The sequence below is a fragment of the Mauremys mutica genome, chromosome 9, assembly GCF_020497125.1.
Source record: "Mauremys mutica isolate MM-2020 ecotype Southern chromosome 9, ASM2049712v1, whole genome shotgun sequence".
NCBI lineage: Eukaryota > Metazoa > Chordata > Testudines > Geoemydidae > Mauremys > Mauremys mutica.
In genome coordinates, this window is record NC_059080.1 from 19,965,506 (window position 1) to 20,109,684 (window position 144,179).

Sequence of the window (144,179 nt, forward strand, 5' to 3'; positions counted from 1 at the left end):
TAGCACAATTAAAGGAAATTTCTTTAAGATACTGTTTCTTTAAGATACTGGGCTTAAATTGCAGCAAGGGAGGTTTAGGTTGGACATTAGAAAGAACTTCCTAACTGTCAGGGTGGTTAAGTACTGGAATAAATTGCCTAAGGGGGTTGTGGAATCTCCATCATTGGAGGTTTTTAAGAGCAGGTTAGACAAACACCTGTCAGGGATGGTCTAGATCAGGGGTCTCAAATATGCGGCCTGCGGAGTTATTTGCTGCGACCCGCCAATCTCCCCGCCTCCCCCCCCCCCCGGAGTTATTTGCTGCGGCCCACCAAGCTCCCCACCCCCCTGGAGTTATTTGCTGCAGCCGCCAAGCTCCCCACCTCCCTGGAGTTATTTACTACAGCTGCCAAGCTCCCCTCACCCACCCCTACCCCTGAAGCGCTCCACGTCCCCATTCCTCTGCCTACCTCCAGGTGCTTCCCGCCACCAAACAGCTGTTTGGCGATGCTTAGAGCTTTCCAGTAGGGATCGGGGAAGGAGCAGGGATCCACCTGCTTGGGAGGAGGCAGAGATGAGGTAGGGCAGGGGCAGGGATTTGGGGAAGGGGTTGGAATAGGGGTAGGGAGGGGGCGGAGTTGGGGTGAGGACTTTGGAGAAGGAGTTGGAATGGGGGCAGGGAAGGGGTGGGTAGGGGCAGGGCCTCATGGAAGGGGGGGCTTTTGTATCTTTATATGAAAAGGTGTCAGTGATGCGGCCCTCAGGTCAATGTACTAGTCCTCATGTGGCCCTCGTGGTGATTTGAGTTTGAGATCCCTGGTCTAGATAATATAGTCCTGCCATGAGTACAGGGGACTGGACTAGATGACCTCTTGCAGTCTCTTCCAGTTCTATGATTCTATGATTCAATGGTACTTAACACCAATCAAGTTAAAGTAAAGATATAGATTGAATGGGGATAAATGTTGGAGGAATTGTGGTGAAAAAGGAGATTTTATACATATGTGGTGGACATGCAGAATCATTAGAGTATTGGGATGCAATTCTTAACCAGATATTACAAATTGTTGGCTATCCCTTACCAAATGATCCTTTGGTAATTCTCCTTAAAGAGAAATTAAGAATTCATCTCAGGTCCTAGTAGCTGCTACTCTACTAATAGCCTCTCATTGGAAAAAGAAAAATAGTCTAAAACTAAAGGAATAGTTACAAAATGGGGCAGGTTGTTGTTATGAAAAAATCAATGCAGGAATTACACACCCAGTAAAACAGAGGACAAATAGATATTTGATTACCATTTATTCAATATTCAGACAAAGATAATTAACCTAAAAAAACAAAAGCACACTGCCCTATTTTTTGAATATTAACATTTTATAGAGGTTTCACTCAGTTGAATAAAATTTAAAAAAAACCAGCATGTTCTTGGTAGGGCAGAGAGCCTTACTCTGTGATATGGAGAGATCTGATGGTTGTATTGTTGTATAACGTTTTTCTAAACAAAAGCTCATTGTTGTAATGATTATTCTCTTTTCTCTGATATTTACGTGGCAATGATTTGTGAACCTGTTAAAACTTCCTAAATAAATTAATAGATTTTTTTAAAAACAAAGACTAAATGACAAGGATATGGAAATCTTTTCTACATATTTGAAGGGCGTGAATATCCAGGAGGCAGTAGAACTCCTATGAACAGTATAATGAAGACTCCATGTCTGCTTGCTCCTCCTACAGCTTCAGTGAGAACTACAAGCACGGCCATGCTATTCTCATTCTGTCCTTGAGATTTTTCCTCACTTCAGCTGCTTCAGGAGTAAAGCTGTCAATTTGAAATGTGTATCTGTACAGCCTGCTGCTTTCCACATCCATATGCACAATCCCCTAGAATCCAAGGCAAAGATATTATTATACTCAGGTGTTAGCAGGCCAGATACAGTTAGAGACATCTAGCAGCATGTTAATAAAAGGCCTGATGAAGAACAAAAAATAAATAAACTTGCTATTGCTCTTGTAAGAATTACTGCCACCAGGAAATTAAAAAAGTTGTTTGTGGCATATGCTGACTGCCTGTATCCATGCACTGCTTTTCATCATTGAAATAATAGCCACCATATCCAAAGAAAATTGTGTAGGCTGTGGTGAGTTAACAAAGTCAATCCTTCCTGGTAAATCCTGTGCATCACTGATGTTACTAAACATTTGCCATAACTTTAAAGTGAACTTTCAATTAATCACATAATTGCCTCTATTTTCATCTTGGAAAGACAATATTGAATGTTTTCCTTTTACCTCATTTCTACTATGCTAAACAGACTCAGGTTTTGCAGCAGCTTCACAAGAGTCAGAGGATTAAACCACAGAGTACATTATGCTAAAATGTTGGGAAGGCTACAATAACCCATTGGATATAATTGTGTTTACCAGAGCTCAAATACAGCTATGGGGGGGAATACACGAATAAAGGAGTTTGGCAAGACTAAAGTAAAGATTTAAAAAATACAGCATGGAATACAGCTGATCCAGAAAGCACTGCACACCCTCCTGAAGTGCCTACAGAAGTATTGTTACAAACCTAGGAACTAAGGAGGGAAAAGCATAAAGAAAAAAACAAAGGAAGGGCCCACTTGTTTCCTGAAGTCCAGTGGTGAAATGCCCATTGATTTCAAAAGGAATTTTGCCTGCGTAGCGGAGTACGGAATTGCGTTTGCACAGTTATTATAAGAGTTGCTGATGGTGACCCCTCTGTTGAGATTGCCTAACACTTTCCATTATAAAAGATTCTTGTGAGTTGTTTTTTTGTAAAGAAGTTCTGACCACCTCCATTGTTTGCAGCAGGCCACTGATATTCAGCAAGGGGGAAGTCATTGGACTACAGAAGTGCCTTTTTTTTTTTTTGGCCCTGAAATTCCATTTTGATGTAGCTCAGTCATAAACAGCTAAAAATCACCATTTCTCTTCTCTCACTTGCGTGCCTCTGGAAAACTGTGGCAGCATGCCAAAAAAATAACTGAACATGAACATTTTGAAGAAGGAGGCCCATACGGCCATCAACACAGCACCAGCAGCAGACATTTGACTAGAAAAAGTGGGAACTGCTATAGAAATGGGGAGAGAAACACACAGGGCTCCCCATAGCGACACCCCCCTTACCTTGCAAATGGCCCCAGCACCCCATGCCACCCCTCCAGTGACAGCACCTGGGACAAGAGTGCTACCAGATCCTGGGGGGTGCAGAAATCTAGGCCTCTGCTCTGTAATCCCTTCTGGGCACAATGCATTTCCTCTGTAGCCCATTTCCTCCCTCACTGGGAGCACCACATGGGTAACAGAGAAAAAGACAGACCAAGTTCTCCCAAGCCAACTCTGGGCCCATCATATAACAGCCTTCTTCTATTGCCCACTAGTGAAGTTAGTCATATAGATCAAGTGGTAAATGTCTGTGCTGAAGGTTTAGGGTTCAAATCATGCTAGTGTTGGGGGTATTGTTACAGTTGTACTTAATAGAATTTGATTTTACTTTTTACAAAATCTAGGAAATTGCGTACAAAAACCTATGTTAAAATAATGTTATTTAGGTTGCAAAGTCAAGCACTTAGAAGTTAGAAAATGCCATATTTATGGCTGCAGACGTCTTCTAATGTTTGAGTGCTTGACTTTGCAACTTAAATATCTACTCTGCAAGTGTCTCTAAGCAGATTTCCTAAACCTCAAGAATATATGACAACAACAATCATGGGGAAACTATTCTGAGAACAATCACTGGGAAAAGGTATACATGCTACAAAGCGTGATAAAACAGGTGGTCTTTTTCAGTGCCCAGGATGTATGTTAATGCACCAACCACCAATGAAAACTGCATATTTAAATTTCATGTAAAAAAAGATCAACCAGCTACAGAAGAACCTCAGAGTTACAAACACCAGACTTACAAACTGCCCAGTCAACTACACATCTCATTTGGAACCAGAAGTACACAATCAGGCAGCAGCAGAGACAATAAAATAAAATAAATCAAATACAGTACAGTACTGTGTTAAATGTAAACTACTAAAAAAATAAAGGGAAAGAAGCATATTTCTTCTGTATTGTAATGTTTCAAAGCTGTTTTAAGTCCATGTTCAGTTGTATGCTTTTGAAAGAACCACCATAATGTTTTGTTCAAAATTATGAACATTTCAGAGTTATGAACAGCCTCCATTCCCTGGGTGTTCATAACTCTGAGGTTCTACTGTATTGGACTATGATAGACTCTCACAATAAACAATATTATGTGGACTCCAGCACCCTCTAATGGTCTGTTCATGTTTTTTATTACGCATGTGTTGCTTACAGTTACATGTGCAGTGTTGTCGGAGCCGTGTTGGTCCCAGGATATTAGAGTAACAAGGTGGGTGAAGTAATATTTTTTATTGGACTAACTTCTGTTGGTGAGAGAGACAAGCTTTCGAGTCTACAGAAAGTTCAAAAGCTCGTCTCTCTCACCAGCAGAAGTTGGTCCAATAAAAGATTTTACCTTACACACCTTGTCTCTCTTACAGTTACATACATAGTGACCATGCTTGTAATATTAGGAGACAAAATCTTGTACTAATAGCCACCTTTCCATTTGGTGCCAATTAACAAATTCGTAATACCCAAAACAGTTTTGCACACAACTGATGCTCACAAAAACGGAGATGTATCTGTTCACTTTGTTGGCCAGAATTACTGTGTCAAATTATTATAAGCTCTAAAGTGGGGATGAGAGGACTGAGAACTCTGAAAGAGCAGGAAGCAAAGAGGAATTTAAAAAACCATGTCGCAGTGCAAGTAATTTGAATTTAAACATAAGAGAGAGACTAGAGCATTGGGAAAAACTCAAACTTTCTAACCTCTATAGGGGAAGCGTGTACCTATTCTAATTTGTTTTTAATATTAGTGGTAGGCTCGCCAACGTCCCCAAATCTAGACTACCCATACTTACGGAGCCAGATCCGCAGTTGGTGTAAATCAATGTATGCTGATTTATATTAGCTGAGGCATTGGGCCATAGTCACCTGACTTTATTTTAGGCCTTACAAGTAGCATCATAACATTCTCTTCACATTGTATGCTTCAGTGTGTGATAATATGGTCATTGGGTATAAATGAAATTGCATGATATAAGGTGCAAGAGTCCCAATATAGAGTTGCAATTTTGTGCCTAAATTATTTTCTTCAATAAAAAAAACCAAAAATAGGTCTTCAGGGGTGGAGGGGTGGGAAAGGAGCAGGTTTTTAATGTGAAAATAGGACCTTTACTAGACAGGTTTTAAAGATGATAAAAATATGGTTCTGATATATTAGTACTAGCCAAACACATTTTACACTTATAACATCATCTGTCAAGTAGCTGGAAAAATTAGGAAGAAAAACAAAAGTATGGATAAAATATGAACCTTCCTCCCAAAACCACCAATCCAAAACAAACAGGACCTCTTCTGAGGTTTGAAAATGTTCAGCTGACTGTAATTTATTTGTCAAAGTTATTTAGTAGTCTTGATCCCAACATCCGCCAGTCCTACAAGCCTCCTGATACTACAGTGATGGAAGCTAGAGAAATCAGATACATCCCAAATTTACCAAAGTCTTATACAATATCCAAAACCTTTATAAAGTTGGAGTTTCTTAAAAACAAATATCATTTTTAATAAGAATTTCAGATACAGGACAAGATAAGAATTTTGATAAAAGAGATTCATGATTCAGAAAGTAGGGGGCCCCCCGCGGCATGACGCCGTGCTTGGGGAGGCGAAATGTCTAGAGCGCCCCTGATCATTACAAAGCTTATGATCTACTGAATGTGGTCATCCTATTTGTATAAATGTATCACTCGTGTATCAAAACTAGAAATATAAAATATAACTCTGAGGGCCTATTGTAATTATGCAAAGTGTGGGCCATTAATGGTGGTTTGGAATCTTGATGGTGCCAATCGACCAGGACAATTGACTGTGGATGGGTCTGTTTGCAGGTAGCCTTCCTGTGAGTCAGGCAGGGAGGAATGAAGGCTTCAAGTCTTGCAGTGACATGTGATCATGTCACCTGAACTGGAAGCCATCTTTAACTTGGTGGCTTTCCATTGAGAAGGAGGGGGTGGGAACCCAGAGAGACAAAGGATTCCCGCCTTATGCAAAAGATATGTAAATGGGTGGAACAAAACAAAGGGAAGAGCCATCATGAAGAAGCCCCTAGCTACCACCTGAGCTGGAACAAGAGCTGTACCAGGGGAAAGAATTGTGCCCAAGCCTGGAAGGTGTCCAGTCTGAGGAAAAAATTTACTGAAGCATCTGTAAGGGTGAGATTATCTGTATTCAGTTTGATTAGACATAGATTTGCGTGTTTTATTTTATTTTGCTTGGTGACTTACTTTGTTCTGTCTGTTACTATTTAGAACCACTTAAATCCTACTTTCTGTATTTAATAAAATCACTTTTTATTTATTAATTAACCCAGAGTATGTATTAATACCTGGGGGTGGGGCAAACAGCTGTATAAGCTTTATACAGGGTAAAACAGATTTATCTGGGGTTAAACCCCATTGGGAGGTTACACTTACACTTCTGTAAACTGCTTTCAGGTAAGCCTACAGCTGTTAGGGGACGTGATTCAGACCTGGGTCTGGGTTTGCAGCAGGCTAGCAAGTCTGGCTCAAACCAGGCAGGGCACTGAAGTCCTAAGATGATAGAGCAGGAAAGCAGGCCAGAAGTAGTCTTGGCACATCAGGTGGCAGCTCCCAAGGGGGGTTCTGTGATCCAACCCGTCACACATGGTATTCCCACATCTTGAATACTGTGTGCAGATGTGGTCACCCCATCTCAAAAAGATATATTGTAATTGGAAAAGATTCAGAAAAGGGCAACAAAAATGATTAGAGGTATGGAGCGTCTGCCATATGAGGAGAGATTAATAAGACTGGGACTTTTCAGGTTGGAAAAAAGAAGACTAAGGGGGATATGATAGAGGTCTGTAAAATCATGACTGGTGTGGAGAAAGTAAATAAGGAAGTGTTATTTACTCCTCATAACACAAGAACTAGGGGTCACCAAATGAAATTAATAGGCAACAGGTTTAAAACAAACAAAAGGAAGTATTTTTTCACACAATGCACAGTCAACCCGTGGAACTCCTTGCCAGAGGATGTTGTGAAGGCCAAGACTATAACAGGGTTCGAAAAAGAACTAGATAAATTCATGGAGGATAGGTCCATTAATGGCTATTAGCCAGGATGGTCAGAGATGGTGTCCCTAGTCTCTGTTTGATAGAAGCTGGGAATGGGCGACAGGGGATGGATCACTTGATGATTACCTGTTCTGTTCATTCCCTACGGGGCACCTGGCATTAGCCACTGTTGGAAGACGGGATACTGGGCTAGATGGACCTTTGGTCTGATCCAGTATGGCCATTCTTATGTATCTGACCCACTCCTCTGGCTCAATGCAGAAAGTGCTGTAAGATGCATCTCACTGTCCATGTTTATTGCTATTACAGACTCAGCCTCCTTGTTTGACTCTCAGGTTTTCTTTGATTCTATTAAGGTTGCAGTAGAGGTTGTTGAGGCCCAGAGCATATTCTCTCCTTATTCTTGGATAATGTTTTTGCTTTTAAAATGTAAAAATAACTGAGTGTGTGTGATGATTAAAATGTTACTGTTTTATTTTTTACTTTTTCTCTTATAGTACGCACACGAGGTCAACCTATGATAGCATTATCTTAGTGGACCAAACCCAGGCAAAACTCATATTGACTTCAGAATGCGTTTTCTGAGTAAGGTCCTCAAAGGATTTTCATGGATGTTTTTCTTCACCGTTACATTTCCATTTCTCCTCATTCTTACACATTACAAATGTGAGCTGGTTTCAGGTTGGTGACATTTAAAACTCTAGTCATAAAGTACCTCAAGTTTTAAAGGTGAACTAATGTGAGCACTCACATCTTCCTGGATCCTTTGCCTCCATGCCAGTCCTCACCATGAGTGTGTCCCTCTAGTCTTACCCAGCTTTCCAAAGACACACACACCTCGGCCTACTGCCGCACATCCACTCCACATCCTGAGGAAGGGAGGAAACAAAACCTGTCTGAGGTACTAAGGCCCCAATCCTATAAGGATTTATACATACTTAACTTTATGCCCTGTGAGTAGTGCCACTGAAGTCACTGCACATGCATAAATCCTTGCAGAATTGGAGCCTGAGATGCTTTAGTGCTAAAAGCTTGTGGCAGAAGTCTGACAGGGGATCTTAACTAAGCTGGGACAGTGTATGAAGGGAAGGAAGACTTTTGATAGCCCCCGTTGGGGGTCTTGCTATGGCAAGCAATTTCAGAAGACTGTGTAAGGTGGGTGCTATTCCTTGATTATGCTGCAGATAAAAAAATATGTATTTTCAGTGTTCTAGTTTCACAGGGTAGCTTTTTTTCCAGAACAGTTTCTTTACATTGCAGGCAATTGAATGGTTGTGCAATCAATCAACATTGCTGCAGAATTTAGAGCCAATATGCCAAGTACATGTGGTGTTGGTCAATGCATTTCAGATAAAGCTGGCTGAAAGTATTCAAATGTAAATATTTTTTATTAAAAAATGGTCTTTTTCAAAAATGAAATTTTCATTTTTTTCCCTTAAGGTTAATTTTTTAAAATAAAAACCAAAACAAAATAGCCTTTTCAGTTTTTCTTTAACCTCACCTTTTTTTACCTCTGATTTTCAGGAGCAAACTGGAAAAAAGGCAGAGAAAGGAGAAATAAGGGGGAAAAAAAACAGAAAACCAAAAATTTTGAAGCTGAAATTTTTCAGTAAAAATGTCATGAATATTTTTTATCTAATTCTTTTTCAAAACTTTGAAACAAAACATTTTTGATTTTTTTGAAAATTGTCATGATTTTTTTTGGTTTTGTTCAGCTTTAATTACAGAGCTATTCACTACCTGTACATTTGGTTAACACAGAGTTAAGATTGACCAACTGTATGCTTTGTACCTTCCCAGAATGGCAAGGTCCCCTATATTTAAACTTCTTAAAACCAGGAAATACAGAATTAAGATATTCACCAGCCCCTGACCCTAATGCTGTGGCACAGCAACATTATGAAGGGGCAGTAGTATCACTACATTTAAGGGTACACCAGAATTTCCATTTCAATAGGGATGAAATGCTCTGCAAAACTTTTCTCTTTTGGGTTAATACATCATTTTAAACGTGTATTGTCGTTTGTGCATAGCTTGATTTTTCTATAGCATTTTGTAGGGAGAAGTGTCATTTGAGATTTGCTATATGACTGTTTTTAAAAGGGCAACATGACTGGAAATATTTTAATGTCTATTTCCTTCAGACCTCTTTTTCATGGGAAATACTGGACTTTGAGGGATGAAATTGATATTGATTCCTTGATTTGTGTAGACTGAATAAATTATTGTAGAAAATTGAAATTTGTTCCATATTTATATTTCATGATAAACATAAGATACTGGTTTTGCCTGACAGCAGTATCCTGGTGCCACATAAATCAATGTTGACTTTATACCAGTCCTTAGAATTGGGCTCTTTATTATGGATGCAGTTCCTATTGTTACCCTGTGATCATGCTGAAATTATTTTTCTTTGATCATACACTAAGTCCTATTGGTCAAGAAACTGGTGAGACATATAAGAAACAATTACATTAACCTAATATTACTGCTTGCAAGAGTCTTTCATCTTCTATTTAATAAATGCTATTTTCCGTGACAATACTTCTAAAGTAAAATCTGAGTATGCATATGGATGAGCACTTGGAGATATCATCTTTTAAACCGGAAACTTTGCTCTCAGGGCACAAATTAACCTATGAAGAATGCAGACAGAGAGCAACTAACATGCACAACATGCATTCTCAGAAAACTGCCAAAGGTAAGCAAGACTCAAAGTTGCAGTACATGGACGGTGCTCAGGTTCAACAGCTACAGCATGTCATTTTAAACCACCCATTTATTCTGATGTCAAGCAGCCTACAAACACTCTGTCTTACAACAGAACCCCAAGTCCTGCTGCATGTGCACAAATGACTTTCTTAGCCTGTCATCTTAGCTCAAGCTACATTGTAAATCCAACTTTTACTTTGAATTATTTTTCAAGTATTGGTTCCCTAAAAGGGGAGTGGGTATCAGACCACAGCTGAGATCAATCTCAGGCAGCTGGTATCAATTTGGGGAGGATCAGAGCCATAGTCTGACCCTTGGGTATGTACAAAAAAATTTATAAGAACCATAAAATTTTGATATCACATGATTTTTTCAGGGGGGCTATTTCTTGGGAACCTCTTGCTCAAATGACCTAAAATCTGAATCACTAACTCTCTCCCAGAGCCCCAGGAGACACAGTAGTTGTAGAGGACTTACAAAAACTGGCTATTAACAAGTAAATTAGTTTCAACCTTAATTATAGTGGTGCTCCCACTCCACTGTAATGGTAAACTGCTGTTCACTTGACAGTGTGTTAGTGCTATCTAGTGGAGAGTTTGCTTTCCTGTTGTAAATACCTAGCTGTTGAAAAACACACAATGCACCTGGTGTGCCTCACATAGTGTGATGAATTACTAAATGTATCCTAACACTTCATGAGATGAAGGATTTTGCAAGGTATTTCAGTGAGAGATTTATCTCACTGATACTTTTATTTTTAAATCTTCTTTGTAAAATGAAGTTAATGCTGGTAGCTTGCCAGCTCTGGAGACCAGAACAGGAACAACAGAGGCAGTAGCTCTGCAAGCTTTCCCCCAGTTTCACCTCTGAACTGCAAGAACCATTTCCAAGGGTGAGACATGATTTCTGTCTCTATGGCTCATTCAACTCTTTGCTAACACTGCTTACAGGTGAGCCAAGCAGTGCTAATTAAGGTAGTGGTTTTGTGCTATAATCTCACTCACAGCTCAGGGACCAGGATGTACATTTTTCAAAAGGAATAATTTATACTACAGTGTGCTATAAAAATTCTATATTTTTGCTTTTATTTTATTGAATTTCCAGTATACAAAACAAATACTGTGTGAGGAACTAAACAGGTCCACAAGTAGCTGGTGTGGATAGTTTTTCACATATGGAAGGAGCATGGACCTTGGTGCTGATAGCTGTTACTTGTTCACTACAAATGGAGAGAGATCAACATTCAAGTAGACAGCAGTTCAAATTCATAATCATTAGTGGTTTTGTAGGTTGTTGCTAGTTCATGGGCTTTCACCAAAAGCTGTTCAAAGTAGTCTAGGCCCTGGCTAAGCTGAGCTTTGATCTTGTATTTCTTCCATTTCTTCGGTTAGACACGTTGTAATCATAGGATTTTCTCTGATGCATTTCCTTGCAGCTGTTAATATTCTTAATAAATATATGTCTTTGTTATGAGACCCTTAACGTGTTTCAACAAGGGAAAGGCAGAATGCAAAATCAGGTGGGGCTACTTAAACAAAGGGACTTCTGTGGTTTGTGGTTACTTCGGTTGGTCACAGCTGCTGGGGGGAAGGGGGCGGCTGTATTCCGTGCAGCAGACATTGCTACAGGCTAGGGACAAGGCGAGAAAGCTAATATCGGTCACTGGACCAGCTGCTGTTGGTGAGAGACGCGCTTTGGCCGTTCCCGGAGCTCTTCCTTGGCTGTAGGAAGCTCCAGTTCTCTCTGGTCCAGCAGACGAACGATATTGTCCCCCCCACCTTGTGTCTCACCTACCAGCAGGGCTCCCGTCACGCGGCACATCATCGTTGCCACCCTCCCCGCCTGCGCCTGCTGCTGCTGCACCCGCTCCGTGGGAACGGCCTTTGCGGTGCACTGCCGGCGCAGTCCCCGCCAGGGGGCGCTGCGGCGCAATGGCCAGCGGCGCCGGACCTCCGCCAGCCGCGGCTTGTCAGGCCTCCTCAGTGGAGTTCCGAGTCGCCGGCCTCCCCGCCCTGCGCCAGCCCCTCTCTATGGATCGCCGATGCGGCTGGGGCTGGGGGGAAGATGGCTCTGTCTAGGGGGCTGCGGTGCTGCCAGCGGGTGCTCGCCTGGGTGCCGGTCGTTATCATCACCCTGGTGGTGCTCTGGTCCTACTACGCCTACGTGTGCGAGCTCTGCCTGGGTGAGTGGGGGAGGGGGCTCTGCCCGGCTGGGCTGATGAGCGGGGCTCGGGGCTGGGCTGGGCGAGCGAGGGCTGGGGGGGGCTCTGCCCGGGTAGGCTGGGTGAATGGGGGGGCTCTGCCTGGGCGAGGGGGGGCTGCTGTGGGGGGCTCGGGGCTGGGCTGAGCGAGCGAGGGCTGGGGGGGGGGCTCTGCCCGGGTAGGCTGGGTGAATGGGGGGGCTCTGCCCGGGCGAGGGGGGCGAGGGGCTGGGCTGAGCGAGCGAGGGCTGGGGGGGGCTCTGCCCGGGTAGGCTGGGCGAATGGGGGGGGGCTCTGCCCGGGTAGGCTGGGTGAATGGGGGGGCTCTGCCCGGGTGAGGGGGGTCTCTGCGCGGGTGGGCTGAGTGAGTGGGGGGGGCTCTCCCTGGGTGAGGAGGGGCTGGGTGAGTGGGGGGGCTCTGCCTGGCTGGGCTGGGAGCTGAAGTTTGGGTGAGAGGGGAGTGGGGCTCTGCTTGAGTGACTGGGGAACAGGACTGGGGGGGCACTGGATGAATAAATGTGATTGTGTGAAGCAGCGACAGTAACCTGGGGTGAGGTAGAAGGTGACACCCCTGTATTTTCTCCCATCTTGTATATGAGGGGGTGTGTATGTGGGGTCTCCCAGAAGGCGAGGGAGGACTGAACAGAGTCTGGCAAGAGGAAAGGGCCTAAATATTTGGCCCCAGCGGGGGGGGGGATTCATTCCCTTCCAGATTGGGGAGGAGATGGGGAGACAAATATTCTCTCCCATGACGATGGCAGCAGCATTGCCAACTCTAAGCTTTAAAAAAAATCACTATTTGGGCACCCCAAAATAATGGCAACTAAAAATAATAGTTTTTAGATGCTTTTTATTTACCTTCTGGGGGTTTGAGTAAAGGCGCAAGCTTTTTCCTGCAACCATGACCACTAGAATCTTTTTTTTAAAGAAATCAAAGCTGAGATTCTTATGATTGTGTGACTCCAAGAGCTTGGGTTTGACAAAAAGCCCTAAATATTCTGAGACTTGTGATACCATGAGCATTGACAATACGATGATGGTAGTAAAATCGGCATTAATATGCAGGGTGAGAGCAGCAGTGTTTGTATTGAGCTGCATGTTTGGCCCTAAATACATTCTTTGCACATGGGCCCTTTAAATTCTTGTTGGGTAGATTACACAGAAAAGAGACACATCCAGATATAGACCAGTTGGTCAGCATCTGTGGTCACTTGGACACAACATCTGTCACCACTGATCTTGCAAGACTAACTGACTAACTTTGGGTTTGCATTGTCTAATGCAATAGCAGTAGTTCAGAAAGACACCATTATTTGTGAAGTTATTGTGGATAAGGATTAGTATTACTGAATCTTAATAGGATGATTCATCTGGTCTTGTGTTGGTACAGTTGGGTCCACAGGGAATGTAATTTACCATGAGTTTCAGGAGAGTTGGGGAGGTAGCTCTGCTTTTTGCATCTTGCTATGTGTATACAGCTGCAGTAGCAGAGGGTAGTATGTGTAAACGAGCAGGGGAATCACACCCTGTAGCTTGTACTACAGATGTAACCTTAGATGTAGAAAGTGACTTGTTCTAATGACCGATATATTTGTGTTTCCAAAATTCCCCAAATTTTGGATGCCAGTTCCAGGATGGGATTAATTTGGGGAATTTTAGTGGTACACTGGGCATCCCACTACCCCAGATTCATGACTGGGTTCTTTTCTCAGCTAATGTTGAACTGGTATTGTTGGCTGTTGAATGTGGAGTTGAATCTGAATCTCATATTCTCAGATGCTATGGGGATGGGTTCATAAAAATAAATATGAAGTTGAGGGGATCGGGGAAGACACAGACCTCCAATGAAATTTCATGTTAATGGACCCTGAACCGTATTTAACAGTGGTTTCCATTTAAATTAAATAAAGAATAGTGAGTGATGCTCTGCAGTTCAGACCAATTTCTTTTCTCTCTTTTATCTAACCTAGGCTTTTGCTACTTGAATGACCAATGCATAAGAACAATCAGTGCAGTCTACAATAAATTGTTTTGTCGCAGTATTACTTAAGAGGCTAAAATGATTACTAATAAGTTTACAGGCAAGTTTAAAATAATATAATCCGTGTAATAGTATTTAACATTTCTATAGCACTTTGTGGTAGGATGTCTGGGTGCAATCCATGAAGGTATTTAGGCAGCTACGTCCCGTTTATAAGCCCCTGAATCCTGTTTTTAAGCACCACTGTAGTCCTGAAAACGCCTGCTTGGCTGCCACCTAATCCAATAGGTACCTAAACTCACTCAGCACCTCTGGGCATGTGCACATGCCCATTCTCTAGGCACCAGAGAGAGATCAGGTGAGTGCCCTAGCCACCAGACTATGGAATATCCTGATGTAGGTCTTCCTCAGTCTCTCCTATTGAAGGCATTCCACTTTAATTTAAACAATGGAATAATAAATAGTAATTGGACCAGAGAAAGAGTTAAAATTACTCCATAGCCTAGTGATTAGAGCACTCACCTGACAGGTGGCAGACCCCTGTTCAAATCCCTTCTATCCCTCAGTAGGACGGGGGACTTGAATCAGGGGGTCTCCAACATCCTGCAGGATTACCCTATGCATTAGACTACAGGTTATATGGGAAGTCCTCCTGGTTCGTCTGTCTCCCTACATGCAGCTTTGGTGGCCAAATGCCTATCTTCCCCTGGTTCCTGGATCACTAGCAAAGATAGATGCCTCCTTACAACCCATAGTTAGGTGCTTATCTCTGTGAGAGGGACCGGGCTTAACATACACCCCTCTGGTCAGCATCTCTCATTGGCTAGCTTAGGTGGCTTCCCACCTAGCATGCTGGCTTTGTGGATGGCAGTCTACGGGGCCTATCCCTCCCCATTCATTGTATAAGGAACTTAGGTACCTAACACAGGCTTTCTGGATCTCAGCAGCATTTGTGTGATTTTTCTAGGCACCTAAAAGGCGTCACAAAGCCTGAATCCCTTCATGGGTCACCACTTATGTGCAAGAAGGGGTTGAACCTCCTCACTAGGCAGAAGGGGTTGAACCTCCTCACTAGGCAGAAAGGAAGATGCTGCTCCTAAAAGAGATGGATAGAGCTGTCAGTCCTGGAAAGAAGAGCTGACAGCTGTGTTTGTTAAGCTCTTGGGAGGTGGAACTGATGGCTGTGCCTCTTTATTGGGGTAAAGCCAAATAAAGGACACCAAAGAGGACTGAGGGATGTTTCTGAGATGAGGAAAGAGCTGCTTTCTGGTCTCCTCCTAACCTAAGAGGCTCTTGAACCAAACACCAGTGAGGGGAGTGGAGAAATCGCAGAAACATTTGCTTGTCTTGTGCTCAGGACTGTACTGGTGGTAGCCAGGGCAGTAACCATGGTGAGATCTATTTTTGTTTTTCTACAGCTGGACTAGGTACAAGGGGAAGTTGCCCTGCATTTGTTGTTTCATTTCAACATGTAGTCAAGAGAAGCCACCCCATGACTTTTTTTTTAAATTTTCCTTTTACTGAGATTAAAACTACTTTATTCCTTTTAGGAATTTATTTAAAGGGACTGTAACCCCCATCTGCGCAGATATGGTCAGTAGTTTATCCCAAGGACATGAAGGGGTTAACAAAATATATACCTAAAGTACCATTGGAGTTTTGGAAAGTGTTTTGATAGCAGGGCTATATAAGTTTAGTAATAATAATATTTAGTTCTTATAAGATCAAATCCAACTCCCATTAAAGTCAATTGGGCCAATATCGCACTTTTCAACTGTAGATTGTTCTGCAGCCACAAACAGGGTAAAGTGTTTCAAACAGAATGACAGTGAGGGAACAGGAAGTTTGTTTCCTGTGTTCTTGGTCAAACTAACCATTTGTCTCTTCAAAGCCCATGCAGAACAGACAAGACCTCAATGTCTAAAATTTCACCTGACTGATAGACACACACACACTCTCTCACACTCGTATGAAACTCAGTTTATCTGTATTGGAAGGATGAATGGCTGAATTGATGCTCTTAGGATTTGAATCTGCTTTTCTAGGGAATGTACATATCTGAAAACTGATGCTTAGAGCACTAAGATGTCCCTTCCAAACTCTTGGCATAATACAGTTTTTCTTTCAGATTCTGTAACATAGTACCACTGTGAGTTTGAAACAGTGTAGAGGTGATGTGCTCTATTCCAGAGGGAATGTCTCATGCTATTATCACTGCAGCTATTGCTGCCTGATTTGGATATGAAGCCGTGCTTCAGAGGGGGTCTGGTTCCAGTGCCTGGCTGGTGGATGCTGCCACAGCATGAGAATGACAGGGAATGAGTGTGCTGGAGGCGTGAATATTATGCCATGTCAAGGAGAAGGGAAAAGAGCAAACTGTTGCAAAACCATAGGGTTAAAGCTTCTACTCCCACTAAAGCAGAACCTTGGGCTTACGATGCCTGGGAGGGCCCTACTGTGGGCATCAAAATGAGCCTTAGGAGGGAGCCAGGCAGCAGTTGTGTAATGCTAGCGAGGCCTTGTAGTTCTGATTTTTCAAAGAACCAAAGAAAAGGGAAGAGGATATTGCATATTCAAATGTGAATACGTGAAAACCTGATTACTTAGCTGATTTCAAATAGGCTACAGCTCAAAAATACCAGGTAGCATGGCATTAACAAACGCCATCTTCATCAGAGTAAGCAATACATCTCAGTTCTTATTCTAATTTGTATTTTCCATGTGAACTGGTTGAAAGACCATATTCAAAGAGTAGTTATCAATGGTTCTTTGTCAAACTGGGAGGCTGTTTCTAGTGGAGTCCTGGATCAGGTACTGTTCAGTATTTTCATTAATTACTTGGATAATGGAATGGAGAGTGTGCTTATAAAATTTGTGGATGACACCAAGCTGGGAGGGATTGCAAGTGTTTTGAGAGATAGGATTAGAGTTCAAAATGACCTTGACAAATCGGAGATGTGGTCTGGAATCAACAAGACAAAATTCAATAAAACCAAGTGCAGAGCACTACACTTAAGAAGGAAAAATCAAATGCACAACTACAAAATGGGGAATAACTGGCTAGATGGAAGTACCGCTGAAAAGGATTTGGTGATTATAGTGGATCACAAATTGAATGTGAGTCAACAATGTGATGCAGTTGCAAAAAATGGCCAATGTCATTCTGAGGTGTACTAACAGGAATGTTAAATGAGAGGTGATTGTCCTGATCTACTCGGCACTGCTCATGCTTCAGCTAGAGTACTGTGTCCAATTCTGGGGGCCACGCTTTAGAAAAGATCTTGTAAAATTGAGAGAGTCCAGAGAGGAACAATAAAAATGATAAAAGATTTAGAAAACCTGATCTGTGAGGAAAGGTTAAAACACCTGGGCATGTTTAGTCTTAAGAAAAGAAGACTGGGACCTGATAACAGTCTTTATGTGTGTTAAAGGCTGTTATAAAGAGGGCTTTGAGGTAGGACAGGAAGTAATTGGCTTAATCTGCACCAAGGGAGATTTAGATTAGATATTAGAAAACTTTCTAACTGTAAGGGTAGTTAAGATCTGGAATAGACTTCCAAGGCTTTGGCTACACTTGCATTTCAAAGCGCTGCCGCGGCAGCGCTTTGAAGCGCTAAGTGTAGTCAAAGCGCCGCTGTCCGTACTTCACCTCCCTGTGGGGAATAACGGACAGCGCTGGGAGCGCGGCTCCCAGCGCTGGGGCTTTGACTACACTGGCGCTTTGTAGCGCCGCAATTTGCAGCGCTGCAGAGGGTGTGTTTTCACACCCTGCTGCAGTGCTGCAAATTTGTAAGTGTAGCCAAGCCCCAAGAGAGATTGTGGAATCCCCATTGTGGGAGATTTTTAAGAGCAGGTTAAACATACACCTGTCAGGGAAGGTCCAGGTTTACTCAGCCCTGCCCTCAACATAGGGGGCTGGACCTGAATTATGTTCTGTCATGGGTATAAGATAAATTAATGAGATGAAACTCAATGTAGTTAAGTCTTTATTTACCCAGGTAGAAACTGCAGCTGTTTTGGAAACATTAGGCGTTCCAAAGGACCAGAGCATTGATGTTTTCCCAGAAGCTGAATAATGACTCTAAAAATGGTATTGAGGGGGCCAGCCATTGTTTCTAGATAAATGTGGATCAGATCTGCTCAGTTTTCAAGGTGGTTTTACCCCGTCTTCTAAATTCATGTTTCCTGCTACTGACACAAGAGATTGTGTATCATTGTAACTTAAGCATTTATAACTCTTCATCTAAATTATATGACCCCAGGATAGTCAAGAATAGTAGGAGCTCCTTAATACCACAGTATGGTACCAACAACTTCTCTTAATTCATCAGTATCTCTTTCTGTAGAACCCTGTGTTTTCCTGGGGGAAGTCTCCCTTTTAAATACTGTCTTGATCCCACTAGGTTTAGCTTGTTGGAGCAAATGAATCACCACCCAAAAGCTTGTTTGTTTATGAATGTTTGCCAAAAGGTGTTGAAACTTCAAAAAAATTGAAGGTGTAATTACACATACTAAGCTGTATCAAAATGTCTGATCATATGTGTAAAGTTACCTGTGTAACTTTGTCTTCAGTTTCCCACATGGAGTAATTGTGTTTTTATTCAATAGTCAGTTTTAGAAATACAGTTGAACCCTGTTATGTCGCCGGCCTAGGGGTTTGCCAAAAAGCATCGAGATAACCGATGATCGAGATAAACCCCTATCCACCCCCCCACCCCTGAACTCCCCTGTCCTCTCTCCAACACCCCCTCCCTGCCCCCTTACCGCGGTGCCTGCACGTGGCTGGATCCAGCGAAGCGGGACGGGGAAGCGGGGCCGGGCGGCCGTGGACGGGGAAGCGGGGCCGGGCGGCCGTGGACGGGGACCCGGGGCCGGGCGGCCGTGGACGGGGACCCGGGGCCGGGCGGCCGTGGACGGGGACCCGGGGCCGGGCAGCCAAAGAAGCGGGACCCGGTAAGCGGGCCGGGCGGCAGGCGAAGCGGGACCGGGTAAGCGGGGCCGGGCGGCAGGCGAAGCGGGGACCGGGTAAGCGGGGCCGGGCGGGCGGCAGGCGAAGCGGGGACCGGGTAAGCGGGGCCGGGCGGGCGGCGACGCGGGGACCGGGACAGCGGGCCCGGGCGGGCGGCGATGCGGGGCCCGGGTAAGCGGGGCCGGGCGGGCGGCAGGCGAAGCGGGGACCGGGGAAGCGGGGCCGGGCGGGCGGGGACCGGGGAAGCGGGGCCGGGCGGCGGCAGGCGAAGCGGGGTCCGGGGAAGCGGGGCCGGGCGGGCGGCAGGCGAAGCGGGGACCGGGGAAGCGGGGCCGGGCGGGCGGCAGGCGAAGCGGGGACCGGGGAAGCGGGGCCGGGCGGGCGGCAGGCGAAGCGGGGACCGGGGAAGCGGGGACGGGCGGGCGGCAGGCGAAGCGGGGACCGGGTATGCGGGGCCGGGCGGGCGGCGAAGCGGGGACCGGGTATGCGGGGCCGGGCGGGCGGCAGGCGAAGCGGGGACCGGGTAAGCGGGGCCGGGCGGGCGGGAGGCAGGCGAAGAGGGGACCGGGGACGCGGGGCCGGGCGGCGGGGACCGGGTATGCGGGGCCGGGCGGGCGGCAGGCGAAGCGGGGACCGGGGAAGCGGGGCCGGGCGGGCGGCAGGCGAAGCGGGGACCGGGTATGCGGGGCCGGGCGGGCGGCAGGCGAAGCGGGGACCGGGTAAGCGGGGCCGGCGGGGCGGCGACCGGGGAAGCGGGGCCGGGCGGGGACCGGGGAAGCGGGGCTGGGCGGGCGGGCGGCAGGCGAAGCGGGGACCGGGTATGCGGGGCCGGGCGGGGACCGGGGAAGCGGGCCGGGCGGGCGGGCGGCGAAGCGGGGAACCGCGGGGCTGGGGAGCCGGGGCGCCGGGGGGCCGGGGACGGGGGGAGCCGGGGAGCCGGGCGGCCGGGGACGTGGGGAGCCGGGCGGCCGGGGAGCGGGCGGACGGGGACGTGGGGAGCCGGGCGGCCGGGGAGCGGGCGGACGGGGACGTGGGGAGCCGGGCGGCCGGGGACGCGGGGAGCCGGGCGTCTGGGGAACAGCGCGGCTGGGGAGCCGGGGAGCGGGCGGCTGGGGACACGGTGGGTCGGGGACGCGGGGAGCCGGGCGGCTGGGGAACTGCGCGGCTGGGGAGCTGGGGCTAGGGCAGGAGTCGCGTGGCCGGGGAGGGATGCGGCAGGAGCCGGGCAGGGCCGCCGCCGGAGTTACAGTCGAACCCATTTATCTCGACCTCGGTGCTCTTCTGTGCTCGAGATATTAGGGTTCGGCGAGATTAAAGAATCGACATAACCAATGAGAAACCAATAAGACAAAGAGGGAGTTTGGCGGTTCCACTTCTAAAACGTCGACTTAATAGGATTGGCAAGTTAACCGAGGTCGAGATAAATGGGTTCGACTGTATTTGCCATACTTGTAACAGAGTTTAAAAAACACCCACATTTCTGTAACAGAGGTTTTTTAATCTTGTTCCCTCCCCAGAGAGAGAGAGAGAGAGAGAAATTTGGAAATGAGGGAAGAGGTAGAAGTATCCGCTAAAATGACAGATCTTTTTGGACCTCAGTTTCTTTACCAAAAATGTATTGTGGCTAATGACACTTGTGCATTTCCTGAGAATTTGTTCTTTTTATCCACTAGCAAGGCTCAGCTTCAGAGCCACTAACCACCAGCTGAGAACTGGGCAGATCTCCTATTGCAGCTTGCCAGTTTTGCCGCTCCTTAAATCAACCTGGAGGGGTAACTACTGAGCAACACAAATCTCTCTGCAGCTCTCCCCCGCCTCCCTACTATGCAACTGCTCTTTACTCAGAGTAGCTTTTGAGCAATGTACCCCTCCTCCCTGCAGGTTGATGCAAGCAGTGAGCTCCATAGTGCTCTTGGTGCCCTGTTAATCCAGATTGCAGCTAGATGGGTCCTAGTAAAACCCAGTGTGTCATTGCAGAGTACCACTGATTGGCTACCTGGCGAGGCCATGACAGTTTGTTTTAATTTTACACTGATACAAAATTAACTGTACCTCCCTGGATATTAATAAACAAGACTTCCAATGTAGAAATGAAAGCAGTTGGAAACTAGCTCCAAGCAGGCATATCAGTAAATAAGTGAAGCTGTTATTTGGACAGGCTGTTAGAGGAGCCCTGATTATCTTGCAGGCATCAATACCATTGGGACTCCTGAGAAAAATTACATTTTGTAGGAATGGAAAATACATTTTATTATGGAGGCCATTCAAGTGAATAAATGAAAAGAGATACTTTCCCAGGTGTAGTGTTATGTCTGATCATGGTTTAATGATCAAAATAGAGAATCCTTTCTTTTTGATCTTCTAGCATATTGAATTTTTTTTTTATTTTGTTTTAGAAAAGATTATAGACTGCTTTGGAATTTCATCTGCTGCATGAACATATACTTGTTTTTTTCTTTTTCAGTGACACTAACCAATCCCGTAGAACAAGGTAGGTGAATCTTATTAAATACCTTGGCATTTGTCCATAGTTCCAAAAGTGCATGAACATCTATTTAAAGAAAGCAATTGAAACCATTTTTTATGTATTTATATACATGCAGCTCTCAAGGGAAGGGAGGGAAAGGGTATTTGCACTGAATCTCCAAATAGTAGGATCTTTCAATTCAGTAACAAGAAAATTTAAAAGCAAACATTTCCACACTCCAGCAGACCACAAACAGTAACTTCTTGTAGAATTCTATTAAACCATCATACTCTTTCAATATTTCCTCCCCCTGATTGCAGATTACCAGTATGTATATAGCATGTATCAAGAGACGTGTTCTAACCTCTCTACATGCTAGTGAAAGGTGTCAATTGGAAGTGGAAATCCTCTGTTTATTCCCAGACAAGTACAACACGGGCAACAGGGCATGCTCCCAAATCACCTCCACACACGTTATCCTACTTTTTCTGTAAAAACACTATCTCTAAACAGTTGTTCAGTCTCTGTGGCCCCAATTAATTTTCTTCATTGCTGTATTGAGGCATTCAATTAATGCCCCTTTTAATAGTTTTGTAAAATAGACACCTCTCGACCAAGACCACTAAACTCCTTTTCCATAGGCCACTGGGCAGCCATTGAATGATGATGACTTTTAGACTACAGTCTCTATATGAATTACGGCTAGTGGCCTAGGGGTGAAAGGTTTTATGTCCCATTACTAGTTCACCACTGCACTCTCCTTGTTTGCATGCACCTTCTTCAAATTCGCTTGGTAATGTGAAAGTTTATTCTCATGGAGCAGAAACAGAACTGCAAGGTCACTGAATAAATCAGGCAGGAGGAACAGGCAGGATTAGACAGAGCTACTATTGGCACGTACTGTCAGTGGGTCAAATTCCAGCCCCATGCGATGGGGTCAATGGGAGTTTTGCCATTTGGCCCTTTGAGCCAGATTCTCTGTCTTGCTCCATCCCTTTTGTGCTACTTTGGTACAAAGGGGATGCAGTCTGGCACTGTCTCCCCTGCTGGAGATTTCTACAGCATGGGAGAGTCCCCAGCAGGTTTACAGCTGGCATGCATAGCTCCCACACAACCCATCCCAGGGGATGGGGCAGAGTAGCAGCTTTGCTGATCTTCATCTGGCAGACTGGCCCTTGAGGACCCATGTCAGCCAGAACACACAAGAACAGCTTCCAAAGCAGAGAACTGGGGAGCCGTAACTCACTCCCTGATGGCCTCCTCTTTCAGTGCTGCACCAAGCAGGTTCTCTTTGCAGCAAAGTACTGCCCCAGTATCTTAAGTGATCACAAAGGAAATGTAGAAAATAGGGCAATAAGTTGATGGTCCAGCAAAATGTATCTTCTTTGTAAAGTTTGCCAGTGAACTTAAATCACTGCATGTAAGTTCCCTGGAGAAAAGGTTGCTCACCCTGACCCTTTTTTCCCAGAGAAGCCCCACTGTGCCACCTAACCAGCATAACTAAACCTTCAGCAAGAGCTATCTCCTTAAATGACGGTTTAAGAATGGCTGAGTGCTTGCCCTGTCCTGCTGGGATACTACAGAACGAGCTAGTGGCTTGTCACTCCCAAGTAACTAGCATCCCTTAGTTATGTCTCTTTCATTCTGCCTATGTTGTTTAAAAATATGTGCCCCCAAAAACAGTGCATTGCTGTTCTGCAGTTCGCTGTTTCATCTGAAGTCAGTGGAATATTTGGATCTGCCTCAGTGGGAGCCATTTCCAGTGTGAATTCTATTACTCCTGAGATGAGTTTCTTAAATAAGTGTGACTTGCTTAAGACTACTTTGCACTATCCAGAGCAGGGAAAATGTCTTGGAGGGGTTGTGAAGTAAGCTACTGTTTATTTCACAGAGAAAGGAAAAGAGCTTTTAGGACACCTCAGCCTCTCAGAATTTTTTCAGTCCAGCACATGTGTACATACTATGTATATTATTGGTATGCACAGAGAATCCTACATTACTTCTAAATTACTATACTCTAGTTCTATATAAATAACTAGGCACTAATATATAGTGAATGACTCACTGGAAAGATCAATAATGCATCTGAACAGGCATTCGGTCTACAACAGTGGGCAACCTGGATGCTTCAGAGGAAGGTGTAATCTCTTATTGTATAAAATTGCCGGAGCCTGGAACACCACTCCCCCCCCGCAGCTCCCCCTGCACGCCCTCAGCCCCAGCACTGGGTGGGTGGGTGGCACAGCCGGAGCACCCCCAGTCCCGGAGCACTGGGCAGGCACGTGGTCCCAGCACTGGCTGGACAGATGGGCAGTGCAGCATGGCCCCAGCCAAAGATCTTGTGCGCACCAGCCCCAGCCTGCCTGCCCCAGCGTCTCTGCCACAGAAGAGCAGGAAGGGAACTGGAAGCAGGCAGGAGGGGTCTTGGGGGCGGAGCATGGGCAGGGCCACGCCTGGCTGTTTGGGGAGGCACAGCCTTCCCCTGCCTATGCTACCCGCCGCCCATGGATGTAACAGTAGTTAATATTGTAGTGTGTTTGAGCATTTTAACAAGATATCCAAGCGCTTTGCAAAGCTGAATCAGAACTGCCCTTTGCCCTTCTGAGTCTCTTCATATGCCTCATTTCAATGTCTCATGTCCTCCCAAATTCTTTCAAGTAAAGAAGTTTGTATATTGAAATAAGATTGTTCCAGGTACCTTGTTTTTCATATGGTAATGACATTTCTGATGGATTACAAACCTGGCCCACAGCTGTGATCATTTCTGTTTTGCCTGTTTGCTGAAAAGAAATGTTTTCCCATTTTGCTTTGTCGCATGAGCTTTGACAGCTGTAGTTAACAGTTCATAAGATATTTGATTTTTCCCATGATATAAAATGCCATTGGAGCATAATATTTTTTAAATGAAGCGCCCTGAATGGTGAAGAGTATAGAGTGACTTCTGCTTATGATTCATTATTCTTTTCTTCTCTTAGTGGCCTACCTCATAGTATTCCATGTCATCTTTGTGCTCTTTGTGTGGACATACTGGAAGTCTGTTTTTACTCTTCTGCTGCAGCCAGATAAAAAGGTAAGCGCCTAAGTACTCTTCATCCACTGCAAGCCTAAGACAAAGAAAAGAAGAAGGTGGAGAGAAAGGGAGAATTCAAGAAATCCACCTATACTACTGTGGCCAAGGACAACTGATGAGTCTTTCTGGCTAGATGGAAACGTGTCCGTGGCTGTCCATAAAAAAGAGTGCAGTTGAACTGTTCTGAGAATTGTTTAAATTAAGCTGTCTAGGTAGTTTAAAGCAGGCATGGTGTTGCTTTACTTTCAAGTGGTTTAGGAGCTAACAGGATTTTAAATGGTCGAGGATAACGGGATTTATTATTATTAATTTTCATATTTTTAATGTCTTCGATCCCTAAGCATTTAATCAATCCTGAGGTTCTTACTCAGTCTAACTTCACACCAATTCCATGAGAATTTTTCCTGAGTAAGGACCTTGAGATTTGGCTCCTGTATACAGAGCTGGATTAAAACAATATGGAGCCCTAGGCATGCCTGCCTGGAGGTCCCCAAAGGGTGCAGTGGTAGTGGTGACAGGGCCTCTTGAGCAGCAAAAGTGTTGCACCCTTGGAGGCATGTCAGTTGTCCTCCTAGAGTGGGTGTGGGCCAGGTTGTTTTTCTCCCTGGTTCTAGTGTTGGCTGGTCTGCCCTCTGTTGGAGGCTATCTGCAGACTCAGACAAATGTCACTGCATTGATTACACTCGCTTCATATTTTCGGGGTGGGGGTTGGCAACCATGAAGGCTTGAAACATATTTTTTGTTTTAAACGAAAGCTGAATTTCTGATATCACATGACTGTGGGAGCCAGGCCCCTAGGCATGTGTCTATTGTTTAATTTGCCAATTCCTGCCTATATACACATAGGAGACACCTATCCCAGTAGCAAAATGTCCTTCTGTGGTAATTATAAAAATAGAAAAATCACTGTCCAAGAGCACAACAATGAGGGAGAAGAGGCATTTGGAAGAATCACTTCACCAAAATGTAGATTGTGATTCATTTACTTGAAAAATCATAGTCTTAATTTTAGGGTATTTTAAGACAGAGCATGCTGCATTGAAGCACAGGACTGGGAGCCAGGAGTTCCTGGATTCTAATCTTTGGCATTGATTTACTGTCTGACTATACTCAAGTCACTTCACTTCTTTGTGCTTCGTTATAACCCTCGGTAAAATATTTGGCAAAATACCAACCTCAGAAGGTTGTTATGAGGTTGAGTTAATGAATGTTTGTGCAGCACTTTAAAAATACAGCTCCAGAGTCTGAGCTTACTTACAAAGATGTAAATTTATGTCAGTGGAATACTCCAGATTTCAACTAATGTAACCGAGAAAAGAATCTGCCTCATAAAGTGCAATGTAAGTGCCGTTGTTATTATTATCATCATTATTATTATTTTAGTTATTTAATGAAGAGAAAACATCTAAGGCAACATGTAGTGGTGAAGCTAATATATTATGCTGTGACCTCAGTTTCAGTTTGTCTCTCTTATGAGTGAATCAGTTAGTTCCCCAGCATTTGGTCTGTCCAACAGTGAATACCTCTCTGTTTATCTCAGAAATGAAAGCCCTTCTAAGTGTAATTAATGTTTGTGCTTTGGAAGTAGTGGGAGGATAATGGCTTTCCAACCTGGCCTACCTTTGAAATATTACTGTACTATACATGGATAACTGGTCCTCTCATCATTTCTGCTTCTAGTTCCATATGTCCTATGCTGACAAAGAGCGCTATGAAAATGAAGAGAGACCGGAGGTGCAGAGGCAGATTCTTGTCGAAATTGCAAGGAAGTTGCCAGTGTACACAAGAACGGGGAATGGAGGTCAGCTAAGCAGAGGGCTTTGTTGATGTAAATCTATTCAATCTTACTAAGCATGCTACGCTGGCAATCCAGCTTATACTGGCAAGTAACAGCAAATCCTTCGTGCCAAGACATACTGCTAAAGGATTTGGGTGCTCAGAACTTTAATGCTGAGGAAATAAAGTTAGTTTAAAAGGATTTCCTTCTTGGCTTCCTCCTCCAACCCTCCTGATTGGGGAAAACGAGAAATCCTTGAATACTTATCCCATTTTCAAGTAGAGTTCCAGGTGCTTAGTAGCCTTATGTTGTCTTCCTTTCTGTATTTATAGTTTGGAGACCATAGCTGCGTTCCCAGGCTATACTTATTAATGTAGAATCATGGGCATAGCTTGGGGGGGGGGAATAAGAGGGTATTTCCCCCTCTGCCCCCAAACTGCAGCTCAGGCAGGCATGGAATTTGTTCCCATGCCCCACCATGTGGCCCCTTTGCACATGTGCAGCTGCCCCCTCAAAGATGGAAGCCAAACTACACCTATGTGTAGAACCAAATCGTGTAGCCTTTTTTTCCCATTTCAAAGAGTAAAGACTGCAGGACATGGTCCCATAATGAGGTCAACAGTTATTGTCCCTCATGGACCTAGTTCTGCAGCCAAATACAAATTGTTACTCCTGGGGGGGATTCTGTGCCACTGCGCATGCACAGAATTTGTCCCTTGCAGATTTATTTGCTTCCCTGCAGAAAAATTACTTTCTGACAGGGAAGCAAAGGGAAGCCACAAGAGCGGTCATGTGACCCTCCCCAGCAGTATGTTTTAGATGCCCAGTGCAGCCTGCAGAGAGGTAAAACATTGTGGGGCAGGGGGCGGGACTTGGGAAGACCCAGCTGGTGGCTCCTCCCCTGTGCTGGGCTCAGCTTACTAGTTCCAGCTGGGCTGGGGAGGATGTGGGACTTCCTCTTCCCCTGCATGGCATCCAGGGCTGTGTCAGACCCACCCCCAGATTTCTCCCCCGGCTGTAGGAAGCTCTGCAAACTCTCTCTCTTCCCTCTTCCCCCCACCCCCGTGCTTCCTGCACCCATCGCTCCTTAGCTGCAGAGGGAAGGATCATTGTACAGGGAGCTGCTCCCCCATCCGTCCAACCCCCATGCATCTAGACCAGGGGCAGGCAACCTATGGCATGTGTGCCATAGACAGCACACGAGCTGATTTTCAGTGGCACTCACACTGCCTGAGTCCTGGCCACCGGTCCAGGGGGCTCTGCATTTTAATTTAATTTTAAATGAAGCTTCTTAAACATGTTATAAACATTATTTACTTTAAATAATGTTCAGTTATAATACTTCAGTTATATGTTGTAGAGTTATAGAAAGAGACCTTCTAAAAACATTAAAATGTGTTACTGGCACACACAACCTTAAATCAGAGTGAATAAATGAAGACTCGGCACACCACTTCTGAAAGGTTGCCAACCCCTGATCTAGACCCTCCCCTCATAACCAGACCCTCCCACCAAACCTCAGCTCTTCCTCTTCCCCCCCCCCCGCCCCCGCAAACAGACCTCCCCAATGAGCCTTACTCCCCTTGCACTTGGACCACCCTGACGAGCCACTCACACCCAGATCCCCACCATACCGAGCCCCAACCAGCTGCACCTGGATCCCCACCCCACTGAGCCCCACTCCCGCAGCATCTAAACCCCACCACTGAGGTTCCCCCCCCACCCTCTGCACCCAGACTCCCTTGCTGAGCTCTGTCTTCCCACAGCCAGACACACACCCTGCTGAGCCCCAGCCACCTTCATCTGTACCCACCTGCAGAGTCCCATTAACGTTGCACCCAGAACCCCCCAACAAACCCCTGAGCATCCAGATCCCCCACTGAGCCACCCTGCACGCAGATTGCCCCACACAGAACCGTCTCACCCCGCACCTGGATCGCCTCACACTAAGCCCCTGCACACTTGGATCCTGCCTTGCTGAGTCTGCCTGCCCACACCTGGCACAGAGGGGTGAGGCCCTGGGGTGTCTCTGGGGCAGGCCCGGTCCTTGCGCTGTGTCAAGGTTGGGTGCAGCCTCACAGCTGAGTCCGTGTCCTGAGGGGAGCTACACAGTGATCTCCTGCCTCTGTGCAGCCACTGGCCTGTGCTTCCCAGTGCCAGGCTGGAGCCTCCACATTTATTTATTGACAAATAAAATTTGCAGAATTTTAAAATATCTTGCGCAGAATTTTTAATTTTTTGGCACAGAATGCCCTCCGGAGTAACACCTGGAACTCTTGTTGAAGCCTAAAGGAGTTCTATGGTTGGAGTTGCTGCAGCGTTCAGGCCTGTGTATTCTTTAGTCAGCAATCTTAGGATCTGAAGTAAGCAACTTTTGTACTAGGCCATTGTTTAAGTGGAGCTTTTTTCAAAGCCACAACACAAATGTACATGTACACACACATCCTGTTTCTACATTTCTTTTAACTACCTTTGAGCTGGATATACGTTCACCGCAAAGCCAGCCGCTAGGAGTATTAGGACCACCATTTATCTGTTTTTTGCCTGGCAGCCGAAATCAACTGTTAAGTTGTGTAGGAAGCCAGTTATGCGGGAAGGGATGAGAACATGAACAGAGTGTTAAGTGTGAGTTCTCGTCTTGCTCATTATTTAACACTAACTACTAACACTAATACTTCTGTGTTTAATTTTAGCTATTCGATTCTGTGATAGATGCCAGCTAATCAAGCCTGACCGTTGTCACCACTGTTCTGTTTGTGCTATGTAAGTTATTGAAATGTTTGGACTCCAGTGAATTGAGCAACTGCTAAGCAACAAAAATGACAATGTCTTTAAACACAGAGGTACCCAGATGTTTTTCTGTGTTCAAGAACAGCCACACAGTAAGGGCAAAACAGTCAAAAGGGCTTCTGCTAGGTTTTGTGCACATATGTGTGCCAGCACCTACATGCACGAAAGTGTCAGCATTTGCACTCCCAAAACACTTTGTGTCCCTAAGAAGTTTTGTGGTTATAGTTTCCTACACTAGTGCCTGCATGGGTGTGAATCTGGTGGAAGGTTTGCCAACTTATGAAAGGCACTAGCCACCGTCAGTGCACTCAAAAAATGTCTTATTTTAATATGTCAGGCCTTTGCTACGTATTGGTAATGCAAAGATTGTACACACCTCAGAGCAGGAACCATCTTCATTTTTTGTCTTGTACAGCACCAAGGACGTCAGTAGCTCTTACAAGAACAACAAACAGTCCACCTTAAACGTGGTGGCTGCCTTAATAATGATGGAATGATAGCAGCCATCTTAAATCTATCTCTTTGTAGAAATACAACACAAAACTGAAGATTTTGTTGCTGATCTACAGTTGGTGAAGTCTTTGTTTATGAGTCTAAGTTCCAAACATACGGATCCTCTTTGTTGTATTCTTTTTCTTTCCTTTTGCAGGTGTGTGTTAAAAATGGATCATCATTGCCCATGGTATGTCCAGGATACTGGTCTGTATCTTTCTGAAAGTAAAGGCTGTTTAAATCCTTTTCTTGGTATAGTGTCCGCATGCCTCTTTCTTTTATCACGGAGGATGTCTCTCTTTCTGTGTTTGGCAGTGTATGAAATGGCCATACTGGGAAGGCTTGCTTGGAGCATTTGATTTCTTTTTGAGGGACAAATAAGGAATATTCTTATTTTATTAATTGCATTTTTAAAAGCTGTTATAAACTAATGTACTCTTAGATTATTATCCAGATTTGTAAAGATGCCTCAACCCTACCTTTCATTTTGGGTACATAAGCATTTGGGCAAGCAGTTAGTAGTTGCACCCACCAATAGTATTTGCATGCAGTATGCATATGAAATTGTGTCATTTGTGCATATGTGATAATGTCTGCAGAATAGTGCATGAAAAATTTAAGATCACATTTGGAGAGTTTGCCCCCATATATTTCTTTCCCAGAACTACCTGGGTTGAGATTTTTGAATTATTGTCATTGGGTTTTCTCAGCTCTGCTACTCTCTACCCTCTACTAGAAGGGAGACTTCAGGAATCAGAGTCAACATAGACATAGGTCTGTGTAGAGGGTTCCAAATTTGAACTCAGGTCCAGATGTGAGTCTGATTCACCACTGATCCACACCTAGTGGAGAGATTTACACAAGTATAAAGAAGGCATAAGACGCTACCACCAATGTGAATGGAGAATTCTGATTTACTACCATTTTGCACTCACTTTGCACATGTGTAAATTACTCCACGAGGTGGATGTCAGTGGTGATTCAGGCCCAAATGGCCCATACAAGCCAAATCAAAATCCCAAATCTGAATACCTTCAGGGTTTGGGGCATTTGAAATCCAGATCCAGATATGAATTTTGCAGCTTTAGCCCTTCTCTCTGACAAACTAGTAATGAGACCAAACTGATTGAGGTCTGGTCTTTTGATGTTATCAAATACATTTATCATGTTTTGCTTGGTGTGACTTTTGCTTGCAGGTAAAATAGAAAAGTAAACAAGAACTCAGTTACATTTCATTGTTACCACTAAGGGGAGCTATTATTGAACAGAGTGTTTTATATAATCAAGCACCTAAAGAAAATTTTTTAAAAATCACTTTCGTATTCCTTGTCTTTGGACCACGTGTGCTATAAGTATCCTGATTTCAACTTTGCTTTAATTCTCTAGGGTGAATAACTGCGTTGGATTTTCTAACTACAAATTCTTTCTACTGTTTTTAATGTATTCTTTGTTGTATTGCATGTATATTGCTGCAACAGTCTTCAAGTATGTCATCAAGTATTGGACAGTAAGTTTTTTTTGAAATCATGTTACTTTTATTACTCTTATTGTGGCTTTAAACTCTGCTATGTTACTCTTACTGTCACTCCACAGAAAAATATATTGCATTTCAGTACTAGGGGGCTTTGTCTTAAATTCTGTATGTCAGTTTAACTCACATTGTGACTCAAATATGCACAAACTGAAGGGAAAATAGGCTCCAGTTGTAGAAAGATTTTGGCTGAAAAATGCTAAACCTGATTTTTAAATTTCTTCTACAAATGCTACCAAATTTGTGCATGATTTATGTGCTTGTATTGCCTGGGGGGGGGGATGGTTGTCTCCTGGGTAAAAATTGTCAAGGTACCAACATTTGAAATGTATTTAAGTGGCTGCATGATCACCAAATACACATTTTCAGTAGCATTGCAGGAAACTATTAAGTGTGACTTTGTTTCCTGTAATTCCCAAACCCTCTTTCCCAACCTTCTCTGAATCCTTGCTCCTGTGGATCAAGTCTAGTGTGTTAAGGGAGCAAGTGAGAGGAAGAGTAAATTAAACCTACTTTGGTGTTTGTTACTTGCCCGCTTGTCTCCATAAGCTTAGTTCCTGCAGGACACCTGCCCTCCTCTTCTCTTCTCTGAGTTAGAACTAATATAAAGAGCTTTGTCTTGCCATTGATCTACACACATTCATATTAGGATATGGCATTCAAAGAAACTGCTTTGACCTTTATTGTCTCCTTATAATTTCTCTTTTTTTGGCTTAAAAGTCAGACTGAAATACTGAGCACTACTTTATATTACAGTTGGTTTATATGGAGGCAGTGTCAGCTGACAGACCAGGAGATGGAGCCTCAAGACTCTTGCTTTCTAATGCCTTCTGGTTCACTTTGTGACTTTGGCCAAGTGACTTAGAGTATGTCTGCACTGCAGTAAAACACCCGCAGCTGGACTGTGTCAGCTGACTCAGGCTGTGAGGCTATCAAATTTTAGTGTAGACATTGGGGCTTAGGCTGGAGCCTGGGCTCTGGATCCAGCTGTGGGAGTTTTTGTTGCAGTGTAGACGTACCCTTAATCTCTCTGGGCCTCAATTTTGTAACAGATGGTTCTGTAAACCATACCTCCAATCCAGACACCCCTGTGGGGCACTAATGGGAATTAGTCCACGTGCTAAGGAGGGCAAAGGTATTGTAACTCTCCATTACACTTTGTAGGACTTGGAAGATGGAGAAGGGCTTTTGCACATTTGCTCACTTGCAGGGGGTAGGTACAGTCTGTCTCTAAACTGCAGGAGTAAAGTGCCAGAGGGGTCCTCATGCTCCAACAGTTTAATGTGAAATGAAGCATTTTAAGCCACCTGTAAGATTTTCTGGGCTATTACTAACTGTAGACAGCTGTCATCAGGATTTGATGTACCTGCTTGTTGCTGTTATAGCTGAGAAAGAGGGAGTTCAAATTTCTGATCTCTTAAATTGGAATGTAGCCATTGGAAAAGATGGCAGCGTATTAATGTGCATCCAGGAAAATGTGAGGATTAAAGGAAACTCAGCAGAATGTGAACAGGCTTTCAAAGCACTTGTTATTGCCTGCCAAATTCACTGTGGGCATAGGAGACACTTCTCATACCCATATGGGGGACTGTGAACATACTGGCCCTGTTCCATACAAAAAAATTAATAGCAAAGCCCCACCGTATATCTGCTTTGGAAGCGATGAGGGAAAGAGCCAGCTTATTTCTTCTTTGTCTTGTCTGTTCATCATAGGGAGAGGTGGAATTTTTTCTCCAAGTCTGAAACCCCCCACACATCCTACATATCCTTAGTAGATACAGTGTAACAACAGCTCATTCCTTTAGGCACCAAGATTTCTCGCTCTGTTTTTCATGACCTTTATCCTTTTTTGCTTTTATTTCTAGGACGAATTGACCAATGGACGTTCCAAGTTCCATGTGCTTTTCCTTCTTTTTGTGGCAGTCATGTTCTTTCTAAGCCTGATGTTTCTCTTTGGCTACCACTGTTGGCTTGTCAGTAGAAATAGGTCTACTTTGGGTAAGATTCCATGTGTACACCATAAAGCTATGTTCTAAAAAAGCGTGTGCTGTTCACCTCTAGGTATATCAGCAAATATTTGAAAAAGCATTTAAATAAAATGATTTTTAATTCACACTGCTGGGGGTTTTCCTCTTCAGCTGACAAAAGCTCAATTGGAGACGTGGAGACTAAAATAGAAGGGCTCAATCCTGCAAATGCTTACTCACTGAAGTCAGTGGAACTACCTGTAAGTAAATTTACTTACATGTGTGTTTGCTGGAGTAGGCCCTAAAACAGCAAGTGGGTTTGAGCAAAAATACATCCATCTTTTCTGATGGTGAGTGAGGGTACGGCTGTGTGGAATTGGACCAGTTTTGTGAAAAACTTCTGAAATTCCATGGTTTTTGAGCCAAAAATCTTCCAACTTTCAAAATTTGAAAATGCATTTGGATGAAGATCAGGTTTCACATCAGAACACAAATCTCACGTTTTTCAATACAGATACTACCATTTTGTGACATTTTTTGAATGACAAAGTGACTTGAAACAAAATTGAAACTTTTTTTTGCAGAGTTCCACTCATCAAATTAATCTGTTTCTTGCACAGACCTGGTATAGGTTTGCCTTTAAAACTCGTTTTCAAAGGGCTAGATCTCATCTATAGGCCTTTGTGCTAGCCTGAAGCATCAGGTCTCTGCACAACAGTGTAGAAGGTAACTTCAGAAATACTGTTTCTAAGGCCCTCTATTTTATCATTTTCTTCCTGCACCACTTTTCTCTCTCAACACAGGGTTTGTATATCCTACCCTAACTCTTAATAGATTAGTGTTAATTCATCAAGCAGTCTGAATTTCCATACTTGAGATATGGTTCGTAGAAGGGAGTTTGTTTCCGTTTTATGCTTCCAGTCTTCGGATTAGAAATTCTCCAATTTTTGTGTCTTTCCAGTGAAATTCAGAGCAAGTCTCATGAAAGAATGTTTAAACACATTAAATAATAAACTTCATTCTATAACTTTTGTTTGGAGGGATTAAATGAAAACATCATTAATTGGTTTTATGATTATTCTGTGGGTTTCATCTGCAAAACCAAATCCACGCCATCAATTTTAAGATAAGAGAAATAATAATGTGAAGATGTATAGGCATGGAAAAAGAAATGCCTGTGATCTCCACATTCATGCCTGTAACTTTTCCATTTTGGTCCATAGTGTGGTATGTTTAATTGCCGAGTGCCGTGGCTCTCAACCTTTCCAGACTTCTGTACCCCTTTCAGGAGTCTGATTTGTCATGTGTACCCCCAAATTTTACCTCACTTAAAAAAACTACTTGCTTACAAAATCAGACCTAAAAATACAGAAGTGTCACCGCACACTGTTACTGACAAATGGCTCACTTTCTCATTTTTAGAATTATAAAATAAATCAATTGGAATATAAATATTTTACTTACATTTCAGTGTATAGTATATAGAGCAGTATAAACAAGTCACTGTCTGTATGAAATTTTAGTTTGTACTGATTTCGCTGGTGCTTTTTATGTCGCCTGTTGTAAAACTACACAAATATATAGATGAGTTGATGTAGCCCCTGGAAGACCTCTGAGTACGCTCAGGGGTACACGTACCCGTGGTTGAGAACCACTGGCTTAGTGTACTCAAAGATGGCTACTGTATAACATATACACAGTAATTTAATTTGCATTGATTAAATATGTGTTATTTTCCTAATAGTCTAAATGGGCTTCCTTTGATTCTGATTAAGTTTACGAGTGAGGAAGGGACCTCAGGATTTGTTCATTGTAAATTCCCATGAGGATATAGTGCCTCAGCATAAAATATTTTATTTAATATTTGCTGCTTTTATTTTTTTTCCCTATAATGGTATCTGTCCATAGAGGCATTCTCAGCTCCAGTGTTTCAAAATGGCCCAGATAAAAATGGATTCAATCTGGGCTTCGTAAAGAATCTTCAGCAAGTGTTTGGAGAAGAAAAGAAGCTGTGGTTACTACCTATTGTATCCAGGTAAGTGGTAATCAAAATAGTGGAAAAGAGGCCAATACTATGAAACTGAGGGCCAAATCCTGGTCCCAGCCTGAGTGTCAACCAGCTATGTCCTGCGTTGTCCTGCAAGAATCAAGAGGAGCTGGTATCCTCGCATGTAGATGAGAAGTTGCCAGGGAGTCATTCCTAAGCAACAGCTGCTGCAGCCTCATTGCTGCGCCTCCACATGTACTGCTGACAGGAAGATGGTTAGGCATAGACCCATCAGCAAACATCTTTGCCTTGTACCCCCAGGCTTCCTGTTAACATGGATGAATGAAACTGCCGCGGAGCACAGCTCCATAGCGTACAGGTGGTCTGCAGCTTCTCTGTGGACGGGTGGGTGGGTGGGGGTGTGTGTGTCTCTCTCTCTCTCTTGAACGGGGTGGGCAAACTTTTTGGCCCAAGGGCCACATCTGGGTATGGAAATTGTATGGCGAGCCATGAATGCTCACAAAATTGGGGGTTGGCGGGGGGGAGGTGAGGGCTTCGGCTGGGGGTGTCGGTTCTGGGCTGGGGCTGGGGCAGGGGGTTGGGGTGCAGAAGGGTGTCGGGTGCAGGCTCCTGGCAGTGCTTACCTCAAGTGGCTCCTGGAAGCAGCGGCATGTTCTCCCTCCGGCTCCTATGTAGAGGCACGGCTAGGTGGCTTTGCATGCTGCCCTATCTGCAGGCGCGGCCCCCACAGCTCCCATTGGCTGTGGTTGCCGGCCAATGGGAGCTGCTGGGGCAGTGTGCAAAGTCCCCTGGCTGCTCCTACGCATAGGAGGTGGAAGGGGGACATGCCACTGCTTCCAGGAGCCACGCAAAGCCCCAGCATGTGCGGAGTGGGGCAAGCCCCCAACCCTGGACCCCACTCCCCCGCGGTAGCTCAAGAGCCAGATTAAAATGTCCAGATGTGGCCCCTGGGCCGTAGGTTGCCCACCTCTGCTCTAGAATGATTACAATTAGCTATCTATCTTGATTATATTTAAATGATTGGGCCAAATTCCATTTGAGTTACACCAGTAATGAATTCAGACTATAATTTTTATCCCACAGATCTTTTGCAAGAATTCAAGATCAAAGTCACTTTAAAACATGATCTATAAGCTTCTGTCAAAACAAGGTTCCAAAACTGAACCCAGTATTTTCCAGAACTTAATCCTTTAAAAGTAATCTCTGGAAATTCAAAGACTTGCTTTGGGCTTGAGTGAAACCTAAAACAAGGAATAAAGTTGTATTTCAACCTTCAAATGAAGCAAGTTGGAAGTAGCTTTTTTCTGCCTTTGTCTCCCCAGCAAGGGTGATGGACATTCTTTCCCTATGAGAATGTTGTGTGAAGCTCAGAATCCACTGCTAGCAAACGAAGAGCAGTGGGGAGATGATGGATTAGATGAAGAGAACCATGGTAAGGTAACACAAGGAAATTAACTGTGTTTTGAACTAAAGTAACTGGTGGGTGGATTCAAAAATAGTCACTGAGAACCCACTATGAGAGCTGTTTTTATGAAAAAGCATGTTGGCTAAGTCTCTGACAGCTCTGACTTGGTTAATGAATATAGAACAAACATAAGACCCAAGTTTGAAGTGAGTCTCTCATTTTGCAGGAGAAGCTCTGCTCCTACAAATAATTGGACTTGCAGTTTTGCACCCACAAGTTGCAGGCAGAAATGGTGACTTTTCCTCATCAAGCTATTTGATTGCTCCCACAAATTAAATACGTAGATGTGGAAATACTCTTTGCACCATGTATGCAATGTAGCTGTAGTCCTGTTGGCCCCAGGATATTAGACGGACAAGGTGGGTGAGGTAATATATTTTATTGACTCAGAACTCTGTGTGGCTCAAAAGCTTGTCTCGGGGTACATCTACACTACCCGCCGGATCAGCAAGTAGCGATCAATCTATCGGGGATCAATTTTTATCGCGTGTAGTGTAGACGCGATAAATCAATCCCCGATCGCTCTCCCGTCGACTGCTGACCTCCAGCTCGGCGAGAGGCGGAAGCAAAGTCGACGGGGGAGCCATGGTGCACCAAGAGGACGTGAAGTAAGTAATTTTAATTCAATCTAAGATACCTTGACTTCAGCTACACTGTTCTCATAGCTGAAGTTGCATATCTTAGATCGACCCCCCCTCACCCTCCCAGTGTTAGACCAGGCCTCACACTAACAGAAGTTGGTCCAATAAAAGATATTACCTCACTCACTATTTGCACCCACAGATATTTGGGATATGAAACTGTGCATGCTCAATGAGATGTTTACCCAGCGTACATGTCAGTGTGTGTGTGCACATTCATATGTACAGTAACTGCATTTTGGCACTGTGAAGTCAGTCAGTAAGGATGCCCAATTATGCTTTGCCTCAGATTGAGACTGTAACGTAGGTGGTACCTAAACAAACCTGTCCATGCTGCTATAATTGGTGTTAAAGAAATACTTGTGCCTACAGCACAATGAATTGAAATTGAATTGAAAATTTAATACTTGGATTAATGGATATAAGACTTGATGGACCTCTAAAAACATATACACCCTTTTTATGCTATGGTGCTCCTGTGAAATAGCCCCTGCTAATATGTCCACTCTCTGCTTGCTTTTGCTCTGATTAAGATACCTCTACAATCAGCTTCAAAATAATTCAGTGCTTCTGCCTATTAAATCACAATTTTTTTTTCTCATGTACTTATTAACCCCCGAACTCCAGCCTTCAAACATGATGACAAGCATCAACACATCCATGTGTCTTGTAAAGCTTCATGCCCTCCAAGTTTTAGGGTTCCAAAATAGTGTCACTTGATGTCATGAGGGAGGTGCTTTCTGTATGGAGCAAGGATAGCCATATCCGTATGTGTAGAAAGGATAACAATAAAGGCATCAAGATTCCATCCTGGTGTGAAAGCTCAGCAGATTTCTATTTAAAGAATTGGATCATGTTTTTTTCCTATAAACTCTTGTGTAACCATAATTTGTGAATTAAGCAAGTACAGGTGAAGAGCTTGCTAGTGCACATTTAGTGCTATAGAGACTAGGCTTTCATTAGGAGCTCAGCTTTGGTATCATGTTAACTATTTCCAGGCTTAAAACAAGACCCTTCATGCTAAAGTTCACTTTCAGGAAGCCCCCTTTAGTCATTTTCAACAGTGCATGCTTGGTGACCTGAGTGGAAGCAATAGCTTTGTTTAAAAACTAAAGCTAATATAGGTTTTTACAAGTGTGTGCTGTCTTGTGTACTTGCAGAATGGAGCTAGAGGAAGGCTGGTCCAGTTACTGAGGCACTAGCCTAGGACCCAGGTTCAGTTTTCTGCTCTGCCACAGACTTCCCATGTGACCTTGGGCAAGTCACTTATCCTCTCTGTTCCTCATTTGTAAAATGGGGATAATCAAACTGCCTTATCTCACAGGGATATTGAGAGGATAAATATGTTAAAGATTGTCAAGCACTTTGAGATCTACTGATGAAAATTGCAATATAAGACCTCAGTAGTAGTAGTATTTTTTTATTTCTGACTATACATCACTTGCAGCCTTACTGTTCCCTGGTTTAATGTTAGTTTGTGTTAAAGTTTTATTGCGGAGGGGACATGTCACTACAAAGTAAATGAAGCCTTGTCCAAGGCACACTTCAGACACTAGCACTCCAAGATTTCATGAACAGGGCTGAAGAGGCTAATTTCAGCATCGGTTCAGATAAGTGATTTCAAGTGGCCTTTATGCATCTGTGCTGAAAAAACATCTCCTTCTGCTAAGACATGTATATTTTAGTTCAGCTAATCTGTCTGACATGGTGATGCATTGCTGATGGACTTTTAAAAATAACATTGGTGTTTTTCTGTGTGCTGTTTGTGACAATTTAAAATTTGGGAGCATAATCATGAGAGTAGAGTTCCTCTCAGAGTTCCTGAGAATTGATCACATACTCAGTTCCAGCCTATGGCAGACTCCACTATATTCAATGTAATAGTTGGAAGTTGATAAACACAGATTATCACATAAAGCTTCAAATATCTGAAGGCACCTGATTTCAATTTAAATGTTACTCATTAGGAAATACTGTATGCATGAGAACTGCCTTGACTGCAGTTGAGGAACTTACTGCAGTGCTTTGACCAGGAGGAATTAAATAAAGAGAAACCTCCCTGTCCTGAGAAATCATCAGTTAATTTGCTTTGTTTCAAGGATTTACGCAAATCACCTCTTTTTCATTGTAGGGATTAAATTCCAATGCATGCAGATACATGTGATAGAAGGGGATGGATGTATTTGAGACACAACGGATATTGCTTTGCAGTCTCATTTTCTAGCCATCTCTTTCCTTCCTATCAAAGTACCAGCACCTAAAGAGCTGTAATAACTGAGTATTTGGATTACATCCAGAGCAATAGCAGCAAGACAGTATAATTTTCTGACTAATCAGACCTGAAACATGCCATTAAAATTGGAAGATCTTTACTTGTCAACGTGACTGTTAAAGCCTGTGGCATGGATTGTGAATCTGATAATGCCAATAAATAAACTCTCAGTTTAGAAATCAACAGGGTTACCCTTGATGGGGATGAATGTCTGATTTTGTTTAAAATGATACTTAAAAAATTATCTATAACATTTTAATAGCTAAAGGTGTATTTGGAGCATAAGGATGACAGGAACACTATTCTATCTATCTCTTAACCATTTTATTTTCAATTTTATAGGTTACCATGAAGGTTCATCTCTTGCCATAGAAATGGAGACATAGCAGTTTGCAAATCTGATGGTACAAAACTCACTCAGACAGGTCAGCACTTTATTTTCAGGTGACTCGAGACAGTCTGGCTCTGATGGGACTTCTTCTGAGGCCTTGTCATTTAACCTGTTTGTATCTCCTTCTGTGAAATAGGATAATAATACCTCATAGGGACACTCTGAGGATTAATTATGGCATGTTTGTACAGAGCTTTGAATAGAAAAGTCTGAGATAAGTCTAATGGAGGTTGGGGTTTAGGGGGTTTTAATTTAATTTAATTTTTTTAACCTCCCAGGACTGTGGTGAACTGTCAGTGTGGTGCATAGAGTGTTGCCTTCAATATTCTCTCTTCTTGTTCAGAGATCTAGAAAATAAATTTTATATATCTCTGACCTATTTGTGTGAGCCCAGAGAAGCCCCCTCAGTTTACACAGCCCAGAGAAGCCCCCTCAGTTTACACACCCCAGAAGAGCACTGAAAGGCATTTAACTTTCAGGAAAGGATCAAAGAGCTGTGAGGTGGAATGTGGCTGGGCAGTATATTCCCTAAGATTTAATCACATCTCTCCCCCGTGTGACCACAGGAATGAAGATCTGTTTCATGTACTTCCAAAAGTGGCGGGTAGGGTCTGTGGAATAGGGGAGGAGTTGGAAATAGCCATGCTACATGGTAAATTCCTCTTCCATGCCGTCAGGACTAAATTACAGTAGCTTGCAATGCGCAAGTCATTAGTGACTCTCCTATCTGGCTTTTTCTCATCATGGAGGGGCCTGCATATAACAGCAGATGGCATGGACTGGGAGAGGAGTCGGGTCCTTCATGTCAGAGTGTCACTGATCCCATACGTTCTGGCCTTCACGACATTGGGAGGATGCCCTCTCACAGCTCCACTCAGTTATGAGCTCTCCCCTCCTCAAGTCTCTGCAAAGGAACCATGCAAAGGAGCCAGAGATCGACTTCTCTTTCTGTTCTGTAGGTAGGGCAGTGGGTTGACAGGGCATTTAACCCTTAATTTGCTCAACATGTTAATTGTAAACTCTATGCTAATGCAGCATAATCCACAACTAGGGTGACCAGATGACCCAATTTTTGGGTCTTTTTCTTATATAGGCTCCTATTACCCCCCACCCCCGTCCCGATTTTTCACACTTGCTGTCTGGTCGCCCTATCCACAACCTAGTTCTGTGCTTCAAAGAGACGATTTAAGGCCAGGTCTACACTAGAGAATTCTATTGGTAGAACTACGTCACTCCAGGGGTGTGAAGAATCCACGCCGCTGAGCGACGTAGTTATACCAACCTAACCCCCAGCGTAGACAGCACTATGTCAGGGGGAGAGCTTCTCCCGTCAACATAGCTACCGCCTCTTGGGGAGGTGAATTCACTACAATGACGGTGTAATAATGTCTTCACTAAAGCGCTACAGCTGTGCCGCTGTAGTGCGGTACGTGAAGACAAGCCCTAAGACTATTTGTTAAACTACTTGTTATAGCTTTTGAATATGCATCCACTTTCTTCTGAGGAGGACAATGCTACCAACCCAGGTAGAAAATGTTGCACATTTTGATAACATTGAAAGCCACTTGTTGCCCTACACCCAGCAAATATGCTAGTGAAAAGGCAAAGTGTTTCCTAGAAGTGTGTATGATTTAAAATAAAGAATGTTGAACCCAGTATAAAGGCTGAAGCAGGCAGGTGTGAATTGCTCTGACAGAACAATGCTTAGTTTATTTTTCTTGTTTCTTTAAATTTCAGCTTCCTTCTCAGGAGCCAGCATCCTCTCTTTGCACAGACTTCAGAATTGAAGGTCAGGAAGCAAATGGATCTTCAGGATAAGAAAACATCATGAAGTATTATCTGATTGGAATCCTAGACTGATTGTCCAGAATACCTGCTGGGCAGATCTTTCAGGGCTTTACAAGTTCAGGGTGTTTTAAAGTTAATGTCTGAATGGAGCAGTTTCATAGAGAGTGGGCCAGGGAAGACTGGCCTGGATCATTCTCTTTTAATAGATACAGATAATATATATCTATATATAATTGTAATAGGTGAAAAGTGTTGGTGTAAATGCATTTCCGCAGTCCTTTCCATTGCTGCAAACATCGGGCACTCTAAATCTAAAAATACGTCAAGCCTTTATGTTCCCAGGCAGGCTGTTTATCTTGGGCCTGATTCTTCAGCCTTTGCTCACGGTGAGTAAAATTTACACATAAATCAACAGAATTTCTTGAGTAAGTACTACTCAACGTGAGTCAGGTTTGCCAAATTAGGGCCTAAATTGGAAGAGCCCTTTGTGTGTATGTGTGGTGTATATTTAGATAACATACATATACATTTGCAACTCTGTGCATAAAATACCTGCTCACGCTGGCAGAAGCAAAGTTAAAGAATATGCCAAGACCGCTGATGCTTTTGTCTAGAAATGCATCATCCTCAGTAGGATTTTGAGGTTTACTGGCCTTCAAGCACAATCCTGTAGCAGGTACTCAAATGTTAAAGGGAATTTTAGACAATATAATGACTTCATTTAATTCCTACGCCTAAAGTATTGGAATCTAACAATCACACAGAGCACATTCTTCTTCCCTCTCCCACCAGGATCCGTGTTTTACAAAGGTTTGTAATTATTGTTTTCAGTTCCATAAGCATTGATCTAGAAGCAGGTAAATTGGAAACTTGCATTGAATGTATGGCTCCAGTGGCTGTGACTGGAGCCCAACCTCAACAAAGATGGTTTTAGCCCCATAATGCTGGACACAGCAGCTGATGTATTATATTAGCTCAGACTTCTGCCCGATTAAATGTATTGACTGGTGCCGTAAAGATTTTTCAATGCCAAGCTGTGGTCATACTTTCCAGTTACTTTGCATTCCTTTGACTGCACATCATTGTTCCAGATTTTTTTAAACTAGTTTTGCAATCAAGAATTTTGTACTAGGTATGGAATTTGCAGTTTGGTTTGTAGATGTTATGCAGTTCTTAGGTCTAGGTCTTAATTTTCTCTTTCCACCTGTAAGATTCAGGCTTGGCAGCTCATCATCCATGCTGGAAATTAGATGCTTGTTTCATAATAGTAATGTATGGGACAATACTAATATTAGCCCTTAAGCATGAGTCATAAGATCAGTCATTATGCTCACTATATACCATTTTAGATACAGTTTTTTATTTAGTATCAGTCTTTACTTTCCTGTCGACAGTCCCTAAAACAGCAAGTGTGGATGTGATGAGAAACTGCTTGATAAATGTTCAGTGACAAAGGCCTTGTCTACAGAATAGACGTTTTCCCCCTGAGATTTCTCTCTTGCTGCTATGAGAGGAGAATATACCAGTAGTAGCAGCAGCTGGAAATTGTAGGGGAAGGAACCTGGTGTACATAACACCTCCTCCTCCCACCTTCTGTCACAGATATAAATCACTGCTTTTGGGAGACGTCTTTCATCTCTGTATTTAAATCCTGGAGCTTGTAATGGAACTCTTGCTTTCAGCAGCAACATATTTTGCAAACACCCAATTTAACTCCTAGAAGCTGGGGTAGGTGGGACTACAGGGCAGTAGGTTCTCTACTCATCTCTTTTTTCGAGTGTGTTTAGCTAATTAATCTGTACATTGTACAGATGGGACCTCAGACACCTCTTTTGGTGGCTGTTCTGTTATCAGGTGGCTCTTGAATTTTTTTTTATCAAATCTAAATCTGCCTTTCTTTAGTTTAAGCCCATTACTGCTTTTAGTACATCCATAGTCAACTTCTGTAAAGGCTTGCTCCTTTTCATTACATTATTTTCGGGGAAGTATTAAGGAAAGATAGTCGTGAAATCAAAGCAATTGCCTAATCTCATGGAAAATGTGTTTAAAATGAGATTTTTTCAAAGGGAGAAATGCAGTTAAGTGTCTAACTCCCATTGAAAATCAGTGGGAGTTAGGTACCTAACTGCTGTTTGTGCCTTTAAAAATCTTCCTCTAAATCACTACTAACTCTTTAAAATGCCCTATGTGTAAAAATGCGAAGATAAGGATTGAAGCAGGAAGCTGGCATATTGTCTGTTAGCTTGATTGTATCCTTCAGGGCAGGAAGAACAGCGCTGTAGCCAGAGCCACATGGAACTCCTGGAGTTTTTTAAGTAGGTTCTTATATCTCTTGTTTTTCTGTTTACAGCCATCTAATTATTTCGTTTCTTGCCAAATCTAGGTGTACAGTGATAGCAAGAGAATATCTACAAGGAGCTATAGGCCTCCTTCTTTGGGTAGACCACATCAAGCTGCATTTCCTGTTGCAAGTATCACTAAAATGGCAGGCCGTCAGTGTTTATACAGCTGTCCAATTCATAACGGGACAGTCTGAAGTAATTTCAGGTATTTGAAATATTGTTTTGAAATTTCCATGCTTAATTTACATATTCTAATTTAAAAAGCAACAAAGAGTCCTGTGGCACCTAGACTAACAGACATATTGGAGCATAAGCTTTCGTGGGTGAATACCATGTATTCACCCACGAAAGCTTATGCTCCAATATGTCTGTTAGTCTATAAGGTGCCACAGGACTCTGTTGCTTTTTACAGATCCAGACTAACATGGCTACCCCTCTGATACTTAATTTAAAAAGCTATTCTGTAGCCAGGTCTCCTTTTTAAGGTAAGTTGGCAACTATCTCCTGTCCAAAAAGAAACTACCAGTTTCTTAGCGGTTCAAAATGCACTTTAAAAAAAAATCAGTACCTAACATTCACAGTCATCAATTTTTACAAGGCTCAAAACTAAATGTGCTTGGAGAATAAAATAAATGCTGAAGCTCAATCAAAGTGAAGCATGACAAATATAGTACAGAGCAGGAGTGTCTGAGTGACAAAATAAACCAGTTTTCAAAATAAACCTGTTTGCTTTTAGAAGAAATGATCATACTGTGATTGCAGATCTAACCTGTGGATGCTGCAGTCCAAGAAAGAATCTGAGTACAGAAAACTGTATTGAACATAATTATGCCCCAAAATGAAGAGATACAGTGTGCCTTTATTTCTTTCCCTAGAGAGATTCTGCATCTGCCTTCTTCAAGGCTGCATGTAGATGAATAACCAGGTCCTTTGGGGAAGCCTAGCACCTCATAAAATATTTCTACTTCAGTTTCCCGGCTTTGATGGTGTATCATGCGTGACTACATCTCTACTCCTAAGGTCACAGATGATGACATACTAAGAAGTATAACACTTTCAGTCAGTATTTTTCACCACTAAAAAGGATTCCGTCAGCTTGAAATCTAGTCACCATAAAAATTGAGTTAAATAGTTTTGACAGTACCTGTGTTTTGTTGTGGTTTTACAGTCAGTTTCCTATTTTTTTAAAGTGCTTTTTCTCTCTTCCTTCCCTGTTGCTGTAGGAAAGTTGTGCACAAACATCCGGGGAAATGCACTATGCACACAATGCTATGAAAAGCACTAAGTAAATGCACTGAAAAAACAGAATGTTTCTCTAATCATTGTTATAGCTGACAAAAGAAGGTAAAATATTCAGCCAGAAGTGTGATTTTTAACGTTATGACAACCCTTTTAAATTTAAGGGTGCATTTTCTCTTCCACTGGTGCTATTTGCTGGGCATATTTTTATGCTGCATCACAGAAAGATGTTTAAGTCCTATGGTATCATCAGGATCCAGTTGTGTCTCTGTTCTAGCCAAGGAAAAGAATGGGCTTCACAGCAGTAAACTGAATCCCAGAAAACAGGAGTTAAAGCTCTGTTAAACTTTTGGAGCACAATGCTTCTAGCAGGTCCCACTGTTTATTTTTAAATTGTGTGAATGCAATTCTCCTGAAAGGCGCCAGATTGATAGCCCTGCAGTGTACTGTTTAGCCACAAACTGGGCACAGCAATACAAGCTTTCCCTGAAGGGAACACCTCTAGGGCTAATATAGCTGGCAGTCTGCTTTGAGAAATGAAGGCTTGAATGGACAGAGAGAGGCAAGTTGCCAGTTAGTGCTATCTGTGGCAGCTTTTTGTGCTTTGGATGTGGGAACTGGATTGAAATCACTAAATTCAATTTATGTAATTCACCAAACAGCCATCAGAGAGTAATTTTTAGTCACAACCAACCTGGACTGAATTCAAACCAGAGACCTAACGTCTCTTTGAAAACACTAAACATTAATTTAGATCAAAGTCTAAAAACCTGGGTATTGAACCCTCCGCATGCAAAGCACGTTCCCTGTGCCCCCTGCCCCAGATGCATTTTATACTGATTGTGGTGTTCACATCAGATAAGAAATATTTACTTGTCCTATCCTCCTCTTCCTCTTCTCTCCCCCTCTCCCCCCCCCCAAAATGACCATGAGTACTATAAACACTTCCCCCGTGAACGTCACCACATGCACAAAGAATGCTGTGGGTGGATTTTACTGTAATATGAATCATTCCATCAAACTGCCTGTCTCTTATGATTAACAGTCCAAAATATCCCACTGACAATTATCCCCTTTACATTCCAGATATCCTGCTCTGACAAGCAGGTAAGGCATCATATTGATGTCTGCATAGGGTGTCTTGTGACAAGGCCTCTCCTTGGCCAATGAATTGCTCTCCAAGGAATTAGTGTTTATAAACATCTCTGCACTGCAGTTTGTTTTGTAAATTTGGACTCTTGCTGAATCAGTGTAAGATGTTTTTGGAGTAGAATAAGTTTTTGTATTCCTTTAAACAGGAAGCAGTACTGTACATTTTTAATAGACTGTACTTGTTGCATGTAGGTGTACTGTAATCAGTAAGGATTAGGAAGCTTTCTATTAGCATGATAGTGTGATGAATATTTACTTCCCAGAAATGGCCAGAGCTGTGGTTCAGCTGAATCTACAGTGTATTCTAAGTGTAGGAGGTGTGAATTCTGGCACAGGCTGAAAGCACAATTTTGTACCAGTTACAGGATTAGCTGCATAAAGTCTGTAACACATGAATGTAACATGTAAGGAAATACTTCCTTTGTATCTAACCATGGGGAATGGGGGGAGTTGAGATTTTAAAGATACATTCAGGGAACTGCCTTCAGTACAGTTGTTAAGCCAGCACAGCAGACTTGCCATTCATATGGCTGACTGTTTCACAGAAGCGTGAGGAGAACTGAGCATTAATAATTGTAAGCAGGTTAACAAAACATTGCTGGACCCTTGCCTGTTAGGCCTGAGTCAACTCAAAGTTACACATGCTCTTTTTGTGTCTGTGGTACAATGTTTTGAAACTGATCTACTTGAAAAATGTCTTGTTCTTATTGGTATTTTTCAGTTGTCAGCAGGTGTTCTGCTGCAGAGCATTTCAAACTGAGGTGTTTTTTTCCGCAAACCATCAATTAAAGTATTTGCATGGCAGAGTTGCTTTTTCATTAAAACTAATGTTCTGTCAGCAGCTTGGAGGGTAGCAACCAATTCAGACATGGGGCATTAGATACGTACTTTTCCTGATCATTTCCTCTTTTTATTTCATCTCTGTTGTTTCACTTTTTTGATAATTAACAGTCCAAGATGATATCAGCTTGTTCATTTTAGTTTTTACAGGCATTATTTCATTTTGTTAAAGAATACAAAGTGAGAAGAGTTTTTCTTTCTGATCACATGCAAATTATTTACAACTGATTATTTTTCAGCCAGCTGCATTTTTTCCTTTCGTTACTAAAGCAGTCTCTCTCTCTCTCTCTCTCTCTCTCTCTCTCTCTCTCTCTCAAAAAATGTTGTGCAATGTAATTTCTTGGTTTGATGTCAATTTGTCGATGGGTATCTTTGCATCTTCCTTGTCATTCTGATTTGTTTTTTGTTCAGTGCAGCAAGATCCAATGTTCTGTATTTTCTTTTGAATGCTTAATTTTTTATAAAATCCTATTTTACTGTTTTGGCTGCGATTTGGAATGTACACATTGAAATTTTTAAAAATGGTATTAGGTTTTACATTTATATTTCAAGTAAGACCAAAAATCTTTTATGCCTGCAAAGATGCTGTTTAAAGTATTCATTCTATATCAGGATTCGAGGTTTGCAGCAGCATCTGCAGTAAAGCTGGTATTAGAAAAATGCATGATTATGTTAAAATACACAAAATGGACAAAAGGGTCATTCTTGCTCTTTTATTCTAGTTGTGCTTAGGAAGAGGCATTCTTTTTGCACTGGCTGCTAATATCAAACAGCCCATGTAATGCAAAGGTGATTTTACTAAACAGAACTTTTTTGCTACTTGTAACTAACTTTGCATTTACTTGTGATCAAATCCTGTACCAAACCCGGACAGACAGAGGTGTCTCCCCCACTCGCAAAGCTGCAGAGCCTTTGCACTGTAGTATCTATTACAGATTATGTGCTTTCCTTCCATGCAGGTGTGTATCTCTGTTTTTCTTTCTCCCCTGGTGCTCAGTGAGCCCTAAAGCTGTTTTGTGGTGCATCTATAAATGGTGCAGAGTTATGACACAGGCATCTGGTATCCCAACCGTGCAACAAACCATCCTGGTTCTGGTGCAGACAGGGCCTTCCTACATGGGTGAGACGAAGCGCTTGTCTACACATGAGTTGTTCTAGAATAAGGTAGAGTGCGAATTTCAAGTGCAATGGCTATTCCAGAATAACTTGTGTGTAGACAAGCCCCAAGTACCATAAAAATGTAAGTTGCTTCATTTAAGCAGAGAGCTTCTATTTTAACTTCTGCCAGTTCTTTTGTAAGGTTTTCAGTGTATCCTCGTTTAGGGACTGTCTTGAGCCATCATTTAGTCAAGGGAGATCCCCGTTCACTAAGTTTAAAATGGGAGCATTTAAAAAATAACAAGTTTTAAAAATTCTTACTTACCTGTGAGATGTAAACACCCTACATGTTAGAGTTCACTTTTCATTAGTTATTCTGTTTAATATTTTACTCCAAAATCAATTTTGATTGGTCAGCTTCACTCTTTGCAGCATGGGTTTTGTTTGCTGGGGAAGGTGTGAATCAAACTAAACATTTGCTCAGAATTACTCCTAACTAGTTTGGTAAAGCTTTGTTTGGGGAGAACAACAATATCCATAAGTTTGGGGTAAAAACTACTGTCACCTGTCTCCTTCAATATTAACAACCAGGGCAGAGAACTTTTCCTTCGCCCTAAGGTAAACTAGCATAGTGAGCCATATCATCTCAGCAACTTTAAACGGGATTTCCATTTGATTTAAATTAGTTCTGCCTTATATATACACCCTAACTTACTTGCTGCTGCAATATGGCCCTATGTTCATACTAATAAGTGTTTTCTTTGCTTTTTTTGAAATGCATCTTGGAGATTCAATGATTACTAGAGTGTTCAGCTAAGACTGTGATAGATTGGAACTGCATGAGGTTTTCTCTCTCACACTTTCTTATGTTAACAGGGGGGCCAAATGTTTTCCATAATGTTATGAAAAGTCTGACAGCATTGAGAATGTGTTTGCCCAGTTTCAAGAGTTTCTATTAGCCATGCTGGCATTGGTTTTTAGTGTCAAATGGATTTTTACAAAAACTTTCCGTACAAACCACCATTTTTATTGGCCAACAAACATTCTCTATATTTGATGTGTAAGTAAGTTTCAGTAGCACTTTCAAGGAGTTTTTATGGTTTGAATACTGTATATTATGCATTGTTTTCTACTATTTGTTTTTTACTAGAGAATCGCATGGTTTATACTGTACTGCAGTAAAGAACTGCATTAAAATTGTTTTATCTTTACAATGATGTTGATTATTGGCCGTAAGTTAGTCCAGAGCACCATTTCACAGGAAAGGTCTTGTAAGCCTGAAACAGCAGTCTGATGATAGGAGGGTGTGATAGCCCAATCCCAGCTAGGAGAGGTCTGAGAAGATCTCAAGTGACAAGCTCAATTTCTGCCTCCTTTGCCCTGGTGAAGGCATACCTGCACCAGCTTGTCTTTTTGAGAACTTGCATTCCACCCTATTACAGGCAAGAAGTTTACCACTCCACCACACTACAGCATTTAAGTGTTGGCATATTTTTGAAGGATATTAAGTACCATGTTAAGGTGAGGTACAAGTTTTACAAGCAGGCAATCCAGTTGCTATCACTGATGTGGAAAAAAAACATTTTTTTTGCTTCTCTTTCCAGAATAAACTGTTGGTGCTAGGTATTCCAAAAAATTACAGCAAGACAAGACCCTATTTTGTTGTGAACTTGAAGCTGAGAGACAAATATTTTACAGTAAAAATTATATACCAAAAAGCTAGAACTACATTTAAACTCTTTCAGAGTTTTAGCATGGGTTTAAGAAGCATTTAGACCTAATTACTGGACATAAAATGCAAGATAGCTACCAATATAAACCCCTTTCCTAGGAATGCTGGCTGGTAGACAGGGCTAGAAACCAGGCATCCCTTCATCTGACAGTTTACTTATTTTTAAAATGGCTAATTACAACATGTATGTAGCTTAACACACAGGGATTTTAATAAGGCACAACTGCTAAGTATTTTATGTAGAGATTTTTTTGAAGACTGTACTGTTGCCATCTTGAGCAGTAGCCACTTGAGCATTTTCACTACAGTGGCAAGTGGGTTATGGTGGAAGGTTTCTTTATTTTTTTAGTACTACAGAGCTTAATGAGGCACCTACAATATGTTTTACTATGTGGAATTAGTCCATAGAGAACACAGTGACCTAAAAAGGGTTGAAATCCATGGCTGTGAGCACCAGCCAAGGGCCAGAAATCTACCTCTGGTGCTAATGTCTATGCAGAGTTCCAAGTTCCTTCATGATTTTTGAATTATTAAACTAAGCTGTAATGACTATTCCAGCACATTGCAAACTATACCAACATCAAATGAAATGTACATTGAATGCTTTACAGCATCATTTTATTTTGCTCTTGCAAACAGCTACAGAACAGGGTTATGAAAGAATAAATAAGTTAAAGCACTGAGTGGGTAGCAATTTCCAAAAGCACATTAAAGGGCCTTTAGTTTATAATAATTGAATGTGCTTTATTATTGCATCTGATTCAATTTTCAGAAAGTAACCAAAAATGAATATAGGTAAAATATTTTTCCCCTCTGGCTAAAAAAGATTTTAAATATGCCTGCAGCCAGCCCTGCTACAAATAATAAAACGTAGAAAAAACGCCATTGTAATATCATACAGCAACATATTGACATAACCAATTTGTGTTAAGTGTCTCAGTCCGTTCCAAAATACTTCTGTCCAAAGTGTGTTGGTGCAACAGGATGAACTTCTGTAGTTAAAATTGTGATCTCTGGGAACTCCTGGATGATAGATTTGGCACCTTTTAAGGAGGAAAGAAGAAAATAGTTGAAATTACACTTTGTAGTTCAGCCCTGCGCCTGTAGGATTTTATAAGCAGTTGAGCAGAGGTTGGTCCCCTGCAGGTACCTCACCTCTGCTGTTTGATCCACTGTTTGCATTTACACCTGGCTGTGCAGCTGACTGGCTATCAGAAAGTCTTTTTTTAAGGATTGTGTATAGTCCTACTCTGATGGACAAAGAAGTTACAGGCTACTGTGAATTACCTAGGTCTACTTCATGCTAGTGGCAAAAATTTCTGCTAGTGTTAAATCTACAGTAGCAGGAAACCACAAAAGATCCCTCCCCCAGTTTACAGAACTGGTGCTTTTATTTTTTAAAACTGACTGAGAAGTCAACAGCAGGAAATACATGGCTATGCTATCCCCAGTTGAGAGCTAGCCCCACTACAGTCCACAAACAAAAGGTAGCTTTGCAGTGCTCTGTAGGACACGGACACATTCTGTGTAACTGGCTACCAGGTGATTCTTGTTACCAAGAATTTTTCACAGCTGCAATTCTGCCCTCAGTCCTGAGAGCAGGCCTGCTTTCCTTTGCTGCTATGTCTGTTTGAATTTCATGAGTAGCCCTGACAGGCATTAGAATTTCTCCATTCTCCCACCCTACTAAACAGAAACCAAACGTCATTCTCAAAGCGCCAGATCTCAGCAGAATAAGATGGGACTGAATTCCTTTCTTAACCAGTCAATGCCATTGTTATTCACAAGGGATCGCTACTGAGTCATACAACATGATCTTTAACAGAGTAGAGAGGAAAACTTCAAATTGAACCAATGTCTTTCACATCACATTTTATAAACTACCACGACCACCTTTTGTTTTGTTTACATTTTATCCATTCCTTTTCTCCCACTTCAGTCCCCAAATAAGACTGGAACTCTTTAAAAATCTAAGCATTGTGTACAGTTCGGTGTTGCGTGAATAACCTCCTCCCCACCTATTCCTTCAACTTACCATGAGGTGTGGAGAATAGGCTTAGTAGGATAATGACACTTGGTTGAACGCCATGTTCTATAAGAACTTTTACAGCTTCAATGACAGTATTGCCAGTGCCTGGGAGGAGGGGAAAAACAAGATTGTCATCAGAAAAAATTCACAAATCATTTGGAACTAGAAGAAGCAGAATTCACATTCAGAGGGGATTAGTGTGCCACCAATACTGGTGTGTAAGTAAATGGAAGGAATATGTCCCTTTTCTACTGCAGTACAGACCACTCACTCTGTTACCTATGGAAGCTTAGTCCCTTGATGACACTATCGCATCTATGCACTAAAATGCTGTATTAAGAGCCTGACCCAAAGTCTATTGACATCAGTTGGCTCAGCATCAGTCCCTAAGGCAAGAAATCACAGTTGAAACAGAAAATGGCAATCGAGCTCCATGTGAAGGAGCAGAGTTAAGTATTGGAGAATTTGCTTCAGCCTGACGTAAGCTCTACCAGCTTCTGAGGCTCTTTGGTGGCATTAATTAGTTTAATTTTGAAATTTAATATAAACTGTTAAACAGAATTATTAATTTAAAATGTAAAATTAGCATTAACTAGTATTTAATTAAATTGAAATTTTAAAGTGTTTAGTTCTAAATCTTTTCTACACTTACATACTAAAATGTATATATTAAAAAAGCAATTTACAGCAAAGCCCAGTTCTCCCCCACCCCACATACACAGTGGGTCCTACTCAAACGATTTGCACCACATTTATTTTTACCTCCTTAGAGCTATCGCCTCAACATGTGCATTTTAAAGATAATGCCTGAACAACTAATGCAGTTTGACTAAGGCTTAGTCTAGCAGAACTTGATAAATTCTCTGCCGTATTGCCCAAGGCAAGCTAAAATCCTACTAGGAGCCACTGAAATTCGGGAATTTTACACAGAACACCCATTAGTCAAACAATATTTAATGCCACCTAAGAATGCTCTAAGATACTCACTCAGTATTGGGTACATGAGAAGAACTTTTCTCCTGTAAATGTCTGGTGGAAATTTGGCATAGTACACTTTGGCTCTCTGAGTCTCTTCGTCGCTCTGTATCAGGATTTTTCCTATTCGGATGGATCTGCAGCAATCCCGTAAGCCTTGTTCCATTGCCTCTCCTTCAATTTAGCAACAACAACAAAAACCCTGTTACACATCAAGGAAGAAAGCACAACAAGCTCCTACTACTAAAGGGATATTCAATATTTAACTATGGTAAGGAGATTATTTAACCAAATGACTAAAATCTCATTAGATTATTAACTGGAAATTTTCACTCTGTTTAGACAATGAAGTTAGCCTGATCAGTATCACTCATTGGACCCAAGCACCAACACAAGGCTGGTTTCCAGGATATAGCAAATCTAAATCTAAAATAGAGCAAAGTTTCCTACAAACGTTTTGATCATTCCTACTCAGTATGAAAAACCCCTTTAAGCACTGAGAAGGAAACTCATCTGCAACTCTCCAGATACTGATGCAACATCATGATCCTACAGAGGGGACAGAAAACATTGCATCAAGTGGATTTTAGCCTCTTGCTGTTAGCTCTTTAAGAACTGTTACTATCAAGCTGCTAATGAAGTTAGACAAAAAAAAACCCACTAGCATCCCCCAGAATGTGCACAATTTCTACCAGTAGCCACAGTTTATTTGGAGAATTGCCGGGGGTGGGGGGGGAAGGGAAATTAATGGCAACGACGATGGGGGTTTCTAGAAGCAGGGGAGGAAGGGAGGCCTTGCTCCATTTGAATGTCCTCGACCTAGAACCCCTTCTCTAGCAGCCACAGGAAATCCCCAGCAACTGTTCTATTTCCTACGGGGTTAATAAAACACATTACTTGACAGTGGTGGGTGTAAGCTTGGTTGGAACAGGATGCTTATGAAGAGAGAAGAATGGCAGTTGGAGAACTTCAGTGAATTTTGTTCATCAGAGGAAAAGGGGTTGTTGCTGTTCTTAAAAGCAAGGGGGTAAAGAGATTTAAAGAAGAGCTTTAAACACAGAAACGTTAAGAAACCAGGGCCTACCACTTCTCATGATGCTGACTCCACAGTTTCCCTTCTCAAATTTCACTCCTTCGTACTTGTAGCCTGTGGGAGGAAAGACAGACCTGATGGTCAGTGGAAGTCATTGTTCCTTTTTAACCCATCTGGTGCCCCTTTAGGTTATAGTCTTAAATGATACTCCCATGAATGGAACTAATATCTCTCTAAGTACATACTGTATAAAGAGGAGCTACGGATGTGTGGCAAACTCTGCATGGACCAACAGTATGATAGTGTGCCAAATACTATAGGCCTGAAAAAGCGAAGGGCAGAGGAACAAAACCGTAAGTTGGCAAAGGGCTGGTAACATGGGGTTTAGAAAAGAGCCTTCCCTGCTGTAGGATTTTAGTATAACAACTCGTAATCTGGGCACACTTCTTATGAAGGATGCCATACAAAATAAAGCTGAATGGTAACTTCCGAAGAAGCCAATGGATACATGCCAGTGCTGTGGACAGATACCAGAAATATGAAACTACCGGAGTTATTTGATTTGTGCAAGGAATAACAGGAAAATACTATGAGTGTGATGGGGTCAGCTGACAGCCCTGGAAGCTGAAGTCCTTTACTTATTCAAAGAACAGCTTGGACAGCAGGGCAAGCGTCCCCTGCCTAAACGTTGTGCTTCAGTCTTAATACCAAGGCTGGTGCGGAGTTCAGTCTACACCTGTGGAGAATGAGGGAATTATGTGTACTATTTTTTAGAAATATAAAAAGCCCCTGTGGTTCTCTGTGTGATGTTACCCAGCCTGACTGCCAGGAGATAAATCAAAAGAAGCTGTTAAGAGGGAAGCAAACGAATACTGAAATAATGTCCTTGAGGAAACACTGGGAAAGCTGTTTATTGGGAACTAGTCTGGATGAAGCCAGGAAGTGGGTAAGCAAGGTTTACTCTTCCCAAGGCTAAGCCTAGGATCAAAGGGGGTGCTAAACAAAAACGCTGGCCTCGGGCAGGCGGAAGTGAGTGGCCAGAGGCTGCCCAAGGAGTGTCAGTAACAGCCGCCATCCTGGCACGGGAGGACAGATACAGAGGAGGCAAGCTGCAAGCATGAGTCTGCTTCTCCCTGCCAGAGATGAGGGTTACTCACAAATGCTGGCAAGGCAAGATTACAGTACAGGTATGGGGAAATGTGTATAGGGCTCTGTTGCATTAACTCTTTGCTCTGGGTGCTACGTTCTGTTGGGTGTAAGAATACTTAATGCTTTGTTCTGGAAAAGCTGCTCTTTAGTTGCTTTAACTAGTAAGAGGGTTCGAGAGCTAAAGTGATATAGGTGCCAATGCTGTTGGGTCTGTCACATTAACACAGTTGGGAACACAGAGACCTGGTCGGTCCATGTGGTGCCATCCAGAGTGAGCTGCAGGAAGCCAGGCCTGTCACCTAATGGGAACATTCAAGAGGTCTACAGCACAGTTTGCTCTATAACCATGACAATGGCCCAGTCAGAAATCCTGGGGCGTTCTTCTGCAAAGGAGCTACCAGCTGCAGATTGGAACACAGCGAACTCATTTCACAGAGGCCACTTAACAAACAGCCTTCAAGTGGTGTCAGTTGTTGATTGACATGGACTGGACTTGAAGCGAGTGTTCCAGAGGAGAAAGGCGAAACTTCTGTTAAACCAGTAAGACCGTGTTAATCTGTATTACTTTTAGAGCCGCTTTTCCAAATTCAAGCTAATGCTACACTGTTTCCTGTTTAACCTGTCTTGCCTGTAACCTCAAATTTGGCTTCAACAGGAACAAGCCAAAATGAGTCCTCTGGGTTCTCTCTAGTGTTAACACACAGATGCTTCCCTGCTGATGTAGAAACTAACTTCCTGCTCCTTTGTCATCACTGCCAACTGGTCCATGGTTGTAGGCAAAAAGGCACAGAGAATTTTGCAAGGCTTCTTGAATGTGCCTAAATCCCCCCAACTCTCCTTAATGGGTAAGTAAAACATCATCAGTTTTATTTTCATCATCATCACAGTAAGGGCAAGTGAGCACATCTGGCACCTGGACTGGTACATTTTCATGATCATTTTGCAAGACTGATTTAAACCCTTACTAAATAGCTCCTGTGTTTTGCTGAAGTGTATTAGCCAGTAAGGTTTGGGTTTTTTAAATATCAGGAAGAGGGGCCTTAATTTTGCACTCTGACCTGAACGTTCAGCTGAGTCAGCCTCACAAGGATTCTAAGTTCTACTTACATATAGTATGAAGCTTTTACTGCCAACCCTACCAGCTGGGGAGTAAACGCCCAGTTACCTGTTGGAGTGGTCACTGTGCATTCTGTATATGGTAGCTGATTTAATCCCTCTTCAACCACAAGTCTGATCTGTAGAACCAAAGGAAAGCATCAGCTTAGAGAGGTTTCTTACCCATCCAGGTAAGGTACCATATTCTAGTAGTTTTACCAACATGCAATGAACATGTCAATAAGGTTTTCCCCTTGCCAGTTTATTTTCACATCCCGATCTCCATTCAGGAGCTGCAGTGGGCTGCCCAGAACAGCCTGAACCGCAGCACAGTAAACACAAAGCCAAGTTCCCCAAGGCAAGTCAGTCAATAGAGAAATCTCATCACCCCTCCTTTTGACACCTGTCAGTTGTCATTATTATGGGATGTTCTGCAAAGAGATTGCACTTTCACAAACATGGCCCAGTTTTAGCAGGGAGCTCTCTACAGGAGACAGAGCCAGTAAGTTCCACTGCCTCAGGTGACCTGAAAACCCCTAGTCCTCCCCCAATGAGAGCTTTGTAGCTGTACCCCAGGCAAGGTTATTTAAAATGTATTAATCTGACCCAGGGATGATTTCCCATGAAAGGAGCTCCAGGTATTAAAGATTTAGAAAGTAGAGCGAGCCAGCGATTCAAAGCCCAGAATGCTCAAAAAACCCCACAGCCAAGCAAAGATGAAAACCCATTAAGCAAAAGTCACTGTATAATGATATAAGTGAGGCAATCTCTCTCAGGACTGAACACACATATTTCTCTGGGCAATAGATAAGTTAAGGTTCATCTCCACTGTTCTCATTCCAGGAACAGGGCAAAACCCACCAGAGGAATCTTTTCCATCCTTCCCTCTCAACCCAGTTCCCAGTGCAGATAGGCTGTCTAAGGAACTTCTTCAGTTGCAGTCAGTGCCAAAGGCCTTTTGATTTTGAATTTCAGTACCTTTAGTGGCATGACAAGTTTGATAACACTCATAGAATCATAGAATATTAGGGTTGGAAGGGACCTCAGGAGATCATCTAGTCCAACCCCCTGCTCAAAGCAGGACCAATCCCCAGACAGATTTTTACCTCAGTTCCCTAAATGGCCCCCTCAAGGATTGAACTCACAACCCTGGGTTTAGCAGGCCAATGCTCAAACCAACCTTAACGCCACAAGAATGTCCATTTAGAGCAAAGTTTTCTAATGGGCCACATTCAGAGGTGATGGAAGGTTAAGTCAGTGAGTGAGTGGGTTGGAGTTGGTGTAATTCATACATCCAGGGGCCAAAAGACAAGAAAAACAATCAGCAAGATGCTGTAAGTAAATGTCAGGAAAGATGGATACTTTCATTTTTCTCCATGGCATATAAATTACACCAAACTGCATATCAGGAAGTGGGTCCGGCAGAGTCCCGCAGCTCCACTGGCATCCTCTGTGAATTTGGCCCACTGTGTCCATCTCTAGTCTGGTAGTCCCAGCTAAGAGGAAGCTGTCACCGCGAACTTTTCCCCTTTTTTAATGGGAAGTTTTCTTTCTTGCTCTTTACTGGCACATTCTAATTCTGACAGCTTGAAGGAAATGTTTTGATATTTCACCACCAAAGCTCTAATCCAAGTCTTTATAATGCTCAGATCATCTTCTTAGGCCATTATTTTAACCATGTGCCTCCATTAGTTTCCCCTTCTCCTCTACAAACACCAGATTTGTCCTCACCATCATGATTCAGCTGCCTGACACACTCTTCACAGATGCATTAGCACATCAGTGACAGCCACTTTCCCTCTGCCAGCCTTTCCACCTATTAGTCCCCTTCTCCCCATAGCACCTTTACACACACCCTCCTGCCGCCTATCACGTATGGAACAAGCTGCATGAAAAAAATTTGTACTGCTAAATTTATCGGCCTTCTAATCTCTCCCTATGACTCACCTCTGCTGTGACCCTCCAGGAGACTGCTAGCAGTCAGTGCCAGGCGGGCAAAAAGCCAAACTGTGCTCACATCCAATCCCACCACTCTCTTTACTTCATCCATCTGTTACATTTTCTCATTTGGGCAGTGACTGGATTTTTATTAGGTTTGTACAGCGCCTAGCACAATGGAGCTCCAATCTGCCTGAAGCTCTAAGCACTACCAAAGTACAAATCAAACAATAAAATATACAAAGCAAGACATCCCAAAATCCTAGGCATGGGTTCTCCATTGCTTCCCAGCTCTCTCTCTAACAACTGTCAAGCCGGTTGTATGACCAGCAGGTAGAGGCAATCCTGTGAGCAGCAGCTCTCGATCTGTAAATGTGCTAATTAAGCAACATGAGCCTGAGTTTGCCTCAGTGACTGGAAAGTTGCAGCCTGCAGCAGTGAGGGAGTAGTCTGTACATCCCTGAGACTGGCACAACACCTCCAGGAAAATATGAGAGGGCCCAGGGTGAGGACTTTCACACCGGAGAACTGCAACGGGGTAAGTTAGGGTTAATCAAGGTTTTCTCCTGCCTGTCTTGCAATAGCCATTATTAGCGTTGGACATCTGGGCTTTAATATCTTTGTTTGCAAATCTTGACTCTGCATATAAAGATTTTGGGAACCCTGACAAATAGGAACACTGAAATGGAGCTGACCTAGAAATAAGTCTTTCATATCCTGTGTGTATCTTCCATGATTGTCCTTATCTGCTTTAGCTGTCCGAAATGTGTGTTTAAAACAAATGACATTTGTTGAAGACTGAGACACCCCACATTCTTCATAGAAATATGGTTATGACATGAATAAGATGTATTTTATGCAAGATGGCTCATGTAAGATACCATTGGAAAGATTATGATTTACTGAATGCGATTATCCAATTTGTATGCATGTATCATAGTTTTAACATGTTAGCGGATTGAAGTAAAAACCCTAGGCTCCCCAGTAGTGTTACTTTGACCTGTTAATATGTACTGGTGGAGGTATAAGCTGTTGGATTATTATTACCTATTTGTAATATCGTGTAGTCATGGACCAGGACCCCGTGTTCAGGCCATTAAAGATCCCATGGCACTTTTAACAAGAGTATGGGTGTTACTCAAAGGGAAATTGGAGCAGGCACTTCTTGCTTACCTATGTTTCCCTAGCATTCTCAATTACCTACATGCTTTTCACTTCTGTCCTAACATAGTAGTGTGTGCTGTTAAAACAGCTGCTGCGTTCCTCAGATGGCGGAAGGTATTTGTGAAATCCTTTGGCTTGAAAGGCATCTTATAACAAGACATTAAGAAAGTTACTGTCAAACAGCATTCACTTTGTATAGGAGTGCATCGTTCCCACCCGATGACTGCTCCAGCATGAAAGTCCTGTTTAACACAAGCACAGCAACAAGAAGAAGAAGAAATTCTCCACCTACCAGACGATCAGCAGAAAATACGAAGTCCCCTCTACTGGCTGTCCTGAAAAAGGTAACAAAAGTGCTAAATTAAACTGTGGAATAACTTTTATTTCGATAACATTGATAAATAATTCAAGGATAGTACGTTGTACATAGCAGGAGTTCTCCGCATAACTAATTTCTACCGGATAAAACTAATTGGAATCTCTTGATAGTGGGTAACTAATATTCATGGAACGTAAAGCTACAGCCAGGCTTGCCTCTCACTATAGGCTAACATTTTGCAGTGCTTTGCCCAACGCAATTAGATATGAAAACCTAATATTGTTCTGTAAGCTTTCCATGGGAAAATCTGATCTTGCTTCCACTGCATCCTAGCAGGCCACCAAAACTATCATATGTTCACTGCTTGGATTTACAAACATTGTGCCCGATATCCTGCTTCCAATCAAGTCAATAGTCAGAAGAATTGCCACCAAATGGGAGCAGTGCTGAGCCTCCAGCACTGAACTAAGAATCCAACTGTCTGACAGCCCTAAAAAAACCCCCAAACAAGCCATCAAAATATCATGTAGGGGTAGCATATAGCGGGGTAGCAGCGGCAGGGCTCCAGCGGTGATTTAAAGAGCTCCGGGCTCCAGCCGCTGTGGGGAGCCCGGGCCCTTTAAATCACCAGTCCAGCCCTGCTGCCACAGCCCCAGGGTAGCGGCAGCAGGGCTCCAGTGGTGACTTAAAGGGCCCGGGGCTCCCCACAGCAGCCGGAGCCTTGGACCCTTTAAAGCGCCGCTGGAGCCCCGTTGCTACCACACTATATGCGAACCCGTGTTATATCGGGTTGCGTTATAGCAGGGTAGCGGTGTACTAATAATAAATTTATTTAGTTTATCACATCGCTGCTATTTATTTTTTGGCTTTCAATTACGCAGTGAACACAGGCTAATCACTTTCTGGTTCCCTGGCATTAGAAGGAAACCCAAAACTTTTTAAAAAATGGCTTCAGGTATATCTGCCCAGTGTTCCTCTGATAAGTCTTGTGATCTTAAAATCATATATTGTTTTTTTAAGATAGATTTTGATTGATATTTTGTTCTTTGATTGTATTAATTGGGAAAAGGGGAGTGAGCAGCAAGTTGGCAAAACTTGCAGATGGCACATCTAGGTTCTTCCATACCAGGGAATCTAAGAGGATCTAGCTAAGTGACATAATGACAGATGAAATTCAGTGTTGACATTCAAAATGATGCACTTATTAAATTAATTATTTCAACTTGGGAGGACACCTGGGTCTCACTAAGCAAGCAGTGTTTGAGTGCATAAGAATAGAGAATAATACTGAAAATATGGCAGACCAGTGGTACATCCTCACCTGGAAAACTGTTCAGGCCTGGTCACTGGATGTCAAAAAAAAGAGCAGACTCAGGAGTTCAGAGATGGGTGATGAGAATAATTAGAAGCATTGAAAAATTGTAATTGGAATAAAGTAAGGTAAACAGTCTCAATCTTTTCCTATAGTACCATGATAAAGGTATATAAAACTAAGAATGGTACAAAAAGGTAGATTGGGAACTATCATTCCCACATTCCTAATAAAAGAACAAGGAATATTCAAGGAAATTGTAAAGAATAATATCGTGCTTGTCACAGGATATTATTCTGGTCAAAATCTTAGCAGGATTTGAAATAGATTAGTCACTTATCTGGATAACAAGACTATCCATCATTGTTATAAGCTTAAAACATAAACTAGAGTTTCTGAAGGGGTATAGCTCTCCAGCTTTAAAGCCTAAAGCAACCTCTAACTAATGGGGGAGAGGGGTTTCAGAGGAAACCTTCCTTGGTGGGAGGTTATCCCATAAATACCTACTGCTAAGTTTCTTGCACTTTCTGCTGAAGCATCTGGCACCGGTAACTATCGCTGACAGGATACTGGACTAGATGGACCGTTGGTCTGATCCAGTATGGCAGTTCCTACATTTCTTTTCCTGACTACTGGGCAAAAGTACTATATGACATCAGTGTGTATATTCAAACAAACTGAAGAACTCTTGCCTCTAATCTCTATTAGATAACTTGGCTGTTACCTAATAACAGTAAGCAGTTTTCAAATAGGGTGGTAGGTTTGTTTTTAAGCATCTGTCCCTTTAAGACCCCTATTGATGTGCAAGGGAAGGTTCAATCCAGATAATATTTCAGTGAAATGTCATGGAAACATTATTTATGAAAGATTATTTTTTAAAATTCTGTTTTGTATTAAAGCAACAATATCACAAAGAAGAGAAAATATACTGAGGCAATACAGCCATGTTCCGCTTGCTGTCAAAACTAGAATGAAGGCACCGAGTGTATTTTAAATGTCTGCCCTGCTAGAAGTGGAACATGCAGGGGATGCCACCCTCCACTGCCCCCCCACCCCAGCAGTGAAGTCATCTCACTGATGTGTTATGCACTGCTGAGTCATCCAGCTTTGTACAGCAGTCAGGAGCATATACCCTGCTGCTTTACTGTCTTCAGTTCTATATTATTCACTCTAAACACTGCAGGGAATAAAAAGCCTAAGTAGAATACAATAAAATGATCACATACAAAAGCCACAATAACCTTTAAATACCTACACTTAAATCCTGCCTAGTGGTAAGTCTGGATTTTAAACAATATAGACACACTACTGATCTAAGCTAATGAAGTTGCTTCTATGGAAACCAGAGATCTTGGGCTCACTAGACTTGATTGTATTGTAAATTGCAATACTACAGGTTTTAGCCTCCAGATCACTAAATCTAATCTATCCCTGCCATGAATGAATGAACTTTTGTAAGATGATTTTTATAGACTCACCAGCACCGAGCTATAAACAAGAGACTACAGCAGTGTGCTCCCACATAACCAATGTTTAAATGTATTAGTACACACTCCATTAGAGGGTTCAAAATTCACATCCATTAGACTTAAACTGTGGGCAACCACCTCTAACTAAACTGGAAAGGTTGCAAAACTGAGCACGTTTGTGAAAACATCTTGGATGTAGAGATTAGGAAGTGAGATGGAACCTATCGTATCCCCCAGTCTCCTGTACACGTGGCCAGCTCCTGTTAACATTAAGGACAGCTACATAAAGAAAGCAAAAGGAATGTGGACAGCTCTAGAGAGAGAAGTGGACTAAGTCAGTAATGAGGATTCAGTGGACTAACATGCTTTCTTATCCAGTATGAGGCAGCAGAAGGACTAGGAATAATGCCAATTATTTTAACATCCGTAGGCTTCAGGGGCTGTACTGACAACAATGCCAGAACAACACCCTGGTGATGGCAGAAGAACCTAAACAGAACAGAAAGGAGAGAAATGCCCACCAGCTATTTGTGGTGATAAAATACATATATTAAGACTTCATCTTGCAGACACAAGGTTTATCCAAGAACAGTCACTTGCCAAATGGGCCCAAATCTTGGCCATCCTGTACTCTGTCATATGCCGCTGACCAGAGCACCACAGCATGGCATGACTCCTTGGACACAGAGTTTTGTAAGTATCCTAGAAGGGGAAACCCATGGAGTGCCACCCAGCCCACAATGGTAAGAGCTTTTTTAAAGTGTCTGAGATTTTGCCTGATTTTCCGCACCATATTTTGCAGCAGATGCCTGATAGTTATTGCAACTGCAGGATTGCATTAACTTCCCTGATTCCTGGAGAGAGGGGAGAGAGACTTATTTGCATGAGCTCCCACTTCCCCACGCATCTCCCACCATGGAATGAATACACAGCCCCCTGTGCCCCTCTTCTGCACTAGCCCCAACTGTCCTCAGGATCCAGTAGGCTAATATGGAACTAACCTGTGTCAGAGTAAGGCCTGGTCTACACTACAGGGTTAGGTCAAATTTAGCCTTGTTTAGGTCAATTTAAAAATGAATGCGTCCACACGACCAACCCCGTTTCGTCGACCTAAAGGGCTCTCAAAATCGACTTCTGTACTCCTCCCCGGCGAGGGGAGTAGCGTTAAAATTGACTTTGCTGAGTCGAATTTGGGGTAGCGCGGATGCAAATCGATGGTATTGGCCACCGGGAGCTATCCCAGAGTGCTCCATTGTGACTGCTCTGGACAGCACTTGGAATTCAGATGCACTAGCCAGGTCCACAGGAAAAGCCCCGGGAACTTTTTAATTTCATTTCCTGTTTGGTCAGCGTGGCAAACTCAGCAGCACAGGTGACCATGCAGTCCCCCCAGAATCGTAGAGCGTAGAATGTTTCTACGCTCCCCCATCATCTCCGTCCCTGAGGTTGTCGCAGATTAGAAGGTAAAAAAAACGCACTTGCGATGACATGTTTTCCGAGCTCATGCAGTCCTCCCACACTGATAGGGCACAGCTTAATGCATGGAGGCATTCAGTGGCAGAGGCCAGGAAAGAATTAAGTGAGCGCGAAGAGCAGAGGCAGGATGCGATGCTGAGGCTAATGAGGGAGCAAACGGACATGATGAAGTGTCTGTTGGAGCTGCCAGGCTTCATGAACAGATCCCCCGAACTCATTGCTGGGGAGCAGGAGAGCAGAGTTGCAGCGGAAGCGGTGGATGACGATGGTTACCAGTCCTACTGCACCATCTGCCACCAGCAGCACCCAGGAGGACCAGTACAGATCCCCCGAGCTTGTCGCTGAGAAGCAGGAGAGCAGAGTTGCAGCGGAAGTGGTGAATGACGACGGTTAGCAGTCCTACTGCACCGTATGTTGCGAAGGCAAGGAGCTGCTGCTGTGTAGCAATGCCAGCTGCTGCAGGTGCTTCTGTGTCAAATGCTTGGAGGCCTGGGTAGGTTAGGGTAAGGTACCTCGGCCAAGGCAAAAGAGGAAGAGCCCTGGAGTTGTTACATGTGTCAACCACAGAAGTGCTATGGGGTTTTACAGCGCTGACTGGACTGGAATGTATGGCTGCAAGACTTCTTCACCAGCGACAAAGAACAGGAATATGATGCACCTAAAATCTAAAAAGGCCCACACATTTCCCAGAGTCACTACCCTTGATAATAGAACATCAATGACTGCATTGGCTACTTGGATCATAGCAGCCCCCACAGTAAACTTTTCCACAAGAAGCAGCGGTGACGGTGAGCTGAGCAGCCTCTGTGCTTACCATGGTATGGCATCTGCATGGGTAACCCAGGAAAAAAGGCCTGAAATGATTGTCTGCCGTTGCTTTCACGGAGGGAGGGGCGACTGACAACACATACCCAAAACCACCCGCGACAATGTTTTTGCCCCATCAGGCATTGGGAGTTTAACCCAGAATTCCAATGGGCAGCAGAGACTGCGGGAACTGTGGGATAGCTACCACAGTGCACCACTCCATAAGTCGATGCTAGTCACAGTAGTGAGGACGCACTCCGCCGACTTAATGCGCTTAGTGTGGACATACGTAATCGACTGTATAAAACCGATTTCTAAAAATCGACTTCTATAAAATCGACCTAATTTCATAGTGTAGACATACCCTAAAAGACTACCCTCCCCTGCTCCCGAATAAGAGCCACAAATTGCCTCTCACAGCCCTATATATTGGCCACTCCTCTCTCATCCTGCCCCTCCTCACTTTGTGGCTTTTTCACACTGTCTCAGTGCCTCGACCATCTGTCTTCTGGTGCACTAAGCAAACACACTTCCCCTCTAACACTTGCAATTGTGGTGCTCTGTTCCTTTTTATACTACTTTCTACCTAGAGAGAGCTCTGAAACAAGATACCTTGTAAGTGAGCCAATTTTTCCTTCCTTCCCAGCATTGTATATTAATGTCTCATTACGATATCCATATCAAGTAGACCAGGCTCTTGGAAGCAGGGAACTAGTCTTGGCTGTAAAGCTCCACACCCATCCCTGCTGGATCCATTCTTAAGAGAGGATTTCCAGCACTACAACTGCTTAAAAAGACCAGACAAGATGAATTATGCCGTTCCCAGAAAAGATAATCACAGCAAGTTCTAGTCACCCTGTGCCTAACTGTTCCTTCTCCCCTATGTGGTTTAGCAGGGGGCATTTTAGAATCTTCCTGGATGAAAGACTATTGCACCCTGGAATCTCTTTCTCCACCACTGAAATGCAGCTGTCTTTCTCAGATGGAATGTGGCAAGAAAAATGCTGCAATTTTCCCCCCCCAGTGAAAGTGTAACACAATGAGAGGTGAAAGCCCATGTTACATTGGAAGCCTACTTGCCTTTTTGAACAGCCTCAGTGGGTTTCCCCCACTCTTACACAGTAAGGTTTTTTCTAGTAAATGTTTAGTGAGAAGCTCAGAGTGTCAGTTATGGCTCTGCTGCCTTGTCATCATGCCATGTTCAGGATCAAGTGCAGCTCTGAGACTTGTAATCATTTCAGTAGATGTTTTAGTGATCCATATTTATGAGTCTCCACCTCTTCTAAACAAAATACCATAGCCTTGCAATGAATCTAATATGTAAATCTCCTCAAAGGAAGAATCAGTCAGTGGCTTGTAGGCTTGCCAAACCCAAAGACCTATTGAATACACTTGGAAAAGCTGAACACTTTTTTACTTGCAGCAAGAAAGATACCCATCTGGGTTCAGTAAGTGGGATATTTCCCTACGTTCCAAAAACGACACAGTTTTCTTTTACTAGCCTCAAAACTCTTAACTTGTTGGTGAGAAGGGTTTCACCTGTATTGAGTGGACACACCACCACCATGGGTTGGGGAGGCAGAACTTAATCCTCCCTCTCTCCACAGCCCACTCTCACAGCCGCTTTCTGCTCTGCAGTGGAGACAGCTGCCAGGGAGTGTTTCTGATGTGCAGAGTCGCTCTCTATGGAACCTCCACACCCTGTACAGCGACACTGCAGCAGCTCCGTGCATTCTGCGCCTGTGATACGATTACTCTTCAGCACACAGAGAAACAAGATACAGAAAAACCCTAATTCAAAATAATTTAAACTACAGAAGATAAAGTTACTTAAGGCATAGTGTCCTGGAGAGGTGAAGTACTGCACAGATGTGTAAAATTTTCAAGCAATGGTTTAAATCATCCATAACAGCTACTGTCAATGGCCCAACCAAAGGCAGATACAAAAGACCAGGGAGGGCCACTGGTAGTGCCCGGTGGCAACTGCTGCAATAGTCTGCTTCCCAGTCAGCAACAAAGAGACTCTCACAAGTGTTGACAATTTCACTGCTGCCCAACCCTGTCTGAATAACAGCCAGGAAACTGGCAAGAGTGTCTGCTTCATGCTGCTGCTCACTAACTTTTATAACCCTGAGAAAACTATCAAAGGCAGCTCGCTCCCTTAAAATTGTTCCAGAGGCAGCCTCAATCTGTTCTTCTCCTCTTTCACAATTGCTTTCTGGGAAATCCAGTGCTCAAGGACTTTCTCTATTCCCTTTCTTGCTCTGGTAAGTTTACATCTATTAGCTACTTGGAAATGTTAGAAAAGGGAAATGTTAGTCATATCTGTGTGGTTCCCTTCTCCTGTTCAGCCACAGAACATGTTTCAGTCATTGCAAGTCAGTAACAGAACCTAACTGGAACTCCAAGTCACATGCTGCTTTAGCCTCTTCTTGGTATTCTTATGTGCTTTATTTCAATACTTGTTTAACAGGTGAGGCTGCAACATATACCTCACACTGATTTAGTGTCTTTAAAACTTGATTTTTTTCTAAACAAGCCACGCTTACAAAAAAGGAGGCTCTCCTTGAGCAAAGGAATGAATGTGGGGGTTCAAAGCAGTAGGAATTTGAAAAACAATCTGCTACGTGCCAGAGAAGTGGGGATTGTAATGGAACTACAGAGCTATCCAATGACACAGTGGCACCAATGGATGCGTCTACAATAAATCTGACATCATAGCCAGTGAGCAATGGTTCTTCCTGCTCCAAAGCACAGGACCAATGTAGTACTGCTTTCTATTCTCTGTATGTTAATAGCTCCTCATTACATACTGTGCATTTTAGCATGTACATCCAAAAGCAGGAAGCAAAGTCATAACACAGCAAGGAGGCAGACACTATGAAAGCTACAGCACAAGTCTTAGCAGTGAGACAAGAAGAATAATTGACTCTGAATTAAGGAAAGTGTAAGCCTCTTTCAACTTTTGCAATGTTTTAACTAAAAGTATAAAGAGGTTATTTTTTTTACAAACGCTAGGTCTTTCTACCTGTGAGGATTCCTTCCTGTGCCTGCTTTTAGGGTACTATTAAAAAAGAAAGAAGGAAAAAATGACGAGAGACTAGAACTATAAAAATTGGGCAGTTAGTCATGATTTCAAGTTTACTATATGTTTGATAGGTAACTTCTAGTCTCAATCAAAATATTAACAGGAATGATCTGGCAGTTGATCTACTTTAAAATCACTTCTTTGGCCAAACTAGTGACTTATTGGTCATGCCCTGCACTACTACGAACAACCTGTTTCTGTTCCCAGTCCCGGACTCTTGTTCTGAGCTGGGAGACCTGGAGAAGTAAAGGGACTCTGTTACGTGTAGAAATGAGCAGGATCTTGCAATATATCTGTTACTTAAGGAATAGTGTTGTCTGACTCCAGACCAGAGAAAACCAGGTTGGATCAAGACGTGTCCTAGGAGTGGGGAGACCAGGAACAAGACAGATGAAGTGGGTGAAAGGACACTTATGTTGTTTTTGACTAATTTCTGTCTTTATCATGCACAAAATTTAAACAAGCCTGGACATAAGAGACTGCATCAGAATCAAGACAGTTGGCTTGCAACTACAAATAGACAGTGTGGGTGTATCCCATGTGACCAATTTCCAACAAATGCAACAGAGCACACGCTGGTGCCCCATACCTTCCCCAGCTTCTATTTATGGCTCCACACAGACTTTTCATTCTGTGCACTATATAAAAAAATCCAAAGAGTGGTTGAGTTTCACCACCACTATTTCCATGTCACACCTTGCTGTTCTCTAGAGCAGTGTTTCTCAACCAGTGGTCCCTTACGCAGTTTAGGAAGGCAGCAAGCTGGTCCTGGTATCAAAAAGGGTGAGAAGCACTGCTCTAGAGAAAGGAAGTGGCAGCTTTTTACACAAAGTCTTACATTCTCTTGTCTCAAAGGCGACGAAGAGCTCTGAACCTGCCAAGGCCTAGGCGTGGGTGGCAAAAGACTCAAACAAAGGAGTGCAAAGATATTACAGGAAGCTTTAAAGTCATGGGATTAATTTATCATAAATGGTATTGAAACAGAGTTCACAACCAGAATTCTGCATTTCTGGGATTAATTATTTACAGTTACAGAGAGAACAGGCTGTAGGTGAACTGGAAACTGTCCAATTCACAGCCTTTCTCATGCCCAGCTCAAGGCTCTTGAGGTAATCCATGCTCACAAATTACCTGAAACAGCTGCAACATCTGGCCACTTGTACCAAGACTTTGGACCATTACTGCAGAATATTACAGTATTTGTATAAGCACTAACATGTCTAGGGAAGATGATGTCAAGGCCTCCTACCAATGCTAAGGCTTAGTGCCTATTCTGTGATCATTCTCCTATGAAACAGTCTGCATGTGAGATCGGAATCTGATGCCAAATTCAATAGACATATTCAGAGATTGGATTCCATAACATCCATCAGCCAGGACCCAGAGTGGTCTCAAAGCACATATCCCCCTCCCCCAATGTTGGAATCTAATTTCTTCATATGTCAGGACATGGAGAGTTTGTTTAAATACATTTATAATGCTGTTTGTTTCCTCTGAGAGGACAAGGAAACATTTCTAATGCTAGAGCAGCAATCGAGATACCAAGGCAAGACAATTCAAATTTGTCACCAGTGTAACCCCATGTGACTGCACCAACCCTTAGGGTTAGTAAAACTTGTTAGCAAACCCTGGGTTTGTTAACCTAGGGTTTAAGCATCTACACTCATTTGTAACCCCAGGTTAGGAATCATTGAACCCGAGGTCCCAACCTGGGGTTCCAGCATCTACACTGCATTATGTAACTACCCATAGCCCGGACCTAGCACCCTCCCACTCTAGCCCTTTGTTTGTGGTTCAGTCTGGAAAAACATGACTGTCCAGAGGACACAAAGTCAAGCCCATGGAATTGTGAGATACTTTGGCAGCCTCCCAGAGCATGAGTCCAGTGAGGCTGCGTCTATGCTGCAAAGTGACAGGGCTTGAACCCTGAGTCCCAGCTGGACTAAGGCTTGGACCCTCCACTCCCATAGGGTCCTGGGACTCTGGGTCCAAGCCCTGGCTTTAGGCAATTTGTGTTTAGACACAAGGGGGAGTTTAGGCTTCAGCCTGAGTTTGAACCCTAGGCTTACACTGCAGTGTAGAACGTATCCTTAGGTTATGTCTAGAGTGTGATAAAAGACATGGCATGGCATGGCCGCAGCTGGCTTGGGCTTGTGGGGACCGGGCTGGGGGGCTATAAAATTGCAGTGTAGGCACTGGGGCTTGAGCTGGAGCCCAGACCCTAAGACCTTGTGCGGAGTGAGACTCTCAGAGCCCCAGCTCTAACCTGAGCCCCAATGACTACACCGCAATTTAGTCCCACAGTCTGAGTGGCATGAGGCCGAGTCAGCTGACCCAGGCTCTTAGACTTAGTGCTGCAAGTTTTACCCCAGGCTGGCTAGAGCCACACCGAGAGTGTTCAGCAGCACATTCTGACATGCTGCTCCTCACGTAGCAAAGGGGCACTGCAGACAAAGAGTCTAAGACCCAGAAGCAAAATAAAACCCAAGATACTTACTCGCCGCTTGAAATGCCCACAACGACAGAGCAGCGTCTAGGTCTCAAAAAAAGTGGGAAGCCTGAACAGTGGTGTCCCTTGTGTGACCAGCTACGGTGCTGCCGGATGCACCCTAGTTGTTACCAATAACTGGCCCTCCTCACAGCCCTACTTTGCTGAGCCAAGTCCTGTCACTTAGGACACTTTAAGCCTTGCCTGATTCCTTCTCCGTACAATTGCTGCCACGCATACCCCACAGGCTCTGGCCTGTCCCCCCAGCCCAATCCCCCTGCTCCCCCCATCTGATCCGCCCCTCTTCTGCCTGCCTCTCCCAGCCCAATCCCGCCTCCTGCCTGTCCCCCCAGCCCGATCCTCCCTGCTCCCCCCATCTGATCCCCCCCTCTTCTGCCTGTCCCCCCAGCCCAACCCGCCTGCTCCCCTCATCTGATCCCCCCGTCTTCTGCCTGCCTCTCCCAGCCCAATCCCGCCTCCTGCCTGTCCCCCAAGCCCGATCTCCCCTGCTCCCCCCATCTGATCCCCCCCCTCTTCTGCCTGTCCCCCCAGCCCGATCCCTCTTGATCCCCCACTTCCAGCCTGGGCCGCCTCGAACCGATCCCTCCTGCCCCCAGCCGGGACGCTCCCAGCCTCCTGCCTGCCTGCCCGCTCCCCAGGCCAATCCCAGCCCGATTCCCTTCTCCCCACGGCGGTCACCGCTCCCCCACCGCCGCGGCCGGGCCCTGCTCTCACTTGTCCCTGATGATGGTCTGCAGCTCGCGGATCTGGTCGTTCATGGGCAGCAGCTTGAGCTGGGCTCCGATCGGCAGCGGCTGCGGCCCGGGCTCCTGGGGTGGGACCCCATTGCGGCCGCTGTCCGGGCTGGGGCTGCTGTCGGGGCCGGGCTCCGCGAAGCGGATCAGCCGGGTGCTACCACAGCCGCCCCCGGCCCCGGCCGCCGGCTGGTCCTCCTGCTGCCGCGGGCCGCCCGCCGCGCCCAACGGCCGGTTGTGGCAGGGCATGGTCTCCATGCAGCGGGGCGCGCGCCGCCACCAGCCGCCCGCGCGCAGCCCGCGTCCCTCGCTCCCGGCCCGGCCCGGCCCGCCCCGTCCGCGCCCATTGGCTCCCGGCCCTGCCACTCACCACTCAGGCGGGGGTCCAGCGGCCGGGAGCATAAAGCCCAGTTTCCCGCCACGCCCGCTTCCTGTGCGGAGCACGTGGGCGCCGGCGGGTTCCACCCCGGGCGCGAGCGGTCTGGGCGCTCAGTTCCCGTCCCGTGTCGCCCCACGAAGCTCCTTCGCGCGCCCCCTGCTGCCCCCTTCCTTTCCCCGCCGCGCAGCGCCTAGCGCGATGGGCCGCTGCGCCCTGCTGGGGTGGGTACCCCGGTGACCCGCCTGCGGACGCGCCTTTCTCCCCTGAGCGCCCTTCCAGCCACGTCGGCGTGTCCCTGGCGCTCCGCTGCCACATCGCGCAGGCATCAGCAGGGCCCTCCCTGCCCCCCGGCAAGTGAAATACAGGGGCCCCTCCCGCTGCCCTGGCCCCGTGAACGCGGCCCGGCTTAGCCCCCAGTATCCTCCGCCAAGGCCCGCAGCCGGGCTGAGCACCCACGCGAAACGCCTTCGTGGGGATCCCGGGGTGGGTGCCACACCTTGCGGCGGGGGGGGCTGCTCTAGGGGGATCGCCAGGGTGATTTGTAAAAGGATTGAGCGTTCAGCTCAGCAGGGGAGTGTCTTTAACTATTGCAAAGGGGCAAACCCTCTGCTTAACCCCTTTTTTGTTCGGCCCGTGTAAGGATTGTCCGAGCAGGTTAAAGGGATTGCAAGGGACCCTATGAGTTTAACGACCAAAGTTGTTGTTAAAGGGTTTTGCCAATTCCAAGGGTAGAAATACATATTTAACGTCAAAGGAAGTGGTTTTGCATATTGATGTGATAATCCTTAATGATGGGAGACTAGTGGGCATTTGGGTAAACTCTACTCCCACATCCCTCCAGCCTTCCTATGGGATATAGAGATGGTTGTATTTTCATCTGGTTTCTGACCTGCACTAAAAAGGAAATTTGTTGTAAGGACAAGCCTACTTGATGGAGGGGAGGGGCATGCCAACTAGAGTTGTGTAAGGCTATTACCTGGTCTGTCTGGACAAACTTCACCTCTGCTATCCTCCAGGTGTTCAGGGGGCTAATAATGGCTGCTTGGGAGATAGGCAGGCATAGGAGAATGTCCTTGGTCAGGTAGTGTTCTATCCCCAGGGTCAGGGGAATGGATCTAATCACAGGCAGGGAGCTTTTTTAATTTCCTTTCTGATTAGTTAACTAGCTTTACTTGTTATGAGTACTAACCCTTGAGGGAAAATACTTTGACTATATGTGTGTCTTCCTTCCCAGTTCCCATACTAATTGAATGTAGCCTGGACTGCCTAATGCTCCATACAGGTATTGTTCTGAACTAAACAGTCATTGAATGCTGACTAAGCTAAATATTACAGTGCAGCCTTCCTTATCTGAACTAATTGGGTCAATGATATCTTTGAGGAGGATAGGAAAAAAATAGGGGATGAATTCTGGACTGATCTGCCCCCAAAATAAGCATCCACAGAAGGTCATAATTATAAATAACCAGAGTTTGACAGATTTACTTGAAAAAAAATTCCAGGTGCCCATCTTATGTGCAAAATTTCAGATAGGATACTTTTTCAACAGAGAAGTTGTGAACTCTTCAAGGGAGGGGTTTATAATGGAAATAATGGCAGAGCCTTAACTGTAGAGGCATAAACACAGATCCTTCATTGGAGTTGAGAAGTTTGATTCTGTAATAATTAAGGGATGCATATCAGTAACTCTAGGCATGTACCTGTTAGGAAAATAGGAATTAAAAAAAAAAATAAAGCAAAGCCTTGGTACATCTTAATTATCTTGTCAATCCATTTAACCAGGAACTAGGTATGTAGTAATACTGCAGTTTGCAGAGCATAGTAGCATCCAATGAGAACTTCTTGTATGATTTTTTTAATACTTAAACGTATATACGATGGAGAGAAGACAAGATAGGACTCCATGAAAGGTTGAACCATCATAAAAGTGCACCTATAGAAACAATTTCTAGGGTTGAAATTCAGAGGGCCTCAAACCAGGCTTCATCTTTCATACTCCCAAAGTACACGTAAAGATATTTGTGGTTATAAAATTGTATGTGCATCTGTGAATCCTTTCAAAATGTTTACACATTACACTCATAAATGCATCTTTTGTGAGCACAATCAGAGGCTGCTGAAAATGTGGCCTAAACTTGACGTTTAGATTATGTGCAGCAAATTTTTAGTGATGGGAAATGGAGCACAGGCCTCTCTGCCAGATGGATTTACCTGAAATGTAAAGTGCTCTGGGACTGTGTGCTTTTAAATTTTAAGATGAACAGCAGCCCAGGAACCCAAGTGAAAGGCTGCCAGATAAGTTGTATCCCATAACAGGAGGCATGAGTGTGGGGAACTGAAGACTACTGCAGGAAAGAATCATAGGAGGCTCAAAGGAGAAGGGAGTCTGACCTCAGGAAGTTTAAAGATGTAACCATAAACATCTCACATGCATCTGACAAAGTGGGCATTCACCCATGAAAGCTTATGCTCCAATACTTCTGTTAGTCTATAAGGTGCCACAGGACTCTTTGTTGCTTTTTACAGATCCAGACTAACACGGCTACCCCTCTGATACTTGACAGTCTGAGCCTGAGTCTCAAAAGTCAAAGCTTGTGCATGCCCCTAATGTGTTTGTGTTTTGGGGGTTTAGAATCAGTTCAACCTGTGCTGCTCCTTGTTATACTTATGATCTTTTCACGCCTACCTTATCCTCCCTACCCGTTTCTTGTGTGCACCTGTTGTCTCCCATCATATGTTAAAATTATAAGCTCTTTGGAACAGAGACTAAACAGAATTTATTACAGCACCTAGCCTTACTCCCTGATTTGGGACTCTGAATGCTACCACAATACAAATAATTATATTAATATCAGTGAAATAAACTTGACAGCTGCTATCCTGGCCCAAAATAAGGGTCCAATCCTGCCTCCACTGAAGTCAGTGGGAGGTTTATTATTGACTTCAATAGGAGTTAGAGTGGGTTGCAAGCTAATATAAAATATACAGTTTGGCACATTTGTCATGTTTTCCTTCAAGAAGAGTAGTCTGAATTAGGTTCTGTGGCCTCCCACTATTAAGAGGGTATGTCACATCAGCTGTTGAACTCAGCATGAAGCCCATGAGTAGTAGGTTCCAATCCCATTAGGTGGGACATCCTCAGGGAGTGCTGTGACAATGCAACTGTTGTTGCTTGGCCCTGCCTGACAAAAATCACAGGTGGGAGCCACATTACTGCGTGGTCCCCGCTAGAAGACGTAATGCAGGAACAGGTCTTACATTGGTATAAACTGGGAGTAAGTGCATTGAAGTCCAAGTTAGTCAGTGTAAAGCTTGAGGAAGGGGAAACAGAAACCAGTCCTACATGTAGGACAGAAAAATCAAGTTGTCAATTGTCTATTCATTGTGGTATTACAGTTGAACCCTGTTATGTCGCCGGCCTAGGGGTTTGCCAAAAAGCGTCGAGATAACCGATGATCGAGATAAACCCCTATCCACCCCCCCACCCCTGAACTCCCCTGCCCTCTCTCCAACACCCCCTCCCTGCCCCCTTACCGCGGTGCCTGCACGTGGCTGGATCCGGCGAAGCGGGACGGGGAAGCGGGGCCGGGCGGCCGTGGACGGGGACCCGGAGCCGGGCAGCCAAAGAAGCGGGACCTGGTAAGCGGGCCGGGCGGCAGGCGAAGCCGGACCGGGTAAGCGGGGCCGGGCGGCAGGTGAAGCGGGGACCGGGTAAGCGGAGCCGGGCGGGCGGGCGGCAGGCGAAGCGGGGACCGGGTAAGCGGGGCCGGGCGGGCGGGCGGCAGGCGAAGCGGGGACCGGGTAAGCGGGGCCGGGCGGGCGGCAGGCGAAGCGGGGACCGGGGCGGCGGGGCCGGGCGGGCGGGCGGGGACCGGGGAAGCGGGGCCGGGCGGGGACCGGGGAAGCGGGGGCGGGCGGGCGGCGAAGCGGGGACCGGCGAAGCGGAGCCGGGCGGGCGGGCGGCAGGCGAAGCAGGGACCAGGTATGCGGGGACTGGCAGGGACCGGGTATGCGGGGCCGGGCGGGCGGGGACGGGCAGGGACCGGGTATGCGGGGCCGGGCGGGCGGGGACGGGCAGGGACCGGGTATGCGGGGGCGGGGCGGGCGGCGAAGCGGAGCCGGGTGGACGGGCGCGGGCGGCGGCGAAGCGGGGACCAGCGAAGCGGAGCCGGGCGGGCGGCGAAGCGGGGACCGGCGAAGCGGAGCCGGGCGGGCGGGCAGCAGGCGAAGCGGGGACCAGGTATGCGGGGACGGGCAGGGACCGGGTATGCGGGGACGGGCGGCTGGGGACACGGTGGGTCGGGGACGCGGGGAGCCGGGCGGCTGGGGACGCGGGGAGCGGGCGGCTGGGGAACCGCGCGGCTGGAGAGCCGGGGAGCGGGCGGCTGGGGACATGGTGGGTCGGGGACGCGGGGAGCCGGGCTCGAGATATTAGGGTTCGGCGAATCGACATAACGGATGAGAAACCCATAAGACAAAGAGGGAGTTTGGCGGTTCCACTTGTAAAACGTCGACTTAATAGGATTGGCAAGTTAACCGAGGTCGAGATAAATGGGTTCGACTGTATTTCTAAAATATTCTTAAATTTATGTATGAGTCTTCCCTCTTGAAATTAATACTAGCTATCAGGTCAGTTGATTTCTCCTCTCAATTTCATGTTAACTGACAAAACTCCAAAATTCTAAGTCCTGTGAATTGTGTTGTATCACCATCACTGCTCACTGAATTCTGATTGTTAATTAAATGATGAGACTCCTAAATTCCAAGCCATTAATTGGACTATATTACAGTCGTGGCCAGGAATACTTATCAGTGAATCTGATGTTTACTGCCTGCTTTATAATTACAGTTAATACGCCAGGTCCCTTGAGGGTAAGAGACAATACAGAATGGAAGGGGAGCAAACAAATGTGAGGAGGGAAGAAAAGAGGAAAACAAATCCATTGCTACTCCAGGTACACACACACGAAAATTTAAACCTCTTCCCCAACACTGCTCTAAATCTCCTGAAACAGCCACTTCTTGTTATGTTTCTACACAGAAGGCTAAATATATACTTTCTGTCTACAATTATTTTTATATTTAGATTAAGGATAACAACAAAAAAAGAACAAAAGTAAAGTCTGCATGTGAGAGCATTGTGTTGGTGTGTCACCTCTGCACATGCTACAGTAATCCTGACATCAAAATGACTGCTATCTCTACTCACATACAGAGTTCTTGGGCATTTAAAGGTGTAGTACACAGAAAATAAAGTGCAGAACACTGAAGGGGGGGTAGAATTGGGGAAGAACATTTTCTGCTGAGGCTTTGGCTACACTTGCACTTTAAAGCACTGCCGCGGCAGCGCTTTGAAGCACTAAGTGTAGTCAAAGCGCCAGCGCTGGGAGAGAGCTCTCCCAGCGCTGTCCGTACTCCACCTCCCTGTGGGGAATAACGTACAGCGCTGGGAGCCGCGCTCCCAGCGCTGGGGCTTTGACCACACTGGCGCTTTGCAGCGCCGCAATTTGCAGCGCTGGAGAGGGTGTGTTTTCACACCCTGCTGCAGCGCTGCAAATTTGCAAGTGTAGCCAAGGCCAGAAAACCTGAGATTTTATAAGAACTATTAGCAAACAATTTAGTTGAGGAAGTTAGTCCTTTCTTTGGCTCAGAATGACCACATGCAATCTGCAATATTATTAATAAACTTGTTCAATATTTACAATTGCTCAACTAACACTTTTTTCAAACATATTTTAGATTGTGTGTTGTTTGTAAACTGTTCTCTGCAAGGATTCATTTGGTGTTCACTGCTCATTATTCAAACTCTGTGGTTGGTCATCAAGAAAGTTACTTCATATTGTTCCTTCTCCATGACTGGATTAACATTTTTTTTTATATAATTCCCCGTGGGGGACACATACTTATGTGAATATGAGACTCCCCTGAATATTTGTATGAACAAAACCTTGCACATCCAAATGTTAGCAAACAGCAAAAAAAAGGGCTTATGAATACTGCTGTGGAAAATTCACTTATTTGATATGCATAAATGTTTGCAAATACTGTTTTGCAGTATTTGCCCATTTCTAGTCCTAACCATTTCACATAATGAAAAAAAAAATTGTAGAAAACACAGCTGTTGACCCAATGGTCATGACCAAACTGAAGTTCAGCTAATTACTTTCTGCCTCCCTATATTCGCACTGTAGTTTACTGGATTTTGCTCCAATTCCCACCTTCATTTGTTGTGTAGTAGAGCGGGACGACCCCAGCAACTGGAGGCATAGGCGCCGACTCCGTGGGTACTGCGGGGCTGGAGCACCCACAGAAAAAAATTGGTGGGTGCTCAGTGCCCACCGGCAGCTCCCCGTGGCCCCGCCCCGCCCCCCTGCTCCAGCTTGCCTCCGCCTCCGCAAGCGTGCCGCCGTGTCCTGCTTCTCCCCTCTCCCAGCACTTGTGCCACGACACAGCTGATTTGTGGGGCAGGGAGAAGAGGGGGAATGCGGCGCACTGGGGGAAGAGGTGGGGCTGGGGTGGGGATTTGGGGAAGGGATCCAATAGGGGCAGGTAGGGGTAGAGTTAGGGCGGGGACTTTGGGGATGGGGGTGGGGCCAGGGGTGGAGTTGGGGTGGGGAGGTGCGGGCACCCACCGGCGCTGAGAAAATTGGCGCCTATGACTGGAGGCCCACCTCTCTCTGCTCCATGATGTACAAGCTGTATGCCAGCTGCCTGGCATCGAGGACCATGGAGTGGTCCGTGAGCAGGGGAGCCATCAGCTCCATCCAGAAAGGCTTCATCCTCCAAACCACCATCCAAATGGCCAGAAGGGCACGGAGGCAGTGTGTGGTAGCGTGGTTTGACCTGGCTAATGCCTTTGGGTCCATGACCCACACCACATCTTTGCCACACTCCAGGAGTTCGGGATGCCAGAGAACTTCCTTCATGTGATCCGAAAGCTGTACGAGGGATGCAGCACCACCACCGAGATCCCGATCCAGAGTGGAGTAAAGCAGGGCTGTCCCCTCAGCCCCATCATCTTTAACCTCGCCATGGAAGCGTTGCTGCGAGTGAACTCCAACAGTATAGATGGCTTCAACCTCCACGGTGAGAGGGTGAATGTCCTGGTTTACGCGGATGACCCAGAGAGCCTCCAAGGTATGCTAGATACCACCAGTCGAGTTGCCGACTGGATGGGGCTCTGCTTCAATGCAAAGAAGTGCACAACTCTCCACACTGACGGCAGCAAAAGGTACTCGGTGCAGGCGACGGGATTCCAGATCCAGAGTGAGTCCGTCATCCCCCTGGCAGAGGGGCAGGTGTACCAGCACCCCGGCACGCCAGCGGATTTCTGTGTCCAGCAGACACCTGAGGACACCATCCAGGAGATCTTGCAGGACACCTCCAAGATCGATGCCTCCCTGCTGGCACCGTGGCAGAAGATAAATGTCCTGAACACTTCCTGATCCCCTGTATCTCATTCGTCCTATGGGGATCCGCTGTGGCAAAGGTGCCCCTCAACAAGGCAGACAGGATCGTCTGGCAGCTGGTGAAGAAGTGGCTGTTCCTACCCCAAAGAGCCAGCAACAAGCTAGTCTACATCGTCCACGGGCACAGCGGTGCCAATATCCCCCGCATGGGCAACCTGTGTGACGTCATGGTGATCACCCATGCCTTCCGCCTGCTGACATGTCCCAACACCACAGTAAGGAACATCGCAGCTAACGCCCTGCATGATGTGATAAAGCAAATCAACGGAGTCCCCTCCAACCAAGACATCACCACCTTCCTGAACGGCCCCCTGGATGGCGAATTCAGATAGGACGGGCAACATTGCTTCACTGTGGTCTCGCGCTCGCAGTGCTACGCGTTGCCTGGGCAAGCACGTCTGCTGCCGCTGGGAATGGTGCGAGGAGCGCCAGGAGTCCTGGCGCCACAGATCAGGTCGGACGACAACACCATCATCATCCCGAGCGCCAGGGGCATGCTGGACAGGACCCTGAAGGCCACCACCCGCTCACTGTATGTGGAAACCCTGAAGCGTAAACCAAACCAGGGTAAAGCCTTTGAGTTGACCAGCAAGTGGGACACCAGCAACTACTTCCTCGCCGGGAGCAACTTCACCCATTTCGCCAACTGGCGGTTCATCCACCCTGACTGGCTCAACTGCGTCCCACCACGGAAACCGAGACAAGCATTGCAGGAAGTGCAGCTACTCCAATGAGACTCTGCCCCACATCCTGTGCAGCTGCAAGCCCCACTCCAGAGCCTGGCAGCTGCGCCACAACACCATCTAGAACTGCCTGGTGAAAACCATCACGCTGCGCCTGGGGGAGGTCGCCGTGAACTGCGCCATCCCTGGTATGGACAGCCAGCTGTGATCTGACGTCGTCACCGATGAGGCCCAGAAAAAGATCATCCTCATTGACATCACGGTCTCCTTTAAGAACAGGACCCCGGCCTTTTGCGAAGCCCGAGCTCATAAGCTGGAAAAGTATGCTCCCCTGGATGACACCTTGAGTGCGAAGGGCCACAAGGTGCAGATGCACACCCTGATCAGTGAATGTTCTAATTTTTTTTTAATGTACTGTAATGTGTAAATTATAATTTTGGTCTCAGTGACCCTCTATTTAGAGTTTAGTTTTATGGGGGAAATTATATAGTCCACTCTCATCAGAAAGTAAATGTGCTGGCTTTTAGTTTATTGCTGTAGACTATGGTATATGGACTAGTTACTGCCTTCGTTGCCAGCAAAGAGGGAACTTTATTTATGGGTGTTTGCTTTCATATATTGTACGGTGTTTAAATGAAAATGATTACCCCATATATTAATTTAAATAACCAACAGCTGTTTTTAATCTTACTTTTGTAAAATAACAGTATCCTCTGTTCAAAAACAACACAAAGAAAGAATAAGTAAACAAACTGCCCCTTCTTCTCTGAAAAATAGCGTTACTTTACTAACTGCTTAGTGAAGGTGTAAATGTTAAAGGTACTTAAAGCTCAAGAAATCCTTGAGAGCAGCAGTGAGCCATCAAAATGTTCTTCACTGTACTCTTAGCCAGACTAAAACAATCAGATAATCATGTAAAATTGTTACGAGCTGGGTGAAACCTCCTCATAGGTCAAATTAAAACCTTGCTGAGATTGAGGGGTGTGAACTCGCCCTTCAATTAACATAACTATAAGAATACATTAATCACAAGCCCCTAGCTAAGACAAAAGGGTTATATGAACACACACAAGGGTTTCTGGACTAACTGCAGAGGGCTTTTGCTGAGTATTGTTTGGAGGCAGAACACAGAGAAACAGAAGGGACAAGAACAGCGAGAGAGAGGCAGAGGCAAAAAGCAAGAAAACCAAGCAGTAACCTGTGAGCCCAATGTGACCTTGGGAAAAATGAGAGAGAGCTTTGGGGTTTATTGGCTGAAAAGACTTGGGGCTGTGTCAGGGATCAGGGCTTTCCACAGAGCTAGTCTGTAGGCCAGTGGTCCCCAACGCGGTGCCCGCGGGCACCATGGCGCCCGCTGGGTCATTAATGTGCGCCCGCCTAGTGCCCAGCAGGGGATAGAAGCCACGGCCCCATGCCTGATGAGGACAGAGAACTCAGGCTGCAGGCGCGGTGTTCTCTGTTCCCAGCCGGCACAGGGCCCGCCTAGGCACATGGCACTAGGGCCCGGGGACAGAGAACTCCGGGGCTGCAGGTGCCGGTGTTCTCGGTCCCAGGCAGGTGTGGGGCCCGCCTAGTACCCAGCAGGGGAGAGAAGCGAGGGCCCCACACCTGCTGGGAACAGAATACTTTGGGGCTGCGGGTGCCGGTGTTCTCTGTCCTCGCGGCGTCTCTCTGGATTCATATATTATGTAATATTAAATATGATGTTTTTCGTATTATTTAATGTACAAATACAAAATAAGCCTTGAAAAATTGTTGGTGCCTGCCACACTCTTCTGAAAACATGAATGTGCTACTGGCCACAAAAAGGTTGGGGACCACTGCTGTAGGCAGCCTCATCAGCACAACTAGCCTGCAGCAGGCTGCCTGATTAGCCATGCAACCTGATTGGCTGCAGAGGCCTGTAGGCTGGTTCTTAAGCCAGCTGCACCCCCAGTTGCCTATTGCTCATGTCTACCACTGTGTCTGTCTCAGGTTTGCCTCCTTGCCTAGTATCCTGCATGCTCTAGTTCCTGACCTCTGGTTTTGACCTTTGCCTCCACCTCCTATGGGACTCTGGAATGACCCTGGATTCTGGTATCTGGTTCTTGATCTCTGGTTTTGATTTGGCTATGGCTCCTGATTATGGACTCTGGGTTGACCCTGGGTTCTGGTACCCAGTTTCTGCCTTCTGGTTTGACCCTGGGCTTTGGCTCCTGATCACTGGCTCTGACTCTGACCATTAGGCATGCTGTCAAATCTGGCCACTAGGCTAGACTGCCCTTATCCTGGCTGGCTAAGAAACTGTTCCTCTTGTTTTTGGTTCTTCTGTGTTCAGAAAAGCAGGATTCTGTACAGTTGTTGTTGTTGTTTGTTGTTGTTTTTTTCTTTCTTTTTTCTATGCAATCTTGTGGGGTTTTTTGTTTGGTTTTTTTTGGAGGGTGGGTGTTCTTTTATACAAGAGACTACAGACTCCATCTATTTCTAACTGGAACATCTCCAGGGCCCTGAAATTTAACTAGCTGCTTGGCTAAATAATGGGGAAACAATAGTAAATAAATGCCAGGTTACTGATCATGTGTTATCGGCCTTTGGAATCAACATTTTCCCCCATAATTTCTAAGTAGAATATAGAATGACATGAAGGCTTATATTTTCAGAAATGACTAGTGACTTTTGGGTAGCTCAGTTTTTGGTGGCCACCTTGAGACCTCTTAAAGGTGCCTGATTTTTTTCAGAGGACAGGTACTCGGCACGTTTGAAAATCATCTCCCTTTAAGGTGTCACCAGTTGGGCACACAAAAGTTAAGGCACCCAAAATCATTGGTTACTAGTCCTGTATTAAACCTACATAGCTACAGATAGAAGGTAAATTAGGGAAGGGGTTTGGAGTTCTTTTTTTAAAGTTATTGACATTCTGCTTAGAACTTTATAAGGCTGCATATCACCATGGTATATGTTAATATAAATGATTTATGACATTAAGTTGTGGTTTTTTTTGTTTTTGTCTAAATATGCCTAGAACTATATGTAAGGCTGGCTGGCTGCCATGGCAAACGACAAGAAAAGTCATGACACAATCTCTCTCTCTCTCTCTCTCTCTCTCTCTCTCCTTACAGTAGTAGTAGCTTTGCTTTGCACAAACATTCATGAATTTTTATCCTTGCAACACCCCTGTAATGGAGGGAGATGTTATCCCCATTTTACAATGGGAATTCCTTAAATGCAAAAGTCATCAGTTTAGTTAAAAGAATAGTTACGGCACTGACTATTCAAATTACTGTCATGGGAAATTCTGGGAAAAGTCAAATATTAGTATACTTGTGCTAGAATAAAATGTATTTTAAACCAATGTAATCCTCTGTATCTGTTGTAAACCAATAAGAATCCAAACTTAACCATAATGGAAACATAAAAGGCAGGGCCAAATTTGTAAAATGGCGGGATCTTGCATAGTGGCAGGCTGGCCATGACAATCATACTGGTTTTAAATCAAGACAACATGACTGACTTGTCTCTCAATTACACCAGCTTTACACTAATGTAATTCCAGATGCTTCAAGATGTAATCACACAGCCCCTCTGATTTATAGTCATTCAGTCCATAATGGTACAGATTGAAGATTAATAGATTACACAACTCTTTTATAAATATTGATGGCCATTATCTCCAATTCAGGGTTGTTCCCTACAGTTTGTAATGCATGGTCCAAACTAGTTCTAAAAATCCCAAGCAAGAGAAGTAGTTCCACCACTTTCCATGAACTATTCTATAGCCTATTACATTTAACTCAATTTTTTCTTAATCTTTTTTTTTCCATTCTTAACAAGAAATAATGGGATGAAATTAATTCCATTAGTAATTTCAGTCCCTACAACTATTTATACATTTTTAAGGTTTAATTTTTTTCCCATTCTGGTTCATAGATTCATGGATTTTAAGACTGTAAGGGACCATTGCAGTCATCTAGTCTGATCTCCTGCAGAATACAGGCCATAGTTCATCCAGTGATATCTGCACTGAGCCCATATCTCGTGGCTGAATCACTTTTTTTCCAAATGCAAATTGATGCAATGTTACCTTACGGGGTCTGCTGGCAAATTTGTTAACAATGGATCTCATTCATGTCTGATGTAAACCTGTAGAAATAAGTGGAGTTACATTAGGGATGAAGGTGGCCCAAAAGCTCTGGGAGGTATGAAATCCCTCCAATAATAACATCCCACTGATAACTATTAAACCTAACGATGCCTGTTGTAATATCAAATCTGATTATCTAGCCAAAGAATCCAGATATTTGGGGATAGTGGGTGGACCTTGAATAGAGTACTATCACTTTCTTTTACACTCCCATTCTGATTCCTGACTGTAATTGGGTTGCCAGAACACTGAGAGCATTTTCATTCAGTCTGAGCACTGCAATCAGAGTTACCTGGGTCACTTCTTGAACTATAGGAGTCAGCCTTTGACATAACTCCAACATTGATTCTGCTCATTTTGGAAGAGTGTTTTATAGTTATAAATCTAGCTCAGTCTTCTTTCTGAAGCTCCATTCTGTATTTTACAGCTTGGATAATAGAGTTTATTGAAATAGCATAATCCCCTTAAACATCTTTTAAAATATTTTTAAAATTCAATATAAATATTGTACCTTTTTAATGCTTTTTGTTAACCATTGCCCATCCATAACTGATACAGCATATAATTTGTCTGACGTCTGTTTTTATCATAAATCACCTTTAGTGTGCGCATTTTCATGATCTTGATTATTTTATGTGTCAATCTCAGGATTTCACATCAAGTCAAGTACTTCCCTGCCACTGCACAATCTCCAGTGAGCACAGCCCTGATGAATTTTTACAGATATGGTTTTATTCTACTTGCACTTAAGCCATTTAATGTATCTTCATGCAGAGATGTGAAAAAGGTGAGCATCTAAATGAAGCCAGATCTGCCAACCTAAGGAAACAGAAAATGGAGATTTGAGAAGATAATGGTAGAGATCTTTTATATCCTGCTGAAATATAGGTTAGACTTACTTTTATTGAAGGATTGGAATCCTTAAAAAGTGAATCCTATTCAGAGAGAAAATTGGAAATTTTTTCAAGATTTCTTCACAGGAGAAGTTGTGAACAAAGAGCAAAAATGTTTAGTAGGTATCAATCTGCCTCAATTAAGAGGGCAAAACTGAAGGAGGACTGTCAAGTGAACAACAAAGGGTGTAGTCTTCATTTAAGGTGATCAATTCTACTCATTATTAATGCAAGCACTCATCATATTCAAGTATCAAGTCAGGCTTGTGGTAAAAAAGGGATGTATCCTCACAGTCACACCAGTGCAACCCCCTTGCCTTTAATAGGATCAACCCAATGTAATTGAAGTAAGAATTTGGGTCAAATGTTTTTGATCTTGTTATGAAACCTACATTGCTCACAATGGTCAAATCCCCAATCACCTTCTTTGTCTGGAAGGCTCTTAACAGATCACTGCTTTCTCTGATAACAGATTCACCTAATCTACTCCTCTAGTCTACATTTCTGACTGCATAGTCAAGTGTACATTTCACACTTCTAATCTCTTTACCCTTCTAACCTTTATTTTTCCTATTTTGAAATTGATCAAATAAATGAAATCAAGTTGCTTGTCTCTGAAATACCTTGTTTTCATGGAGTTTGTAATATACACATCCTCATTAACATTTTGCTGGTTCTGCAATGCACACTGACTCACAGCTCTTAAATAAGGGAAATTGTCTAAATACCTGCTCATCCTGGATAAATAAAAGGTATTATGACTATCTTCAAAGTGCTGTTAAAACATTAATTAATTAGTCCTCAGAACATCCTAGGTAGTAGAAGATTATTATTCTTCCTATTTTACTGTTTTGTTTTTTGTAGGGAGGGGGAAGACTGCAAGAGAGCCGGTAAGTGACTTGCACAAAGTTACACAGAAAATGAGTGGCTGAGCAATTCCACATGCACAGGAAGTGTGTTATTAGTCCAAGAACATTAAGAATCTGAAAAAGTGACTGAAGTGAGGACATTCAGTGATAAGGCTAAAACCTAGTCCTGTCTCACTGTCTTGTACTTATTTTAATGCAACTGTCTCCAATTGTTGTATAGCAATCCACTGTGATTAAGGGAGTCAAAGTAAATGTATAAAAGGAAGGTGCACCCGTACCCAAGTCCAGTCAAATAAGTTAAAGAGAGATTCATCTTTTTTGCATGGTTCTCCAAAAATACCCAGTTATCCCCCTTGTATCAGCAGTCCCCAAAGACACCATATTCTCCCATCACAGCTTGACTGGATGCTATCCGTGTCACCCCTGGTTCTACCAGATGCAGTCACAGGAGAAACATGGACCTCTAAACGTTGAAGGCTTGGCCTCTTCAGCAATCCGTGTTCCAAGGGACCCAGTGAGTTAAGGAGTCAAATTAATTTCCTTACCTATTAACTATGCAGTTGGAGGCAATGTGGTCCAATAGACAGGGCTTTTAGGCTAATTACGCAGGATCTCAGGGTTCTATTTCCAGACTTTCATAATGACCTTAGATATGTCACTTCACCTGTCTAGGCCTCCATTTTCCCACCCTGTCTTGTCTCTTTGGGGCATGGATTGTACCAACACATAGAGGAAGACAGTACCTAGCACAACAAGGTGTTACACTAATACAAATAATAATTGCTAGTAGGCCATAATGCTAGGAGTGAGGAAGAAAAGCATTAAAAAAGCAAAACGGGGGGACTGACCAAAGAACACAGGAAGAGGAAGAATACAGCAGAATTGGAAGGACCTTAACTATAGAAAAGAAGATGAGTTTTTTTTTTCAAATATATTAAATACAATCCCCCCTTGAAAATATATATAAATAAAGTTGCACATCTTAACTCATAGCATAGAATCAGAGACATTATAAACCTCTGAAGTAATTCAGTCCATAGTGATACAATATGAAATTTACTAAGATTACAGAATTTTCTCTAAAGAAAGAGCACAGTTGTTAGCCTGAGTACAGGACTGTTCACTAGAGGCCATTTTCTAGTGAATTGTTCCATTTAATTTTAAAAGTTCCAAGTGATGGGAGTTCCCAAACAGAACAGATTAAAAATAGATTTTTTTAAATAAAATTTCAATTGGATTTTTTAATTTTATTTAAATTATAATTTTCTTTTTTAAAAATAAACCTGTTTACAATGAAATCTGAATTTAATACAAAGTATGTTAGGACCTAAACTACCTTGTAAAACATTTTTTAAAATAAATATGCTGAATCCATGACCCTCTATCACAACTTTGAGTTCAGGGCTGATCTTTATTAAGAAAGAGTCGGAAGAAAAATATCTAACTTTTGAGGTCAAGCTCTTTAAACATGTCACAACATGTATTGTATTAAGCACTTGATCCTGGAGGGGGATCCAGGGGCTGTGTTACTGGGTGCAAGAGACTGGCAAATCATCACAGGCATTGGGAACTGGCCTCTGACTACAGGAGACAGGATCATGTATCTCATCAGCATCATCCACCAACCCCACCTGGGTAGCATCTTACTCCTGTTTTATAGCTTCTTTCTACCTGAGCCCTAATTGTCTCTGGTCTCAATTTTAAAAAAGTCACACCACTGAACTGGTGGAAGTCAGCAGCTAAGCATCTGGAACCACTGTTTAAGTGCTAAGCTAGCTTTTGACAGCAGTAGCCTCTTCTTCAGGCACAGAAAGAATATTTTCTTCATTTGGACTAATTCATTCAAAAGTGAGAAATTGAATTGGAGTTGACGACAAAGCAGGAAAACTTGTCTTTCTTTTCCAGTCTATAAAAATGAGGAGGTTGAGGATGAGAGCTACCAGTTATAGAAGTCTGAAAGATGGACAAAGTAATTTAGGAGATTGTCATTTTCAAGAGACTTAGGTGAGTAGGTAATTTAAACTCCAATTGCTTTGACTAGGAACAAATTGATGAAGTAAGTTACCAGGACCAGATGGTAGTCACCCAAGAGTTCTGAAGGAACTGAAATATGAAATTGCAGAACTACTAACAGTGCCATGTAACTTCTCGGTTAAATCAAACTCTGTACAAGATAATTGGCAGATAGCTAATGTGATGCTGATTTTTAAAGAGGCAACCCTGGCAATTACAGACTGGTAAGACTAACGTCAGGACCAGGCAAATTGGTTAAAACTATAGTAAAGAAAAGAATTATCATAAATAAACAATTATTTGAGGGGGGTAACAAACACATGGATAAGGGTGATTCAGTGGATGTAGTTTCCTTGGACTTTCAGAAAGCTTTTGACAAGGTTCCTCACACACAAAAAAGGCTCTTAAGCAAAGTAGGCAATCATGGGATAAGAGGGAATGTCCTCTCATTGATAAAAAACAAAGGTAGGAATGGATGATCAGTTTTCACAGTGGAGAGAAGTAAATAGTGGGGCCCCACAAGGATCTGTAGTGATCTATGCTGTTTAACATATTCAAAAATTATCTGGAAAAAGAGATAAATAGTGAGCTGGGCAAAGTTTGCAGATGATGCAAAATTACTCACAGTGGTTTAATCCAAATCTGACTGTGAAGAGCTACAAAAGGATCTCACAAAATTGGTGATACGGCAACAAAACAACTGATGAAATTCAATGTTGATAAATGCAAAGTAATGCACACTGGAAAACATAATCCCAACTATACATTAAATTAGCTGTTACCACTCAAGAAAGAGATCTTGAAGTTATTATGGATAGTTTGCCAAAACATCTGCTCAATGTGCAGTGACAGTCAAAAAAGCTAACAATGTTAGGAACCATTAGGCAATTAATAGAAAATATCATAATGCCACTATGTAAATCCATAGTATCCCCATACCTTGAATACTGAGTGCAGTTCTGGTCACACCCATCTCAAAAAGGATAATTAGTATTGAAAAAAGTACAGAGAAGGGAAACAAAAATGATTAGGGGTATGGAACAGCTTCCATACGAGGAGAGATTTAAAAGACTGGGACTGGTCAGATTAGAAAATACACAATTGAGAGGGATATGATAGAGGTCTATAAATCATGATTGGTGTGTAGAAAGTGAATAAGGAAGTGTTATTTACCCCTTCACATAACAAAAGACCCAATGGTTACCCAATGACATTAATAGCATCATGTTAAAACAAACATAAAGAAGTACTTCTTCACACAGCACACAGTCAACCTGTGGAACTCATTGCTGGTGATGTTGTGAAGGCCAAAAGCATAACTGAGTTAAAAAAATAATTAGATAAGTTCTTGGAGGATAGGTCCATCAATAGCTATTAGCCAGATGATCAGGGATACAATCCCATGCTCTGGGTGTGCCCACACCTCTGACTGCCGGAAGCTGGGAGCAGATGACTGGAGATGGATCACTTGATAAATTGCCCTGTGGTGTTGATTCCCTCTCAAGCATCTGGCACCACCACTGTCAGAAGACAAGGATACTGGGCTAGATGGATCATTGGTCTAACATAGTATGGTCATTCTTAGGTTCTGAGGAAAATTTTCCCAAAGTGACCTGAAATAATCAGTTTAATTCACTGGCTACAGTTAATCCCTCTGTTTAATAAATCATTTAGTTGTAAATGTGAAACATGTTTTGATAAGGGACGTTTATGTATCCAAAACATTTAAGGTTATTATAATACATTTTATATGCTGTTTGGTGTGTTTAATTCAATTCTAGTCATCATCCTAATGCAGCTTGACACAAATCATGAGCAAAAACTTAATTATCTAGCAAAAAAGTAATATCTCACTCACTATTTTGCTAACATACTTAAATTGTGCAATTAAGAATCTGAAAATATTAAGTTATATAATTGCTTAAATAAATGTAAATAGTTATAGTGTACCCTTCGAGGTAGCAAAAAATATACCAAATCTCTCATAAAGGCTCTATTTAGTTGTAAAGCAATGTTTTAATGGTTATATTAAAACTGATTTAAATTGAGGGTGTTCCACTTGGTTTTAAATCAATCCACTCTGTTCCCAAGTGACAGGGATTTCACTACTTTCTTTGTGATTCCATTCCATTGCCTATCACATCCCACCATAAGAGTTTTCTCTTACTATTCAGTCTTAATTTTTCCATACTTACTGTGATCTCATTACTCCTGTAATTCACTCATGTGTCACCGTAAATAATTCCTCTCCTTCCTTAATGTTTATTTTTTCATTGTATCCCCTTAGTTATCTGTAAACCAAGCTGTTAATATTTAGCTCTTTTAACTTCTTTTCACAAATGAATCCCTCCAGTCTCCTAATATTATTTTTTATCTCAAAGCCATGGCTATACCTCCAGCTTGGGAATTCAATCAAACCACTCCAAATTCTCTCACACATTCCTTATATGGAATGTCTACAAATATTCCTTACAAAACTAGGATTTGCTTTGGAATTTTAGGAGTAGAATTAGACAAAACATTAGAAAGTGCCTGTAGGCAAAAATTCTGCACTGGCAGGGATATGAAGTGGATGATCTCCTGCATCTTTCGATCTCTAACTTCAGTGGTTCTCCTACATTATATTACAGACCACTGACTCAATGTGTGACCTCAAGTAACCTCTTATTCTCTCTCTGTTTCAATTTACATTAAAGGGTTCTAATAATACCATTGGCTCACTGTGGAGTTGTGAGACTTGAATAATTAATGTTTGTCAAGTGATTTAGATCCCCAGTTAAAAGGTACTAGAGCTGTGCAAAGTAATCTTGTAATACAGTATTATTCTATTCTGCTGCTAAATTATAATTTATTTCCTTGCAGGATTACACTAGGTGGCACTGTTCAGATCAAATACTGCCAAATATGATTATGATGAAGAATCCGATTAGTAACAGAGAAATGTCACCTATATAGTTTGAAGTGAACTTTGGTCCGAAGCAATGTTGGATGTCATAGCGCAGCCTAGTAATTCCTGAGAAACCTACCTCATTAAAATCAGTTTTAAACCAGGCCTCTTTCTTTTTTTTTTTCTTTTTGCTGTCAGGCTGTCTCCCTAACTGAGCTCACAACTCTCCCTGAAGGCAGCAACAGCAATAGTCAAGCTCCGGTAGCTTTGAAGAGATCTTTGTGTGATTAATAATGTCACACAGAGTTACAGCTTCATCATGGCTCTGCATGCCAATCGGATGGAGTACATACACTGTTGTAATCTATGGCACAGTCCCAATTTCCTCAATTTTCAGACTGGTGTTGAATTAGGGACCTATTATTACCATGTTGATTTGATCTCAGAGAAACCAAAGTTGTGCTGGGGTAAACAAAGCTTCACTTGCCCAAGGAGTTCTATTGGGTGGCTCACAGCTATACCTATCTTGACTATAGACTCAGTTCTATAAAGAGACGACGGAGCATTACATACAGGGGACCTATCTTAATCCAAGCAATATCTTCTCCGTCCCGATTTTACACTTCCATTTTCAGGCCTCTTGCATTAAGAGAGAGCCCACTCTGCAATCAAGTTGAGGGTAGCTACTGCAATCAATAAAGTTGGCCCTGCAGGGCTCATAGAAGTTGCCCAAAATGGACACTCGTGTCAGAATCTGGATACTCCTCCTGGTTTTATGGAGCTATCACGCTCTGTGACAATTTGAATAAAGGAGATTTGGAGTTAGATTTATAAATGTCACCTTGAAACAAACACCCTCCTTTACAATAGAAGAAGACTTTAAAAATTGCCAAAACATTAATCCTAAAACTATGGCGTTGTTAGGGATGGGTGAATAAGTCTAATATGTGGATTCAGGTGTATTTGGTTTTGAGGGTCCCACTGTTCTGATGGTCCAGCTCCACAACTAGGACTATCAGAAAGGGTGACTAGAGTAAAATCAGTTACACTGTACCTTGCAGGAATGGGGGGTACTGTAACTCAAGATGAATAGTTTATGGAAGGAGCCAAGAAACTACCCTGGAAAGGTTTTAATACCTTGGAGAGAAGGGGCAAAGAGCTTCTGTCCTGCTCCTGTCTTCCCCTGCTAGAGGCACATGCTGGGGCTTGGAGAATCTTCACTAGGGAATTTCCTTGAAGTACAGGACACACACACACTCTTCCCTATCCCCCACCAGTCTGAGAGGCAGATATGGTCCTTAAAAACTAGTACATTCCATTGTCCTGGTGCATCTAGTCATCCTATTTCCTGGGGATTGGAAAGGGAAGCTTTGTGTGACTGCTAATATGCTTACCTAACCTATGGTCAATTTCACTAGTTTGGAAGGCCAGTGGCTTGCTCAGGTGCCCAGAGTCCACCATAGCTGATGGGTTACAAAACTTGTTTTGTGAACATGAGAAACAGGGGCAGCAGGCAGTAGTGCTGGCAGCTCCAGGACGGAGCATGCAGCCACTCCACCCCCACACTGCATCAAAGCCCAGGATGGCTCCCTGCCTGGGTAACCTCTCACTGTCCAGGCTGCCATGGAGATTTGTGGACCAGGCCAGGGAGCTGCCTCTGGCAGGTCTCCCACTGGGGCTTGGAACGCTACCCGCGGGGTCACCAGTGGCTCTGCAGCAGGCACGGGGCTTTCTCAGCATAGGTGGCACCGAGGGGTGGGAGAGATGGATTGAAACCCTTGGCCTGATTCCCACCAACACTACGCTAGAGCCGAGCGGGCTCCATTTCCGGGGCCAGGCCAGGCCAGGTGAGGGGGGCATGCGAACTCTCGCCCTCGCTCCTTCTCCCCCACCCCGCTCTAGTCCGCCACTATCCCACAATCCTCTCTATCTTCTCTTTCTTTCAAGATGGCGCTGTTGGGGGCTCCGCGGAGCCTGGCGGCTCTCGCCGCCTTCTATCGGCGCAGGCTGCTGGCAGCGTCCCTGCTCCGGCAGCCGGCGGCTTGTGTCCACGGCTGGACAGCCGGCAGCGGGCGGAAGCGGGGCCAGCCCTCCCCGCGGATCTATCAGGTGCGGCGGGGAACGTGAGTCCCGACCGGGACTGGGACCGGGCGCTAGCGGGGAGGACACGGCGGGAGCCGGGGGAGCGCCGGCAAAGGGAGGAGAGGGGGCTGTGGGGCGGGCAGGGCTCACGCAGGCTCGAGTGGGGGCTCGTCGGCAGTGGGGCGCTGGGGGTGCTGGGGAGCAAGGGGGCTCGTCGGCACGGGACTGCTGCTTGGCGCCCCTGTGAGGAAGGGGCGCTGGGGTCAGGATTGCAGGGGATGGGGCCAGGAGGCAGGGCCAGCAGGGCCGAGGACATCAGGGCAGGGGAGGCTAGGGCCAAGCAGGTAGTGAGTTTCTGTATGGGGGTGTTGGGGTTGGGCTTTTTTAGGGGAATTTGCTGCCCTGTGTGTTCCTGCCTGTTTTTACTGATAAACCATGGCTGGTGGGAAGGTTTGGTTTGTCCTTTTCCTTCTGAGCTTCCTTTGATCTGTTACTGCTTTCCACTATATATATATATATTCTTTGATGTCTTCATTCTATTGCCCTGTAGTTTGCCCAGACTTTTTTTGTAGCTACATATTTTATGTGTGAGTGGATGAATATACAAAGCATAATAACATAAGAACAGCCATAGTGGGTCAGACCAAAGGTCCATCTAGCCCAGGGGTTCTCAAACTGGGAGTCGGGACCCCTCAGGGGATCGTGAAGTTATTATATGGGGGGTTGCGAACTGTTAGGCTCCACCCCAAACCCTGCTTTTTTGCCTCCAGCATTTATAATGGTATTAAATATATTTAAAAGTGTTTTTAATTTATAAGGGGGGTTGTATTCAGAGGCTTGCTGTGTGAAAGGGGTCACTAGTACAAAAGTTTGAGAACCGCTGATCTAGCCCCATATCTCGTGACAGTGGCTAATGCACAGCGCCCCAAAGGGAATGAACAGAACAGATAACCATCAAGTGATCTACCCATCCCCTGTTGTCCATCCCCAGCTTCTCATTTCTGAGTCAATTTGTTTTCCCCATGCTCCACCTCCGACCATCATGTAATCAAGCAATTGTACCTCACAAGGTTATTCTGGTGAAGAAAATTTAAGTGAAATCGGCAAAATGGGGAACTTGCTGGAGCTATAGCATGAATGTAGGGGGACCTGAGTAGACAGCTGTTGCTTAGTCTGTAGTGGGTAACTGAGGACCTAGTACTAATTACACTGGCTTGAACAGATTTGGGGCTTCTGACAGCCATGTAAATACTGTGTGTTCTCTCATATTTACATCTGTGGTTGTTAATTTTGATGCACTTTAGTTCTAATGTTTTTAAAACAAAATTGGAAGCTTTCTTAAGAAATAGTAACTGATCTTTTAATTGTGAAATGTTTATAACTTAAACAAATATTTAACACAAAGTTTTGTTCAGGGTGGGTTTGATTTAATCATGGATTTCTACATAAAAGTGCATTCTGGAATATGCTGCTCAAACAGTTTCACTTTTGTTTCTACCGCCTGGCTCTCCCTTCTCACATTTATCTCCAAACTTCTTCTCCTTATCCAGATCTGTTCCGCCCCCCACAAATCTTCTATTCATTGAACGTTTTGAAACTTTGCACTTTTAGAGAGGGGTGAGGAATTGACTCGGTGTACACAAATTTGAAGAGGGACAATAGGATTGAGGTCTGTTATTTCTCACCTCTATGTATTATTTATTTTAATACGTTTTTGCTGTTAACAAGCATGTTATCTCTGGAGACACAACTCAGTGGTTTGAGAACTGCAAAACTAAGCATCTTTGATGGTATCTTCTAGACTGAGCACTGAGTCCCATTAGGTAGATAGAAAGATTCACCTAAATAATCTATACAGAAGCCCCTGGAACCCTGTAAAATTGGATCCATAATCCATGAATTATTGGAACTCGTTTACAAAACTTTTCTTAAACATTACATGAATATATTGTCTCATATTCTAGAATTAGGATTTATAATCCCTATTCCATGATGAGATATCTTTGAGATACATTATATCTTAATTAAAACTATCTTTAGATAGGTTTTTTCCTCAAAAAGCATTTGATCAAAAAAATCGGATTTTTGATTTAAAAAAAAATCACTGATTTTTATCCACCCTGGTTTTGTTACATGTTGTTGGTTTATCAGGTAGTGACATAAAAGGGGGGCTGTTAAAGAATGAGACAGTGTTTTTATATCAAAAATACTGGTTGAAATTTGACCCAGAATAACAGAAGGCTGTGAAGAAGGCTAGGGGACCTGTAATTATAAAAATAATATAATTGGAGATATACCTATCTCCTAGAACCGGAAGGGACCTTGAAAGGTCATCGAGTCCAGCCCACTGCCTTCACTAGCAGGACCAAGTACTGATTTTTGCCCCAGATCCCTAAGTGGCCTCCTCAAGGATTGAACTCATAACCCTGGGTTTAGCAGGCCAATGCTCAAACCACTGAGCTATCCCTCCCCAGTCTAATGGGGACACAGTGTCTGTATAAAAAAGCCACCAGCACATTCGGTAGTAATGACATTCTCCTCTTGGCATAGAGGCCAAGAAAATGACTACTCTGAACCTCCAGCTTCTGAAGAGCATGTTGCACCTGTGTTATGTAATGCCACGCTTTTTCGGGAATGCTGTTTTAAAATACTTGTTTTCAACTTATAAATAAGTGCTGTCAATTAATTGCAGTTAACTCAAGTGATTAACTAAAAAAAATTGCAATTAAAAAAATAACTGTAATTAATCACAATTTTTAATCACACTGTTAATAGAATACTAATAGAAATTTATTAAATATTTTGGATGTTTTTCTACATTTGCATATATGTGGTATTCTGTGTTGTAATTGAAATAAGGCTATATTATTTTTTATTATTTGCACTGTAAAAATGCTAAACAAAAGAAATTGTATTTTTCGATTCACCTCATACAAGTACTGTAGTGCAATCTTTGTCCTGAAAGTGTAACTTACCAATGTAGATTTATTTTTTTGTTACATAACTGCACTCAAAAAGAAAACAATATAAAACTTCAGAGGTTACAAGTCCATTCAGTCCTACTTCTTGTTCAGCCAGTTGCTAAGACAAACAAGTTTGTGTACATTTACAGGAGATAATGCTGCCCTCTTCTTATTTAAAATGTCACCAGAAAATGAGAACAGGCATTTGCATGGCACTTTTGTAGCTGGCATTGCAAGGTTTTTACGTGCCAGATGTAAAAAAAAAATTATTAAAGCTAATGTTAAAATTATATAATATACAGGTTCAGAAAAGAGTGTCTGTACATCTGGGTATAGTGCTTAGATTATCCGCAAATACAACTTTTGTTTTTAAAGTCATAAGATACATATAGTGCATAATCAGCAATAACCCAAATTTAGGTGAATAGATTTAGCAATACAGTTTAGATATTAGAATCTTAATATTCGGGTATATCACTCATGAAAAGTTGTACAGAGATTTGGTTGTGGAAAGTAAAGTACATCAGTGCGCCTCAGTAATTGAGAATTAAACATTTGTAAGCCCCTTTATGCTTCGGCCACCATTCCAGAGGATGTGCTTCCATGCTGATGACGCTTGTTAAAAAAAAATGCGTTTATTAAATTTGTGACTTAACTCCTTCAGGGAGACTTGTATGTCCCCTGCTCAGTTTTATCCGCATTCTGCCATATATTTCTTGTTATAGCAGTCTCGGATGATGACTCAGCACATGTTCATTTTATGAACACTTTCGCTGCAGATTTGACAAAATGCAAAGAAGGTACCAATGTGCGGTTTCTAAAGATAGCACTCAACCCAAGGTTTAAGAATCTGAAGTGTCATCCAAAATCTGAGAGGACGAGGTGTGGAGCATGCTTTCAGAAGTCTTAAAAGAGCAACACTCTGATGCGGAAATTACAAAACCCGAACCACCAAAGAAGAAAATCCACTTCTGCTGGTTGCATCTGACTCGGATAATAAAAATGAACATGCGTCGGTCCACACTGCTTTGTATCGTTATTGAGCAGAACCTGTCATCAGCATGGACACATGTCCCTTGGAATGGTGACTGAAGCATGGAGGGACATACAAATCTTTAGTGGATCTGGCACGTAAACATCTTGCAATGCTGGCTACAACAGTGCCATGCAAATGCCTGTTCTCACTTTCAGGTGACGTAAACAAGAAGCGGGCAGCATTATCTCCTGCAAATGTAAACAAACTAGTTTTGAGCGATTAGCTGAACAAGAAGTACGACTGAGTGGACTTGCAGGCTCCAAAATTTTACATTGTTTTATTTTTAATGCATTTTTTTGTACATAATTCTACATATGTAAGTTCAACTTTCATGGTAAAGAGATTGCACTACAGTACTTATATTAGGTGAATTGAAAAATACTATTTTTTGTTTTTTTTACAGTGTGAATACTTGTAATCAAAGATAAATATAAAGTGAGCACTGTATACTTTGTATTCTGGGTTATAATTCAATATATTTGAAAATGTAGAAAATGCCCAAAAATATTTAAATAAATGGTATTCTATTATTGTTTAACAGTGTGATTAATTGTGATTAATTTTTTAAATCCCTTGACAGCCCTACTATAAATCCTTAATTTATTTGGGCCCTGATGGCCTCTCTCCTTATGGCCCTGTCTACTATCAAATCCTTTCACACTGGCTAGTAGGTTTAGGCCACAGGTTAGGAAGTGCCTGTGCTAGCAACCCAAACCACACTCATTGTACTCAAAAAGGAGTAAATCTGGCATGTTAGGGAAATGGGGGGTGCTGGTAAGTGAAAAATTCCAGTTAACTAAGAGGGAGGGAGTTTGGGCGTGGCAGGCGGTGCAGGGTTGGAGCACGGGAGGGAGTTTGGGTGCAAGAGAGAGCTCGAGGCAGGGGATTGCAATGAGGAAGGGGTTTCAGGGTGCCAGATCTGGAGGGTGTTCACCTGGGATGGCGCCTTGCAAGCAGTGAGCTGTCCCTGCTGTCCCTAGGCCAAGGCGTGGCTTTGTGCGCTGGCTCTGCAGCTCCCTTTGGCTGGGAACCACAGCCAATGGGAGCTGCAGGGGTGGCACCTGCATGCGGAGGCAGTGCACAGAGCTGCCTAGCTGCGCCTCCACCTGGGAGCAGCAGGGACAGGTTGCCTCTTGCGGGGAGCCGCCCAAGGTGAGCACCACCCGGCATCCTGAAACCCCTCCCATACCCCAACCACCTGCCCTGAGTTCCCTGCACCTAAACTCCCTCCCAGAACCTGTGTCCCACACCCCCTCCCATGCCCCAGCCTCCGGCCCTGCTCCCCCTTCCGCACTCTGACCCCATCATGGCCATTCCTCCGCCTAGGAGCAGCAGGGACATGTTGCCGCTTCCAGGAAGCCACGCAGCGCCAGGTAGAGAGCCTGCTGGCCCGGTGCCAACCAGACTATAAACTGGACTTTCTATGAAGATTAGAAATGCTGGTTTTAGAGTTTTTTGGTTGGTACAGGGCCTGATAATACAGCTTTTACTGTATTATAATGTCTGCTGTTGTATTTAATTATAACTACCATCTTTGATTAATACATTTAAAAAATGTGTTGAGCTTGTTGAATAGTAGAAAAATACTTACTGAATGTATAATTTGATAGAATAGTATTTGACCAGCTGTTAAAACTGGTTGATTATTGAGTAAATATTTACTTTGATTTTTTCACTTAATCATAGGACTGGAAGGGACTTTGAGAGGCTATCCCCTGCGTTCATGGCAGGACTAGGTATTATCTATTAAAATAATGTTGAAAATTTGCCAAATACTGTTTTACCACCTCTCTTCTTTCTTGCCATCACATGACTTTTTTTTTAGTATAGTTCATTTTCCATAGAATATTATAATTTTTACAAATTTATTATTGCTATTTATAAAATATTATAACACCAGTCATAGCAGATCTAGTTTTAATTTTTTAAAAAGCAAATCATCATAAAGGCTGCTGTAATCTAGACTGGCTGAAAACCTATTTACTGTCTAATTCCCTGTCGTTAACGGTATTAAACTCAGAATTTTGCCCTGCAGTGTTAAAGATTAAATTCAGTAGCAGCCAGAGTAACTATAAAAAGGAAAAAAGGCAACCATAAGAGTTTCTGCTAAAAGGGCACAACTAGTATGTGACTGACAGTAGAGTATTATACTGAGAATCACCAGGGAGCCCTGTGGTAGCTAGTTTTCTTTTACAAGCACTACTCTGTAATAATTCCAGTCAGATGCTAGCGTAACCCTGCTTACGAAACACACTTAAGATTTAGTCTACAAATTGGAATAGTTTTTTAACTGGGTTAAGGGACAATTTTCTTTAGCTACAGCTGAAAGAAAATCAGAATTTCTGCCTCACAGGAAATTCTGATATTTCAACAGTTGTGTTTTGCCCTGTATTGAAATGAAAGATCAAAATATCAAAATTTTTAATGAATCAAAATGTCTGAAAAAATTTAACTGCAGAATTGTTGAAATAAGATCTTGTTAATTTCAATTTTAAATAGGTTTATTTTTATGTTGACCTGTGCTAAGGCCTAAGCTTGCTATGATCCACTAAAATAATTAAATTAAATTAAAAAAAAATCAAGCAGTATATGTTTGCTGCTGAAGTTTTAAAGAAAGTCAAACCACTGAACTCGTGGAAGTCACTGTCTAAGCCCCTGGGACCAGAGTTTGAAGTGCTAAACCAGCTTTTGAAAGCTGTCACCTTTCTAGTGGGTGCAGAAAATATTTTATTCTTCTTCAATTTATTCAGTCAGTTTAGTAAAAAGACTAGTTCATTCAAAGTTGAGAAACTGATTGGGAAAGCTTCTTTTCCTCTTTCAATCTGTATATAAAAACAAGCATGAGTTCTAGTTCTAAAGTCTTGAAGGACATGGCAATGAGAAACAATAAATTCAACTTCAGATACACCTCTACCCCACTATAACGCGACCTGATATAACACGGGTTTGCGTATAGCGCGGTAGCAGCGGGCGCTTTAAAAGGTCCGGGGCTTTGGCTGCTGCGGGGAGCCCCGGGCCCTTTAAATCACCACTGGAGCCCTGCTGCCACTACCCTGGGGCTGCGACAGCGGAGCTCGGGCGGCGCTTTAAAGGGTCCGGGGCTCCAGCTGCTGCGGGGAGCCCCGAGCCCTTAAAATCACCACCGGAGCCCTGCCGCCCTTACCCCGATATAACGGGGTTTCAGCTATAATGCTGGATGGTCTCTCAGTCTTTCCTTGCGTGTTGGTTGAGTTGTCACTTAGAAGACCTATGTCACCAGCAACATCTATATTTTCTAATGTATTGTTGAGGCTTGTGATGCCTGTGTTGTATCCAGCTACACTTTTTCTCATCGTGAAGTCAACAGCATTGCCAAGCAGTAACGGTGAGGATTGATACCAGTTAAGTGCCTGTCTGATTTTGAAATAAACTTCCCCTTTTAAACATGGGCTTAAGAGATCTTTGTTGATAATCTACTGCATAGGTAAATTCTCCGTGCTTCTTAAGTGCTAGAATACATATATTTTGGACATGTACTTTACCGTGGGTATTTTAAAATGTATTTTCAGAAAGCAAATAATTTGTACTGGCTTTTTTCTAAATTGGTCAGCAGCATACTCCATTTTATCTACTTCTATTGCTGTTTTTTTGCATCTTGACATTTTCCATTCTTATCTCTATTTCCTGACATTTGTTCAGTAATTCTCTCTTCCTTTCCCCACATTTATTTATATCTTTTAAAAGTACAACATTCTATAACTTGCATAGGCATAATGTAGAAGGTGACATCTAAACATCAAGTCACCTTTAAAGTCCAGACAAATCTTATTCCCTTCCGTTAGAATTTGTGGCAAAGTCCCAAATGAAAATTCAATTCCATTGAAACAATGAACTGTAACAGGGAAGCACCCCTCCCCCTGCTGCTGAAATGCCAGAGTGGTGCAGAAAATGCTTTGTCATATTCTTGTGTTTATGTTGTCCAAAGACAACTTAGACAATCATTTACTCATATAGAGGTATACTAGTTATATTACTAATATATGTCAAAATTCCTGCCCTCAGCTATGGATATATTTGGTAATACATTCCAGTAGATGTTGCAAAGTAACTTTTCTTTTTTTGGTTCCCAAATAAAATTCTTGGTAGTCTGGCTCATAAATGGAAACAATCAAAACTGCAGAAATGGAAAGCAGAATTGTAAAGTAAGAGTATTTTAAACACATCTCAAATGTTACTGCATCTAAATGTTAAAATGAATGAACAATCCTTGAAAAACTCTTGAGTAGCTATTATTTCAGTTTGATAATAATCTTAAACCTATATATATTGCACAAGTACATTATTTGACTAGCTTTTCATTACCATTGATTCTGATTAAATGCCTGTGACAGACATAATTCTATCACAGACCAGAATAAAGTTCTTATTATTTGCTTAGATCGATAAAATGGCTGGACAGAAATAAATTAAATGACAAAAGACTATGTTCAGATGATGATCGGGGTCTTGTTTTTAAACTTGCGCAAGACAAGAAATTCAGAGATAAGGCAGAAACTTGGTCCATATCCTGTCCTTTTGTGATGAGGTACTGCAGCACTATTCTAAAACCTGTGCAATATTTATGCACAATGGATTTAAAACAAAAAAATAAAATGAATTCATCAACTTTCATTGTTGGTCTATTTTGAATGATCTTGAAAAGTTACATCTTTAGAAGATTTTTAACAGGAAGATGATTTCAGAGAGTGATTCATAAGTGGGAATGTAGTCTTAGTCTGTCTGCTTTGTAATGAAGTAGACATAAATTTTTAGTTAGTGAAATGAGTGTGATGTGGCATGATATCTTGCAAAAGCCTCCAGATTACCAAGTGATAAAAAACTACCTTCTGTGTTAGTGGTTCTCAAACTTTTGTACTGGTGACCCCTTTCACATAGCAAGCATCTGAGTGCGACACCCCCCCCCCCATTATAAATTAAAAATACTTTTAAATATATTTAACACCGTTATAAATGCAGGCGGCAAAGCAGGGTTTGGGGTGGAGGCTGAAGCTCGCAAGCCCCCCCCATGTAATAACCTTGTGACCCCCTCCGAGGGTCCCGACCCCCAGTTTGAGAACCCCTGGATCTATTGCACAGAGTAACCCCGTCAGACTTTCATTTCTGTCATTACCTTATAGTTTCTAAGAAAAGAAGCAATGAGACAATATTGTCCAGCACCACAGGCAGTACACATGTGTGCCAGAAGCTGGGAATGGACGACGGGATGGATCACTTGATGATTACCTGTTCTGTTCGTTTCCTCTGGGGCACCTGGCCCTCAGGGCCAGCTTTACACCGATTCCCCGGAATTGAGCCCCGCACTGAAGAGGGCACCGCACCTAAGGGGGCCCCACTCCATGGGTCTTCGGCGACATTTCAGTGGCGGGGGGTCTGCTCCGGGGGTCTTCGGCATTTCAGTGGCAGGGGGTCCTTCAGTGCCGCGGAAGACCCAGAGCGGACCCCAGACCGCCGCTGCGTATTCCAATCGGGCCGCACGGGTCATAAAGCCAGCCCTGCTGGCACTAGCCACTGTCAGAAGACAGGATACTGGGCTAGATGGATCCGTGGTCTGACCCAGTTGGGCCATTCTTATGTTCTTATGGTCTCAGTACATTAACCATTGTCAAGTTTTTGTAGAACTCAGAGAAAAAGTGAGTTTTAAGGAGGGATTTGAAGTGGCTTTCAGGATGTTTACAGGGAACTCCTCCCAATCGTGAGGGGCAGCATAGGAGATAAGCACAAAGGTGCTTGTTTTAAAATACTGTATAACAAGTGGGCAATGGAGTCTGGCATCAGGCAGGAGTCAAACTCTATACTGAATGAGAGATGATCGGTAGGGTGGGTGTAGGCCTTCAAGAACCCTGAAAGTAAAGACATTAATGCATGTTTTAGCAACTTCTGCATTACTTTAAAAATAGAAAAAGGCTAGGGTTAAATATATGGGGAAAAGGCAAGGCTAAAAATAATAAAACAAAGTTTAAACATTAATAACTTATCATTAATTCCACATTATTAAAATGTTTGCCCATCACCACCTTCATTATTTTGCATTCATGTTGTATTCCATTTCCCTCAAGTTGAATTTTTTTCTTTCTTTAGTTGTAAGTTTTTTAAGGGTGGAGCAGTATTTGTATGTATGTTGTGCATTGTCTAGCCCAATGGAGATCTATTTTAATTGAGACATTTGGGTGATACACCAATACAAATAATAGCGATTCATGTTTCCACTCTCTCACCTACCTAGTTCAATAGTTGTTCAGAGGCTTGTTGCTTCAAAACAGAGTGCAAAGAGATGTTAACTTTTGCATCCTGGAGAGAGGAATGGATTCTAGGGGGAAAACAGACATAGTAAATAATTTTCTTAAGCCTCTTCTATGCACAGCATAGTGTGGAACTGTGTCCAGACTCCAAACCTTAACATTGAGATTAATTTTATGTTTCCACAAATATAACTTCTCCATCTCATCCTTCCAAGTGCTTCCTGTCAGAGCTCCTGTTTGACTTATGACATCTGCTGGATATTACTAAAGACCAAAATGTTGGATGTGGTCTACATAATGAGCTTGAAAAATGACCCAAGTAAATGGAAATGCAGTCTTTAGGGAGTTTAGGACCATTCCCAAAGCAGTTTACTTGCATCTGAAACAAAGCCTATAATAAAAAAGATTATTCAGTCTAGAAGAAACATAAAGGGGATAAAGAAGAATATGATTAGAAAGAGCAGCAGTCCTGCAACTAAGGCAAATTGTTACATGATTAATCTGGATGAGTCAAGTAGTACGCTTAGGGGTTCCCTTCAAAGTCCACATTGTCAACAGTAAAAGTAAGACTATGTACGTTACTGGAAAGTAGAACTGTAAAAAGCAGAAATAGGCTAACTTCAATTTTCTTCCATTTTTCTTCTTATCTTGCCATTCCAGGTACAATGTGGAATATGTGATAAGATCTACATTTTTTTTCATTCATACAAGAGTGGTTTTTTTAACTTGCTTTCTATAGCTCTTGGTTTCTAATAAGCAGTCACAACAAAGATTAATGACTGAAGGTGCTATTTCAATTAAATTTATTTGTTTATGTTTTTGTCACTTGTTCTAAGACCTCATCTACACTACAGAGTTTACTGGTAAAACTTGTCTTCTGTTGGCACAGCCTTGCATGTGTCCACACCCAATTTTAAGACCTACTGACAAAACTGACCTGCTGATGAATCTAATTGCCCCGGTCAGGTTCCTCAAAATCAGTCTTTTTTTTTCTCTTCCCCGCCCTCCTCCCCCCCCACACCATTTCCCCCATGGTCTTGCAAATTTATGTGAAACTCAACGTGCAACAGTAACAAGAACATTTGGCTCTCTGAGATCCAGGCTATTCATAAGACACCTCCATTGACCCTTTAATCTGTCAAACACATGCACCACTGTGATCTTGCATATACTTAGGTGGTACTTAAATCTTTCCTTGTTCCTTTCTAGCTGCCAGGTGTATGGTTTCATGAGTCAGAGAAGCAAAGGCTGGACTAGGCATCTGAGAAACACAGTTTTCACATTGGTGGGGCTACAATGCATATGCCAATCTGTGCTCGCATCTTTTCAAAAAGACTTGTATTCTTAAAGATGCAAGTATCATGCACCTTCCCTGACCACCCAGCATTAGAGTAATTGAAACATGACTGGTGACCCACCCACACTTGCATAACCATGGGAAAAATGTTCCTTTCTCGTTACATACTCAGAGACAAGGTTTTTGGAGTAAGGGAGAATTGCCTGCACATTGCCCAGGATCAGTCCTGTGCAGCAGGACACACTTAATGAACTTGGATTATCACTTGTGGATGGTTTAATGAACTGTGAAGTGATTTTGATGGCCTCAGGCCATTTCCCAGTAGACACGTCTCACCAAAGAAACCAAATGGTGGCTGTTGAAGTTGTGGTGGAAATGTGTGAGGGAGTTAGGTTATCTGTCCAGAGAATGAAAGTGTCATCAATGTATATCATAGGTTTTATAGTGCATTTTCCCAGAAATTCTTGCTTGAGGTGTCCCATGAAGAGGTGGCATATTGAGAAACCATCCCAGTACCTGTGACTGTTCCCGTGGTTTGGACAAACTGTGTGGTGTTAAATGTAAAGTTGTTGTGGGTGAGAATGAAATGGATTAATTTGGTGACGTCTTTGAGGTGCATATCTGAGTATTGTCCATTGTCTTTAGGCAGGCTTTGATGCCATCACAGTGAGGATTTTGGTATATAGGAAAGGGACATACATGGAGGGAAGGAATGTGTTCTGAGGGAAATTGTTAATATTGTGGAGTTTCTGGAGGAAGTAGGTTGTGTCCTGGAGGAAACTGTCCCTTTGTGTGGTGAGTGGTTTGTGAGTCTTGATATTCCTCAGTAATGTGTGTTAACCCCTTATGCTTAACACCTGTTGTTTAGCTGTGACATCCTGGTTACATTTTCTAGATATGAAGAAGAGCTCTGTGAAGCTCAAAAGCTTGTCTCTTCCACCAGCAGAAGCTGATCCGATGATAAAAAAAAAAAAAAAAAAAAATTACCTCACCTACCTTGTCTCTTAAATATACAGCATCAGCCAGCATAAGCCTTCTCTAAAAACTACAGATGAAACGAAGAGGCATGCAGCTACATTTTTCAGAACTGGTCTCAGATTTTCGGTGTCCAGCTTGAGAAGTCTTTTTCAGAGGTCTGAACAAGCTGTGGCTCTCATTTAAGTCAATATAAACAGCAAAATAAGGAAAATTTGTCATCTTTCTGTTGTAATGTAAACTGCTTAGCTGAAGATATTTTGGTAAAATGCATATAGCTTTCATTTTTAAAAAGTTATTTTTGATGGCCCCTTTTACAATGGTGAAACAACTTTTGCCATTTTTAAGAATCAGTCAATTTAAAAACAATCTTATGAGTTTCCTAATACAGAAATCCATGTATTTTTAAGCCATTAGTGAGTTCTGGTGTTCTTTATCAACATATGTGCATGTCTTTTTAGAAGAGCCTTTCCAAAGGGATCACATTGATAAATACACAAGGGAGGTTGCTACTTAATTCTTGTAATTATTGCTAAATAATAAAATGTAATCTAATGAGGAAGTGAAGTTATTCTCACGCAAAATGACTAATTTTAACCAATGTTCTCTTTAGTTTTATTTTTCTGCGTACAGTGACTGCCTAACTAAGCTTAATATACTGAAAAGCCCAGTCTGATCAGTTGACCTCTCAACATTCCCATACTTTTCTTCCCACTCTCCTCATTCCCTCTAATCTAAATTCAGTCCAACAATTATCATTCACTTTCTTTTCTCAGTGCCTTTGCCTCTCTTGCTTACTCCCACATATCTTCTCATTCACTGTTACAGTTGGCATTTACTCTCACTCATTCGCCCAGATGCTTCTTTTAACTCTTTCCTTTCACTCTGTCTCTTTCCTTCTCATTCTCATTCTTCCTCCCATTTGTTCATATACACTCTTTCCTTGCTTCCTCCCTCCTATTACATTTTTTCCTCTCTTGGTTTTAAGGACCCAGTATAACTCCCCAGTAAAGCCAGTGGTAAGATTCTCATATACTTCTGCAGTATTTGGATTCATTTCTAACATATGTTAGTTATGCAGGTAGCCATTGGTCAAAAGTGGCACCATAGCATAATGCTGTCTGGAATAGTTTATTGGAAACTTAGCAGAAAAGTTTGTAAACGTTAGATTTGACCTTGAACAAATGCTTCTTGGTAATCTTGATTGTTCTTTCCATTCAATGCTCTGATGTGTTAAACAAGATATTTATAACATTTAACAGCCATGATGCTGTAGGAATAGATAGTTTTCAAGTACAATCAATACTAAACCTTTGTTTCATCACTGAAACTGTATAATATTGTATCAAAAAATGGCACTAAAAGTATATTAATATTTCGAAGTCAAACACTCAGAAGTTAGGAAATGTCAGAATTAAGGTTTCCTGTGCAATCTGTGAGGTAAAAAACAAGCAGAAATATTCAAAAACAGAGGGCCATCTTTGTACATCATACAGGGCCATAAAAAGGCACAAACACATTTTTTCTTTGTGATATACTTCTGTTGATATGAAGGCATGGTAGACTGAAAGCACTGGACACTGAAGTCTGCTGTCCCAGGAGCAGGTACAACAGCATGGAAAGCAGCAATACAAACTTATGTCCTAGCTCCCTAGGTTGCCTCACCACTGTCTATTCCTGATTGCTGGGCGGGCTGCCCATGGTGATTTAATCTTTGGCTTCCATGCTGATACCAAATTTTTCAGAGAGAAGCATGAGAGGAAGGATAGTCTATCCTTAAGGCATAGGATTGGGACTCAAGAACTGGGATCCCCAGCTCCCTCTCAGATATTTCTGTATGACCTAAGGGTATGGCTACACTGGCGAGTTGCAGCACTGGAAAGCCTCCACCAGCGCTGCAATTAGTAAGTGGCCACACCTGCAGGGCACTTCCAGCGTTGCAACTCCCTGGCTGCAGCGCTGGCCATACACCTCACTCAGCATGGGGAATAAGGATTCCAGCGCTGGTGCTGCAGCGCTGGTCATCAAGTGTGGCCACACACCAGCGCTGTGATTGGCCTCCAGGGTATAAGGATGTATCCCAGAATGCTTTTATAAATTACTCTTTGTTTTGTTATGCAGCCTCTCTTTGTTTTGTTGTGAACTCCGAGCTCCGTTGATCCCGGAGCTGTTTATCTACAAACACAGCTCCTGTTTGCTGTGATCAATCTGTGAACAATCAAATGAGATAATGAGGCAGGCAGGGAGTGAGTGTTTGCTTGACAGAAACAGCGGGGGCAGAGGGGAGAAAGGGAGTCGTGTTGGCTGCAGGCTGTTTGCAGTTAAGAGTTAAGGGTAAGGGATCGGGAACGTGTTCTGATTTTTCAAGTCAGGAAGCTAACACACAGTGTTGGCTCCAAAAATCCATTCTCTCTCTCTCTCCCCCCGCTCCCTGTCACACTACGCCCCACCCCACCCCCCTCTTTTGAAAAGCACCGTTGCTGCCACTTGAATGCTGGGATAGCTGCCCATAATGCATCACTCCCAACAGCGCTGCAAATGTGGCCATACACCAGCGCTGGTAGCTGTGAGTGTGGCCACACACCAGCGCTGGCCCTGCACAGCTGGACGACCAGCGCTGCAAATTTGTAAGTGTAGCCATACCCTAAGACAAATCCTGTAAGCTCTGTGCTTCCATTCCTTTATCTGTACATTGGGATCTTTCCCTAATTGCAGAGGTGTTGTGTGGCTTATTTAAGTAATGTTTAATTGAAAGGTGCTATGTAAGTTTAAATTATCATCATTATAAGAGGGCAGTTTTTCCCAATCTACAGAGAGTGGGCAGAAAAGAAGAGCAGGGCTGGGAGGCAAAAAAAGCGGTATAACCCTAGAGACACCTCTTTTCCCCCTGTATTTATGTTCCTGCAGCTGTAGATAAAGCAACAGGTGGCTTGTTTAAAACAAACAAAGTTTTCTTCCTGTTTCCTTGGCAGCCTCTAATGCATCTGGCCATGGGTCAGTTTACACATAGGGACTGCCTCTTCAACAGTCCAAACTGAGGGAAGGTGGGATGTGTCCTGAGACAGGACAGGAACCCTCACATTAGTTATTTCAACAAAAATAGATTAGAAACTCCTGTATTAAGGAAATGTAATCTAGGAGAGCTGCAATAAAAGCTTGTAAATAAACACTTCTTTAAATATACTCCACAATCAAGTTTGTAAAATTTGTGTAATAGAAAGAAAATCATTAATTTAAATGTAATTTAATTTAATTGTTTTTTGGGAATAGAAACGAGATTTATTTGTCTATAAAATATGCACATTTACTGCACTATATAAACAATCTAGCTCTTTCTCTGAATGGTGGCTGTGAATTCTTTTTTTCCCCATAGGTTATTATAGTTCCACAACCCTCTACTCCCATGAACACACTATGAACAAAAACATTCTGGATTTAATATTTAGTGTTCATATGCTTGATCACTCTGAACGTTAATTTACATGCTTCTTGCCGACCTAAACAGGAGTTTATAGCATTGCTTTTGAGAGGTTCCGGTCTTAAGTATTTGAGAGAACCCCATAGTGGGCAATTGTTCCTCAGCCCCCAGGGTAGCTTGGAGCCCACTGCCGTGCCACGGGGGCTAGGGGTCGGCGCCTGTGTTCAGTGCCTGCCACTTAGCAACCAGAGCTTGGGACTGGAGCCGGGACCCAGTGCCTGCTGCCATGAAGCTGGAACCAGGGTCCGGAGGCTGAAGCCCCACAGCTGGAGGCCAGGGCTGCATGGCCGGGGTGGGGGGGTCAATACCTGCTGCCCTGCGGTCGGAGCCTGGGGCTGCCCGGCCAGGTTCCTGAAGTCCTGCTGCTGGAGCCTGCCGCCCAAACCCCCTCCCCCCAAGGTGGGTCAAGAACTCACTTTGCTCCTGCAGCATTGTCCCACCTTTCTCCAGAGGCGGTGGCAGGGTGGCACATCCAGGAGCAACAAGGAGGGAGGGGAAGGGGCTGATGCTTTGTGCATGCCGCCTCCCCCCTCCCCCAATCACAGCCCAGGAGGGTGTCGTGGACGCACGAAAAGTCCTTGGTGGCTACATGCAGCCACTGTGGCTGCATTTGAGAAACGTTGGTTTAACCCAAACAGGAAGTCAGTGTTAACAGATTTGGGGAAGCAGTCATGAGTGCTGTCCTAATTTAATCACTGCACCTGAATTAGGGAGTTCAGCTGCCATTTGTAGCATAAGTATGCAAATTAGGGGTAGTGTTACATCCTGGTCTGCTGCTGGATGCCCAGGTAGTGGCTGTTGCCACGAATGCTTTTTTTTTAATGTAGGTATCTGTACTCCTATTCCAGCTTCTGCCACCGTTAGATTAGATTCCTGTAATGCTCTCTATGTGTGGCTATGCACAGAGACCACCTGGAAACCGAGGCTAGTACAGAATGCCATGCATGGCCTATTTATGAGATGCAGAGCACACCACATCAGAGCAATAGAGTCTGCTCTTGCTTCTGTTGACCGCCTGGTGGAATTCAAGATGTTGATATCAATTTATAAAGCCCTAAATGGTTTGACACCTGGTTACCATTGAAATCGTTTCTGTTCCCATGCCATGCTCTGTGGAAGTGCCTGAGCTCTTGTTGATATAAACAGAAAGTAGCTACTTGGAGGGATTTCTCTGTGAAGGATGGCTGTCTCTGTAAAGAGTTTATTATAAATCTAAAGAAATATCAAATATCTGCCAAGATTTGAGTTTTTTCTCCTGCAGCTGTAGCAGTAACACAGTAAAAACACATCTACGGTGATAAGGTCCGTCTTCACTGGCAAGACCAAACAGTCTCTTAATCATATGAGGACATTACAGTGTTGCAACTGAGATGGGACCTTCCCAAGGCTTTGTTCCCAGTGGGATCAGAATTATGCTATTTATGACAATGATTAAACGAATTTGTTGGTAACAAATTTCTAGTGCTGTTTCCATGACCACCATGGACAGGGATTTTTTTTTTTTTTGGTCAGAGCATGGATTTCAACCACAGTTACATAGGCAGCCACAGGTCTGAGTATTTGACATGATTTGGCTTGTTATATGCTTATTTAAAGAGATCATGCCAACTTCCAATCTCGTCAGTTTAAAATGAGAGTTAAAACTAGTTACAGATACTATTACTGCCCTGAGGGCTACCCCTGCCCCCCTCCCTGCTAACTTCTGTGATCTTACTGTGATCTTACTTCCTATTTGAAACATAAAATGAAAAATTCTCTTTGTTAATGTTGATGTCAGTGGCAGTTGCAAGGGTCTTAGCACTTCTGAAAATCAGACCACTTACTTAGGAGCTTAACTTGAGGCACTCATTTTTTTAAAATGTTGACCTGTATGAGTGAGTGCTTAGAATTTCCAGTGCCACATTAGACCACTGGCACATCAGATTTGTTAGCTTGTCTCTGCAAATGATGTGCCCACAACTGTGTACTACTTTATAAAGATTGGCTGGAGGGTGGGGTAGATACTGCAGGGGACGCCTTGAAAAATTGACTGTTAAGACTGAAAGCTGTTCTGGGCAGGAATGTAGACTTCTGAGTCACTGAAGCGCTTTTGCAAAGTTTACCCTAAGTTCTATTGAAAGTCATTATGACTTGCATGTTTTTGAAAAATTTACCCTTTTACCTTTTATCTTATTTTTACCCTTTATCTTATTTCTTATTATGGTGAGTGCCTTGCCTGCCCATCATGCTAAGCAATAGTTGGAAAATTGTTTGTTTGCAAAAACTGTTGTGCTTAAAGACCAGCATGTCTTCGTGTCATTTGGTCAAGACTCTCATGCTAGAAACATGGATGTCATGCTGACACTTTTCATAAGCACTACAGCATAAATCTGAGACAAACTCCTTGGTGTATCAACCCAACGTTCCAGTAAACCCTTAGGATGCAAACAGGATCTTCTCAGAGAGATTTAAAGAAAACCATGTTGTGGTGCTGGAATGGATCACATTGGCTTATTGAATGGCATGCATAACTAGAAAGCCATTTGCTACATTAAGAGCCATAAGTGTCTGATACATCTTTAAAAGTAATTAATATAATGTTTAATTCCAAAAATACTTCATCCTATATGCAGGATATAATACAATAAGATGTGTTAAAACGGACAAGTATTATATGGTGAAGAAGTTAGCTTCACTTGGTTGTATTTCTTCAGCAATTTGTAATGTACTATGTGACTTAGGACAAGTGCAAAAAGAAGGTTTAAGGCAATGTGTTGAAAATATACACAGGGCCATGCTGCTATTTGTTAAGGTTAAAAAATGTTTTTCTTAAGAGTTTATTTTCTTGACGTTTGTTCTTTGCCTTGAGCCAGTGACTGCTCTTTTGCTGTTCTGCTGTACAATATTGATTTATATTGTGCATGCTGTGCAGCCAGTATCACAACAGAGCTGTAGGAGACTGGTTTATGGTGGAATACCAGCCAGGTGCTTTAGGAGTATCAGGACCGATTTCAGAAACAATCATTGGGGGAAGAGAACATATTTCCTGGCTGAAATATAGCAGTTATGTTATGGAAGCACACTGAGTGCCCCCTGTCTGCTGTTGCCTGGGAGGACATTGCTCACCATTCTTACTGAAAGGAAGAGTGTAATGAAAACAGCCATCCAGGTTTAAGACTGTTTCTTACTGTTTCTGTAGCATCCAAAGGGTTCTAGGAACTTCAGAAGGGTAGACAGACAAGATCTGTGTCCTACAGCACTTAGAATACAGCGTTCCAGTTTCTGTAACAGCATCTGCTAGTAACCTATGTTATGCCTGTGCAGAGTCCCATATTTGTGACTATGGTGTATTTTATATCCCATCCTGAAAAAAATTGCAACCCAGTCATGTTCAGATTCATAGCAGTGGCAGCTGTTCCCAGGCAGGGTTGTAGCTTTTGCTAGTCATTTGGTCCAACGTACAAGCGTAATATATGAGGTAAGAGGGAATGAAAACAGGGAGGGCAACAAGGATAAGAATAAAACATAATAAAAAACAGAACAGAGGGGATATTTGAAAAGAATGCAAAGGCCATCCGAGAACAAAACAGAATGAGAAGAGAAGAAGGACTTATGGGCTTTCAAGGAACAAAGGATAGGAAGCCTAGTGAGAGCATGGATGGAGATGGGGGAAAGGTTTGACAACATTTTGCATTTTTAATAGTTAGAAGCAATTTATTTTGCACCTGCTCCCCACCAGTTGTTTTCATCTTATTTTTTCTTTGGTCACTTGTCAACCACTGTCTTTTGTTTAATTCTCATGTTCTGCATGTTTGCATGAACTAGGTGAAATATTCTCTGAACATGAAGTATACACTCTTAATTACTCAATCCTCTCTTTTTTTTCTTCTTTCCTGCAGATTCCCCAGACATTCAGACAAGCTACATGGCAGAGTTTGGGGTGTGGCTATTCAAGACAATTATTAGATGCTGCAAAGGTAGGATTAAGCAGTCTTTCCTCCTTCTACTCTCTCAGGGGGGAAAAATTCTATCCCTTGGAGCATCTTCCAATTTATGCTGCGTATTTTACATCCTTTATATAATTTCCCCTTTTAATGATTTCTAAGTACTACTAGATAAATGGCAAGTTATGTTTCTGCCTCTGGAAATGGAGAGAGAATCTCTGCTGAAATCTTGATAGTCTTCCCCCTTTGAAATGTCTTTCTAAATCTCTAAAAATCAATGCCAATATAGTAATGTTTTCAGAAAGCTTTTAGAAATGTACTTGTAGCTTGTTGACATTCAAATTTATCCTGCGGTTTTATGTCTGACAATGTATGGAAATCTGAGTTTTCTCAAATATGTAAAGCTTTATTATGCCAAAAATATGCTTAGCTTGTGGAACATAAAGAAACTTTTTGAAAATTTATTGGCACCTATGGGGGAGAGCAGTATGCCAGGTTTTCAGCTTGTGAGGGTTGCTTTCTGTGTCACTAATGTAAACATAAAGGAAAGGTTTTTTTGTTTTTAGTCTTCGTCTGCTAATAATGACACAGAGAAATTTGTAGGTTGGAGTAACACCAAGAAACTTATCTAAATTCTCACCTCTTAATTTTACAGTTATATCCCACAATATGTCTCTTCTTTAAATACTCTTCAATAATTTAGGGTTATCATTTCAAATGCATCTATGCGTTTTAGGAGCCTAAAACCCATTGCTGTTCAGTGGGATTTAAAAGCACCTCACTGACTTCGTTTTTTTGTTGAAAATTCTACCCTTTGAGTTTATAAAAGTGAGTGACAGAGATGGAATTGAGAGTCAGGGACTCCTGAATTCTAATATATTAGATCATGCTACCTCTCATATACATTATATATGAGATTCCATAATATTGCCTGGTAGCTTCCCCTTATATTTAGGTTGCCTAACTTTTTCCATTGTAAAAGATTCTTGCTACTTTTTTTTTTTTTTTTTAAGATGCTCTACTTCCATTGTTTTCAGCAGGCCTTCAAAAAGTTAAGGAGAAATCACTTGGCTAGCGAAGTGACTTGTTTGTCCTATTAAATTCCATTCAGTTTAGCTGAATTATAAACTGTTAAATCATTGTTTCCTGTTTCTCACTTGTATTCATCAGGAAAATTTTGGTAATATGCTAAAATAACTGAACACGATTTAAAAAAAAAACAAACAGGTTCACACTACCACTGCAGCAAACACCACACTATACTGGCAATGTCTGGGAGCAGCAAGGGACTGGACCAGGCCATATTGCCTCAACCTGCACTCCTCAGACCTGGCATATGGCCCCTGCTTCCTAGCCCCCTTTTTGGGAGCACCATACGGGCCATGTAACTGAAGCGGTAGAACAGGGGTTCTCAAACTGGGGGTTGGGACCCCTCAGGTGGCCATGAGTTTATTAATTGGGGGGTTGTGAGCTGTCAGCCTCCACCCCAAACATCACTTTGCCTCCTGCATTTATAATGGTGTTAAACATATAAAAAAGTGTGTTTGATTTATAAGGGGGGGTCTCACTCAGAGGCTTGCTATGTGAAAGGGGTCACCAGTACAAAAGGTTGAGAACCACTGTGGTAAAAGTCTGTGCTGCCCTGCTGCAGGCTCAGGATTCTTGCTGATGCATGATGTGGAGATTATTACAGTGGTATGTAACATTGTTTTTATATTTTTTTTAAACATCTAGGAAATGTGTTAAAAGACCATTATTTGGATGGCAAATTCAAGCACTCATAGGTTAGAAATAGCACTTGGAGTTGCCCATGCAATCTTAATTATGCCCCTTTGTACATATGGATTACAATATCGTTTTTAATGACATGATCATATACTGTTTTTCCCACAGGAACCCTGCTTATTCAGTGCAGAGATTGGACACACACAGGGACAGAATAAAGATTTCATGGACAACTTTAAATTTGGCCTTTAGTTACTTTCAAGTGCTTGGTTTTGCAATCTAATTAACTGTGTTTTACTGTAGATTTTTTTAATAAGAAAGGTCTAGTATAGTAGAATTCAGGAGTTACTAATTCCCAGTTCCATCTCTCTCTCTCTCCCCTTGCGCAGGTCATTTAATCTCTCTACTCAGTTTTCCTATCTGCAAAGTGGGGATAGTAATATTTGCGTACCTCAAAGAGGTGTTGCGGGTTAATGCTTTGCACAGTACTTGGAAGCACTTGTAAAAGCTCTGTGTCATTATTATGATACTTGCCAAATTGATCACAGCATTCCAGACTAATGCCGTGGTTTTAAGCACTTTATTGAAAGTGCAGTTGGGCTTGAAAAGCGGCTTTGTAAAAATGCATTTTCTTATCCATAAAGGGAAGGTATGTATAGCTAAAAAAATAAATCAGGTGACATTTGGATGACTTAATCAGATACAAGTAAATTGCAATTCATGTATTTAATTTATGATGTAATTAAACAATGACCATTGAGACTTATAACCTGTTCATGCTTAAATCATAGCCTTAATCATATGTATTTTTAGTAAAAGTCACAGACAGGTAATGGGCAATAAACAAAAATTCACGGCCTGTGACCTGACCATGACATACTAAAAATACCAGTTTAAATGGGGGGGAGGGCGGTGCTAGGTGAGGAGGGCTGCTGTTGGGGGGGAGACATGCGGGGAGGTGCGGTGGGGCTGGGGCCAGCAGCTCCAGCCACCGGGGGCCACAAACCACGGCTCCTCTAATGGGGCAGGGTGGGGACTGCTGCCTGGACCGTGGCTGCTGTGGCTGGGCAGGGCGGGATCGGCGAACTGTGGCCACTGGGAGCTGCGGCGCGGCTGTGCCTGCAGATGGTCAATGTAAACAAACTCTCTCGCAACTCGCCAGTGGATTACACTGATGGGCCGCGTGCAGGCTGCAGATTGCCCACCACTGAGTTAAAGGGTCTACTTAGTTTGGTTTACACCTGCCTTTTATTAATTTACCTTATCTTGAATCAGTTGCTTACTGAACTAAATTGATATTTCAGTCTACACGTGGCTTATAAATATGTCCACATAGGTTTTTGCATGGGTTTAATTAAACTTTTTTTTTTTTTTTTTTTAAGTAGACCTTAGTTAAACCTGGCACGCTTTATGTGTATACAAGATCTTGGCAAGGTCGACAGGATTGTAAAGCATTAAAAACATACCTTTGTCTCTAAGATCAACAGGTAGTATGCTCCATGTGCACAGGAAGCAGGTCTGTTGAAGAAGAAGGTGCCATTTTTACATAGTCATTTTTCAGAGTAGATATGTGCCTGAAGGATTTAGAGATCTTTCTGTAACTCTTAGAGACAGTTTCTGCTCTAAGGTATTTTGACACACAACTGTTAAGAGTCTATGGCCTTTGCATGCCAGCTTCAGGAGCAAGGCACTGTTCTTGAGGCATAACCTCTATTCCTCTGGATGATGGCCCTGTGCTACTAGCTCTATTCTTCAGCTCTATTCTGATTGTCGCTTTAGTTCAGAATTTAAGTTTTGTTCATCATTTTTTAAGTCCGTGATTCTTGTAGTTGCTGTATAATTGATATTTATTTTTTTTACATAGCATCTCCAGTGGGGGCCACTGATAGATAAGAGAACATGTTGGCATGGTCATGCAGGTGGAGGACTCCACACAGATCCAAAGCAAGGGGTAAAAGCTTGATTAAACAATATTACTCAAACTCTGTTCAAGATGCTGTATAAATCAAATGTATGTTCAGCCTTTTCAAACATTTAACAATCGAAAACAGCACGTTTCCCACAGATGGCTACTTAGTTTAGTTTTTAGACTGTTGTCTAATAAATACTGTTAGTTGTGAACCTTGGATTAGTAGATTTTAAATTACTCAGCACTGGTAATGATTTTATCTGCTTATTTTCCCACAAATTCTCTGACTTTCTATAAATAAATAGTCACCAAAGCGTCACAGATGTTGACTTGAAATTAGCCTCAGGTATTTTAGACTTTTCATGACAGATACATTCCATTATACTTTAATATGTTCTCTTATTCCTGCTTGTCACTGGCATTTCTAGGACTTGACATTTGGCGTAGAACGAATATGCTTGTGGGTACAAGTCAGTGCATCACTCACTCACTGCAGCAATAAAAAAAAGTGTTAGTTTATGAAGTCATTATCCCTTTAATTAAATGTTTCACAGGCAACCTTAATTCTGACACTTTCTAATTTTTCCCATTGCAGCTTGAATATTCATTTAACATTGATTCTTTGTGTATAATTTCTGTTTATTTTATTTTGCTTTTTGAGTCAGATTGCTTCTTCCTCTATGCTGCCAGGGTGCAGAGGGGATAAGAGTAGTCACTGACAGGAGGGATGGGTCCCTGCTCTTAGTTCCAGAGCATGGCCCCCATCCCATCCTGGAGCATCCATTATAGGGAAAGTCTCTCTTCACCCCTTTAGCCCTGAGCTAGAGCAGCCTCAGTTACTGTGAGGGCTTGGCTCATGCCCAGTCTGATCAGCACTACAGGTTGTCAGAGGCTCAAGCGTACTTAGCCTGGATGGACTCTTAAGAAATTGTAACAGTTAAAATCTAGGAAGTCTCTACAGAGCATGTGCAAACTGTAATTTTATTTTATTTGCTTTTTAGAGGTTTATAGCTTCACCAAATTTGGGCAGATTTTCCCAGGGACACGCAAAAGGCACATCACAAAGGCATTCTGGCCACAAGTCCCAACTCCAAAGCATGGGGATACTAGAGTTGTTCAAAAAAATAGGTGACTAGAATTTAACATGGACAAAACAATAGATTTTTCCCTAGCTTTATTCTTAGAAACTGCTGAAGAGCTTTGACTGAAATTTCCCCCAACATTCAGCCAGAGGCAGACACTAGTATGTATAATTTCAGCCCAAATGGTTAAAGTTCAGCAAAGTGGTAAGGAACTGAAAACAGGTCTTATAATGGGAAGTGTCAGGCAACTTAAGAGTTGGCACTATCAGCCCCTTCCTATAACAATAAGCATGTTGACATGTCTGGTGTATCTGTTTTCCCTTTGCTGGTCATCCTATGAGATTATGTACCAAAACATGTTATACTATTAACACTGGCTTAATGGCCTAGTGATCGAAGTCTACACTATCACAGAGAGACAGCAGAGACTGGAAGACCATTGGAGACAATAGCAAGTTCTCCATCCAAAAAGATGGCACAGGCAAGAATACTCAAAGGAAGTCCTTTGGTGTCAGTGATATACACAATCCCTTTTTTCCTTTACAGGTCACCTTTAACAGACTTAATTTTTTAAAAATATTCCTAACCTTATGACTTGTATATCTTCTGCAGTCAGATTCATGTTTCTATACATCTATAATTATATCTATGTTCATTTTATGTTGAACTTTGATGTAAGGCATATTTGGTGCATCCTTTTCCCCCTTGATCCTTTGCAAGGCTGCTGCAAATCACTTGCTACCTTCTCACTCTATTCTGAATAGACTGTTTTGGTTTTGTAACCATTCAAAGCCCTCAAGGAGCCAAGTTGAATTCCTTGTTTGCAGCCGTTATATTTCCTTCTCATTTTTTCTCTCTAATAGCTTTCCTGTAAAAAGTCTGACTAGCCAATAGCAACATATAATTAGAACCACTCCAGTCACTGTAGTAGGTTTCATATTAACATGGCACCAGTTTGTTCCTTCCAAACCATTAATGGTGCTAAAAAAAAAAATCTCTTCACTTTGAAATACAAGGCTATTTATGCATATCCTTTGCTATAAAGGGTAGGATTTATGCATATACTGCTGCAAATATCTCCTCTCTTCTGTGTAGCTAGGGTAAGCAGAAATGTTATTTTACATCCTCTACTGATTTATGAATTGTCAATATATCCACTTGTTAAAGGCTGTATGGAGGGTACTCTGTATTGCTCAGGTACTGTATGTACCGTCAGCAGTTGTCAATGTATCTTATTAACTTTTCTATTCTGGTTGCCATTGAAGATGAGACTCAAAACATAAAGAGAGCTGGATTTTTCTGCTAAATTATAGGTTTACGTTTGATATTGGTTTCTCCAGGTTGCTCCATCAGTCTTTTCTCTTAACAAAAAAACCCCCTACCTTTTCCCTCTGATTCAAACTTGGCTTTCACAGTGAATTTTAAATCTAACTTATGTCTTTCTCTGGAAATTGATGGAAGGGGAGGAATGCATAAAGTATGCTCCAGTGTGGGAAATATAAAATTATATTGTAAAATCCATCTATTTTCATGGACCTTCTGTTTAGTAAAAATTCATCCAGGAAAGGGCAAATAAACTTTTCCCAACAAACGTAGCCTGAAATGGAAAGATTAACCCATACAGAGGTGATGTGTAATTTAGTTTACTTGCTAGGCTGGCTTCCCTTCAGCTTTAGATAACCTTTCCGTTTTTCAAGATTATCCCTGGGTGTCCAGTGCTGAAGGAGGAGGAGTTGTTGGTTGTCAGTGTAGTACTGTATGTTACATTAGAGTCTGAACTAAGGCACACATTTTTATATGATTTTGTAGAGCATGTAGACTTCTTTGGAATTCAAGAAAAAGCTCTCTGCTTTATCCACTAAACTATCTCACTATAAAAACATCTTGGCTATTTTCAGAAAGATTTGTTGTGTCATCTGAATGTTGGATTTGTCCTTGGTTTAAAAAGGGGCTTCAGGGTGGTAGTGGGAGGATATAAAATAAAAGATCAGCTTTACAGTAGTGTTTAAACTAAACTGTAGTCATGTACAGCTAAATGACCTCATAATGCATGATTACCCAACTTCAGAGACCATTCTGTTAAAAGAAGTGACATTTTACACACAATTAACCCAACTAGAACAGTTTGGGGGTTTGTTTTTGTTTGTTTTGTTTTTTCTCTTAGCCATAACTTCAGTGTGTACCAATTGAAAGAATCCCGATGTACACTGTAGAATATCCTAAAAGAAAATAAACACTTTTTTAGGTAGGCAGAGCAAGAGTCCTTGTCACTATTCTGTAAAGAGGGATAAGTGACATGAAGCTTATTAAATGATTAAGTACTTGAAACATTGCAGTTTATGGTAATGCATCTAAATTACATTTGCTTTGCATTATTTTAGTTTAAAATATGAATGTTTAAAAATTTTGAACCTCTAGCAAGAATACTTAATTTCAGATGCATTTGAGTTCCTGTACGCTCAGAAATGGAATCTTAGAAACTTGCATTTATTTTTATATATCTAATGATGCACTTAGCTCTTAACTCTCATGTTTCCTATAGTCCATGCAGACCTCTCTCTTGCCTTGATCCCTTTTGTCTCACTGTACTCCTGATTTTGTTTTCTTTCATGTTGTCCCGGGTACTTGGAACCGGCTCCCAGGAAGTATATGCCAAGCCCCCACACTTCATTCAAAAGTCTTGAAAAATCCACTTGTTCCGTGAAGCGTTGGAGCGATGATTAACTGTCACTCTTCTCTGTACTATACCTGTTTGTATAGTTATACTTTAAGCTCTTTGGAGCATGTGCGAATTCAGCACAGTTCAGCACCAGCCCCTTATCAGTTTCTGGTGCTATATAAATTAGCCCCTAGACTATGGGAAATACTTAATACTTCACATGTTGTCACACCTGTGGACATTTTAAGTTAACATTTTTGTAGGTTTTTTCCCATTATCAAATAAAATTAAAACCATTAATACAAATAAAATGATAGGGAATATACAGTTACACACTGGACATTTGTCAGTAAGTACAGGTATTGCATTCACTTAAATTTATTATATAACAATTACATAAGACAATATTCACAAAAATAGGAACATATGAATTGCCTTATTCTGTCAGAAATATTGGTTGCCTAACCCATTATCCTCTGACAGTGGCCAGTACCTGATACTTTAGAGGCAGTTAAAATACCTTCCCCCTCTCCCCAGTAAACATGTGATATAGTCTACCCCTCATGTAGGTTTTATCCTAAACCCTAACAGATTGTTTTAAACGCTGAAATGAGAGTTTAGATCCGTTCCAAAGCTTTAATTTTAGCATTAACTGTAACTCTGATTATTCTTGTTATCTATATCGGAGTCCAGTCCCTCTTGGAATCTTGCAAAAGTCTTGGCCTCAACAACACGTTACACTGAGTTCTATGGTCTATTCAGACGTTGAGTGAAAAAGCGTTCCCTTTTGTCAGTTTTGAATTTTCCACCTTTCAATTTCATTGAATAGTCCCTTATGTTGTTAGAGTACAGAAGCTTCTGAAAAGGAGAGCTACAAAAACAATGGCAAACCAATAAAATGCATTTTAAATCCTGTGACATACTTCTCCCCAGTCATTTGCTGAGGCAACAACTCTTGTTTCCTCTGGAAACGTCCAAATGTTTTCCTAAATGGCATTACATTTTTTGTCATTCTACAGTTTTTAACTCTCAAATATTTGAATATAAAAATCATTTTCCTCCTGTATCATATATACAATATTTTTAGGTTAAGACACAATTCTGTCATGCCTTTAATAATGCTGTTTTTTAGCACTGGGATTTAAATGCATACTCTACAAGTGGAGGAGTCATGATTGGAAGAGAATACTTTTTGGGGTTAAAATTGGGGTGTTAAACAGTAAACCATTTTAGGTGAAATAACTGGCTTGTGAACCTATAGATTAAAATTCTTTCCTCATCTTGTTTTTATAGCTTTGTAGATTTTATTTCCTTCAGGACAACTTTTAAAATAAAAATACTTAATTTCCTAATGTCTTGAAACTCCTGAATAGTTTTTTCAAGTATTTTGAATAAAACTTGCCTTGGTTAGTGAATGTAACTTTTGTGCTGGGTTTATATTTTGCTTCTTTCATTCTGATGTTTATTAAATAGTGCATTTTGAAATGTCTTTCTGTATCTCTTCTAATATGATGTATGTGTTTTTCTCAATAGTTGAAAGAGATAGATGCTGGGAAGATTATCAGGGCAATGTTATCTTATGTATGGCCCAAAGACAGACCAGACCTACGAGCCAGAGTTGCCATCTCTCTAGGATTTTTGGCAGGTGCAAAGGTAAGAAATGTTACTTCGCTGAATTGTCATGGCTTTGCTGTACCTCATTGCAGTCAGGAAGCATTAATGTTGCCGATACTTTTGCAAGTAGACCTGCAATTTAGTATTTGTCATACAACACATAGGTGTACATAGCATACAGCACAGATGTACTGTTTCTGTTTGTTGAGGTGCTTATAATATATAGATAAAAAACCTCTGGGCGCAGGGGCTGGCCTGGGAGTGAGGTTGGGAGGAATTAGTTGAGATCAAACACATGATTTGGATTGATCGGGTTAGTTGATTCCACAATTTTCTCACCACTTAATCAGTTAAAGTATGATAGAGCATTTGTAAGTGAGGGAAGCAGAAATGAGAAAGGAATCACACATAGTGAAAGGGGTGAAGGAGTGTGGGGAGACAGAGGAGGAAGAGAAAGGCAAGGAAGTTGAGGTAGCAAGGAGAGAACCAAAGTGTGATATATGATTGGTGGGTTGAAACAGATTGGTGGCATTGGGAGAATACAAACCTTTGAGGGGCAGGGACCTGGCATAGCACTTGATGGTCACAAAATGTAGAATTGAATATGGCAATTGAGTATGGAAATTGAATATGGCAACTGAATATGGAAACTGAAATTTCCCCTTAATCCTTGCAAGTTTGGCCCTGGGCAAATGACATGGAAATGCAGATGGCAGGAGGATCACAATACTTCAGTCATGTGGCTGGAAGTTACAAAAGGAGAGCTTCAGGCAATAATTGCATGGTGCAGTATTTGGCAAGTGGGACTTTTTATTCACTGCCACTAGAAAGTTGTTGGCTTAGCTCAGCCAGGCAGTAGAGATAAGTGGTGGCATCCTGGTGTCCTGAGGCAGCTCCTCCTAAACTGGTAAGAAGGACACTTGCAGACCCAGTTCTTCCCTGTTGTCTTGCTGTGGGTCTCAGTGGATTAGGAGAGCTGTCTGGGGCATAAAACTTTGCTGTAGCCCCCAGAAGGTTCATACTGCTGAATTTGCTTCTCTTTGTATTAGACCAGTGTTTCCAAAACTTGGGACACCACTTGTTTAGGGAAAGCCTCTGGCAGGCCGGGCTGGTTTGTTTACCTGCCGCGTCCGCAGGTCTGGCCGATCGCGGCTCCCGCTGGCCGCGGTTTGCCGCTCCAGGCTAATGGGGGGCTTCAGGAAGCAGCACGGGCCGAGGGATGTGCTGGCGGCCACTTCCCGCAGCCCCCATTGGCTTGGAGCAGCGAACTGCAGCCAGTGGGAGCCGCGATTGGCCAAACCGATGGACGTGGCAGGTAAACAAACTGGCCCGGTCCACCAGGGGCTTTCCCTAAACAAGCAGCGTCCCAAGTTTGGGAAACACTGTATTAGACTATGTGTATTGCTGTAGTCTTGCTGATCATAGTACTATCCCTCATAAAATTAGTTTAAAAGTAAAAGAAAAAACACTCAGGTCTATTACAAGGCAAAAGTAGTGATTTCACCTTTATTTTACTTCTGTTTTTGAGAGAATTGTTTGTGTGCTAGAACACAGTAAATTTGTTTTTACCCACTTCTAGGCTTTTTGAGGCTTTGAAGCACCCTCACAATAAATATCCGCCAGATTGTTGGAGAGTGCAGTCCTAAATTGGCAGTAGTTTTGTAGGAATAAGGCAGAGGAACACATGCTAATTCTCTCCGTATATAGATTCTCTTGCCATAGAAAAACATAAATCTCCTGTGACTGCTAAGTGTTGGGAAGCAAATTCTAATCTTTTCAGTGAAACTAGTGGCTCTAACTAGCTACCTACTGTCTGTGGGCAATTATTTACCATACATAAGGCTAAAATTAGGTTGCAGCTGGGATAAGCTAAATTCTAGCAAATGGAAGTAAAGAAAGAAAAGGTTTTGCTGTGCAGAAAGTGTCTATTTCAGTGCTAGTCTACAAGGAAAATTGACCGGAATAAGCTATTCTGCAACAGCAGTTCCAGAATAAGAGTATCCATGTGGGGAGTTATTCCGATCAATTTCCTCATCGAGACAAGCTCTTACTGAGAAATGAGCTTCAGTGCTAAAACTGGCTGAACTAAGGATTGTCTTATCAGCATTCAGCAAACATGAAAGGAGGGTGGAAGAAACAAACTTGAGGCATAGAGGTGATAAAAGGAGAGTACTTGGAAGAGAAATACTTTGTTTAACTGAGCTGGAGTGGAGAGGCAATATCTTGACCTGCAGCTCTTTGTCTTACCAGTGATCTTGATCACTCTCTTTCTCTCAAATGGTAGCATGATGTTTTCTACAATAGATCTTCTGTTTTCCAGTTGTTGTGCAGGAAGTTACTGATAACACAGCTGACAGTGTGCAGTGGATGGCATACATGTATAGTTGAGACCCCTCCGCCCCTTTTTTTTTGATGCCAGTGCATAACATGCAACAGTATTTGAAACTGTGCTTTGAACTTTGGTAAATTGTGTTCACAATCTGCTCAAACTACAGATACTAGTAGCAGATGGCATGATATGCTGCGGGTGGAACAAGAGAGTAGGCCACGTAGTGGTACTTAGCTGGCATACATTTTCTTTGTTTTTGTTTAGGGGGTTATTCTGAATCTCCCTACCCACCCCTTACACATCTGAGATGAGGGCTCTTCCTATGTCTGAGGAATACTGGCTGTGACTCCTTTTAAAACCTGTTAATAATAGTGCTTCAAATTTGAGCTAGAGGTGGGCTGCTTGAAGGTAAACTGAAGTATTCCCAGCCCTAAGGGCAGTACATCTCATAGACTTTAAGCCTGGAAGGGATCATCATGATCATCTAATCTGACCTCTTGCACATTGCCTAGTACAGTGTGACACTCCTAAGTCTGATCCTTTATATGGCAGCATGATATACTGCTTCTAGAAGGGGCTTTTCAACTTGAGGCGTTTCAGGTCGTTTCTTGGATGCAGTGAGATGAATTGATGCCCAGGGTGCTCTGTCACCAGTAGTTGAGTATTATTCACCCTTCTCGTTAAGTCCATGTATGCCCCAACACAAACAGCAATATGCACAGTTTACAAAAGTACTCAGTATTTGCCTCAGCTCAGCTAGGAGATCCTATTAAGTTGGGATTCTTTTTCCTTAATCATTCCATGAATATTGTATTCTCGCAATCTGAGATCAAATAAAACAGCCAGTGGCAGTGACAAGCAACCACCTTTTCCCGGAATGAGTGGCTTCTGAGTGGAAAGAAAAATCTCAAGTTAACAAATGCTTCCAAAGCTATTCTTTCATTGTGACACCAAGGAAGCAAAATACCATCCTGTTCTCATTCTCAGTCACAGAAGTCTCATAGCAGGTTTTTTAGCGTGGAGTCACCAGTTGAGATTTGATTTTTCTTACTTCATGCAGACTCTTGAAATGCTTTTTGGTCACCGGTGAAGCTAATTATCTAGTTTCACTGGTTCCCAGTCATGCTGTTTTATGAGAACAGAATATTTATTGTGGGTGGACTAGCTTAAAAACTCCATGGACAATTTCTTTCCCGTTCTTAATACTCATCCTAGTTGCCATATTCTGTCTCTACCGAAACTAGCTCCTGCATAGTCTCTCACTGTGATGTCTCAGGTAGTACTGGGTTTCTTAGCTTCTGCCTTTTCCCCCAGCACTGTTGCATCACTCCACCTTCTCCTCCAGAAAATAAATCAATTTGCATTTAATTAATCTGTAACCTCCCTGAACCTTGTATTGGGGGGTGGAGGGGAGAGAAACATTGTGCAACCTCTGAATTTGACTGTCTTGGAGCCCTTTGTCCTGTTTGTTCATGTGATCACTTACTTGTAATTGTTAATCTCTGATCAAGCAGATTATAGTGCATATTGTTACATCAGAGTTCTTATGCTAATAGAGTTTTGTATCTGATTCACATTATGTTAAGTGTAGACCTGGTTCACTTTGTCCACTATAAACTTGTTTGCTTCCAGAGAACTTATATCGTTAGAATGGGTATTTTGTAAAGGCCAGTTGTTTGGAGTGGGAAGGCAGGGAGGCTTGTGGGTTTTCCCAATTTTGTTCCTTTTGAAATGTTCAAGTTCAGTGCAACTCAACCACAAAACTAAGTAGGCAAGGTTGCATTGTGGCTACTGAAGAGCCTACAGTTACAGCCTATCTCTGTCCCTATTTCAGGACTGGGTTGCTTGTCACTGGAAAAATTATCTTGTTTTTGGTTCTTTTCCCTCTTCACGTTTCTTGGTTTTAAAGGCTTATATTAAATGCTACCATAAAAAGAATTATTTGTGCAGTTCTTTGATTGGAGGACTAAAAGGGGCTGACAGGCAAAGATCTGCTCTGAGGCTAATAAGGCCTTTTTTCAGAAGTATTGTTATGTAGAACTTCAATATGTTTTATATTCTGAATCTTTAAAACATCTAAACTCAGTCTTCGGGTGCATCGGGGAGGTGGGAGTTCCCTAATAAATAAAATATAATACATTTTAGATATTCTGGATAACTTGCGCAAGGGTTTTATGTAGTCGGCATTAATTCCTACACATTTCCTCTCCTAGTTCCGTCTTCTGTTGCCTTGTGTGTTTATTTTGGCTCCTTCACTTTCCCTTTCCTCTTCCTTCTTCTATCTCCCTCTCAGATGCATAAAGTATCCTTAGGAGCCAGATTAAACTCATGGATTTGACAAGAATCCTGTCGCCTCTGTCAAATCTGCAGTTTTTTGGCCTCTTGCTCATGGACTCAATATGCATTATTCATGAGCTGGAGAAGTCTTTCACACTATCTGTATTTCTACTGACTGTTAATTTTCCGTGTTTGGGGGCGGGGGGAAATGGTTTGGCTAAAAGGGCAAGGAACAGGTGTTGCATGCTGATGGACCTTACAAATGCACGTTACTTATATCTGCCTCATAAATCAGTTTTGTATATGGTCCCCATTATAGTAGTATCTGAGCACCTGCTGTTGTTACCTGGAGTCAGATGGTCTCATTAACCCCTTTCTTCGGAGATCTTGTTTGTTTTTTGAGAAGTCTGAAGTGAAATATATTTAAACATTAATTCCCTGTCCCCTGCTGTGGAAAGGAGAAGTTTCAAAACCCTCAGTTAGCTTCAAGTAGCCCATAATTTCTGTCCTCCTTCCCTGTTTTTAAATCTATCTTGCAGCACTGTATCGCAGCAACCGTTCCTCTACGAGGGTTGGTGCTGTTTCTGCTCCTTGTGACCACTAGCGGAGTTGTCATTGAAGTGCAGAAGTTGGGGAAAGGAGGCCTTCAAGCTTGTCGAGAGATAGGTGATCAAAGCTCATTCACCTGCACATAGCACTTTGTGCTGCCACTTGACCACTGTTCTGACTGTGTTCAAAATTTTCTGGGTACCAGACTTGACAGATTCCCTATCTGGTGTGTTGTATCCTGTGCTCTGCTTTTTATACACAAATATTACAGACCTCTTTAGTATTGCAGATAGCTCCAAAGCTAATTTATAACTAGATCGAAATTTCAAGTTAAATAACTGTTCCAACATTGTGTCTAAGTTACATAGACTTATATGTGAAAGAAGAGTGAACCTTGGACTGTTTTTATCAAATTACTTGCTTGATCTCAGTTGTTCTCCCATCATCATCATCATCATCTATTAAGAAAAGAACAATAGAATGTACAAGATACAAATGTGACTGTCTCTGCCCTAAAGAGCTTACAATCTAAGATCAAGAGAGAAGACAGGATGCACTGGGGACTGGATAGGAGGAAGTAATTTTGATTTATTTGTTAATGCGAAAAACCTCAGACTTCTGTTTTATATGCTTTTCTGTTCTGTAGATGATGCTGTGCTGCCTTTAAAGTAATACAATCTTATTTTAAAAACATTTCAACCTTATTTATAGTTTTCTAGTTGAGTATTATCTGCTACCCTGAAACTTGTGCTTAATTGTACAGTTCTTACAGGCTCAAATTAAGCAGCAGTATAAAAAGGGGTGACTTTATTGAAGCAAATGAAGTCACACCTCCGTACACCATCAGTGAATTTGGACCACAGCTTTTATTTCAAAATTTGTATGGTAAAAATATACAGAGTTCTATGAATGCTTGGGTTGAGTCCTTTAATAAGAATTATTCTCACTAGTTTTACCATTGTGTGAAAGCTTGACGTGTGTACATTTTCCTTTATAAAAATAAAATTAATAACCAATCTCTTTAAAAAGAGATGTTTCTAAAGAGTATACTATTTGAGAGTGATGCAAGAAAAGAATTCTGTAGGAAGACTCTACAGTTTTTTCCTGAGGGATCGATCCCATAGGTGGCATTGGCACTTGTAGCAATGCAAAAGTTCAGAGAACATATAAAGATTAACTCATCTGTTTATCTGGTATAGCAGGCTTCTTTGGTACAGAATATCCAGGTTCATTTAGAGCTTTTGAATTCTGTGCCAGCAAATCAAGCCTACTAAAGGGGTAGATGAGTTTGAAATTTAGTTCCCATTATGTGAACATGATCTCATGTTGGCTTACCGCACTGAGAAAAGACCTGTTTTAATGACACACACACACACTCTCTCTCTCTCTCTCGCGTGCTCTCTGTGTGTGTGTGTAATCCTAGTGAGATTAACAAATTTCTTTATCTAAAAACAAAACAAAAAAACCCAAATAAGGTGATGTGAATATAGACTGAGTTGATTATGAATGAAATATAATACCGTGCTGCCTTATTCTTATTCAAGTTTCACCCTCAGGGAGTCAGAACAATGGTAACCTGAGGCACACCTTTACATTTTATTAAAACAGTCTGTCGGGTTGAATTACTGTATATTAGTTTGAAAGAATGCAAAATTGTATACTAATCTGTTGACAATTGCAGGTTGAGAACTGCAGTATAAGAAATAAACTGTTTTAGTTAGAAATAGAACTGCAGATATTGTTTTAAGTGTACTTTAAAACATCATAAAGTGTAGCCCATTGAAAAGTAAAATCCTTGCAGAGGGATTTGTGAGAACCTGCAGCAAATCAGGGCAATCTACATTACAATACATTTCTTTTTTACTGAATAGGGTCTCCCAGGAAAACCTGCATTTTACAGCGGTGGTCATCACTGTAACACAGATGGTATAATACTGTGCCTTATTAAAAACTAAATACTACAGAAAATTGAGTTTCAAGACAAGTAACTCCAAAGGGAATGACAATATTTTTTTATTTTTCTGAAAGGTATATGTGGAAATTTGGATTCCAAAACTATATTTCTATTTTAAAGCTTCAAAAATCTTTAGCACATTCCCAGTTTCTCAGGGTTTTTTTCTGTTTGTTTGTTTTTTAGTGCATCTAAAGTTTATCTTAACTACAATGACCTGTTTATTCTTTCTCTGCCAGCTACTGGAGAGGCCAGTCACTATAGCCATTTGGGAGATATTGTTGGCTTTTTGCATACAAGTTGAGGTTTGCATCTTTATTTTTATGAAAAATTCCACAATTGCAAACTATTGGAAAGGGAGTGACAGTTTCTGATTTGGCGCCCAGTCCTGCACTCCTTACTAGGAGTAAGGAGCTTATCATGAACAAGGACTTAAGGATCAGGCCTTCTGTCAGAATTTGCTATGAGCGACTCAATATAAATGCATCTAGATATTCTCTTCTCTGGATTATCTATATCATGCTGTATTTTAAGGGTTTTTTCACAGTTAAGTTTTAGGCAAATTATGGTTCCTTTTTTAGAAGTAAAAATAAAAACCCATACAAAATTCCTTGAAATAATTTTCCTTGAATCCTATCAAAAACTGGCACCTTCAAAGCTCCATTTTCTTCCAGTGGGCAAACTTCTATTGTCCTCTTTGCTAACAATTTTTATCATTGTAAACTTTTACAACATCAGATGTTTTTAGTGCGTGTTATAAAAACCTATTCTTAAACTTGTGCTGCAGTGCGATTTTATCCCTTTTCACTGAAAACTTTAGTGTTCATTGCTTGGATGTCTAGTTAGTCTGTACAGTCCCTAACACAATGGAGCCCAATCAGGATTAAGGCCTCTAGATGCTGTTATAGTACTAAGCATTTGGGGTGGAGAGCTGGAATTTTTGTAATTGAAGAGGGGCTGGTTCACTTCATTTACAAATCACCTCTTCTGATACTAACTAGATAACGCACTGAGAGTTGATAGGTGATCTACCTGTAAGATTAATTTGTTTTTCATTGCCTTTTTTTTTTCCCCGTGTTGCAAAGCATCTATGCAAAGTCAGTTCATTGTAAAGGTATTTTAACATCTGGTGTATGTTAAAGATATTGAGTCGTAAGCCATCTGTTCAGTTGCTAAGAAACTCATATATCTTAGTTTGAAACCTTCATTGTTAAAAACAATTTAAATCCCTGAAGAATTTTATCAGTTGGAGATAAAATTAAGGCTGTTGACAGTAACATCTTTATAGTTGGTATAAATGAATGGTATAATAATGGAACATTAACAAGATTTGGGATATTTGTTTTCTTAAGCCTTACAGAATCTTCAAGTTTTAGCTCATAATGTATGCAAGTGAAAATTCCTAAGATAAATCCTTTATCAACTTAACCTGCCTTCTTCTTTCTTATGTGTACAGCAAATTCCATTGTTTTCCCCCTCTTACAGAATATTCAGTAGCGTACCATGTATGCTATGATTTGAATATTTCATGTCAGAGTGATACATGTTACGTAATGCATTTGTAGATTGTAAGGGAACTATGTTACATTACTGTGGAGAATAGTTAGATTAACCTAGGTAAAAAGATTAAACTTTGAAATCACCTTGAAAATTGAGAGCACCATCTAAATAAGTAATATTACTGTTGGACAAGACAAAGGGCTGAGCTCTCAACTTTGTTTGAAGTCGGTGGGAATTTCAGGTATTTAACACCTCTCAGAAACTGATCCAGAGTTAAGTTTTTTTAATCAGTAGCTCACTCCACTGACCATTTCCACTGTTTTACCTTGCAATAGTGGTCGCTAAAATCCTTTAATGATCTTTCATCTCTTAATGACACTGTAAATGTACACTGTGCAGTCTTGATACTTTATTGTGTCTCAGTCTTGCCATTGTTTGAGTTTTTATAATGAATTCAAGTGTTTTTACAGTGAACCATTTAGTTAGGATGAAAGCTGATATTTAAAAGGAGCCAGTGAGAAGCATGAAGTAACCCTTCTGTCTTGGAAGTTGAAACTTCCTAATGCAGAGAATATTATTTTTGAAATCAGGAGAGCCATCCCACTGGCACTAAGTGGTTAATAACCAAATGCAATAATTGTAGTTAATTCAAGGGAAATGTGTATACTTTATAAATAAACATTTTAGTGCATCCTAGGTAATTGCTGTTTTTATGCTTTTAGGGCATGAATATAGTGGTTCCCTTCATGTTTAAATATGCAGTAGACAACCTCAACCAGATGTCTGGAAACATGCTGAACCTGAGTGATGCACCACATACAGTTGCAACCATGGCAACAGCTGTTCTGATTGGCTGTAAGTGTGATTCCTTAATCTGTCGACAGGTGTTGACTTTCTTCAGTAAGGTTTTGGAATATTAGAGCTCATGACCTTTTTAGCGGTTAAGCATTGGGGATGGTTATTCTAATATTATATTTTCCTACTTTTGTTGATATCCAGCCTTCTGTGGCCTTAGTTCTGTTACTCCAGTTCTGAAAAAAATGGTGCTTATAGAAATTATTTCCAATAATAAATCCTCCTCTAACAAGTTGACCCACCCCAGTAGGTTTATACAAACAAAAGCCAAATTAAAAATGAATAAACCCCAAAAGTACATGAAATCTTGGAGCAATAAATGCTATGATTTACCCGTTGCATAAAAGCTGTCGTATACAGGGGAGGAACAACATCTTAACTTGTCATGTTTATTTATCAAGGCAGTTTTGGAGTTGAGTAAAATAAGTGACTTTAAAAAATATTCTTTTATTATCCTCCTTCAGATGGTGTGTCAAGAGCTGGGGCTGCCTTATTTAACGAAGCGAGAAATGCAGTATTTGGGAAAGTAGCCCAAAATTCTATCAGAAGGATAGCAAAGAATGTCTTTCTCCATCTGCATAACCTGGATTTGGGTTTCCACCTGGACAGGCAGACAGGAGCTCTGTCAAAAGCTATTGACAGGGGAACAAGGGGTATCAGCTTTGTGCTGAGTGCTTTAGTATTTAATCTGGGACCCACTGTATTTGAAATGGCACTTGTGAGTGGAATTCTGGTAAGTGTTTCTTTTTCATGAGGCATCCTGTAAATTGGAAGGATCATCTCTCACTTTTTGGGAATAATATCTAACATTTAAGTTTTTTGCAACAAAACGTACTAAATAAACACAGCATGTGCAAGGTAACTGTACTGAAAACTTAAAGGAGAGCACACTATCAGTTTTAAACGTAGCTATTTTAAACTTGTTTGTTTTAAGCTAACTTTAGGTACAATACATGCCTCTGAATACCCTTCTAATTTGTCGTTTTTACAGTCACATTTATATGATTTTTAAAATGTTTTCTGTCTCTCCTGTTGTATGGAAAAACCCACAAAGTCAAAAGGGCAAAATGACTATACATAAAGTTGTGTCAAATGCGTAAAGTAAACAAACTGGATGAATATAGGAAAAAACCTATGAGTTTTCAATTTAATTTTTAGCCCTTTGTCTTCAGTAGTATTTTTTTGTATGTATTTTCCCTTATCTTAGATTATTACATGAATATTTGATTCTACACCTTACAAACATTTTTGTTTAAATAATTTGATTAACTCTTTCAGCCTAGAAAGTTGTGAATTTCTGTCTTGCTGTCATTTGATTATATCCACCCTGCCAGAGACACCAGCCTTGATACCCCATTCATCTACTTCTCTCGCAGCCTTCTACAGCCTTTCTCTCTCACTGTCTCCAAAAGCTATGCATACTAAGAGTGGATTGCAGTGGGAACATCCTTCCAAGGCTGCTACTCTGTCAATCAAGGCTCACCTTTTTTGCAAAGCCTTCAAGAAATTTGCAAACTAAGACACTTAATTACTTTGTTCTATTAAGACAAAAAGTTTTAAAAGCCCTTCCTTACCATTTTGTGCACTAGCCCTTGCTGAGTTGTTTCATTATCTTATTGATGTTACATCTGTCCTTCCTTTGCCAACTCCCTTCCTGTTACCCTGGTTAGATCAAGCCTGATATTATTTTATAAGCTGTTCAGGGCAAGGGCTGTGTCTTTTAATCTGTTTTGGGAGGGACCTACCCAACTTTTGGATGCTGTGATACTTTTGAAATAATATTGGTGTACTAAGTCATACTGACGATTAGCATTTTTTCCCTCCAGTATTATAAATGCGGTGCACCATTTGCATTTGTAGCTCTGGGGACACTCGGTGCATATACAGCATTCACGATAGGAGTTACACAGTGGAGGTAAGGCATTCCTCAAAACTGGTCAGGATTCAAAGATTATACTTCTCACTGCAACCAATACTCTTTTGACTGTGAAAACCTTTATTTTACAGGACTAAATTTAGAATAGAAATGAACAAAGCAGATAATGATGCAGGTAATGCTGCAATTGACTCGCTGTTAAATTATGAAACTGTGAAGGTAAGACTTTAAATCTCTTTTTATCATCTTGAACACTATGGTATACAATATAATTACCCACTAACATCTATATATTCAAAGTGAGTTTAGGGATGTTCAGTTTGAGAGAGCAACTTTTAGTATCAACCCCTGTTCCCTATTCTCCTTCATTTTTTGGCTTACAATATCCTCCACTTTTTGGAACTGCAGCTCCATTTCCTGATAGTTGCACTTAAAACAGTATCTAAATTGTGAATGATAAAGTCTGGTGAATAACTTATTCCAGCTGTTCCCCAATTTTTCCTGTCTGTGGAGCACTTTTGTAAAAGAGAGATCCTCACATGGATTATGTCCTGTCATAATCCCCCAATGCATGGACCTCAAATGGGTTATGCCAGGCCTGCACAACTCGTAAAGCGGCGAGGGCCATATTACTCCAAAGAAAACAGCTGAGGGCCGAAACCCCCCGGCCCCGCAGAAACATCCCCCCGCCCCAGGACCTCCCGGCCCCGCGGAAACACCCTGCCCCACCACCGCCCAGCCCTGCAGAAACAAACCCTCCTTCCCCAGTGCCGCCCCACCAAAACAGCTGTGGGCCAAAAAGGAAGGTTGGGGGTGGGGAGGTGATACTTGATTTTAAATCAGCCAGGGGCTCCCAGCTGAAGAGGTGGCTGGGAGCCCTCAGAGGCAAATTAAAGGGCCCGGGGCTCTGGCGGCTGGGGGAACCTGGAGCTTTGCGGGGCTGGGGCAGGGATTTAAAGGGCCCAGAGCTCCTGCCACTGAGGGGAGCCCGAGCCCTTTAAATCCCAGCCCCAGCCCATCTGCTGGAGCCATGGCCGAGATTCAAAGGGTTCTGGGCTGCCTGCAGCGGCGGGGAGCCCTGAGCCCTTTAAATCTCAGCCGCCGCTGGGATTCAAAGGGCTCTGGGCTGCCCGTGGCAGCGGGGAGCCCTGAGCCCTTTAAATCTCAGCCGCGGCCGGGAATCTCTGCGGGCAGCCCAGAGCCCTTTGAATCCCGGCCGCGGCTGAGATTTAAAGGGCTCTGGGCTCCCCGCCGCTGCAGGCAGCCCAGAGCCCTATGAATCCTGGCCGCGGCTGAGATTTAAAGGGCTCTGGGCTCCCCGCGGCTGCGGGCCGCTCAGAGCCTTTTGAATCCTGGCTGCGGCTGGGATTTAAAGGGCTCTGGGCTCCCCGTGGCTGCGGGCAGCCCAGAGCCCTTTGATTCCCCAACACGGGCCGCACAGTGAGCCTCCGCGGTAGGAAGACTACAGTGAAGGGACATGAAAACCATTGGTAGTCCATGGACCACAATCTGAGAACTAGATGCCCAAGCTAATTTCTAAATTGATGTGCAAGAAATGGTTCTTTGGGCATTTGCAGAAGCAGAAAGCGGGCTTGGGGGAGGCGTGTTATTTTTTGGTGTTCACTTCCAGCCTAGGTGAAGTGAGGCCATATGGTCACACATTCAGACCAATAATATGTTGTAAAAACATAGTTCTCTTAAAATGGATAATGGTCTAAACTAGATAGTGTGAAAACTATGTGCAGGGATTGACAAATCCATTCCTCAGTGACAAGTGGGAAATTTTCCTTAGTGAGTACTTGAGCCTAAAATGATGATTTCTGCAAAATTTTAAACTTTTGTTAAAAACAAAACAAAAATCTCCTATCCTTTATGGTTGCAAAAATCATCTTCTGAATGTAAACCATTTTGATGGTGTCTTTCTGAGACAGCAGATGGACAATTCTAGTGCATGTGTGTACTGTTCCTAACACTGTACCTCAACCACAGTATATGCATGAAAAAGAGTAAATAGCAGCAGTGAAAAGGGACCGGCACAGATTCCTGTGAGCAACCTTGAAACTGTCCAGAGTTGTATCAGTTTCATGCTTCTACTGCTTGGGAAAGCTATAAGTAGAAAGAGAGACAAGTAGCAAAGTGATCTGTGGAGAAGGACCCATCAATGGAGATTGGATGAGGAGTAAAATCATGAGGACCTTGCCATCCTCACAGCATTAGGGAAGTTCTGGCAGATAGAGAAGATGGTCAACCAACACAAAAGACGAAGCACTCGAGCTAGGTCCCGGAACAGCAATCTGGTGAAGATGCCAGGTGGGCTCTGGTCTTTGCACCAGGTCATGGCCCTTGCTTATTGAGCTTCTGTATCCTCACCTTTTGGACCTATCTCTGGGTATTAGGTTTAATCTCCCACCGAGTAGATAGCTAATACATTTTTGAAGCCCTGACTGATGTAACATGTTACAATTAATCTTCTGTTTAGCTAAAGTACACTGACTCTCTAGTACAATTTTGAGAATGTCACAACTTTCTACCTTTATCTATCTTGTAGTATTTCAATAATGAAAAATATGAAGCCCAGCGATATGATGGATTTTTGAAGACCTATGAAAATGCCTCACTGAAGACTACCTCTACCTTAGCTATGCTGAACTTTGGGCAAAGCGCTATATTCAGCATTGGCTTAACAGCCATTATGGTGCTTGCTAGTCAGGGAATTGTTGCAGGTAATTGATCTGACTCCAAGTAAAATGCAAGTTCCCCTTTCCATTAATAATTGAACTGGATTAAAGTATTTTAGAAAGACTGATACTGCTGCTGCTGTAATTTTAAATTCTTGTTGTTTTGGGGGTGGATGTTTTGGTTCTATTTTTTGGTAACGTTTTCTTTTAGTTTTTCTCTTTTTCATGTAGCTGACGTTCTAAGGCAGTGGTTCCCAAACTTTAACAACCCTCAAACCCCTTTCACTAAAATGTCAAGTCTCCTGAACCCCCTCCTAAAAACGAATATTTCCTGGGATTTTCTCCCTTACCTGAGGATAAAGTATAAAAGCAGTGATCTTGGAAGTATAACATTTGTTTTTATGACATGCTTGTTACACACTATTTATTTATCATTACAGTATTTTATTACATTACGAAAACGGCAACACTCTTCCAAGATCTCACTTTTGTAGCTTGTATCACTTTGAATAAGCCTGTTATAAGACAAGGCTCCTAGGTTTCATCAGATGTGAAACAGCATGAAGGTATTTAAAAAGCCAACTCAAAGAGTTCCTCCTACACAACATTCAGGTCTTGAGCAGTCCAGGCAAACAACGCACGTTACAACAAAGCTTAAACTTGTTCTTCATAATAATTTAAAAAACAATACTAGCAACCCATTTTAATTTAAAAAACAGCAAAAAAATACCCACTTCCCTTTCCATTTCCTATAAGGAGTCTTGAAGTTTAAATCTCCTCAGCTTGATAGATATGCTTGCTTTGATCTGCATAGCTCTTGAAAGTCCCTGGGGCTCCGGGCTGCTGGCCCTGTGCTGCCTGGGATCCCTAGGGACAGCTCTGTCCACCATTAGGGAATTTTTTCCTGAGAACTCCATGTAACATTTAATGAACCCCTGGGAACCACTGTTCTAAGGCCAGGTCTACACTTGGGGGTGGAGAGGGGGAGGGAATTGACCTAAGATATGCAACTTCAGCTACGAGAATAGTGTAGCTGAAGTCAACGTATCTTAAGTCAACTTACCTTGCGTCCTCACAGCACAGGGTCGACTGCCTCCGCTCCCACCTCTCGCCACGGTGGAGTACAGGAGTCGACGGCAGAGCGATCGGGGATTGATCACTACCCACCAATCCAGCGGGTAGTGTAGATGTACCCTAACTGAGCTGTCCTAGCCAGTAGTAAAACAAACTTATAGAACAACTTAAAACTTGGCTACAGGATAACATAAGATAAATTATGCTAACCTGTATTACTGGACTGCAGGCATTTTGAACTAAATGTAATTTTTATCACATTTTTGGTTTTGACATCTGTCAGTGATTTTTTTAATTCAGTTTATCCCACTTTGTGTAATTCCTTTTGTTGGACATGGACATGATATCTAGCATTTATTTTATTGCTGGGATGGATAGTGGGTGAGCATTTGCCTTCTCATCTGATACCATTTTATCTTCATTCTGTCATGTATGTGTGTGGTAGTGAGAGACCTGTGCTTTAGAAACTGGTTCTTTTTAAAGGAGGAGACCATATTATACTTGCAAATTCACTGACTCTAGAAGGTGAATAATCACTTGTATTTAACTTTAAGAATGTCACAGATGCAATTTAAAAAAAAAAATCCCAGTCATCTGGAGTACTAACTCTATGAAAACGCTGTTGTTATGTTGTTTACAGGGCAGCAGAAGCTTTCCATCTAATTGTCAGAATCTTGCTCCATTGAAAATTATGTCCATTAATTTAAATGTTAATTCTCTGTTAGTGCAGTTCACACTTTGGGGGAAGAGGGAGAGATCTTTTCTTGGACCTCCAGTTTGAGTTTACAGAAAAATCATAGAATCATAGGACTGAAAGAACCTCGAGAGGTCATCTAGTCCAGTCCCTTGTACTCATAGCAAGACTAAATATTATCTAGACCATTCCTGACAGGTGTTTATCTAACCTGCTCTTAAAAATTTCCAATGATGGAGATTCCACAACCTCCCTAGGCAATTTATTCCATTGCTTAATCACCCTGACAGTTAGAAAGTTTTCCTAGTGTCCAACATAAACCTCCCATGCTGCAATTTAAGCCCATTGCTTCTTGTCCTATCCTCAGAGGTTAAGAACAATTTTTCTCCCTCCTCCTTGTAACAGTCTTTTATGTACTTGAAAACTGTTATGTCCCCTCTGTATTCTCTTTTCCAGACTAAACAAGCCCAGTGTTTTCAATCTTCCCTCATAGGTCATGTTTTCTAGACCTTTAATCATTTTTGTTGCTCTTCTCTGGACTTTCTCCAATTTGTCCACATTTTTCCTGAAATGTGGCGCCCAGAACTAGTAATGAACAGTACTCCAGTTGAGGCCTAATCAGCGCAGAGTAGAGCAGAAGAATTACTTCTCATGTCTTGCTTACAACACTCCTGCTAATGCATGCCAGAATGATGTTTTCTTTTTTTGTAACTGTGTTACACTGGTGACTCATACTTAGCTTATGGTCCACTATGACCCCCAGATCCCTTTCCGCGGTACATCTTCCTAGGCGGTCATTTCCCATTTTGTATGTGTGCAACTGATTGTTCCTTCCTAAATGGAATACTTTGCATTTGTCCTTATTGAATTTCATCCTGTTTACTTCAGACCAGTTCACCAGTTTGTCCAAATCGTTTTGCATTTTAATCCTATCTTCCAAAGCACTTGCAACCCCTCCTAACTTGGTATCGTCCAGAAACTTTAAAAGTGTACTCTCTATACTATTATCTAAATTATTGATGAAGATATTGAACAAAACTGGACCCAGAACTGATTCCTGTGGAACCCCACTCGTTATGCCCTTGCAGCATGACTGTGAACCACTGATAACTATTCTCTGGGAACGGTTTTCCAACTAGTTTTGCACCCACCTTATAGTACTTCCATCTAGGTTGCATTTCCCTAGTTTGTTTATGAGAAGGTCATGCGAGACAGTATCAAAAGTTTTACTAAAGTCAAGATATACCATGTCTACTGCTTCCCCCCTAACCACAAGGCATGTTACCCTGTCAAAGAAAACTATCAGGTTGTTTTGACATGATTTGTTCTTGACAAATCCATGCTGACTGCTACTTATCATCTTATTATCTTTTAGATGTTTGCAAATTGATTGCTTAATCATTTGCTCCATTATCTTTCCGTGTACAGAAGTTAAGCCTACTGGTCTGTAATTCCCTGGGTTGTCCTTATTTCCCTTTTTATAGATTGAAAAAGGGAAAATATAGTGCCAGTCTTCTGTCTTCTATGACTTTTCAAAGATAATTGCTAATGGCTCAGATATCTCCTCAATCAGCTCCTTGGGTGTTCTAGGATGCATTTCAGCTGGACCTGGTGACTTGAAGACATTTAACTTGTCTAAGTCATTTTTAATTTGTTCTTTCCCTATTTTAGCCTCTGATCCTACCTCATTTTCACTGGCATTCTCTATGTTAGACATTCAGTTACCACCAACCTTCTTGGTGAAAACTGAAATAAAGAAGTCATTAAGCACTTCTGCCATTTCCACATTTTCTGTTACTGTTTTCCCCCCCTTCCTGAGTAACGGGCCTACCCTGTCCTTGGTCTTCCTCTTGCTTCTAATGTTTTTGTAGAATGTTTTCTTGTTACCCTTTATGTCTCTAGCTAGTTTGATCTCGTTTTGTACCTTGGCCTTTCTAATTTTGTCCTTATATACCTGTGGTGTTTGTTTATATTCATCTTTTGTCATTTGACCTAGTTTCCACTTTTTGTATGATTCTTTTTTGAGTTTCAAATCATTGAAGATCTCCTGGTTAAGCCAGAGTGGTCTCTTGCCATACTTCCTACCTTTCCTACCCAATGGGATAGTTTGCTCTTGTGCCCTTAATAATGTCTCTTTGAAAAACTGTCAACTGTCTTCAATTGGTTTTCCCCTTAGACTTGCTTTCCATGGGATCTTACCTACCAACTCCCTGAGTTTGCTAAAGTCTGCCTTCTTGAAATCCATTGTCTTTATTTAGCTGTTCTCCTTCCTACCATTCCTTAGAATCATGAACGATATCATTTCATGATCACTTTCGCCCAAGCTGCCTTCCACTTTCAAATTCTCAACCAGTTCCTCCCTATTTGTCAAAATCAAATCTAGAACAGCCTCTCCCCTAGTAGCTTTCTCGACCTTCTGAAATAAAAAATTGTCTCCAGTACATTCCAAGAACGTATTGGATAATCATGCCCTGCTGTGTTATTTTCCCAACAGATGTCTGAGTAGTTGAAGTTCTCCCATCACCACCAAGTCCTGTGCTTTGGATGATTTTGCTAGTTGTTGAGAAAAAGCCTCACCCACCTCTTCTTCCTGGTTAGGTGGTCTGTAGTAGACCCCTACCATGACATCACCCTTGTTTTTTTACCCCTTTTATCCTTACCCAGAGACTTTCAACAAGTCTGTCTCCTATTTCCATCTCAACCTCAGTCCAAATGTATACATTTTTAATATATAAGGCAACGCTTCCTCCCTTTTTTCCCTGCCTGTCCTTCCTGAGCAAGCTGTACCCTTCTATACCAATATTCCAGTCATGTGTATTATCCCACCAAGTTTCTGTGATGCCAACTATGTCATAGTTGTGTTTTATTTACCAGTATTTCGAGCTCTTTCTGCTTGTTCCCCAGACTTCTTACATTAGTATATAGACATCTAAGATACTGATTTGCGCCCCCCACCCCCAGTTCTGTCTTGTCTCTCTTTTATCCCTGCTATAACAGCCCATGCTCCCCCCAAATTCTGACCCTTCTCCCAGGTCTCCATGTTTTTCACTTTCCTATGGGCTTTGGTCACCTGCCCCCTTCGAACCTAGTTTAAAGCCTTCCTAATATTTGCATTAATGTATTTTTATAAATTGTACCAATAGTTTACATTGAAATGAAATATTTTATAGTGGGCAGGGAAATTTTATGCATTTCTAAGGGTGAATTAACTTATGCTGAAAACCTCCATTCATTATTATAAAATCCACAGACCAGGGCTTCGGAGCTGTGCTCTGGCTCCGCTCCCGGCAAAAACCTGCAGCTCCACTGCTCCGGAGCTACACCGCGCTCCAGCTCGGGGCTCCGCTCCAAAGCCCTGCCACAGACAATGATGGTTCTAAGACCTGTAGTTGGAAAAGTAACTCATGTTGAATGTACTGTCCTTTCTAGGGATTCTGGGTTTCTCTAGGATAAATAAGTTCATGGAAAGACATGGGTATAATGGAGACATATCACGGATAAGTTTTTGCACCCATCAGTTGCTCATCTGTGCTCATTCATTCTGAGACAATACTAGGGCTATGTATACACTACCACTTATGTTGCTCAGGGGTGTGAATAGGCCACCTCCCTCAGTTTCTCCTACCAACATAACTACTCCCCCTCGTTGGTGGTGGATTAATTAAGTCGATGGGAGAGCTTTCTCCCATCATCTTAGATCGGCTAGGCATAGCCTAGCCCTGTGTTTGAGAAGCCCTTCTCTCGAGGTAGATCCTGTACCCGATAGAACTGTCTAGAGTCATTTAGTGTTATGGCACATGCTGGTAACTATTAGTCTAAAGAATCTGACATTTAGATAGAAAAAGATTTAGTAGGAAATATAACTTAACAGTACACTTGTAAATCTTGCCTTTCATAGTATGTACTGAAGAATTACAAAAATATGACTATTATATTTATTGATGCGTGTGGCTTTTTGCTGGGCATTTTTTGTTACTGAAAATATTTTTTAAAAGGGAAAAATCCTTTGTTAGGTTGACTTGTCCATCCTTTACCCATGCAAGATTGTTTCCCCACACTATGTACTGTACTCTAGCACTTTGTCTTATCTAGTTTTAAATGATTCTAGTGAAGCTCCACCACTAGTCTCAGAAGGCTATTCCCCAATCTAATAGAATCCCAGTACGGAAATGTTTCTACATATTTTATCTTTCTTTACTCATTTCCATCCCTCACACTAAACAATACCTCTTCTATCTCAGATAAGATGGAATAACTATTAAATACTTGTAGACTAACATGGCAGCAGAATGACCCCATTTGGTCATTATTTTAGTTAAGCGGAACTAAAATATCTCAGGCATAACAAAGCACCAGAATGATGGGGTAAGCAAAGATTTCTCTTGACATGGGAATCCTTGGGTGGCAAGTGCTGGCATATCTTCGTCTGTTTACCTGCCCTTCTTCCCACACATAAGGGATATGCCAGAGGAAGGAAGGCAGTGTTGTGGAGTGCACAGCATTGTGACAGATCCTTGGCTGGTGCAGTGTCTGGCTATTGTAACCAGTGTAATGTAGGCCAGCTCCCAGCTGGCCCAAAAACAGGGGAGTGGAAAAGTGGCTGGGAGCCCTTTCCTGCCCATTCTCCTCGGCCAAGTGTAAATTCAGAACATCTGAAGATTGACCACTTAGTTTTTCCTCACCAGTCAGGCCTGTCTGTCTTGTTCTTTGAATATCTTCCTGCTCAATGTATTTGGTACTGAGTTCCTCATAGTGTCACACAGTATCCTAGGTGTGGTCTCATCAGAGCCACATAGAAAATTAATATTCCCTCTCTGGTCCATGAAATGGTGCCCTTATATCTAGGTTCCATTGGTTGTTTCTTATCTATATTTCTAAGGTCTTTTAGAACCCATTGAAAAAAGAGAAACAGTGGAGTTTGCAGCATCTCCCGGTCTAGAATTTTCTGTGATTTTACAACTATACTGTCTACCTCTTTTTTTCCAAATAATTTAATATCTTAATGAAATCAGCATAAGTGACGACTGTGGCACTTCACTGGACAATCTGTTCTCCTCCAAGAATGACTTTTCTTTTGTGTTGTTAAACAGTTGTATCCTATTATAAATGTGGTTTAACACAGACTATGCTGGATTTCACACTAACAGCCCTAAAATATTTATGTTCCATCCTGGTAAAATACTTAACATAAACGCTGTCTCTCCCTTATCTTTATTTTAAGGGAACTTGACAGTTGGGGATCTGGTAATGGTGAATGGACTGCTATTCCAGCTTTCTCTACCGCTTAACTTCCTGGGAACAGTGTACAGAGAGACTAGGCAAGCTCTCATAGATATGAACACCTTGTTTACACTGCTCAGCGTAGACACAAGAATTAAAGTAAGTAATTTAGAAAGTACTTTAAAAAAAGTTACCAAGTACTTCAGCATAATAGGGTATTTTTTCCTGGCAATGTTCTCACTTCATCCTCTGTTACCTTTCAGGGCTAATTTCTATTTTACAAGGAGATACTGTGTAAGGAAGCTCTGTTCATTCTATGTGTTAAGTGCAGTTAGTAGAATAGCTTTTGCTTTTAACTTGCAGAGCCTTTTAGTAAGAGAATGTTATTTCACAGAGAAGCTGTCTTGGTATTGAGATTTTTTTGTTTTAGTGTTTGCACCATGTTCTTAAGTCTTTTAGTTGTAATTAATGATGCAGAATTTATTATGCAAAAAAGCTGCCTAAAAGCTGAATGATCAGAAGGGAAATTTTTGACCTTCAGGGAGGAGAGGAATGAAATACCATCTTCACATGTATGGCTGAAATAAATAATTTTTAACTTGTTAAAGTTAAAGCATCCGCCTTTCACTTTTTGAATTAGGAAATTGACTGTTAAGCTTGTTGAGCTGTTTGAAATACATTCGGGGCAGTGTGTAAAGTGGCACTCTTTTTTTTAATAGGACAAAGAGCTGGCTCCACCGCTGCACATCACACCACAGACTGCTACCATCACCTTTGATAACGTGTATTTTGAATACCTTGAGGGGCAGAAAGTCCTTAATGGAGTGTCTTTTGAAGTCCCTGCAGGAAAGAAAGTGGCCATTGTAGGAGGTAGTGGGTCAGGGTGGGTAAATGGACTGTGCCAAATTCTGCATCATTGATTGGAGTTTGAAAATATGATTTGATTCTGCTTTGGCAATTTTTTTTTCTGTGATACTTTTATATTGATTGAGCTTTACAAATGCTAAACTAAAATTTAACCTTCATTTCAACCCATCTCTCAATTTTAGAAAAAGCACAATAGTAAGATTACTATTCCGCTTCTTTGAACCCCAGAAAGGAAATATTTATGTTGCTGGTCAGAATATACAGGACATCAGCTTGGAAAGCCTGAGGAAGGCTATAGGCGTTGTACCTCAGGTATAGTGTTTTATAATATCCCAGATGTCCTTGATAGTGTAACTTTTGATATTCAGAAGCTCTGGTTCAAATGGAAGACAAGGTTTGCACAGTTGTGTTGTCAGGCTTAATTTGAAAGTCTCTGTTGCTTCAGTATTTCAGGAGCCCTTGTAACTTTAATATTTGAAACATCAAGGAGATGTTACTACTGGAAATGAAGAGGTTTCTTGTATGATGTTTTACATAGTCATTAACACTTGTTGTGAGATGGTAAAACTAGAGCATGTATTATAAAGATCTTAATGATTTCACTCAAAATACATTTTATCTGTTCAAGATATTGAAACATCTAATTACATTTTCTCAGAAACATTTTTCCCTTAAGGGCTCAGTGGAAGAGTATAAACTAATCTGTATTGATTTTTTTTTCCAACCTGCACCCATGAAGTATCAATCATATTTTCATATTTAAAATACTCTTTAC

At 42.4% G+C, this 144,179-nt stretch overlaps 3 protein-coding genes across 4 annotated transcripts in view; 2 read left to right on the forward strand and 1 right to left on the reverse strand.

The window, feature by feature from the left end:
* Nucleotides 1–11,882: 11,882 nt before the first annotated feature.
* On the forward strand, nucleotides 11,883–49,582 carry ZDHHC15 (zinc finger DHHC-type palmitoyltransferase 15). Of its 2 annotated transcripts, XM_045029898.1 has the most exons (14): nucleotides 11,883–12,073; nucleotides 21,506–21,532; nucleotides 24,484–24,578; nucleotides 26,259–26,379; nucleotides 29,049–29,118; nucleotides 29,795–29,827; nucleotides 31,024–31,144; nucleotides 33,034–33,166; nucleotides 35,044–35,170; nucleotides 36,466–36,575; nucleotides 39,864–39,946; nucleotides 41,650–43,782; nucleotides 43,818–44,247; nucleotides 45,266–49,582. In XM_045029898.1, exons 1-11 carry the CDS (start codon nucleotides 11,956–11,958, stop codon nucleotides 39,905–39,907), a joined length of 999 nt encoding a protein of 332 aa, XP_044885833.1. In that variant the 5' UTR covers nucleotides 11,883–11,955; the 3' UTR covers nucleotides 39,908–39,946; nucleotides 41,650–43,782; nucleotides 43,818–44,247; nucleotides 45,266–49,582. The 2 variants fall into 2 exon arrangements, with proteins under 2 accessions (XP_044885833.1, XP_044885832.1); XM_045029897.1 differs by having other exon boundaries at nucleotides 41,650–44,247.
* A 1,122-nt stretch (nucleotides 49,583–50,704) lies between these two features.
* UPRT (uracil phosphoribosyltransferase homolog) lies at nucleotides 50,705–71,505 on the reverse strand. Its single transcript, XM_045029900.1, has 7 exons — nucleotides 71,181–71,505; nucleotides 59,779–59,821; nucleotides 56,455–56,524; nucleotides 54,192–54,254; nucleotides 53,120–53,281; nucleotides 52,139–52,237; nucleotides 50,705–51,146 (listed from the first exon to the last, which is right to left on the reverse strand). Exons 1-7 carry the CDS (start codon nucleotides 71,456–71,458, stop codon nucleotides 51,040–51,042), a joined length of 822 nt encoding a protein of 273 aa, XP_044885835.1. The 5' UTR covers nucleotides 71,459–71,505; the 3' UTR covers nucleotides 50,705–51,039.
* Nucleotides 71,506–92,408: 20,903 nt separating this feature from the next.
* ABCB7 (ATP binding cassette subfamily B member 7) overlaps nucleotides 92,409–144,179 on the forward strand; it is a 68,244-nt gene continuing 16,473 nt past the window's right edge. Inside the window, exons 1-12 of the mRNA XM_045031281.1 lie at nucleotides 92,409–92,622; nucleotides 112,501–112,578; nucleotides 116,135–116,221; nucleotides 121,454–121,573; nucleotides 130,863–130,995; nucleotides 131,460–131,728; nucleotides 132,822–132,910; nucleotides 133,003–133,090; nucleotides 135,420–135,594; nucleotides 142,539–142,696; nucleotides 143,257–143,420; nucleotides 143,587–143,716. Coding sequence (XP_044887216.1) covers nucleotides 92,461–92,622; nucleotides 112,501–112,578; nucleotides 116,135–116,221; nucleotides 121,454–121,573; nucleotides 130,863–130,995; nucleotides 131,460–131,728; nucleotides 132,822–132,910; nucleotides 133,003–133,090; nucleotides 135,420–135,594; nucleotides 142,539–142,696; nucleotides 143,257–143,420; nucleotides 143,587–143,716 — 1,653 coding nt within the window. The 5' untranslated portion in view covers nucleotides 92,409–92,460. The remainder of the gene's footprint in view (nucleotides 92,623–112,500; nucleotides 112,579–116,134; nucleotides 116,222–121,453; nucleotides 121,574–130,862; nucleotides 130,996–131,459; nucleotides 131,729–132,821; nucleotides 132,911–133,002; nucleotides 133,091–135,419; nucleotides 135,595–142,538; nucleotides 142,697–143,256; nucleotides 143,421–143,586; nucleotides 143,717–144,179) is intronic.

Excerpts from the sequence above, each read along its gene's own strand:
- ZDHHC15 (XM_045029897.1), top strand. The coding sequence starts at position 11,956 with ATGGCTCTGTCTAGGGGGCTGCGGTGCTGCCAGCGGGTGCTCGCCTGG. Across the intron at positions 21,533-24,483 it reads AACCAATCCCGTAGAACAAG|TGGCCTACCTCATAGTATTC; the intron begins GTAGGTGAATCT and ends TTCTTCTCTTAG. Across the intron at positions 29,119-29,794 it reads CACTGTTCTGTTTGTGCTAT|GTGTGTGTTAAAAATGGATC; the intron begins GTAAGTTATTGA and ends TTCCTTTTGCAG.
- UPRT (XM_045029900.1), bottom strand. The coding sequence starts at position 71,458 with ATGGAGACCATGCCCTGCCACAACCGGCCGTTGGGCGCGGCGGGCGGC. Across the intron at positions 59,822-71,180 it reads CAGACCATCATCAGGGACAA|GACAGCCAGTAGAGGGGACT; the intron begins GTGAGAGCAGGG and ends TACCTTTTTCAG. Across the intron at positions 51,147-52,138 it reads CCTATTCTCCACACCTCATG|GTGCCAAATCTATCATCCAG; the intron begins GTAAGTTGAAGG and ends CCTCCTTAAAAG.